This window comes from Hyperoodon ampullatus (genome assembly GCF_949752795.1).
Source record: "Hyperoodon ampullatus genome assembly, chromosome: 8".
Lineage (NCBI taxonomy): Eukaryota > Metazoa > Chordata > Mammalia > Artiodactyla > Ziphiidae > Hyperoodon > Hyperoodon ampullatus.
Genome location: NC_136921.1, coordinates 16,481,521 through 16,625,699, shown reverse-complemented (window position 1 = coordinate 16,625,699; position 144,179 = coordinate 16,481,521). Strand labels below are relative to the sequence as shown.

General features: G+C 42.2%; 1 protein-coding gene across 3 annotated transcripts; it reads right to left on the bottom strand.

Annotated features, from left to right (window-relative positions):
* Positions 1–26,857: 26,857 nt before the first annotated feature.
* Positions 26,858–128,995, bottom strand: PAX3 (paired box 3; the record flags this gene model as incomplete). Of its 3 annotated transcripts, XM_079710568.1 has the most annotated exons (10): positions 26,858–26,924; positions 27,080–27,110; positions 27,605–27,851; positions 46,140–46,354; positions 47,230–47,395; positions 56,827–57,032; positions 124,626–124,760; positions 125,943–126,072; positions 127,425–127,660; positions 128,911–128,995. In XM_079710568.1, the coding sequence occupies 10 exons, from the start codon at positions 128,993–128,995 to the stop codon at positions 26,858–26,860; spliced, it is 1,518 nt and encodes a 505-aa protein (XP_079566694.1). The 3 variants fall into 3 exon arrangements, with proteins under 3 accessions (XP_079566694.1, XP_079566696.1, XP_079566695.1); XM_079710569.1 differs by lacking the exon at positions 26,858–26,924 and having other exon boundaries at positions 27,076–27,110; positions 125,943–126,069; XM_079710570.1 differs by lacking the exons at positions 26,858–26,924; positions 27,605–27,851 and having other exon boundaries at positions 27,072–27,110.
* Positions 128,996–144,179: the final 15,184 nt, after the last annotated feature.

Here is a 144,179-nt window from a genome sequence, read left to right as displayed (position 1 = left end):
ACCACAATATCTATTTTAAGGGGCAAACTGTAGATTAGAAGAGACTTCTAGATCTGAGAGGCTTCTAAGGTTTTTGGTTTTGTTTTGTTTTAATGAGCAAGACTAAACCACAGGGTCTAGAATGCACAGTTTAGTAATAAAAGAAGAAAGAAGCTCAAGAAAGTGATAAATGTAAAAGTCAGGATAGTTATTAGGATTGGACAAATGAAGGGGCTTCAGAGTTGGCTGACAAAGTTCTATTACATGATCTGGAGGGTAGTTATAAAGGTATTTGCCTTATTATAATTCATTAAGCTATGCATTTGCATTCTTTTTTTTGTATCTGTATTTTATTTTAAAACTTAAAGGTTAAGGGGGACTTCCCTGGTGGCACAGTGGTTAAGAATTCGCCTGTCAATTCAGGGGACATGGGTTCGAGCCCTGGTCCACGAAGATCCCACATGCTGCAGAGCAACTAAGCCTGTGCATCACAACTACTGAGCCCACGTGCTACAACTACTGAAGCCTACGCACCTAGAGCTCGTGCTCCGCATGAGAGAAGCCACCGCAATGAGAAGCCGGCTCACCTCAGTGAAGAGTAGACCCCATTCAACGCAATTAGAGAAAGTCCGCGCACAGCAACAAAGACCCAGTGCAGCCAAAAATTAATTAATTCATTCATTCATTAAAAGAAAAACAAAAACAAAACTTAAAGGTTAAGGGAAAAAAATCCCAGGATAGAAATATCATTAATCCAGTTGAGACAATTGTCCAGTCTCTTGAATCAAGTGGTAGCTAAAGAATGTAACAAGATCCTTGAAAAACATGGCCACCCAAGCCCACCCCTTTTAGCAGGGCTATAGCAAATGGCCAATTTCAATAAAGGATGAGTGAGCAAGAAAAAATGAGCAGGACCTCTTACAACTCCAAACATTTTAGTTTTGGTAGAGGCAAGATGAAAAAAGTGGTGTCCAATGGTATCACTTCCAACTTAGAAGCCCTGTTCATTTAGAGTAATTGAGGTCAAAAACATGTGGATATTTCCTAATATTACCCAAGCAGCCATGTGGATGATGGAATCAAGCTGTGTCAAAAATTTTCAGTACCATGGTAATAAGAGGTTATACCACTGAGAATGTTATTTGGCTATAAGCAACAGAACCAATCTCAAACTGGCTTAAACAAAAAAGAACTTTAGGGCTTCCCTGGTGACACAGTGGTTGGGAGTCCGCCTGCTGATGCAGGGGACACGGGTTCGTGCCCCGGTCCGGGAAGATCCCACATGCCGCGGAGCGGCTGGGCCCGTGAGCCATGGCCGCTGAGCCTGCGCATCTGGAGCCTGTGCTCCGCAATAGGAGACGCCACAGCAGTGAGAGGCCTACGTACTGCAAAAAAAGAACTTTAATCCCACATAACAGAAAGTCTGAAGCTGAATAAAGCTTCAATGTTGGTTGATTCAGCAGACGGATGATATCAAGAGGAATCCAGGTTCTTTCCTCTCCACTCTTCTGCCCATATCTGACGCCTCCCAAAGCTGGATCAAAATGGCCAAATTAGCACCAAACGAACATCACACCATGAAACAATGTCAGGAGGAAGAAGATGTGTCTGTCTCTTCCTTTGACTTTTTCTTGGGAGGCAAAACTTTCCTTGGAAACCAGCTGATAGACTCCCTTTTGCTGAGTCACATGCTTAGTTTTAAATAAATCATCATCAAGGGGCATTAGATTCCCTCTAGACCAATCATACCCACCCTGGAACTGGGTGGGGGAGGGGTCAACATTTCCTGACCACCCAGCTGTACGGGGTTGACTAAATACCCAAATAATATCACAGTTCTATTAGGAAGGAAGGAGGAAATGGATGCTGGGGAGGCCATTAACAGTGTAACTAACAAGCAACCAGCAAGTGTACCACATAAATAAATCCTCCATCTGTGAGCTTTGTTCCTTAAAAGGCTCAATTACTGGCCACAAAACCTTAGCAGACATGTGGGGAAAAAAAGTAAATGTTTTACTAACTCCCTATAAGGTCCCTGTCTTTAGAGCCTTCCTTCATCCACAACTGAGTCAGCAGACCCCACCCCATCACTCCCATCTCTTCCCATATGTCCATCCCTGCCTCAGCCCCTGGAATGTCTCTTTCCAGTAATCAGGGAGAATTTAAGGACCATAACACAATGTCAAGTTTAGTCAGCCCTGATATTCATCTGCCTTTCTCTGAACCCTCACAAACTTCCTTTCTTCAGTAAGTCCTAATGAGCCAGGCATAAGGCCTTGATACTAATGGTAAAAATTATGAGCTTTGGAGTCAAACAAATATGGGTTCAAAATATAGATGACCTTTACTTGCCATCTGTGTAACATTGCACAAATTTCTTTTTTGTTTTTGCTGAATTATAATTACCATAAATATTATATTAGTTTCAGCTGTATAACATAGTGATTCAGTACTCTTATACATTATGAAATGATCACCACAATAAGTCTAGTTGCCATCTGTCACCATACAAGGTTACTACAATATTACTGACTATATTCCCTATGTGTACATTACCAGCTGGTGACTTATTTATTTTATAACTGGAAGCTTGTACCTCTTAATTCATTTCACCTATTTCTCCCATCCTCCACAACCACCAGTTTGTTCTCTGTATCTATGAGCCTGTTTCTCTTTTGTTTGTCCATTTGTTTTGTTTTTTAGATTCCACATATAAGTGAAATCATGCATCATTTGTCTTTCTCTGTCTGACTTACTTGACTTAACATAATACCATTCAGGTCCATCCATGTTGTTGCAAATAACAAGACTGCATTCTTCTTTGTGGCTGAGTAATATTCCACTGTATATATAAACTACATCTTTTTATCCATTCGCCTATTGATGGGCATTTAGGTTGCTTCTATATCTTGGCTATTGTAAATAATAGTGCAACAAGCACAGGGGTGCATATATCTTTTTGAATTAATGTTTTTGTTTCCTTCAGATAAATACCTAGAAGTGGAATTGCGGAACATATGTTAGTTCTATTTTTTAATTTTTTGAGAAAACTCCATGCTGTTTTTTGTAGTGGTTGCACCAACTTACAATTCCACAAACAGTGCACAGGGTTTTTTCTCCACATTCTTGCCAACATTTGTTATTTCTTGACTTTTTGATAATAACCATCCTGATAGGTGTGAGATGATATCTCATTGTGGTTTTAATTTGAATTTCCTTGATGATAAGTGATGTTGAGTATCTTTTCTTGTGCCTGTTGATCATCTGTACATCTTCTTTGGAAAAATGTCTATTCAGGTCCTATGCCCATTTTTGAATTAGGTTTTGTTGGGTTTTGGGGTTTTTTTTTTGATGTTGAGTTTTATGAGTTCGTTATATATTTTAGTTATCAACCCCCTATTGAATATATTGTTTGCAAACATCTCCCATTCAGTTGGTTGCCTTTTCCATTTCGTCAATGGTTTCCTTTGCTGTGGAAAGGTTTATAAGTTTGATGTAGTCCCATTTGTTTCCCTTGACTGAAGAGACATATCCAAAAAAATATTGCTAAGACCAGTGTCAAAATGCTTACTGCCTATGTAAGAGTTTTATGGTTTCAGGTCTTACTTTTAGGTCTTTAACCCATTTTGAGTTTGTTTTTGTATATGGTGTAAGAAAGTGTTTCAATTTCACTATTTTGCATATAACTGCTCAGTTTTCCAAACACTATTTATTGAAAAGAGTTTCTTTTCCCCATTTTATATTCTTGCCATTTTGGTCATAGATTAATTGACCATACAAGCATGAGTTTATTTCTAGGCTCTCTGTTCTGTTCCATTGATCTATGTGTCTGTTTTTGTGCCAATTCCATACTGTTTTGATTACTATAGCTTTGTAGTATAATTTGTATCAAGGTGTTTATACATCCTCCTTTGTTCTTCTTTATCAAGATTGCTTTGGCTCTTTGCAGTCTTTTTTGGTTCGATACAAATTTTAGGGTTATTTGTTCTAGTTCAGTGAAAAACGCCATTGGTATTTGCATCTAATCAGCAGATTGCTTTAGGTAGTATGGACATTTTAACAAAATTAATTCTTCCAATCCAAGAGCACTGTGTATCTTTCCTTTTATTTGTGTCATCTTCAATTTCTTTTGTCAGCGTCATAGTTTTCGGTGTACAGGTCTTTCACCTCCTTGATTAAATTTATTTCTAGGTATTTTTTATGCAATTGTAAATGAGATTTTTTTTCATTTCTCTTTCTGAGAGTTTGTTATTAGTGTAGAGAAATGCAACGGATTACTGTATACTAGTCATGTATCCTGAAACTTTATTGAATTCATTTCTTAGTTCTAATAGCTTTTTGGTGGAGTCTTTAGGGTTTTTTATATACTGTATCAAGACACTGAACAAATTTCTTACAATTGGAGATGATAGTATCTCCGCCTGGAATTGTTGTGATAATTAAATAAAATAAAGCAAGTGACATGCTTACCAAAAATTCCTGGCACAAAGGAAGCACTTGATAAAAGTTAGTTTTCATTATCACTTTTTCCAGGAATTTGATTTGTGCTAATAAAATCATCATGCTGTAAATCACAGCAAGATCCTTTTTGACTCACCTCCTAGAGAAATGGAAATAAAAACAAAGATAAACAAATGGGACCTAATGAAACTTCAAAGCTTTTGCACAGCAAAGGAAACCATAAACAAGACCAAAAGACAACCCTCAGAATGGAAGAAAATATTTGCAAATGAAGCAAGTGACAAAGGATTAATCTCCAAAATTTACAAGCAGCACATGCACCTCAATAACAAAAAAACAAACAACCCAATCCAAAACTGGGCAGAAGACCTAAATAGACGTTTCTCCAAAGAAGATATACAGACTGCCAACAAACACATGAAAGAATGCTCAACATCATTAATCATTAGAGAAATGCAAATCAAAACTACAATGAGATATCATCTCACACCGGTCAGAATGGCCATCATCAAAAAATCTAGAAACAATAAATGCTGGAGAGGGTGTGGAGAAAAGGGAACACTCTTGCACTGCTGGTGGGAATGTGAATTGGTACAGCCACTATGGAGAACAGTATGGAGGTTCCTTAAAAATCTACAAATAGAATTACCATATGACCCAGCAATCCCACTACTAGGCATATACCCATAGTTCAAAAAGAGACATGTACCAAAATGTTCATTGCAGTTCGATTTACAATAGCCAGGAGATGGAAACAACCTAAGTGTCCATCATCGGATAAATGGATAAAGAAGATGTGGCACATATATACAATGGAATATTACTCAGCCATAAAAAGAAACAAAATTGAGTTATATGTAGTGAGGTGGATGGACCTGGAGTCTGTCATACAGAGTGAAGTAAGTCAGAAAGAGAAAGACAAATACCGTATGCTAACACATATATATGGAGTCTAAGAAAAAAATGTCATGAAGAACCTAGGAGTAAGACAGGAATAAAACACAGACCTACTAGAGAATGGACTTGAGGATATGGGGAGGGGAAGGGTAAGCTGTGACAAAGTGAGAGAGTGGCATGGACATATATACACTACCAAATATAAAATAGATAGCTAGTGGGAAGCAGCTGCATAGCATAGGGAGATCAGCTCGGTGCTTTGTGACCACCTAGAGGGGTGGGATAGGGAGGGTGGGAGGGAGGGAGATGCAAGAGGGAGGAGATATGGGAACATATGTATAACTGATTCACTTTGTTATAAAGCAAAAAGTAACACACAATTGTAAAGCAATTATACTCCAATAAAGATAAAAAAAATCATCATGCTGCTCTTTCAAAGTATAACCACCTCTTCACAGATCATTACCTGAACTTCTGGTTTGTTTGGTTTTTTTTTACAGTAATAGCAATGATTTAATAATGCATTGGGAATTTTTCTCTTAAATTTGTATTTGTCTATTTATCCATCACTTCCGATCTTAGTTTTATTCATCTATTTTATTTCTTTCTCCCCTAAATCTGTTTATCTCATCTGAAAAATGAATATTTAAATCATAATATGCCAAAGATGCAATCCGTTATAGCTTATTGTGTTAAAATAATAAATGATAATTTCATGATCTGAACTGATATTAATGTGGATGAGTTCAAATCTTAATTGTGTATGGCTGGCCTTTGCACTAAGTTTAAACAAAACTGAATTTTGAATCATGAACACATGAACAGAACTGATCCACATAGAAATGCTGGAGTAGAACTCTGTTTGATAATTCTAGCTTGCGCACAGCCTGCACAGCTATATGGGCAGCCATGGGTCCAAGATACTTCATTTCTCTCCTGGACCATTTCAGTAGCCTCCTGCCTCCACTCTTGCCTCCCTCGAGTCTATTCAAACAACAGCCAGATAAATCTTTTAAAAACAGCAATTAAAACCCTCAGTGTCTTCCCTTCATGCTTAGAATAGAATTCAATATTCCTACTGGGACCAGCAAGGTCTCCCATGATCTGGTTCTTTCCAACTCTCCCAGACACATGTCCCCTTCTCTCTCCTCTTTCACTTTTTCCCAGATGAGTTTATCCTCCAACACACCAACTCTTCCCCTTTACATTGTCTTCACACTTTCTGACCCTTTGTCTAGAATCTTCTTCCCCCAGCTCATCGCATAACTAATTCTTTCCCATCATTCAAATCTCCTCAAATATCACCTGCCCAGACACACTGGGTCTAACCCCTACCTAAAACAGCACCCCCAACTCTAATGTCTTATCTTGCTTTATTTTTCTCCTTTCTATTACAACCTGACCTCGCATTTATTTACTGTCTGTCTCCCCTCCTACAATGTAATCTCCATGAAGGTAAGCATTTTGTTTTGCACCTCTCTACATCCCCAACTCCTAGACATGTGTCTGTCACATAGTAGACACTCACTTAATGAATTCATACCACAGTGGTGAAAGCTGGTCACATCACAATCACTGTGATGTTTTGTAGAGAGTTGGGAACCATCCTTATTTACTTATAATGTTTGCAATATAATGTCTGTTATATAGATGATGTTATTATTCTTAAAACCCTTTCAAAAGTACCACTGAAATTTCCAGTGTTCAAAACAAACACAAAGGGTTTCTAAATCAATCTAAAATATCAAAGAAATTATTGAGCAAAAGAGTTAGACAACCTGATACATTGAAAATAAATACATGTTAGATATACTGTGCTTTTACATCAACTTAATCAGTATTAAAAATATACTTTATTTTTTACATTCATGGGAATAGCCTGTGGAAATAAATGACCATTAATGGCCACCAATGAAAATCAGAGAAGCACTCGTGTTGTAAGATTTAAGAATGTTTTCAAGTCATGAAAAGGAAAAACGTCAGCTTTCAGCTCCTAGCTTTCCAGTAAAAGGATATAAAACAGCAGAGTAATTATGTTCCGCAGATGTTGTGCTAATAAGTTTCCCGTTGCATATTAACTCAACTGGGTGCTGGGGGGCAGGGGGCAAGGAGGGAATTGATATATTCCCATATTCAGTGGTATTAGTTCATAAAGAAGGGTAAAACATGTTCTGCTATACTGCATGTACTCCCAGAGTTAATTCCCAATGAAAGCAGAAATGCATGGTCTTTATAGCCAGCAATATAATAAGTGACAAATTCCTTCAAACTGTTCACCATACCTGATTTGAACGTTTTTTCTTCTTTTTCTGTCCATAACTTAAAAGAACACAATCCAAAACATTCCATTACAGATGTCCCATGATGAATTAGTGGCATGTTAATAGTGACTTATAAAAAGAGAGAAAGCCATTATAAGTTATGCTGCTTCTTGAAAACTCTTTTGCAAATACATCAGCTTTTTAGAAAGTCAGTCTTTTTTGTGTGTTTAGGCAATAATTTGGCTTTTCAGGCTGGAATTAGCTGCATAAGGTGTCTATGTTCCCCCCGCGATAGGAGCCTTCTACTAGTATTTAGCACAGTATCCTTGTTTCAGTGTTCAAAGAAGACTTTCGTCTTCAAAGTAATAGTTCTCCGCCATGGAAGGGTCACATTCTTGTTTCAATGCTCACTCTCATTGAACTCCTGGTAAAGATCTTTCTTTGAAATGGCTTTCTTGGAGCAACTATAACCCAAAAAGACAGTTAACGCCAGGAAAGAGTAAAACAACATGACAAAGAAAATGAAGAAATAGGCATTGTCATATGGTTTGGATTTTGGATTTTTTTCTCTTCTGTAGCATTTTTTACTTTGCTTTCCAGTTTTCTTTCCAGTAGTTGAAAAACACTGAGAGATGCAAGAATCCAGTTCTCTTGATTCATGCTGTAGCTTTTCTCAAAAATGAAAAATGGTAACATCAACTTGAGATCAAACTAGTATCCTGTACGTTTACTCCTTGGAAGATAGCAACTTCCCTACTTGCTGAATTCTGGCTGATTGACTGTGCATGATTTGCCCTAAAACCCTAAGTACACTGAAAAGAAATCTCAGTTTTAAAACTGTAACTAAAATGCACTTACAGACTGAATACAAATGTAAATATTCATTGCAACTTTAATTAAAACAAGTTTTACCGTTAGGGTAACATGCAGACTTGACTTCCCTTTTTTTTCCCAAGAAAAATAAATTGAAGTGGAAAAGGACACATCGGTTTTCTATATAGTTCTTTCAAACAAAAATCTGAGTCATACTTTTTATTTCATACATTTGCCCTTGAAAAAAATAAGAGATAGAAAAAGCAAATTCTAAAATCTTCAAGATAGACCCAAATTTTAATATTTTCACTTCAGTTCCTTTACAAACAAAACCATGTTCTAACTTCACTCCCAAGAAAAGGAAATGCTTTCATAAATTTCTAAGAAAATGAAATCCTTAACTGTCCTGAGCAAGGCAACCGCAGGGGGACGTTTCAGATATCTTTTTGGTGTGGTTTGTCCTAGATCAAGTCCCCTTGCTTGATATTAGTGACCTGGGCTTCTGTGGACACTAACTTCCTATTGTGTTTCACCAGCACAGCCACCTAAAGTAAATTGTTGTTTTACAAAGTAGTGAAACCCAATCTCAGCTACAAACATGCTCAAACACACACAAACCTTCCATCTCTGGACAAACGACAATCCCGGCTGTTTCTGCCTGGGATCTAAATTCTCGTGGCCAAGCACGCCCCCTTTGAAGTGGAGAGCACCTCTGCCGACCTGCATTTTGCAAACTTTGCACTGTTTCTCTAAGCCTGACCCCTGAACTGATTGTCTGATGACTAATTCACATGCTAAGCTCGCGGTATATCAGTATCACTGGCCTGCCTGCATTTGTCATTAAGGGTTTGTAGTGAAAAGAAAGATGAAAGAGAAAGGTGTAATATTAGACCAGCAGCCAAACATCTTATGAGTGTGTTTTGAAAATGTGACTTATAAGAGAAATAGGCAACTCATTTTAAATAAGTCTTTCAAGTTAGGTGAAAGGCCTGTATATTTTTATTTGTAACTTCCCAAACTTTCATTCCTTTCTTTCCAAACTATTGGCTACTGTTAAAAGTATACCTTATACATGAACAACTTCACTGCTATGTGAGTTTCAAAATTGCATAAGAAAGTAAAGATTAATTCAACAGTGCTCGCATCTGAAACTAAACTGCCTTTCTGCTACCGTCGTTGTCACCAACGTAGTCTAACAGAAATTAAAAATGTATATGGATGCTCCTGATTGAAAAAGCTAAGTGGCTTGTTAAATCAATTACCAATTTTTCTGAGTTGTTAGGATAACCTTTTGTCTTACACGTATATACAGAAGATGAAAAATCTAAAGTATTTTAATTTTTTGTCACAAAAAGTAATTTCACTGAGCATCATTTTGTCCACAAGATTTATGTGCTATTAATACTGTGAAAGATAGTCTGTTGGGACAGCTTGGCAAGTGCTGCAATGAAATTCTTTAGAGAAATAGTAGGGCCTCTAACTGTGGATAATGGCTCTTTGAACACCCTTTAAAGACCCATTTCCATAGACTGGACCAATTCTTTGAAAGGAATACATAACGAGAAGTCAAATAAAAGGGGTGGGGCAAAATGAGAAGATTAAAAAGAGTAAAAGATTAAAAGAGAGAAAGAATATAAGGAAAATTCAAAAGGAAAAAAGATCAAAAAGAGGATTAACCATGTTACTTGTTGTTTTTCAGAAATTAAAAAAGTATGGAGGATAAGGAATTTGTTTCCTTTTGGCCCAAGAAAAATGCCAATTATGGTAGCTAAACTGCCCGGATCACATATCAGCATGCTTTGGAAATGTGAGAAATGGATGGGAAATATAAACACGGAGCAATAGCTTACAGTTATGTTATGAATTAAGCCAGAAAAATATCAAGATTTAGTCACTGAATAAGCTGCCAAGGTTAATTTTCCCTGATGAACTTGAGCAAGATCAGAATAGAAGCGATAGCACTGTAGTTGCATGTTTTGTGCAACAGCCCCGCTGCCTTCTAGATTCAAATTCTCCATTTTTTCATTTAAAAAAAACAAAAACCTCAGGCTAAGAGAACATAGCCAACAATAATGGAGTCACGAAATCCCTTTTCATTTCTTGATTTTTATTTGATCAGTGTCCTAAGTTCTGAGTTGAGATCTCTGATATAGTGAAACCAGCTAGCCAACACTGCCATGCAGAATCATTTAATAATGGTCTTTGTATATGACTACCTTTTCGCTTTTTTATTACATCATTTTGGTATCAGGAATTAATCCTTTAAATTCACTTTAAAATATAGAAAGTGTTTCAGGATGTATATATTAATCAACTTGATAAAATTAATTTGAACATCTTAAAATGCAGTATTTACTTTATCATTGAATATGTGTATGTGTCAGACTATTTAGTTTATGTATGTGTCAGACTATATAGTTTATTTTAGTCCTGGTGAATTTATAGCACTTTTTTCATTATGTTTTTTCCGGTTCACATATTTCTTTTGGGTTTGGCTTTTTTGGTTGTTGTTGTTGCCTTTACTTCAGTTAACCTAAAACTAAAGATTTTTTTAACCACAAATTCTTTTAATTGCCAAATATTAATTGCTTGAAAAATACAAAAAAAATAAATAACTTAGAAGCTCTAAAAGATAAAGCAGAGAACTAGGAAATCATGAAAAAGAAGCTAGGATGAAGAGAAAAAAATCAAAAACCTGTTCTATTACACTAATGCCAAATGAATTCTAATAAAAATATGGATTTAAATTCTAAACCATGTCGTGAATTTATCTAAAAATCTGTTTATTGCATTAGGTACTCTAATGATATGGTTAATATAGTCTTTCTTAAACTCTCAGGGGTGTATAAACCAGCAACACAATTAAATGGGACTTTGAATAGTAGCATCATTATTCCCTCCTCTTTTATGAACTATGTAAAAATTTTCCAAACTCCCCGATGTGTGTAGCTTCATTCAAAGTCCTCTTAAAGGCAGGTAGTACAGAATACAATCCAGAAAAGGGCATGAATTTTACATTAATTACTCCCTTTGTCAGTGGTCATAAAGAGCAGACTGCCTGCTTCTGAGGTGGGGGTCACTATAAACAAACAACTTAGGTCAGGAGCCACAACAGCTACTTTACCTCCCGTGGTCGCCATCTTGTGTGCACTTTGGTGGGACGGTTGGGGGTGGGAGCCATGAGCGAGCTAAGGCAAGAAGGGTGCTAGGTTGCTGAAGGGCTGGGAAGTTGACTGAAAATGAAATAGCTTACACAGCAGTCCCACTTCTGGAAATCCATCCTGTAGAAGCAAAAGTGCCAACATGGAAAGAGATACGAATAGAGAGAGAGAGAGAGACAGAGACAGGGACAGAGATAGAGATATATAAATAAATTTACCCCAGCATATTTACTAGCAGGAAAAATCTGAATGTTGGTCCTTCCATCAGAAAACGGTGTAATGAATTAAGACAGATCCACCCTCTGCAGCATTATGTAGCAACACAAAAAAATAAAGCACAGTAATGTGCAAAAAGCAAACTAAAAACAGCTCCATGTGTGCAAATATAGGTTTATATATTTGTATAAGCATAAAGAATAAGTGGAGAGATACTGTTAATTTGGGGAGTTGGAGGGAGATACACAGATTCTTAACTTTTTATATATATGCCTCATTCTAGTTTGGTTATGAAAAGTATAGAATTTTATATACATATACTAATAAAGGATCTTAAGGAGAAAAAATACATGGGTTTTGCCCCACATCCATTTTCTTTGGATCCTTTGCCCTAGAATCTGATTTTTTGAACCAACCTTTAGGCCTCTGAAAGTGACAAAGAAAATGGGGAGAGGGTGTCTAAGTAGGTAAAGGAAACTGAAGTTGCAGAATATCTGGATGATCAATGTTTCAGCATGAATAAATATAAAGTGCAAAGGTCCTGAGGTAATGGGTGCTTGGAGTGCTAAGAAACAGCAAGGAAGCCAGTGTGGTTAGAGCTGAATAAACAAGAGGATTACAACAAAGGAAGCTGTAAAGGGATCCAGGAGCCAGATTATCAAATAGGTTTGCAATTTTTTTTTTTTTTTTTTGCTGCAACTCAAAGTAAGAAAAACACTTTTGCATCACAAACAAGCACATGCTTGCATACATGTACACACACAGGGACAGACAGATCACAAACCACAGTTGAAAAACATTGATTGCATTTTATTCTAGGTGTGAGAAAACATCACTAGAAGATTTGATCTACATTTAAAATAATCACTGTGGCTGCTGCATGGAAAACAGACTTGGTGGGGTGCTAAGAGTGGAAACAAAGATCACATTTGGAGAGTACTGAGGTAGTGGTCTAGGTATTGAGAGAGAGCAATGACTACATTAAATTGTTAGCAACAGAAATACTAAGAGGTGATTGGATGTGAGATATATTTTTAAAGCTACTACAATGTGCTGGTAATTTGGATGTGCAGCATGAAAGAAAAAGAAGAGTCAAAATGACTCCCAATTTGGGGGCATGATCAACTGGGTGAATAGTGATGCAACTTACTGAGATGCGGGGCAGCATGGTTGAATCAGACTGTGATAGAAGGGGAATGAGTGGTTCTACTTGGGATACATTAAGTCTGAAGTGAGAAGGACCATGTGTTTTGTTTTGGCCAATGAAGTATGAGCAGAAGTGAAGTGTGTCACTCTGTTGGATATGTAAATTTGGGTGGCATCACAATCTAGATCTAGACGGCTAGCTAGTAAACAAAAGGAAACAAACAGAAGACTTTGAGGGCAGGATTTTTCAAACTGTTAATCTTGGCCATGAAATTAATGTAGGGATCAAGACCAGAATTATTTTCATGAACTGGAATAAAATGAAATTAATAGAATAGGACAGGACAGGATAAAACAAGATAGAGCTGAATCGAACCACATAGGACAGGAGGGGATAGGATAGAATAGATCAAAGGACACCATATGTACACTTGGCAAAAAACTGTAGCTTTTGTGATGAGCCATGTAAGAGAGACAGTTTGTAAGAAAAATGTAATGAATGCTTGTATCAGAAAACAGTGTTTTATCTTTTGCTCACCTGCATCTCATTTAACTTTCCAGTAGGTAATGATTTACCATAACAGGATAGTTAACATTGTACCTATTTTCAGTTAGGACATAGGAAGTCAGTAGAGAAAATCCTGAGGTCATAACCTAATGCTAGACCTTCCCTCACTGACCCTTTTCTGCCTTGTTCTCTTTCTTTATAGCAGTTTATAAATTATATGAGATACATAATATTAAAAGGACTGAAGGGCCCAGTCACGACCACCCCTTCCATGGTTATTTCTGTGTGTAGTCAAGGATCTTGATGATGGTGTCATTTTCCGTGTTAATGTCCAAACCTCTATTTGTACTTGTGTGTCTTGGAAATTTAAGATCTTAAAATTAATAAATCACAGTTTCCTTTCTGTTCTTAAAAATTCAGGTTTTATACAATAGAATAGAGAAAAAATGAGAGAATCTCCATGGCATCTATACATATGAGTGCTTACTAATGGTTACCTACTATTATAGTAAAATTCAGCATGAATAATCCCTTCAATTCAAGTTTAGTGACTTGTAACACTCACCCACCAATTTTTATTGAAAGGCCATTAGGTCACAGGAAAATTACCCCATTTATTTCTCATGACAGTGCCGTAAGGGATGCGTTAATATCTCCATTTCATAGCTGAGAAAACCAAGACTTATGAGGCTTGGATGAGTTGCCTATTCAGCTAATCAGTGGGATTTAGGATTACAAACCAGATCTTTCCGAAGCCAAGCTAGGTTGGTTCTTACTACCCTACACCACAGCAGCTTCATCGAAGTGTGCTGTTAGCATTGCTGTCAAAGGAGGAGATTGGAAACACCCTACCATCAAAAAGGAAGTGGTTAAGCAAAGTATGGTGCATACAGCAATGGCCACTAATGCAGGAGAGCTATATGATAGATAGAGAAAGGTTTTTTAAAATATATTATGTAGAAATAATCCAACAACCAAGAATAAAAGACAGAAGAGTGTTATTGAATATTCTTATTTGAGTACCAAAAAAGGGATGTATGCATACATCCATATACACACCACATGTATTTTCATATGAAGAGAAAATTTTGAGTATGATATACCAGAGCCTGTTAGTAGTGGAGAGGCTGGAGAGAAGGATTGGGAATCTAGGTTAAGAAACAGAATTACTTTTCATCATTTACCAAGTGTGCTATTAACCCACATAGTCATCACAAGAGCTCTAGTTGGAATAATTCTAGATCTCTTTCTAAGCACAAGGTGGGAACGCATATCCTTCACCTTTTTTGACGTTAGCCTGTGTGGCTTGCTTTGGCCAATAAAATGTGAACAGATATAAAATGTGTCTCATCTGGGCAGAATTTGTTTGTTTGTTTGTTTGTTTTGTGGTATGCGGCCTCTCACTGTTGTGGCCTCTCCCAGTTGTGGCCTCTCCCGTTGCGGAGCACAGGCTCCAGACACGCAGTCTCAGCGGCCATGGCTCACGGGACCAGCCGCTCTGCGGCATGTGGGATCATCCTGGACCGGGGCACGAACCCGTATCCCCTGCATCGGTAGGCAGACTCTCAACCACTGCGCCACCAAGGAAGCCCTGAGCAGAAGTTTTAAGAGCCAATGTTCAACTCATCTATTCCCTTCTCCAGTCCCAGTCTTGCTGAAAGCATGTGCAAAAATAAAACCTCCATCAGCCAGGGTTCCTGAGTGACCACGATGAGCAGAGCTCATTGGACATGTAGAGAAAGTTAGAAGTAAATCTTCATTGTCTTAAGCCACTAAGATTTGAGGCTGTTATGGCAGTGTTGCCCAGCTTATCCTGGCTGACACAATATCAAAAGAAATGCTGATGTAAAGAAAAACATAAACCTGGTAATTATGATAGAACTTTTTAGTATTTTTAGATGTTTAAGAGGGAAAAAAAGACGTGTTTTAAAATATAAGTCAGTTCATTCATTAAATTAGGCAAATATTTATTGAGGACCAAATATATCCTAGGCCATTATAGGCACAGGAGAAGTACCATTAAGTAGGACAGACAAGATCCTTACTGTCACAATTAACACAAATAAGTGAGCAAGAAAATATCAGGTAATGATGTGCCCTCTGATGAAAATAAACTGCATAACGTTATTGACAGGGAACGGGTAACTAGCTTGAGAGGTCGGAGAGGCCTCTGGGAAGAAATCACTTCAGCTGATGGCTGCCATTGTGATGATAGTTCTAAATCCACAAGGAAGTTTTCTTTTAAACTTCTTTGTAGTCTCCAAATTTTTTCTATATTTCATTTCAAATCAGAATAACACCATAAAATAAATAAATAACAGTGAATAAAAGGATGGGGTGATAGAGCCCTCAGTTAGAAAACCCAGGAGGTCCAGCCTTCCTTGGGAAAGTGAAGGACCATATTCAGTTACACCTGCAGATGGAACTGATAGAGTCCTAAGTGGATGCAGAAGCCAATGTTGGCACCTCTCTAAGTGGAGGAGGCCACCAACTGAAAATTTATCCCATAAAACATCAATCAAGATAGCAGTAAAAGGGATGAAATGTGTACACACGTAAAAACAATTGAAAACATATTTGCCTAATTATATAGACAAAGATATCAAGATGAGTGCTGAAAGGGGATGAAAACCTAAGAGATGCAGAATCTCTGCTCTGATGGAACCCAATTCCAGGGCTAGTAACATGGCCTCAGGGACAAATGCCACCAATTACAAAAACATTAAAGAGTTAATAAAGCCTGTGAAGTGTTTCCAAAGAAAGGAGGATCTGAAAGAAGGAAGCCACAGTTCCACTTTTATCAGCAATTACTCTTTCATATTTTTGTATCAAGCTAACTTTATTAAATCATTCTGCAAAGGTCAAGTGGGATGTGTCTTTCCTGAACTATTTTCATATTTCATGACACAGACTGAGTAACTGGATAATATACACTGTATTTCCAAAGACTGAAAGACATTTATGCCCAAGTGCTGATTTCCTGTGGTGTGATATTGGTCACTTAGACAATGGGGATTTATATGATGTTGTGTGTGTGTAGTAACTCAGCCAATTCCTTTTTTGTGCATGAAAATCTTCCAGTTACCAGCTGTCAGAAATACAATTTAATTGCTTATCATTAGAATAATGAATTAATTCCAATTCATCTCTTCAGCAATAGGGCATCATATCCTCAGGTTGCCTTAGTCAACATGTTTTCTTAAATGAAATAAATTACTTACAAGACATAAAATCCATTTAGCTGCTAGGATAATAATTTATGAGATACCAAAGTTACCTTCCTCAAGATGTCTTCTTTTCCCTAATATTGGGGAAACGCTTGAGACTGTGAAACGCTAATCAGTCCAAAAGAGGACCCCAATATTTAAATCTTTACAATCATTTTGAAAGTGACAATGAAACAACAGTGCACTATATTTATATAGTATCCTTTGTCCAAAATTTTTTAAATTTTCACGAATACCTCGTCTTTCTTTCAGCACCGCTAACAAGTAGACATTGTCTGCTGTGTTATCCTTGGTGCAAAGAGGCTAAGAAAACCAAACTATTACCCGTGGTTATGTTTGGGTTGTGTCTCTTTAAATGAGTTTTTGTTTGTTTGTTTTAATCTTTCTAGTTTTCTATGGTTTCTAATTTTTCTTTAATGGACCTTTAGTATTTTTACAATGAAAACAGAATTTTTAATGTTGTGAAGTAAATACTAACAGACATCACTACCCTTATAATAGACCCCATAGGGCAAGGATTAAGAACTTTTCTCTGTCTTACTTTCACCAACCCATTGGCCTCTATGCAGCACACACGTCTTCATTAAGAAGTAGAGATCAGGGCTTCCCTGGTGGCGCAGTGGTTAAGAATCCACCTGCCGGGCTTCCCTGGTGGCGCAGTGGTTGAGAGTCCACCTGCCGATGCAGGGGACACGGGTTCGTGCCCCAGTCCAGGAAGATCCCACATGCCGCGGAGCGGCTGGGCCCGTGAGCCATGGCCGCTGAGCCTGCGCGTCCGGAGCCTGTGCTCCGCAACGGGAGAGGCCACAACAGTGAGAAGCCCGCGTACCGCAAAAAACAAAACAAAACAAAACAAAACAAAACAAAAAGAATCCACCTGCCAATTCAGGGGACACGGGTTCGAGCCCTGGCCTGGGAAGATCCCACATGCCGCGCAACAACTAACCCATTACACGCACCACAGCTACTGAGCCTGCGCTCTAGAGCCCACAAGCCACAGCTACTGAGCCCGTGCACCACAACTACTGAAGCCCGCGCGCCTAGAGCCTGTGCTCCGCAACAAGAGAAGGCACCGCAATGAGAAGCCCGCTCACCGCAACGAAGAGCAGCCCCCGCTTGCGGCAACTAGACAAAGCCAGTGCGCAACAATGAAGACCCAACACAGCCAAAAATAAATAAATAATATTTTTTTAATTTCAAAAAAAGAAAAAAAGAAGGAGAGTATCAGGTCTTTTATCTACTTCCAGTGGGGAGGGAAAGAAAAATTAATGTTTCTTGAAGTTCACAATATGCACCAAACCTGTGTTGACACATAAAATTAACTCAGTTAATCTCACCACCCTATGAATTATTACTCACTTAATTTTGAAAACAGCAGCTCCGAGAAACTACTGCCTGGAAAGCATAAGTAATTAATCATAGGAGATTTTTTTTAATTTATTTATTTATTCTTGTCTGTGTTGGGTCTTCATTTCTGTGTGAGGGCTTTCTCTAGTTGTGGCAAGCGGAGGCCACTCTTCATTGCGGTGCGCGGGCCTCTCACTATTGCGGCCTCTCTTGTTGCAGAGCACAGTCTCCAGATGCGCAGGCTCACTAGTTGTGGCTCACGAGCCCAGTTGCTCCGCAGCATGTGGGATCTTCCCATACCAGGGCTCAAACCTGTGTCCCCTGCATTAGCAGGCAGATTCTCAACCACTGCGCCACCAGGGAAGCCCTAATCATAGGAGATTGAATGAGGATCCAAATCCACATCTGAGTGATTCCACAGCCATCCTCCCTCCAGGAAGACACACGCAGGTCAAGTCTCATCATGTTACTGCCCAGGATTTCCAGTCCTGTCTCCCTCCAACACAACCTTCACGGAGGAAGGAAATTAGATAATGTCCCTCCTCTGCTTGAAAGCCCTCAGTCACTTCCCCTTGCATAGAGAATCAAATCCAAACTCCTTACTGTGGCCTACAGGGGGCCGGGCATGACCCAGCCCAGGCCAGCCTCATCTTATGCCATAGTCCGCCTCTGCAAAACAGATGCAAGGACCTAATTTCAGTACCTCAAACAAGCAAAGCTCTTTCTCAAATCCAGGCCGTCACACATTCTATTCCCTCTGCTTAGAAAACTTCTCTGTTCACTTCCCAAGACTCATTTTTTCTCATTCCCTGTCAGACCTTCCCTAAAGACTCAATCTAGGTAGGACCCATTAATCTCCCTTTGCATCTCATTCTGTTCCTTTCCAACATTCAGCACTATTTCTAATTATACGTTTGCTTCTTTACTCCTGTAGATCTATCTTCCCTACATGAGCTTCCAAAGTCAGGAACCAAGTCTATTTGTTGAACAAAACATCAAAGACACTAAAACAATTTCTGGCTAGCAGAAGATTCTCAAAAAGGTGTTTACCAAATAAATGAATAAAAGGCTTGGAACTCAGTTCTCAATGACTCCCAATTCACGTTCTAATTGTTAGCATAATATTGAGTATGTTGGGGAGGGTGGGAGGGAGGGAGAGGCAAGAGGGAGGGGATATGGGAACAGATGTATGTGTATAACTGATTCACTTTGTTATAAAGCAGAAACTAACCATTGTGAAGCAATTATACTCCAATAAAGTTGTAAAAAAAAAAAAAGAAGTGGAAAAAGAAATATTGAGTATGTGCCTCACTCTCATCTTCAAGAGTGTGCTGGAACACAGTTCTTCCTTCCCTCCCCATCTACACCCTGGATTTCACTGGTTTCAACTGATCCAAGGACATGACTGCAACAAAACGGAACGAAGTTGGGGCTCTTTCAGCAAAGAAGACATATAGGAATCACCATTTAGGTAGTCAAACACTAGACCACCTCCTGCCCTGGACCATGAGGTTAAAAGCCCCCGGACTTGTGCCTGCAAAACTCTACTCACACTTTCTCCTCTCCCCCCACAAATACACATTCCTATAAAATCCAACCCAAAAAGAACTAGAAATGGTCCTCTCCAGCAGTGAGACATTCCTCTGTGTGTCAGCACAGGGGGTGGGGTGTTGGAGACCACTGCCTCAGACTGACCCTTACTGTATTTCCTTTGCATCTTAGCAACAGACCTGTTTCCATGACAAAAGTTGCCTTGATAAATAAGCCATCATCAGTAAGGATTCTTTGGGGCAGAGGTCAGGTTATTATTTTGTTTGTGACTTCAGTCCCATTATTTTGGGAATTCTCAGCGGTAAGAGAGAATCATTTAAAAACTATGACTATGTATGGCAAAGGAAAAAAAGAAACTATGAATACATCTGCTCAATAAGTTATATTCACATAAAAGAGCTATATTTTGACTTCTCCATTCATGGTCATTAAAAATAATTCCTCCATTATTTTAGTAACTGGGATAGCTTAATGTGCAAGTTTAAAAGCCCAGGAGTAGGTTTTACAGTCTGCATATTATGACCAATGTGATTAAATAATAATATTAATAGCTAAAATTTATTGATTGCCCACCTTTAGCTAGGCATATGCAAGATAACATTTAACCCTCAATAGAGTCCAATAAGGAAACCATCACCATTTTTCTTTCTTTACAGTATTTCGAATTAGTTTAGAGAAATTAGATGACTTATCAGGTAGTACAAATTTTTAAACTGCCCATGGAGAATTTAAAACCTAGGTCTAGAGTCCTTAAAATCTATAGCATTAGGCTACACTGCCTTCAGAAAATTACTTTCAGAGCAATACGTCATTCTTAAGGATGTGACAATGTAAAGGCGTGGGAAGAGGTTTGTCTCAGAAGAATGTCCCCTACACTTTATAACCCTGTCAAGTCCAGGAGCTTGGGGTCCATTTTCAATGTCTCTCTGGAATCCCTAGGCAGAGATGATGTCGTCTCTTCTCTGGTGTGCAGTGAATCCCACCTCAGCTCTTGTCCCCAGCACCAAACAGCAGCTCTCCAAAATGATCTTTCCAACAATGTATGTCAGGTTGTGTTTCTCCCTCCTTTAAAACCTTAGTCTACCAGCCTCATAGGTACTTAGAAGGAAACTCTTACAATGGCCTTCAAGGCCCTGCAAGACTCAGCCCCTTCCATCCCCTCCAGTAGCCTTTCCACCACTCACACCTAGCTGGCGATGCTGCAAATCTCCCCAAAAGAATCAATCCAGTCTCCAGTCCACTCAATCCCTTTGCGTGAGCCACGAAGCACAGCTAAAAGAAGTCATCCTGCCCTCTCCTGGGTGCTCAAGGCTGCTCCACATCCTCTCCGTGTCCCAAGACAGATCCCTCACTGCTCCCCTGAGGCCATTTTATTTATTTTATTTTTTTAAATCTTTATTGGAATATAATTGCTTTACAGTGGTGTGTTAGTTTCTGCTTTATAACAAAGTGAATCAGTTATACATATACATATGTTCCCATATCTCTTCCCTCTTGCGTCTCCCTCCCTCCCACCCCCCCATCCCACCCCTCTAGGTGGTCACAAAGCACTGAGCTGATCTCCCTGTGCTATGCGGCTGCTTCCCACTAGCTATCTATTTTACGTTTGGTATTGTATATATGTCCATGCCTCTCTCTCACTTTGTCACAGCTTACCCTTCCCCCTCCCCATATCCTCAAGTCCATTCTCTAGTAGGTCTGTGTCTTTATTCCTGTTTTACCCCTACGTTCTTCATGACATTTTTCCCCCCTAAATTCCATATATATGTGTTAGCATACGGTATTTGTCTTTCTCTTTCTGACTTACTTCACTCTGTATGACAGACTCTAGGTCTATCCACCTCATTACAAATAGCTCAATTTCTTTTCTTTTTATGGCTGAGTAATAATGGATAAAGAAAATGTGGCACATATATACAATGGAATATTACTAAGCCCTGAGGCCACTTTAAATGCTTGTCTCCTTCCCTTGCACTCAGCTTCAGAGAAAACAGAGGCAGCAGAGGTGGACTCCTGCAACTTCGTGGCCTCCTCACCCACCTGCCAATACATCTGTGTTCTTCCTTACTTCTCTTACTTAAGTAGAAAATGTTTTAAAAGCTGCTCATTTTCCTGGATAAAGCTGGTACCTCCAAATACTTGCTTCATCTTATTCCCTTCCAACTACAATTCACACACCCTTCAGGTGGAGATCCTTCTTCAGAAGAGCACATTAGGACAGTCTGGGTCACTCTTCACTCATTTATTTATTCAACAGGCAGGCACTGAGTACTCATTTTGGGTCACACCTGCGACTAGATACTTGGGTTACAATGCTCTGCAATACAAAAGAGTAGGTCTACGAAAAAGACAGAACTAACGTATATCACTGGCATTTGGCAACAACCCTAAATTGAGTTCCTTATTCTTATAGTCTCATGTATCATCTAACACTGATTCCAAATCCATGAGGCTCGTCTCTGGATCTCTTTGCATAAGTACTGCCACTTGTCACTTGTTCTGCTTCTTGATGTTTGACACCAGCTCTCCTTACCCATAAGTGATTAAACACCAAAACATCGTTTACTCAGAATGGTTGAGGCCCTAGTCTTCATCCCCCAAATAGATTTCCTCCTATAGAGATCTCGGTTCTGGTTCCATGTGGCAATGATGTAGTTTGAGGAAGGATTCTTCCATAGCATGTCCACACAAAGGGCATTAATTAATCCATCCCTCCCCCATTTAAGTCTCTTTCTTTTTTTTTTTTTTTTTTTTTTTTGCGGTACGCGGGCCTCTCACCGTTGTGGCCTCTCCCGTTGTGGAGCACTGGCTCCGGACATGCAGGCTCAGCAGCCATGGCTCAACGGGCCCAGCCGCTCCGCGTCATGTGGGATCTTCCCGGCTCCGCGGCATGTGGGATCTTCCCAGACCGGGGCACGAACCCGTGTCCCCTGCATCGGCAGGCGGACTCTCAACCACTGCGCCACCAGGGAAGCCCTTAAGTCTCTTTCTAAACTCACAACCATAAGCCAGTGACCTGGTCCATTACACCGGTTCCATATGCCAAGGTTAATGAAGGTCCCTCCTAACATGGAACGGTTCCCCAAGTATCCAAGTGTGTGTGAAAACGCATTTCCAAACTGGGCTACTTAAAATCCTAAATCAATATGTTTGTTTCCATCACAGATGTAAAATACACCTATTTCTAGGAAAATTGCTGTCAAGGTATGACTCAGCAGCTGACATTCGTACATGCACTATTCAATACTTTTAAGCTCTAATTTTCAGTTTTTACGTTTAAAGTTTTCGAATTAAATTCTATAAGTACACGAACAAAAGGGAAGCCCTTCACACACAATCAGGTTTGAACACAGTTGAATGCCAAGAATTCAAAGTCCTGAGGGATGCCTGTTCCAGGGGGTAAGACTAGGGACCCTGACTAGGGTTAGGACTGGGGAAGTCAGATCCCCACTCCCCTGGGGATGGATTAGATACCCAAAAGAAAGTCAGGGGAAAAAATGATCTACAGAGAGTTTCAACATAAGAAATATGAGCAGAGCAACAGATCTCAGAGACAGGTAGAAATAAGAGAAGGGTATAAAGAAGTATATCAAAAAGAGGTATGAGCCACACATGGCAAGTTCTGAGATCAGGAGGGGAGGGAAAGTGATATGTAAGATCAGTTTCTACTGAGTAATCCCACATCCTGGTAGCATTTCTCTCATGTGTTGAAAGTGAATGATTTTTCTTTTAAATGCTTGTTTTCAACTTGAGTTTGGCATGAGGACAGCTTGACATAATGAAGTGACACAAGCAGGATTTGCAGAGGTAAAGCAGTGAGTTCCACCATCAGGCTGAACAGAAGTCAAAGCCTGCTTCTGCTATTTCTGACAGGGTGTGTGACCTTGCCCAAACTAATGAACAACTCTGGACCTCAGTCTGTTTATCTGTAAATTGGGGCTAATAATGTCCAGCTCACAGGATTTTGTGAAGATTAAGCAAGATAACAAGAGTAAAAATTCAGTAAGGATTACCTTCCTTTCCTCTTCTTATTTCTGGAATAGATAATTGTCAGAAAAGGGGCAACATATTTGACTAGAAGGATGAGTGTATTGCTAAAAAGACCTGAAGCCATTTAAAGAATTTGGACATTTTTATCTACTGCACTTCGAGTCCTTGGAGTTTTTAAAAGATGAGCTCAGGTGCTTTAGATCAGCGCTGAACAATAGAACTTTCCATGATGATGGGAATGTTCTTTATCACTGCCCAGTATGGTAGCTTCTGGCCACATGTGACCCTTGCACACTGGGGATGTGGCTAGTGCAACTAGGATCTGACTTTTAAATTTTATTTACTTTCAATAACTTATTTAAGTAGCCATACATGACTAGTTGCTACAAATTAGACGGAACTCCTTTATTATAAGGTTCTCTCATACCAGTCTGGGAAAGCAGAGAGAGTTTAAGCTCACCGGCTCTGAAATTGGACCTCCTGGGTTCAAATCTCAGCTCTGCCCTTGGGTGATCTCTCGTAAAAGAAGTATGCTAATGACATCACCTGCCTCATGTAAGATGTTGAGAGGAATAAACAAGGTAATACAAGTAAGACCTTGAAAGAGCATCATGATCATTTCCCCAATAAAGTGTCCTCATGCTTTACCGTAGCCATGTATTTGCTTCTCTGTCTTACCCACTACATTATAATCACCGCTGTAACACCAGGGCCAAGCACCATGCTTGGCACATTTAGACTCTCACTAAATAAGTGTTGAAGGAACAGAGGGAGGGAAAAGAAGAGGAAAGGAAGGAGAGAGGATGGAAGAAAAGGAGGAAGGGAGAGGTGGAAGAAGAATGAATAAAATAGGCAGTAGGGCTTCCCTGGCGCAGTGGTTGAGAGTCGACCTGCCGATGCAGGGGAGGCGGGTTCGTGCCCCGGTCCGGGAAGATCCCATATGCCGCGGAGCGGCTGGGCCTGTGAGCCATGGCCGCTGAGCCTGCACGTCTGGAGTCTGTGCTCCGCAACGGGAGAGGCCACAACGGTGAGAAGCCCGTGTACCGCAAAAAAAAAAAAAAAAAAAAGGGCAGTAATGCCTTTTCATGAAGCGTAAAGAAAGCTTCTAAAACAAAATAAATAACAAAATATGAGAGCTTTCAATAAAAACCTCAGTGGATATGACTGTTGGCGCTGAAGATGGAATTAAGTACTCTGAGGGAAAACATACTTCCAGGTGACAATGAAGAGAGCTGACAGCTCTGTGAGAACCAGGGAGATAGGAAGGTGGGCTTGAGGGGCTTTTCTAGATTCCACATCTATGAAAACACAAGCTGCAATCCTTAAATGTATGTTCAACCAAGCTTCTTCATGAGAACACAAGTGTGGGTTGTGTAACCTTATTCATCCATGTGACAGTCTAATCTAAAAGGCCAATAAAAATTAATTTTAAAAATATGTATCTATAGTTGTGAGGCAAACTTTGTTATATTACTATTACTGAGTTATGCAGATGAACAAGGTGAACATGAGGTTGATTTGGTCATTGGAACATCCTGATAATTGGTGGATGAATTTTGAGATTGTCTTTCCTTCTTATTCCAGAATAACCTTTTGTGATAATGATAAAGTATATACCAATATTTGATGTAGAATTATTTCTAGGTAAAGAAATAAAAGAAATTTAATATTTAAAAAAATAAGTTAAAAAAACAGGGCTTCCCTGGTGGCGCAGTGGTTGAGAGTCTACCTGCCGATGCAGGGGACACGGGTTCGTGCCCCGGTCCGGGAAGATCCCACATGCCGTGGAGCGGCTTGGCCCGTGAGCCACAACTACTGAGCCTGCACGTCCGGAGCCTGTGCTCTGCAACGGGAGAGGCCACAACAGTGAGAGGCCCACGTACCGCAAAAATAAATAAATAAATAAATAAATAAAAGACATTAGATTAGAAGTGAAGTATATGCTTTGTTGGTTCCCCATTTCCAAGTTTTTATTAATACTGCGTTCACCAGTTCCCCCAAAAAAGCAGTGTTGGGCAAGTTTTCATAACTGTTTATTCATTATAAATAGTAAATATTTACTGCACTTTTTACAGGAAAGACATTTTTACAACACATTGTTGTTGGCTGAGGCTGCAACACGAAGATAGCACTTCTCTTGATCCACCACCCCCTAAGACCAACGTAGGAACTAAACTCAGTACTATGTCTAGTCTCACTAACTCACTATGTCATAGTTCTTAACTCTAAAAGGAATGTACTTGTGCCTACCTCGTTCATGGTTCCAAGAATAGAAAGAAATAAATAACACTGCATTCCACCTTCCTGTTCCTCTTAACATCTCAAAAAACAAATTTATTGACATTCTAAAATGTCACCACACAAACGTATGTAAACCTCAGTTCCTATCATCTTTCAATTTCAGGTATTATTGTATAATTTAAAAGTACATGACAGCCACATGGACATTTCTGGTGTTGCCCTGCCTCTCATAGAAAAGAGAAGAATGTAAACGAAGTCATTTTAAAAGCATTATTCTCAAACATGGTCTCTAATCAAAAGGAGCAAGCCGGGTATTGGTTGTCCAGCAAATGGCAAACATCACTGCATTCTACCACAATGAATCATGGGCTGCGAAAATAAAGCACCTGCAAAAATATAGTTCCGATTCTGTTTCTATGGCCCTGGCCAATGCCAAAGCATCCATGAGGTACACAGTATTGCACACTGATAAGCAGCTGTGGGAATGCACATCACTTCTCCACCATGCCCTCCCCCCGCCCAGGTTGGCTTCCAAATGAAACTAAATTGGGCAAATGTCACACACCTCTCCCACACTGAGAAAGAAAACAAGCTTTTCTTCTGGTTCCCCCATATCCTGTTAGCAAGACGTGTCCATCCAGGACATGTATTGACAACTGAATTACAGATGAGGATAAGATAACAAATAATTTATTTGGGAGGTCCTTTACATCTAGTCTAACTTCCTAAAAATGGTGGCATTTATTTTTATATCCATTTCCAGTGTGTAAAAGTCAAGGATTCCTCCGTTCCTGCTTCATGGCGTGAGCAGTTTTAAGGTTGTAGAAGTGTCAGCATTGGACATCAAACTTGTTATACTTTATTCTCCGACTATATTTTCAGAACATTCTGCTTGCCCAAACCAGTCAAGATAAATCACACACACACACACACACACACACACACATGCACATGCACACAAATGGAATGTTTTAGCTCCTTGATCATCAGCACTAGAGAGTTGGGATATTTGATATGTAGCCATGTTAAATCATTGCCTTAAAATGTTGCATTTGTCTTTTATTGTTCCGGATCTTCCTTTTCTCCACTGCTTTTGTCCAACACGTTCAAAAGAATTTGAAACCAACTACTGGAGAAAGAAAAGCAATCATTCTCCTTTGTCTCCTGTCGAGACTGCCCCCCAAGAGGGTGATTTTTTTTTTTCTGAGAAGATTCTTCACGTCTAGGCTGTGGAGACCGGAAACAGGGCCAGTTTAAGCTCCAAGTGGACAGTTCACTTATGCGATATCTGGCTTGAGATAATGAAAGGCACCTGTAAGGAAACACATGCAGCTTTTCAGGTCAGGCTGGGACAATTCACAGCAAGGGGCAAAATCAGCTACAGGCTGACAATGTCATATTTAATACCGAGGTATCAAAGGATCGAGACGAATATTTTTATTCCTAAGACAAGTTTGACAGAACTCTGTGTCCTTGGGATTATACCCCATACGATCCTTGAGCTGACCTCATTAAGAACATGTGTTTCTAATGCCAGAGGTTATTTCATTTTGGCCAACCCTTGTGTTTTACCTAGTGGCAATCAGCTTTCACGTCTCAGCAATTAATAACCGCAAGATGTTGCTGACATTGGTTAAGAAAATAATTATACTGGGAAGCCCTTGCTGGAACAACCAGCTGGCTTTGCCACAAAATTGATACCAGGATGGAAGGCTTAATCATGCTGGCAGCTACCCTTTCTCGAGGAAGAGTTAAAGTGTTTCACCCTTCCAGGAGTAATTACCCTCTAGAAAGTCCAAGGCTTACTTTGTCCATACTGCCCATATTGGTAGCCTGTGACAGGGTCCATACTGTAGCCCGTGGTGCTATAGGTGGGTGGACAATAAGACTGAGAGGTTGGCAGACTGTCCAAGCTCTTCATATGGTCTAGTCTCTGACTGCAGCTGGCCGACACCGTCGTGGTAGGTTCCAGGCCCCCAGTGAGAGGCGAGAGCGCATAGTCGGTCTGGGGCTGATGGGGTACCCCACCGTGGTTGGTCAGGAGTCCCATTACCTAAAATAAACAGGCAGATTAGGAAGAAGTGAGAATGCAGGGAGGACCAGACCCTAGCCTGTAGCTGAAAGGATAACTGAAAAAGGCCAAGTTTTACTTCTTTGGAAATCTACTGTTAAAGAGCTGTCCCAAAGACGGTGACCTCCATTCAAAGTGGCAGAGATATTACATCATGCCCAGTGATAACATCTGACTGCAGTTTCAGAAAGAAGGAGAGGGGGAAAGGGGAAGGAGGGTGGGGGAAGAAGGGAAAAGAAAAAGAAGGAAGGAGAGAGGGTGGGAGAGAGAGGACACCGTGCGCCTAGTGATAAAATCATACTGGAAATTCAAAGAAGGAGGGACACAGGGACAGAAGGTTGGAAGGAGGAAGAAATTCTATCTGTTCGTATTGAATAATGTTTAACCATGTATCACAACTGGGAGTTTCACATGTCATTTTAAACAGGCATTTGCTTATATTGTTTTTAAGTTGAATCCAAATCAAATTCTTTTTGTGTATTTTGAGATCTCTATGTCTTTTTTCATAGAGTTCCCTCTCACAAAATCTCCACTCCCCATCTTGGCCATCCTTCAGTAATTAGAAATTAGTACACCCTCCCTGATATTCCCTTGCGTTTTCCTCATCCCTCTTACTGTGTAATTAGTACTTGGTCACCTACTTTGAATTATGAGAGCTCTGAGGGGAGTCATCTACCGATTTTCATATCATCAGCACCTAACAGAGGGCTGGCACATATTAGGTACTGAATGAATGAGTGAATGGTAAATGATTCTCCAAATAACTGCCTCCATTACCTAATCCTTTCATTTCTTCTCTAAACTAACATTTTCATAAGAAGTGTTAAAAAAAAAAGCCTGAAATGCAAACATGTTATAAAAAGTCTACTGGGTTTTTTAAATAACCCTGGAGAGCAAGCGAACTTTTACAAAAACAAAACTGTGATAACAGAACAACTTTCCGATTAGCATGGTGACAAGTTTCACAAACACAGGCTCGCTGACCCTTACAACACCTTGTGATGGAAGCAAGTAGATAATTAATTTTGCATCTGGAAAACTGCCACCCAAGAGAGGAAGTGATTTTTCTCAACTTCATGCAAGTCAGTGGCAGGACTCAAAAAGCAATCGCAGAAGAAATCGACTGCTGAGTGAAGAGCTTCCAGAAAACATCACCTGCTTACAAAGTATTTCAATGCAGGGACCCACCACGGCACAATATTTCCATCCTAGTCCTGTTGTATTTTAAGACGTTTGAAGCATATGGAGATTAAAGTGTACAAATAAGAGCAAGATGAGAGGGCAGTCATGAAACTCAACCCTGATTGTAGGTCTTGGGTTATCCACCAAGGTAATTCAGGCCACAGAATCCTGGATGGAGGCGTACCAGCAAGGCAGGAGGGAGGGATGAATCTCGCATTCCAGAAAGCTTCCTAAATTAGATTCCAAAACCAGTGAGGCCACAATCCCCTTTGGGGAGGGTTTGCATAATCCTCATAACTAAACAAAATCTTCTTGAAATAAAGCTTTAAACTGATCCATCTTCAATTAGCCCCAAAAGACCAAAAAAAAAAAAAAGAAAAAGAAAAAGAGAAAACAGAAGAGAATCTGTTCACCACCCTCTATGGATTACCCTTTCTTCCTCCATTTTAACAAGCCATGATTCTCCTCACCATCCCACCCCGGCAAGTCTCTATTCTCCATTTCCTTGTCTTCCTTTCACTTGAGTTCTTCTCTGTGTGAGCAGATGGGAAGGCGGGCTGGTGTGGGGAAAGCAACACAGTCTTACTCACATTTTTAAAGACATTCCAAGGGATCAAAATTTTCTTGAGCTTGAGATTTTTCAAAATCTCTAAAAATTACTTATATTCCAAAAAAAAAAAAATCGTATGTTTCAGAGCATACTTTTGTTTTTTTGGGGATTAGGGGAAAGTGAGGAGTCACAGAGTAAAGTAAGAATAGGAGTCACAGCTAAAGGAGGATGAAAAGTCACCAGAACGTGGGGCTCTCATACGCTGCTGATTACAGTAAGTTAATTACTTCATTTTCTCATTTAAAAAACCTGAACATAGCCCCAAATGCATTTATTTCCTGAATGTTCTTCCATCTATATATTTTTTTTCTTTTTTGCCTTTCTTTGAGTTCATGTAGATGATTTTGCAGTATATACTTGGAAAATTCATAAATGTCAATTGATATACTAATTTATTAAATATTTTCTTTCAGCCCAAATTACGAATGTCTATTAGAAGAGAAGTCTTTAAAGTAGAGGTTGTTCAGTGCCAAACACAGTCCTTTCAAATCAGGAGTACCTCCCTGTGTACTGGTCTAATGGGCAAGAATGGACAAGGAAAATTAAAATATTAAAAATGTGATATTTTTAATGAATGGGTATTATGACACAGGGCACAAATATTTTACTGTGTAAATAATCTGTGCTCAGTTTTTTTTTAAAGTACTTAGAGGGCTTCCCTGGTGGCGCAGTGGTTGAGAGTCCGCCTGCCGATGCAGGGGACGCAGGTTCGTGCCCCGGTCCGGGAAGATCCCACATGCCGCGGAGCGGCTGGGCCCGTGAGCCATGGCCGCTGAGCCTGTGTGTCCGGAGCCTGTGCTCCGCAACGGGAGAGGCCACAACACTGAGAGGCCCGCATACCGCAAAAAAAAAAAAAAAAAAAAAAAAAAAAAAGTACTTAGAAAAAGCAACTTTGTAACTGTATAAATTCAAAGAAAAATATCCAGTGGTACTGGATAAAAAGGAAATATATTTTTAATAGTATCCTTCATGAAGATACTTACTTGAAATTCTGTTAATGGTATACCTCTTTAAGGAAGAAATGGAATACTCTATACACAGTCACAGTTGGAGAGTAATAGTAGAATTCTATTTAAAACATGAGCATTGGGCCTCCCTGGTGGCGCAGTGGTTGAGAGTCCGCCTGCCGATGCAGGGGATACGGGTTCGTGCCCCGGTCTGGGAGGATCCCATATGCCGCGGAGCGGCTGGGCCCGTGAGCCATGGCCGCTGAGCCTGCGCATCTGGAGCCTGTGCTCCGCAACGGGAGAGGCCGCAACAGTGAGAGGCCCGCGTACCGCAAAAAAAAAACAAAAACAAAAACAAACAAACAAAAAAAACATGAGCACTCTCCCATGAGCTATATGTACATTTTTGTGATAAACTTTTTTTAATCCTCTGCCATATATTTCTTGTTTGCATAACTTTGCAGGCTGCAATAATTCTGTCCATGGAAGGAAAAAAACATGAAGATCCTAAAAGAGAAGAAATGAGTCCTTCCTATAAGCAAAATTCAGCTGATGATGTTCACGTAGCAACTTTTTGCAGCCGTTGAATTAGAAAATACCTTAGGACAGGAAGACCTTGAAATATATTTGTTGGAGGATGGAGAACATACAGTACCATCTGCCAAGGCTATATTCTAGGGCAAGAGAAAGATAACTCCTTAAAGGTGCCAGGGCACAGTGTCCTAAAGACATCCCAGCTCATGATCCAGTCAGGAGGGATGGCTGCTGTGTGAATGGAATAAGAGGGATGCTTGATGGATCTTCGTGTCACTATTATGACTGTCACACACCGGAAGCTCGTGACAGCTCCTGCTTTAGCAATTGCCCTTAGCTCAGCAGCCCAATACTTGCGGAAGCTAATGTGAGGAAATAAAGAGGACCAGAGACCCGTTATCTTGCTTAGAGACAGATATTCTCCCACGAGTTTTTCTTTCCACTGTGATGGTCACACATTGTAATCATGACTTCTTTCTCAAGAATTGGATGAGGATGGGAAAAGAGGCACTAATACTTCCCTACATTTGCTCTGAAATGGAAATGAATGAATAATGACAACTAACGCAATTTATTTCAATATTTCACACTGAGAAAACTTGAGAAATGTACATCATTGTAACAGCTTCTTATTTAAAAATTAAAAAGGAAATCTGTGTTGGAAAAGAAAAATAACTGTATCAATACAACATGCATTACTTTCCCCTAACATAATTTAAAACCTCAAATCTCTATGGAAGGGTCCCATTACATTTTTATGTACATTTCTTTAAAAGCAATTTTGCTATTTAATGTGGTTCAAGGGAAGCTATGGAAATTTCTTTCTGCTGCACAAAGTTGGTAAACAGACTTCTTAGAACTCCCCCAATATGGTCATGGAATGTCTTCCAGTCATATTTTCTTTTTAAGAATATTGTCAGGATCTCTTTCATATAAGCTTTTCCTACAGCAATTTGTAATTCAAAGCCTAAAATAAAATCTCCATTGGTTGCAAAGTGGAGGATTTTTCCTCATAAGCCATTAATAAGCTATTTCTATTACAGGGCTGGCATTTTTGCCTGATTTTATTTTATTTTTTAATTTGAGGTAGGAGAAACACAATTGCCTGGTTTTCACAAACAATTTCACAGGAAAAGAAATAGACTCAGGGCTAATCAGTTCTGTCTACTGAACATCAATCACATTCTTATTAAATGTCAGATGAGTCCAGGAACTACAATGAACCAGAAAAGTTTTCCTTTTATAAAGATCTCTGTCCTGTCTCCTTGGGAATGGAGGTGGGAGGAGGATTTTTTTTTTTTTAACTTTTAGTTGAGTACAACTCTTAGGTGAGGCATCTGGAAAAAAATCTATTAAGTATATCAGTAAATTGTTACCTCCAAAACATTTCCCAGACACCGTTTCTAAATTGTTTTATGGCTAACCCTTAAAAACAAATTCAAGCCTTAGAATAGTGAACTGGGACTTCTGCTGGTTCCTCAGTCATTCCCTTTATTAGAGACTTGATTGAAGATCTTTTTAAGCTCATTCTCAAGTTTCAGAATTCCAAATAAGTTGTTTATATCTTGATTGGAAGATTATATGGTTCAGGAAAAACTAACTCTTTACAATTGCTTCATGCCATATTTCTCTTGAATTAATTTTCCTATTGTAAGATTAAATATAAAAGATAAAAAACTATGAGTCAAGTTAAGATTTACATTTAAAACAATGTGTCTGGAAAATATCCGTCTTGGCTTAAGTGTTATGATTTTGCCATCAGTTGAAAGTACTCAGAGCTTATCAGAAATCTAAAATGATTTAGCAAATTATGGTGTACGTCTAGGCGCTTCTTTTTTTTCCTTAGCAGGAATCCTGGTTCATGTCTTTATTTACGTTTTTGCTCTTAAGTAATCAGATGCTTTTCTGATTTAACATTTAATAATACACATTTAGTTGCATTTTAGAAAACCACTGTGAATTACAGCTTTGTATGACATAAAGGGGGTTTTTTATAGCTTCTACACTTTTCTCAAAAGGCTAATGATTATACACTTTTAAAATTTGGATCTAATTTATTCCCACAACCAAACAAAAAATTCAAATGTTTATGCAAGTGTTTTTTTCCGATACGGGTACTACTGGAGTTATGTTATGCTTAAATATCAGCGACTGTATCTTTGAGGCTGTAACTAACCCTAAACTTGAACAGCAGAGATTTTCCTGAAAATGTTGTCTTCAGATTCAAATGCCTTGGGAATTATCCTGCAGTTGATTAGCATCTAAATAATTAGATTTTTTGGCCCTGTCTGTTTGAAAGCTGTAAGAGGGAAGTTGCCTGAAGGCAGAAGTTTCTAGCAAGGTAAGGATGGTGACCTTCTCACCCACCCAGAGTTACGGGAAGGGCATGGCTGACCTTTACCTAACCAGATAGAAAACCAGTGCATGTAAAATGTCCAGCTTATTTTTTATTTTAAACCTTAGCTAACATTTTAAAGTAGCTATGTTTCACACATGATGAAAAAGTATGTGTGTCAGACAAGTGTGGTTCATATGGTACATATATTTCCAAGTTTTATTTGTAAAGAGCACAGTGAGTACCTTCTCAGTTAAACTCTAAGTGTTATATGTGCTTTAATCTCCAGCTCTGTGACAAGTTACAGAATGACTTTTACTTTATTGATTCTTTAGAATACCTATTTCTCAATAGACCTAAGCTGTCAAATGGATAGCAATATTCTTTAGAGACTGATGACTAAAATATAAATCTAGGCAAAAAAATTAGCATAGAAATGGCTTGCAAGAGACATATATACATATACACATACAGAGTTTACTTCTAGACAATGATGAACAATCATATTGTGTCCATCTATTATCAATAAAATAAAGCCCATTAAGAAAAAGCTCATTTCACCTAAATGAAAAAGTATGGTTAATACAGTTTGTATTTGACTATGTTGGACCCACCATGGGCTGTAATAAAATTCTCATATGTTTTAATTCATTTACGCATGCCTGCATTTAATATGCTTTGTGACCATGTCTACAATTAATATGATTTATGAGAAAAGAACATGTGTGATATTAGGAGGGTAGGGTGTAGCATACATATTTTTTCTTCTATGAATGAAAAATATAGCAAAACGGCTCAAGGAAAATTGTTGGCTGTTAGCATGTTAAGATGGACTGACAGAGCCCTGAGTAAACTTGGGGGAGTTAATGATATCCTCTTATCTGACCCTGACACATTTGCAGCATGTAATTTACAGAAGCTCTGTCCAGGGAATCTTGACAAATGCTCCTAACGATGTCAGGGCAATGTTCCATTCTAATGTAAAACAGATGTGGGTCAGATACCCTCATTCATCACTTAACACAGAGAGTCTCAAACTCTTTCTGAGAGGAATGACATTACCTGCTGTTAACTCTTCTCATTTCAGGAAACAACAGCAGCCCTCTAAAGAGTAAGCACTCAAACCTATCACCATTTCAAAAACATGACTGTAGAAAATTAAGCATATATCTCGGTTTAATTTTATGACTACTTCTGGACCCGTTTGCTAAATATTAATTGACCTCTTGAGACCTAGGATTCCAAATATAGAAAGGGAAAAGCTCTACACTTGGGCATCCCACAGTACTTCAGTGAGATGGTGTTTAAAACTTTATCTCTAATTGCCCATAAGCTAAGCCTGCATTCAAGAAAATCCAGGGCTGATTCACCTAATAACCATTCGTAAATGCACACCTTGCTGAATCTTAACTGCCCAGTTCTGTCTGAGATTCACGCAGAACTTTACCTAGGTGTCCACGTTACCTTTTAGAAAGAAGGACCTCCACACTGCCCCTCTGAAGCATAGGGGTGCTGGGCTACACTGTATCTTCACTCCCCAAAAACTTCCCCTTCCACCCAGTACTACAACTGTGTGGAGGGCAGACATTCCAGGCTACTGAGGGAGGAAAAATTTGCCTGGCTCAACAGTGAAATTTCTTCTTTCTTCCAGATCATGTGTGATGCATGTGTGATTCATGTGTGATGCAGGCAAATATTTCTGTGGCTGCCCGAAGTCCATGGCCTAAGACTCCATCTACTAAACGCCTGAAGATTACAGAAGAGAAACTTCCCTACACTTCTCTTCATGTGAAGGAAGATAAGTCCTCAGGACAGAGAAAAGAGCCAACTGAGAAGATCAAGTGGTACTGATTTAACGAGTAGATATCAGGAAAATTGTTTCTATTAACTATGGGAAAGCAGTGCACAGCCTTGCAAAAGTCTGAGAATGAACTTACCCTTCAGGAAGTGTTTTCTGCCCTGTTTCACAGGTTTTGTGTTAAGGCAGAATAAGCTTTCATTTAAGATGCATGGAAATTTGTAACAACTCTATACATATGGGACAACATCTGAGAATGCAGCCTTCTAAGAACCAGAAGCTACTATTCCAGTAAGCTAAAGTCCTACCTACTTTAATTCCCCACCTTCCCAACTCCAGGGACACTGGACCAATAAAGATGTTGCAGTGCTTTTCCACCTGAAAACTTACTTGTGTTCTTGATCATAAATTGGGCAGTGGCTATGTCTCCTATTCCCAGGCAACTTGAAGTAGCTGGCAACATCCAGGACCCACAGTGAGGCCATATACATAGTTCTTTGACCTACAGAAATTAAATCTGCTCCTACAGATCTTGACAAAATAGAGTCTTTGTAATTTAGTGATAAAAGGAATACTCCCCAATCAGTTAAATCAAAATTACTTAGATTGCCCCTTACTTTCTAAAACCTTGCTATTGCACCTGTTGTTTTAGCTACCTTTCTCTTTTGCTGGTGAGAGAGAAGTATAGCGTTCATAAGATTCTCCTGCCTTTGAGGTATCTAGTATCATAAAAGCTAGACTGTAGATTTTTAAAAAATGAGTTCATGTCAATATTATATTTCGAGCGGCTTCCCTGGTGGTACACTGATTAAGAATCTGCCTGCCAATGCAGGGGACGTGGGTTCGAGCCCTGGTCCGGGAAGATCCCACATGCCGCGGAGCAACTAAGCCCGTGAGCCACAACTACTGAAGCCTGTGTGCCACACTACTGAAGCCCGTGCGCCACACTACTGAAGCCCGTGCACCTAGAGCCCGTGCTCTGCACCAAGAGAAGCCACTGCAGTGAGAAGCCCGCGCACCGCAACGAAGAGTAGCCCCCCGCTCACCACAACTAGAGAAAGCCCACGTGCAGCAACGAAGACCCAATGCAGCCAAAAATAAATAAGTAAGTAAGTAAATAAATAAATAAATAAATTTTAAAAATTACATTTCAATAAATCAAAACAAGAATAGGAAACAATAGGACAACCCTGTCCCCTCCCTACTCTTAGCCCCATGGAATGAAGGATGGTTGCCTCTTCTTTTTGTTGTAGTGGGTTCTCATGTTATTGTGATCTGAATTACTCAAACAAAACCAATTTTTGTACATTGTATTTCTGGGGAGTATCATATCCCAAGAGCATTACAATGACTGCATTCTGAATGGACACCAATATGTGTCCTTAGGTCTTTAAACTGTCTGAGTAGAATACCTTAAAATACTCCAGTCCACCAAGAAACTGCTTTTCCTTTGATGGTATTCAGCTTCCACATTTGTCTTATTCATCAGGGACAAAGAAAAGTATGTTTTTTTGTCAGATGCCTGCGTGATTATTTTTCAGCAAACAATAATGAGAGATATGTTGCAACAAACGGTATTATCACTTTATCAAAATGCGTTTAATCCAAAAAAATGCATTTAATCCTTTTAAGTACTGTGTTTCTCTGCGTAGCTCTATAGGGTGACTCTTTTTCAATATCTCCCAAGTTTAACAGGAGGATGAAACAGAAGCTGAGATAGTTTAAGCACCTTGCCTGAAGACACACAGCTAGTGAGTTAAGTACTGGAATCTAGTGCTTTTGACTTTGGGGATCCTGCTTAGATCAATGAGTTATACCCACATGGCCGTCAGTTCACTAAACAGGAATTCTCTCTGTTTTTACTCCCTTTTTCTGCCTATCTTAACATTATTAAGCAGTTTATAGCTTCTTCTTTAAAATTACTCTTTTTCCTGCTAAGGTCACTTGCAGAGGGTGACAATGTATTGAAGCAGGAGATAACATCAGACATTAAATAGAAGAAATATTCACTAGTGAAAAAAAATTAAAGAACAATTCTAGAAATGGACAAATCATGAGTTGGGTCTCTACCCATCTTTTTCATCCAGCACTTCCTAGGAAATGTTCCTCAAAACTTGGTAGTCTGATACTCAACAAAAGGGATCCCCAGTTAAATTAGAGAACACTGAGTTAAACAAACATGTTTCTATACTGCAAGACTTGTCAGAACCTTTAGTAGGCTAATGTGCACTGGGACTCTGAAAGGTAAAGGGATATAATTTGAAATATTTACCAAATCGTTGACTCAAAATCCTTTTTCTCCAAACCACTATTCCAAAGAGCCCACTTTGGGGAACAAGTCTTTATTATGAGACACTGTTTGGTTTCTGGGTGTTCAAGGCTGATTATGACCTAGTATCATGCCTCTAGAAGCTCATGGTCCAAAGGGGGATGGATATGCTATAATACAGTGTGGTATGTATTTTAACAAGGTATAAACACACTAATGTGGCATCAATAGAGACTAAAACAAGAAATATTGCCTACAAGTGTCATAGAAGGGTTCATACTGAACTAGAAATTTTCCCTTGGCATCTTATATATAGAGGGTCAGCTCTTTAGAGGGTTTTTACACTTGATCTTAGCCAAAAGGCCAAGAAGTGATATAGAGGGTTTTTTTAATCGGCAACTGTTTAACTAGATTTTGTAATGCAAGCTGCCCAAAATGAGACATCAGTATTTTGTGGAGGGGGAAAAGATGGTTATTTCTTTAAATAATGCCTGCATCCTTCATTAGTTCAGTGCTGAGGACAGCCTGCCCAGTCATCTCACAGCTCCGAAATATTCCCTGCAAGGTAGAAACACAACCCTTTGATTCTACAAAATGCACCATCTCAAAGGGTCTCCCAATTTACCATCTTTTCCATTGATCAGCAGAGACAATACAATCACTAAACTCAGAAACTCTAGTTTACTGAACTCTAGCTAAATGTCAAGAGGAATTTTAAAATATTACACTATACATTGAAAAATATACACCTCTGATGAGACCCAGACTGTTTTGCAGAGACAGATTCTTTAAAAAAAAAAAAAATAGTGTACAACTAATGACTGAATCCAGTCTTCTGTGTCTGCAGTACAAAGCACACATTCAGCCTCTAATTGAATAAATATGCAAGTATTGAGATTTCTATAGATATTGCCATTTTGCAAATGCAGTAATAAATTAAAAGCTTTACATTGCATTCCAACCACATATAAAGGGTTGATTCAGACCATTGGCCTCACACTAGAATTCAGCACGGCTTTCCTATGTTTTACTGACGAAAAAGAAAAACTTTTTATTCCGGTAGCTTAGTTATGGACCAAGCAATCACACTCAATTTTTTCTCTTCAATGGCTAAAGGAATTCAAATGGGCCTAAATACCTTGGGGTTGTTACATTTTTTGTCCAATGTACAAGAGAAAGTAGCTGATGGAATTTCTACTTAAATCAATTTAATTCACAAAAAAATTTTAATTCAGCAAGAAAGGTTTTCTTGTGGCTCAATTCAGTGACGTGATGTAAGATTCAGTCACTGGTGGCTGCTGCTCCCTCCTTTTCTTTAAAAAAGAGATTTTGGCCAAGTACTTGTTTCTCTCACAATTCTCCAACTAACCCAAGAGGCTGTGGCTAGAGCTGACATAAACCAGGGCTCTCCTCAAGCTCTTTAAGGGTAGCAACCACAGCCTTCGGAGAAAAACCAAAGGCACCAGGTCAATTACAGCCTGCACTGATTCAACAAATGGATTAGCAGCAATGTTTTCACCACCAAGCAGAATATCTTGAAAACCTAATATGGCGGAATGGAAACATGCAAATGGCCAGTGGTTACTCTGGTGTAGCTGAAATGGGCTTATTTATGATCATAAACATCCTTGAGCCTTTATAAACATGTAAAAAGGCTTCTGCAGCCCTGGTTTTGAGCTCATGAATTGCTTTAGAAATGAAACAGAAAGAGGCTGAAGCTTCGGAGAGGCTGCCACTTTTGTACAGAATGTCTCTCTGTCCAAGTTTTGTTTGACACCCAATCAATCTCTTTAATCAAAAGCACTCCTTTTTCTTCCACAGATGAATTTCTGGAAATTGTAAAGAGGTAGTGCCTTTGTTTGGAAATGAGTTGGTGGCAGGCCACCTGTTTGTCTGGTTCTTCACCATGATAAAGATAGGTTGAGGGCACAGGATCTGCAACCTGTGTGTGAAATGGACAAAACAAATGGCCTGGCATCAAGTAGCTTTTCTGGATGTGTGCCCAAAATGTCCAGAAAAATAGCCCTCCTGAAACAGGAGCTGGCCCTGCCATCAGGGTAAATCTTACTGCTTTTACATGTATCAACAGTACTAAAGAAGACCAAGGAATTGCTATACCACAGTGAAAAGGATATTCTCTCTATACAAAACAGAAAAGTACCCATCACAACCATTCTTAATGACTATACCCCATTCGCATAACAAACTGATGTGTAGTAAACCGCACACCTTCGATGGACAAAGATCGTTCATCTTGCCTTGCAGCTAAGGAACTTGAGATAATTGTGAACACTGTGGTCCAGGAAATGACAAGCAAAATCAAAAGCAGTCTTGAGTTCTGTGTACACATATTAATGCTTAAATGCTTCTCCCCAGTAAGTTTCAGGAGTAACAAATGTTTGTCAAAAGAAACTGTGCTGAGCAATTGAAATCTGATTTGAAATGGAACCACGACAGTCTAATACATATATGCATGAAATGGAGAAGCTGCCTAATAAGCGTAGCTGACACCAAATATGCAATTTACATACATTACACACTGATAATCTCAATTTTAATATTATTCTTTAAAAGTAACTGGATGGGTGATGGAGTTAAATTTTTCTTTTATAAAATGTGAATAAGAACAAAAGTTTATCCTGACGTCTTCCACCATTAACCACAATCTCCTTAGTGTAAAGATATATCTGCTCTTTCTTGGGTCTGTTTCAGAGGCAGTATCTCATCCCCACAAAGCTGTGATGATTCAACCAGACTTAACAGATGAATGGCCGATAAACTTGATGAGATCTGCAGACCTGCTCTTTGTTCCTGAGGTGCTGAGTGGTGAGCAAACATTCAGGCATGTTTAAGCCTGGTACACAAATCTTTATGAGAATTTTTTCTTTCCTCAGTACATTATCCATGAAATAGGACAGGTGTACTAGTTATTCAATTACATCTTACACAAGACCTGGCTAAAATTTGAAATGAGGCCTCTGAGCATAGATCTTACTGTGGGGATTTATTAATAACAGTTAAAAGTTGTCTATAACAAAACTTTTTTTTGTAATTTAAGCCTATTTTCTTATTTTATCATTGGTTTCACTCATAAACCAGAAACAAAAATCTGCCCATCTGTCCTAAGCATAAAATGTGTTCATAATAATCCAGATTTATACCAAATGTATTTTTAAGTATTGCTGAATTGAGAGAGTACTCAAAATTTATAGCCTCTGAGGTTACAAAGAGGACTTCCTCTTTTTAAGGAGGAAAATGCTTAAAATGAACGTAGGAAAGGCTCAGAAAGCTTCTTGGATATCAAATGGCTCCGTAGGAAAAAAAAAATGTCAATGATATAAGAGTAAATGAATCAAAACCATATGGACCCAATTTTCCCTAAAATACACAGTTTGAAAAATTAAGGAGGAAAAGTGCTTGGCAAAATGTGTTTTAGGTTTTACCAAACCCAAAACATTCGAAGAATCATTTGCAATGGTTGATGAACCCTAAATGCAGCCAAGTTGGCCCATTTTTGTATACTACATAATAATAAAAAAAAAGCTTCCTAGATAACTTCCTAGTGTAACCCACTGATACTGTATTTCACTCAAAAAATCATTAGAAGCTGTCACCAGAAACCGTGGCGTTTGTAGGAGTAGGGGGGTGTTGAAATGATATAAGTTTGTTCATTTAATTGGCCTTGTTTTGGGGGTTTGGCTCTGCGTGTTTTGGAGGTGGGGGGAGCAGTGAGGGTAATGTTTCTTGCAAAGGAAAGTTAATTAGAAGAACATGGTCCAAACGTTAATTAGTCTCACGTCTTGAGCATGAGCATATGGTAGTATTTCCTTGGCACTCCGTATTCCAAGTCGGCATTCCTTTTTTTCTCCTGCACATGCAGGAAGGTGCTGGGAACACACCAGCTGGGTTTGGAGGGGAAATACGTGGTCTCTATTTCCCTCTGCTCTTTCTGTGGTGTTCCCACACCAAGAAAACACAAGTTTTCAAAAGAGGGTGCTACTGCAGGGTAGAGGGAGTTGAATGGTTTTCTTCTCAGATCGTGTTTTGTCATTCATTATAAAAGCCTCATCTCCTGAAAGGGTTATATAGTTCAAATGGTCCTAGAAATTCAGAGACAGTAGAAAATTTCAAGGGAATTAGCCTAGTCCCAACCCACCCATCCCTGAGAATCTCAAGTTCCCTGACAAATCCAGCTTTTGAGGGAGTGTGAAGCCCAGCCCTCCATCTGTGAAGGCTTTTGATGATTCCTGCAGGAAAATCGAGTTGAATATCACTGCCGGAGCCCATGGAAAACTTTCTGCAACATTAGGCTTCTTCAGCAAGTGAAATGTGTAATTTGGTTTATTAAAGAACTAGTAATAACTGCAAGAGAGGTAGACTTGGATTTTAACTCTGCCAGTGACTCTAGCTGTGTTGCGCTGGCCTCAGCTTTTCCATAAATAAAATGGGAATATTCCCCAGATACAGTTATGGATTCCCTCAGAACAAGATACACTTTTCCAACGATTCAGTAACACACAGACGCTTTTAGCAATTTGAGGAAGGATATGACCAAAGCTTCTAAAAGTTTTCATCAGGATTCTGAGATTTAGAATGTCATAGATGCCTGTCAGTCTACTACTACTCTAATCCCACCAGCTGGACAGTGTAACCTTTTCCTGATTCACTGCTTCACACCCATCCCTCCCGAAGCTGAGAATTTCTCTGGGAAAAGCACTGAGGGAATCTAAGAAACACCATTTGACTAATGGCTCTGATTCCAACCTTTTTTTTTTTTTTTTTTTTTTTTTTTAGGTCGCAGGTCATGAGAGATCTTCGTTTCCCGAACCCACGGCCCGGGCAGTAAAGCACGGAGCCTTGCCCACTGGACCACCAAGGAAGTCCCTGATTCCAAGCTTTAAAAGAATCTTTGCTCAAGGGAGCAGATATGTTAGAGACCCCAAAGGAAAATCAACTACCTCCCTCACACAAACAGAGAAACAATTTGCTTATCATAATGGTGTCTATTAATTCTTTGACAAGAAACTAGAAAGCCGATTTTACAACAGTTCACATACATTCTAACTCATGCAAGTCTGAATGGCAAACAATACATCAATTTCAATGACACTAAGAAAATAATCAAATAAAATAGCATCCACTAAAGAGATTTACAATGAATTGATCATAATGACTCAAAAAACTTTAGCTCCAATTCAATTTAAATTAATAGGTATGGGGCTTCCCTGGCGGCGCAGTGGTCGAGAGTCCGCCTGCCGTTTCAGGGGACACGGGTTCATGACCCGGTCTGGGAGGATCCCACATGCCGCGGAGCGGCTGGGCCCGTGAGCCATGGCCGCTGAGCCTGCACGTCCGGAGCCTGTGCTCCACAACAGGAGAGGCCACAACAGTGAGAGGCCCGCGTATCGCAAAAAAAAAAAAAAATTAATAGGTAGGTAAAGACCTATGATGAAGGGTAAAGGCAGGGAATACGTAAGATGCAAAGTTACATATTATATAATATAGAACATGCATACTATCTCAATTATATATATATGTGTGTGTGTACATGTATATATATATATATATATATATATATATATATATATATATATTTTAAGCATAAGACCCAAAAAGAGCTGAAAGGCAATATGCAAAAATATTAACAGTGACTCCCCAGGGGAATTCTTTTCCTACTCTAGAGATACCTTTTTAAAATTTTTTCCGTTTTCTACAATAAGCATGAAGTACTTTTTATTATTGGGGGAAGTTAAAAGATTGATAAGAAAAATGTGTAAAGCAAAAAAGCATGTAAAGAGTGCATTAGCAAAAAGAGTGTTAATTAACCCAAATCCAAAGTTTAGACAACTAGTTTGTATAAAATGATTTTAAAATATGAATAAGAGCCCCGCCTCTATTTTTTTATGAAACCTGTCTCCTCTTCACCCAACTGGGTGCTATCATGAATGAGACTCGAGAGTAGGAGCTGGGAATCCTCTGTCCAGTCCCAGCTCTCTCACTATTAGCGCTGTGACCACAAGCTCTCTGAGCCTCAGTTGATTTGTCTGTATATTAGACATCCAGATAGAGACAGAGGAAGTGGAAAAGTTGGAGGAGAAGAGGAGAAATGGCAGTCGCAGGTTTAGTTCCATTTTTAATATTATATGATCCAGTATATTAATAAGCACTTCTCTATAGCAAGCAAAAAGACTAAGCCATGACCACCCTTTCTTTACTCTCTTCTTTAGTTAACAGGTAAACCAGCTGTTAGACGTGGACTCTTTTCTTCAAATTGTCTTTACAATATTTTTAATAAAGCCAAACAATCAAAACCAGGGTAGTGCACACCTCCCCACCTTGCTTAAATAGAGGCATTCCTGAGAAATGGTAAATCTTAAAGGCTATAGAAATCTGAGTTTTAATTCCCAACTCTCCTAATGTTCCTGTTCCATCGTTTTGTAAATATGTCTGGCAAGATATTGATTCACTCAGCCTTTTTTCCTCCAACTTTGCCTAAGGAAATAAGGAGGAGCTTCATATTATTTGTTTCTTTTCTAACTCACTGGAGATGCTAGAAGAACTAAGACAACATGGGTTCCTAGTGGTAGGTTGAGGAGGAAATATATGGTAGAAATGCGAAATGTCCTGGATATTTGCAATTTAATAAGTGAGGAGTTAACATAATGTGTAAGAGCATAGTAAAGAAATACAGAAGAAGCTGCCTGTGGAATTTTCCATGGCTTGATATTGGAATGATTCCCACCCTACCGCCAACTCTGGAATCATAGCCAGGCTTCTTGAAATCAAGGATTAACAGTTTCAAGGTCAAGTGCTAGTACCTCCTCCACTTATACAACACTGTATAGTACACTTACACTTCCTATAACATACAAGAGCAGACATCTATATAATACAAGAAACTAGGAGCTTCACTTAGAGAATACAGGTTCGTGTCATCATTTTTATTATGCTCGAACACTAAGAAATGCCAAGAGAATCCTGGGTCTCACCTTACAGAAGTGGTTCGAGTTGAAGTTTACTTTTATGCAAACTTTCAACTAAATCATGTTCATAAAAAGCTCTTCTATGGCCCCAAATGACTTATAAAACTGCAGAGATAACTACTTCTGATGTTACTTCTAAACTGTGGAAGAAGCTTCTATGCTATAGATCCAGACATTTAAAGATGAATCTATTAATATAAATCCATGATTTTCATGCAAAATCACATTCACAGATGCCAGCACTTGGAAATTAAATGTATTAAAGTCCTGTAGGAAGCACGTCCATTGTTTTCATGTTGTTATTTTTCAGCTGAGGCTTAAAGCCACCTCTTATTTTTTATCCCAGGATGTGCTATAGGAATCTATGAAACTTAATTACATTCACTGTTACAAAAAAGGATTTATGAACTTTTGCCTTTAGGCAGAAATGTTTATTTCATTGCCTTTGCTATTCATTCTTTTCAACTCCAATGGCTTTGAACTTCTCAGCTGCTCGGAGTTATCACCGTTGTGCAGGGCCCAGGAACTCCACTCCCAAGACGCAGACCACAAGTTGAAGAAAACGAAGCAGGCGAAGATATACGAGTCGTTATTTTGGCCACCCTTTGTGCCATTAAAATCTCATTTTCTGCCTATTAGAATGCCCTCTTGGTGTTTAGGCAGCAGTGATAGTCAGTGATTAGTGTGTAATTGAGTATAATTGTCTTTTCACTTTTCATTTGTGTCATTCTGAGCTTCTCTCTGTTTTTCTAACCACCAAGAGGAAAAAGGGGGTTAAGAAAAGATAAAGCTGTTAAAACTCTCACTCTCAGCCCTGAAGAGATGCTCGATTGCAATTATAGATTGCAACCCCTTCGTGACATTTCTCCAAATTCAGCGGGCAGCTCTCCTCGACACCTGGGCCAAGTGCTCTCTAATAAAATCAAGTGATCTGTATTTAAACAACTGCTAATAATGTCAACCTCAGACAGATGCCACATGTAGGAAATTTAACCAACCCTCTGACATGCAATTATCAAGGCAATTTATTAATACAATCTCTCAAGAAAAGCTCATAGTCCAATGCAAATTAGAAAAACAATTACAACATTCAAATATCTATATATTCCCAAAGAGCAGTAATTCTCCTAATCTGTGCATTTATAACTCATTTATCCTAGGGTTCTGTAGTCATCAGCTGGGTCTCTCTCCACACAACTTGTTAACCTCTTCTCCAGATATCGTATAAAAGCTTTGGTGTTTTCTTATTAAGTGTTCTTGCTCACAACCCTATCAGCTGACCAGATACCATTAAAAAAAAGAAATGTGTGTGAACCTCTTACCCAAAACCCTGAACAAGGAGTGCAGAAGATGAATGCCTTGACAACTAAGTATAACATAAAATCTCTGTGATTACATTAAAAGTCACTTGGATTTTAAGTCTAAGCTACAACTTTTGATACAGCCCGTAGGAAGGGTGGAGAGAAAGGAAACTAGAAAACTGAAATCATGTGGCTTGTATAAAGAATACATTATGGTTTAAATTTGGCAATTCATTATATGACTGCCTCGGGGAATTGACTATTTGGTTCTGGTATACAGCAAATCGTCTGTCTGGAAACACGGGACTGACCTGAGGTGAAAGGCCATTGCCAATGGCGGGGTTCATGGGGTTGGAGGGCCCGGACGGAGGCACAAAGCTGTCTGTATAGCTGGAAAATCCATGCCTGGTGCTGGAGAGGCAGTAGGCAGAGCTGCTGTCCGGGGTGGAAGGAATAGTGCTTTGGTGTACAGTGCTTGGAGGAAGCGGCTGAGGTCTGTGGACCGTGCTGCTGGGATCCGACACGGCTGCAAGGAAGAAGGTCATCAGCCATAAATCTCCTTTGGAGGCCAGCAGAGAAAGTTCAGTACAAAAGTTCACAGTCACCAAGCCATCAGCAGTATATCCTGGTCAGCCACATGTACATTTCAAGCTGTCCTTCTTGACACTCAGGTCTAGAACCACTCATAACAAATACAGCCACATCTCTGCACATACGTGCAAGTACATAATTTATCTACATACTTTCAACACACACTCACCCAGAAGAGAAATTCAGAAATCACATCAACAGTGCGAACAAACCTATTTTGGTAGTGAATGTTATTAATCACCGTGAGGATTAACCCATGTAAGAATTGCAAGTCTCAAGATTTTTATCAAATATCCTTCCAAAGCACTTGAACATTAGTGTGATAATATAGTTTCGAATGCCTGCAATGCTATCTTTCATAACGCAAACTAATTTAGTTTTATCATGTATCCCATTCACCTCTATGCATTAAGACAGAGGGACTTTTTATCAAAGCTTACCTTCCCTCTATTCCTACTGCAGTTAGGAGCCATCACAGAACTTCAGTTAATGGCAGACTGGAGTATAAATGTAAAGTTTTAACAAATGAAAAGCAAATTGCATGCTTATTTAGGGAGGCTGTTGTTTTGTTTTAAAATACTGAAACAGTATTATATTACAACACATTTATCTAGAGAGATTCAGACAGGTCACAGAACAAACTATGTTTCTGAAATGTGACAGGTATCAGTACTTTCAGGACAACCTCATGTAACGTAATGAACATACAAACAGCCACAAGGACACCGCAGAAGATTTCACTGCATAAATTAAGCAGCAAGGAACAAGATTGGGAGTTGCATCTTAACCCCCGACTCCATTCCTCCATACCTTGCGGAATAGCTGTGGGCTGGTAAGAGGTCTCGGACAGCTGGTATGTTGGCAGAGTCGGCATGGCCGTGGGAGGGAATCCCCCCGGAATGAGATGGTTGAAAGCCATCAGTTGATTGGCCCCAGCCTGCTTCCTCCATCTTGCACGGCGGTTGCTAAACCAGACCTATGGATTTAATTTAAAATTTTAGGATTTCACTGATGAAATAATAGTACAGTCTTAATGAATTTTTCATGCTAAAACAGATTAAAGGCCCCTTACTGACAGGGCAAATAGACACAAGAGCCCTCCACCTTCTGGGTTGTATTGTCAGGGAAGAAAGGAGAGTTAGATGTCAGGGGTCAGTAGAGGGACTTCGAGGGCCTTCCATGGTCCTGCAGAGCCCCCACGAGCCTGGGGGTGACCATGGGGAGGGATGGCTAAGCAGGGACGGGAACAACGGAAACTCCCTGCCATCACCATAAGCACCTCCCACCTTCATGTACCGCAGCAAAACGGGGAGGATCCAGGGGTCTCTTTGACCCCCGCGTGACATGTGTCCTAATTTGGTCTTACCTATCACACCAATCCTTGTTTTTTATAGTCTTACCATTGTGTTTGTATTTCTATGGACATTATGTGCACAATTCCTGGAAAGTCATATAAATTAACCAGAAGGATAAATGGAGCTCTTTTACCATCCCTTCCAGAGTGTGAGACATTGTGCCGATCTTCATGGAAATAGATGCTGAAGAGGTAAGTATTTCAAGAAATGAAAGCATTTTATCTATGAAGCTCTTTCAAATCGTGGGTTTATTTATTATTTCTTTCAACAGCAGCTATAAGCACCTATCTTTTCAACAGAGGGCTAAAGGGGTGGATAAGATAGGACCCCTGCGCTCAAGTAGCTCACTGTCTCTCCTCTAGGAACTCACAGAGTAATCAAGGTCACCAAAATAACTGCTCACAGGAGGTAGAAACTCCACGTTTGAAAATGCAGAGAAATCAGGAGAAGTTTAGAGTGGAGACGAAGTTTCAACTCCTTTTAAAGCTTGGATATGATTTCGAAAAGTGGTCATGCCAGTTGGAAGAGATACAAGAGACCAGCATGTCTACGAAAAGTTGAGACTTGATTCCCTTATAGAACAAAGTTAACAATTATACAACTTAAATGTAAATTTCAAGTCACAAAATTTTTAAAAGAGTGGAGAGAGGAATGTCTCCCTTCTGTAGCAAGAAAGCCCAGTTTAACAGATACTTTGCCAAGGTACCTGCTTAAACTTATGCCAGTCACCCAAGCATTGGTCTGGAAAAGAGTTTGGTCATCTCTAACCATGATGCAAGACAGTTGTAAGGAAAGCTGTTTGAACTTCCTCAGAACACTAACATTTAATACTCCTTGAGTTTCCAACAGGAAAAGAAGGGAAGTCAATATTTTCCCATGTTGATACATAATTGAATTAGAGTTTTACTTAACTTAATAAATTGCCACCTGGGATAATAGAACCATTGACAGTACTCAATTTCAGGTCTGCATCAATTGTGTTTTCTCAGTGCAAGTCTAAGCGTCTGTTACCAGGACTCCCAAAGGCATCAGGGTAAGAAAACTGTTTTCAGGGAAGTGCTTGGAACAAGCTGGTGAGCCTGAGGAGGCTGGGGGTAAGAAATTAAGGTTGTTTTCATGCCTGAATGCACCGTACTATACCACGCACTGTGTCATATTTTATAGTATAAAACCTCCAGATTAATGAGGCACACCTGGCTCAGGTGATGGGTTTTTTTTGTTTGTTTGTTTGTTTTTGTTTTTGTTTTCTGTTTTTCTCCCCACACTTATCTAGACGAACCCATGTGCAGTGCATCTTCAGCTTTATGTACTAGGCTGGGAGGAGAGTTGAATTTCCAAAAGTTCTGATGTGACTTCACTCATTCAGACTTACTGTCTTCAAATCTACTGGTGAGATCCCTTATGAAGAACTCAGCAGCTTGCCACTTCTGACATTATCAGAGCATGTTGCCAACCTCTCTGTGCCAACTTCCTGCTGTAACTTTTAGATAAGTAAACCAAATTTGATTTATCCAGTGGGTGGGCTCTGCCTGGTTATTCCATCAGTCTTAACCTACTTTTGATTTACATTCATGCTAACACCTCCATAATCCATTTTTTTAAATCAAAAATGTCTTTGCTCAGATAATAAATTAGAAGAAACATCATAACTACAAATCCCTTCAAAACATTAAATCCAAAAGGCTAGGGGTATAAAGTTTTGGGGGTTTATTTCCATTTTTCCAAAATGATACAAGTAAATATTGATGACATGGAATAAACCTACCAGGAGTTGGATAAAAATTCTTATAGTTACAATACAGCATATATTATAACTACAATATAAGATGAAGAGAAATAGTTGGGAAGCAAATCTTTACTGAAAAACAAACCTTCAACAGGACGTTTAAGAGTTTCCCAAAGGAAGGAATTTAAATGTTGTTTAAATTTAGGCTAAGTAAATCCAGAGGGCTATTCCTGAGGGAAGCAGGGCTTACTGAAGACTGAGCTGCCTGTCTCTGACCATTTAACCAGATTTTTCTATCATCTTGCCCCTGCCAGCCTCTGCATCTCCTAGAACCAGCTGAAACTTCCAAAAGAAGCACTAAAGGAAAAATATATTGAAGTTGCAAAATGGGAAATGGCCCTTGCCTTCTTTATGCTTTGAAACTCGTAAACACCTATTTTTAATAGAAAAAAAATGCCCTTGAAATCACCTTCATTTTAAGTACCCAAACTGGCTACACAAAGTGATCCTGGGGTACTGTTATTAGCCCATCTTTGACTGAAAGACATTCCCTTGGTCCTCAGAAGTCCTACCCAACTCTTCCAATATTGTCTCTCTAATTCCTAACAGACAATCAAGGAATAATCTACTGAATGGCATGTGTAAGTGCAGAATACTGAATAAGTTCATCTAAAATGGGTGGAAGGCATCTATGATTCAGTTACTATCACGAGAAACTTTGTTTTGAAAAGGGTAGCAATTGCAACAGAGACAAACTGGCCTTTGATGTTCTGGAGGAGAATATGAGTGTTCCACCAATTTCTTAGCCAGAAGGGCAGAAAGAATAAGTTTTACTAAGCTATCTACCTATTAAATGTCATTCTACGATCTCTAATTCAATGTGATTTCACTCTCCCCACGCAGCATTACCTGGCCTTCCACATCACACTTAGCATGGTAAGGAAGTGGGGCGGGAGACATACATTGGTGGATAACTACTACCAGGCATGGTTAATTGCTTACAATTGCCTGTATAATATCACACTACATCAGAACCTTCCCTCGCACCAAGTTTTTATTTCATTTGATGAACTGCAGCCTGGTTCATTTTCATCTGCTCCTGGATCTTTCCCTACTCGTAGGTCTCTCTTCAGAGCCCTTCTACAAAGTCATATTCACGCTTTTGGAAATGATATTTAGACCCATTCTGGAGTAATATAATAGCAAATGATTTTTGAAGCAAAATTTAAAATATAACATCATGATAACTAGGGGGAAAAGGTAATGAATCACAAAAGAATAGGTTTTTATAAATTTTTCTCTTCACGAGTAAAAAAAGTACCAATTTGTTCTCAACAATGAAAGTTGTAAAAAAAACAATATTTTAAGAAATACGGTAATACTTTTCATTCACATGGGAGCAGTGCAGACCAGGCAATAGTTGAATCCCACCTTTCCCCACCCCTCACTACCTCTGTGATCTTGAACAATTTGCATAATATCTGTGGGTCTCTGTTTTCTCATCTGCTAAATGGGAGAAATAAAAAACTCCTTCAGAAGATTAAATGAGACAATATAATCAGTTAAATGAGACAGTACAATCAAAGCTTGCAAAACACCTAAGAGATACTGTGTTCAGTAAATGTTAGTTATTAAATACAAACGTCACACTGAGAAATCCAAGAATTAGAGACTTGCTTTGTTTTCTAAGCTCTCTGGTCGACAGCCAAAGCCTTTTGTGCCCCTGAGCAAACAGGAAAGTACCCAAATAACACCTCAAATAATTGAACGCTAGTTTGGCTTGAATGGAGACTTAGGTCCAAATTGCTTCCAAGGTTCATGGATTAGTGTTAATTGTCCCATGGTGTAAGCCTAATTTTGCCCGTCAATAAATTACTGGTTCACATTTTTGGCGTGGTCCTCAGAGGCAATCTAACCTACATTGTTCCAGATGGGTTATTTCAAAAAGGCATTTAAAAAATGGGAAGAGAATGTAATCATTAATCCTTAGAAAGAGAACTCACAACAAGATTCTAAAATGTTTCATTAAATACTAGAGCTGATACTAAAGTGCCAATTACAGTACTTTCCAAGTAGGTAAATTCAGGACAAGCTGCTTGTTGCCTGGACCTTCCCACTCACTCCACTCCCCCTCTCCCATATCACAGCCGCCCAGCCCTCTTACCATTGCTGCTACCCAGCCTTGACCACTGTATGGAGAGCAGGTTGGGGAAAGGATGAGCAAGGCTGAAGAGGAGAAATGCCACGCTCCTGTGAATGTCAGAGGATCACGACACGCATGAAAGCGTACTTAACTGCATCTTTCAATACCCCAAGAGCAAACTCCTGCAGAGAATTGTAGGATGACCACATTTTTGCTTTATTATGGAGTTCAGGGCCAATATTCCGTACCTGTCTTAACTTTTAAACTATACAGATCTGGGGCTTCCCTGGTGGCGCAGTGGTTTAGAGTCCGCCTACCACTGCGCCACCAAGGAAGCCCTAGGAATATATTTTTAAAAAAACATACTTCAGGGGGCTTCCCTGGTGGCGCAGTGGTTGAGAGTCCGCTTACCACTGCGCCACCAAGGAAGCCCTAGGAATATATTTTTTAAAAAAACGTACTTCAGGGGGCTTCCCTGGTGGCGCAGTGGTTGAGAGTCCGCTTACCACTGCACCACCAGGGAAGCCCTAGAAATATGTTTTTAAAAAACATACTTCAGGGCGCTTCCCTGGTGACGCAGTGGTTGAGAGTCCGCATAACACTGCGCCACCAGGGAAGCCCTAGAAATATATTTTTAAAAAACATACTTCAGGGTGTGGTTGGGAGTCCGCCTGCCGGTGCAGGGGATGCGGGTTCGTGCCCCGGTCCGGGAGGATCCCACATGCCGCGGAGCGGCTGGGCTCGTGAGTCATGGCCGCTGAGCCTGCGCGTCGGGAGCCTGTGCTCCGCAGCAAAAGAGGCCGCGATAGTGAGAGGCCCGCGTAACGCAAATAATAATAATAATAAAATAAACAATACAGATCTGTTAGATGGCTTTAAACCACCATTGGGCTTCCCTGAGGATCACAAATTACTGATGCTATAAGGGTCCTGAGAGATCATGCATCCTAGGAATTTTTAATTAAAGGAAAGAACGTGGTGGGGGGTGTGGAATTCCCTGGTCGTCCAGTGGTTAGGACTCTGCTCTCTCACTGCTGAGGACCTGGGTTCAATCCCTCGTCGGGGAACTAAAATCCCATAAGCTGTGTGGTGCTGCCAAAAAAAAAAAAGAAAGAAAGAAAGAACAAGAGGTGGCGATTTTTGGGAAAATGATGAGAGCTAGGGGTCCTCTCTCCCTATTTAACACTTGTGCACGCACACACACACACACACACACACACACATGCAAAGGCACAACATTTGTGCACAAATCTCAAGTTTCCCAGATCTCCTGAAGTCCATCCATGATTATCCTGGTCATCCATGGACCCAGACTAAGATCATCTGATCTAAACCCCATATTTTCAAATTTATATTTAAATTTTTAAAAACCTGCAGTCCAGCAGGATTACAGCAAAATTGTGACTTGCTCAACAAAACATTTTTGGCAAAGCTGAAACCAAAACCCACATCTTCTGACTCCTAGTTAAATGCTTTTCCACAAGCAGCTTCCTTTCCTGTCTTGCATTACCTGGGTGGTAAGAGAACAATACTTGCCTACTTCTTGGAGTTTTAGGTGGAATATTTACTAAAACGTTTACACATCATAAATGTCTGCAAGTCACCCTTCCTTACAAAACTTTAGTGCTTGCCATTATTTGCATAGTAACAACTACCCAGGAGGTGAATTAGGCAAATTAGTCTTTGCTGTACAATAATTCTTAGATTGTGTACTCAGATTTGACTCTGATAAATATAACATAGCTACTGTCTAAACAAATTTTTATGGAATACTGACATAGGTCTAATTTATTAAAGATTTAGTCTCATTTTTATCCAGAAGGGTTTAGAAGTTTTCTTTTCCCCCCTCTGGGAGGAAAAAGAAAAGGAATGTAGACACATTTGGGTTTTTTTGGGGGGGGCGCGTTGGTGTTGGGTTTTCCCAGGTGCCCCAAATTAAAATAACTCACACTCTCTGGCTATCACTCAAACTGAGTTGACTTTGCTACTGCTTTCCCAGATCCTTCTAAAAACTAAAGGATTTTGTTCTGGCATTTTAATCAGTGATTAACTACTCCCTTCTTTTTCCTGCTGGGTTAAGTAAAAGATCCATATGCCGGGTGTTGTAGGGAATTTGTTAGGCTGTAGATCATAGCTGTGGTGCAAGACGTGATGTGTCTCAAGGGAACTAATGAAGCCATAAGGAATGTAAAGAGTCACCGGGTTAAAGCCACATTAGGACAGCTGTTAGGTTAATGAGGGCCCCGCTTTGGAGAGGAGGTCACTGTATAGAAAAATATGAACCACTCTTTATTGGTTTGATCCCATGTCCTCTGCAAGTTAATGGGCCATTCTTATTCTCCTTTGACGTTCACTGAGCCAGATGCGAGTGCCGGGCACTGTACAAGCTGCATGCGGTTGAGATTAACTCTGTCCCCCCATCCTTGTCTTTGGCAAAAGCAACAATGAATGAGGTAGAGCAACACAGCACACTCTTTTCAATTTTCCATCGCTCCCTTTGTTTGATTTCTTTACAGCCAATGTTTATTTTTTGACTCTGAGTTCAGAACTGATCTTCAATCTATCTTAAGGACAGACCCAGTATGTGGGCTTGGCCAGCCAGAGAAGATAAGGACCAGATCCTGGAATATAGTGGGCACTCAATAAAAGTTTGCCAAAACAATGGAAGAATGAATGGACCTCACTTTACATTTAAACCAGGTGATCACAGAACTATAATAAAAGCAAATAGATTTGATATATGTAATATTTGTAGCATTATTATATATATTATAATACATGCACTGTATATATTACCATAAAATAATGTGATATTTATATATACATATATAAATATCATCATGATTTGTGGTTAGCGGTGGTCATTTCTGGGAAGGAGCACTATATCCCAATGTAATAGGCAGAGGGATTGAATAGCTCCAGCTGTAAAACATTTGTGTTGCAAACCCCAGTGTATCTGTGACTCTTCCCTACACTCACCTTTGCACCCACCTCCAGCTCACACAATCAGCTGCCCACATTCCACCTTTCAAGGCAGTTCTCTCCTTTCCCTTCTCACTGCCACTGACCTACTTCAGAAACCACTCAAAAGTTTGCTGTTGTCTAGGTACCACCCCTAAACTCCACAGAGTGCCTGGTACATAACAAGGATCCCTGAAATGATTAGTGAATAACATGAATTGACCCACTTCTGTATGTTATATCTGATATAATCATATTCTCCCCATAATGATATCCAATGTTAAGAATGAACATTTTCATAAGTACCAAAAAATAAACACTAAGAATACAAAGAGAGCAAATAGATTTTCAATCAATCATATTCCTTCCTACCACCCTAGCACTCCCTAACCTTAACCAACTTGAACTATTCACTGTGTGCTCAACATGACTAGAGTGAAAAATGAAAGGTCAACTGATATGCAACTCATGTGCTTCCGAGTCTCTGTGCTTTTGCTCATTATTCTGTGTTACTAAAATACTCTCCCAACCTCCCTGTCCAATGACTATCTATCTAAACTCAAAAGGCCATCTGAACCCTCCCTTCTTCATGAGCCCCTCTTGTTTACTCCAATAAAATCTCACCCTTTCCTCTTCTCGACTCTCCCTGCACTTCAGCTCTCTGTAACACACTTATCATCTCGGCTTTGTTTTTAAATTATTCATGCATTTACTTTACTACCCTTTAAACACTAGTTCCTTGAGAAATGTGTCTTAATTCATCTTAGTGTTCCTTGGCCTTCCTAGCACTGTGATGATCAGAAAGAAAGTCAAGTTGAAGAAAACAATCCCTCTGACTGGGCTCTGCAGGCTACAAGAGGCTATTCCAAAATAGTCTGTGATAGGAGAGGTAGTTCCATGCTTATGGGAAAGTGTCGATCAATCTGGAGACCACATCAACTGCCTAGTTCGCTGCTGAGTCCCCAGCCTCACTCTAACTATGAACATCAAGTATCTGGCAATAACATGACATTTCCAGATAAGGTAACTTCACTCCTGGGGCAGTAAGGGGTTCCAGGATACCCTGAGGCATTTGTAATCTTTCCAACCACGCTTTACTACCTTGAGAAGAAAGTTCATTATTCATAATGAAACATGATTCCATCACTCAATAGAAACATATTACACCAAAGTAGCCTCTCCAGAGGGTTCAGAACACTTCTGAGTTGAAAAGATAATTTAAAATGTTCTTTAAATAATATAGTTACTTGAAATGCTTCTAGACTTAAAGGAAGGGATTTTACCTTATATAACTTTGCACATCTTCATAATTGAAAGGCCATAGGGAGGAAGTGTATGGAATCCAATTACCTCGATCACTTACTAGCTACATGACTTTGGGTAGCTACTTACATAGTCTGAGTCTCAGTTTCCTCATCTATAAATTGGGGATATTAATAGCACCAATCTAGGGTTTTAATGGTGAGGAAATGAATTAATTCTTGTAAAGCATTTAGAGCAGTGCCTGGCACAGAGTAACCACTCAAAATTTTGCTATTATCTATGTACCACCCCCAACGTCTATACAGTGCTTGGTACATAACAAGGATTCCTGAAATGATGAATAAATAATGTGAATTGACACCCTTCTCTGTGATATATCTGATATAATTACATTCTCCTCGTAATGACATCCAAAGTGTAAAATAAGAACGTATACTTTCATAAATACAAAAAAAAATACTAAGAATACAAAGAAAGCTAATTAAATGGATCACAGTTTTTAAATCTATACATATAAAATACTTGTATCAAATAATATGATAGAAAAGAAGCCAAATATAGCCATCACATCAATAAATTTAATTGGACTTATCAACCTATTAAGAGGAAAAGGAAAACTTTCTGACTGGTTAGCAAAGTAACATGTTGCTATATACCCCAGACATACCTCGGGGGAGATGGCGGGGCAGGGGGTGAGGAGGGTGTTGGCAGGAGGTACTTGGACCAAGCACATGCAATAAAACGGAAATGGAGATCATGATGTTATCACGACAAGGCGAAATATGAAGGAAAGAAATGAGAGAGAAAGGAAGAACTTTATAATGTGAGAGGCTGCCGTTCACAATGGAGGACCATTCCTGATATATTTACTTTCTTGGTCTGAAATATGCTTTAGAGGAGAAGACACTCTTGTTTGCTGTGTGGGTTTAAGCAGGACGGGGATGTTTGGACGTCAGTACCTGTACTCGGGCCTCGGTGAGCTTTGCCCTCTGGGCCAGTTCCTCCCTAGTGTAAATATCAGGATAGTGAGTTCTTTCAAAAGCCCGTTCCAGTTCTTCAAGCTGCTCTGCTGTGAAAGTGGTCCGGCTCCTGCGCTGTTTCCTCTTGAGCGGTAAATCTGGTTCAGAGTCGATGTCAGAGCCTTCATCTGATTGGGGTGCCGAGGCTAAAAGCACAGGAGAAAAAAAGTGATCAAATGTGAATCAGAAAACAAGTCTGGGGAGTTCACTGGTGGCTGAGCGGTGAGGATTCAGCACTGTCACTGCCATGGCCCGGGTTCGATACCTGGTTAAGGAACGGAGATCACGCAAGCTTCTTGGAGCATCCAAAATATGAAAAAAAACAAAAACAGTCTGACCAAGCTATAATGATTCAAATCCTAGTCTAAAGTACATTCCCAATGTCCTCCCACTGACACAAAGCCCCTCCTTGCAGTATTACATTATTAAATGGTATTTAATCTCTTCCCCTATCCCATCTCCAAGGCCCCCAGGCAGAAATAATTGCTCTCTGCATCTGTCATTCTAAGCCCATTATGAGCTCTTAGAAAGCAGAGATAGGCCTTACTCCATTTTTCTGGCCCATGTCCTTAGCCTTTAATGGGTACTCCGTTCTTGTCTAATAAATGAATCACATTTAATTTGGTTCCTGATCAATCTTCACCAGCTTTTAGACCAGGAAAAAATTTGTTAAAAAGTGATTTTTTAAAATTACTATTCCAAAACTGACTTCGTATCTAAAAAGGCAATAATCGTAAACTAGTGCAGGATTCCTATAAATTTGTAGACTGTACCGCTCCTATAAGAAACACCGTGTTAAATTTACTATCTCATTGTCAGATATTAGGAAATGCTTTAAGGAGAGTTTAGATATTGTTAAAGCAAATCTCAAGAACAGACTCAGGAAGAAGCAGGCATAGTCTACTGAACTGTTTCTAAACAGAAGTTCAGAATCTGGGTCTGATAGGCAGCTGCTTAGGACCGCTGCCTAGTTTGAGGAGTGCAGTGCAAAATAAAAACGCAGGACCCCCGTGTTGACAAGTTATCACGAATTTCAAGATGGCAACTACAGAGCATAAAACTAAGCACAGGGCCTTCTGCACATGGGGCCCTGAGCGACTGCATAGGCCACACGTCCCTGAAGCCAGCCTTGCTACAGGCGCCCTCCTCACCAAAGCTTGAATTTGCCTGTATGAGCACGCATCAAGGAAGGAGACCTTCCGGTTTTAGTTTTTTTTTTTTTTTTTTGGCCGTGCCACACGGCATGCGGGATCCAAGCTCCCCGACCAGGGATTGAACCCGCGCCCCCTGCAGTGAAAGCGCGGCGTCTTAACCACTGGACCGCCGGGGAAGGCCCGACCTTCCAGTTTTAGTATGCAGGCGCCCAAGAAACCGGAGGAGGAGCTGGGAAATTAAGTAGAAATTTGCATTAATGATGCAATTTGGTGTCTGTGAGTTGTGACAGTAGAGACTATCTGTTGGCCAATAGCAGGTTCTTCAGGTTGAGGATGCACCAGACACAGGACTCTCCGTAGGAGAGCAGCCCCCTCCCAGAGGCCTGGACCTCAGGACAGTGGCAGAGGTTGTCAGAGGGCTCCCAGGCCACAGACTCTGAGTGTAGCGTGGGAGCCAGAGCAGCCTTGCCCCTGAACACATGCAAATGCTCTCAAAACTTCCAAATAACTGGAGGATCCTCTGGGGAAGAGGCTGAGGTGTGCTGTCAGCAGATGAGGAGAGAAAGCCAGAAAATTGTAGATGGACTAATGTCAATGTCAAGGTAACTCATTTGCACCCTCAGGCTGGTAGAACCTGGGGAAATGCAGGAAGTGCTAGAAGCAATCCTAAAATGAAGTATCTCCTATACTACTAATTCTCTTTTCTCTTAAGCTCAAACTTGATTCTGCCCTATAGAAATTTAAAATTTCATTTTACTTCAGTATAAATTCTAAGCTGCCCCAAAAGGTACACATCCAAAATAACCCACAAATATAATTTTAAGTCTTCTAATATTTTAGTACTTCTACATTTTATTCATATTCAAATACTGTGAAATTAAGAGAGTGAATTAATAATATATATGACAAATCAAAGAAAACCAATACTGGCACGTAAAAGCAAAAGGAAATTATAATATGTAATGCTCTACTGTATGTTAGCCATTATGCTTGGCTTTTCAATTATGTTATCTAATTTAATGTAAAATGGTCTAATTTAATATAAATCTTATTTTAGGAAATTTTAGTATTAACTGAAAGAAAGAAAAATAGACTTTAAGTATGCTAACATTTTACAGGAGTATTAACATGCTAAGAAATATGTCATTCATTGCATTATAAACTTCAAAAGCAGCCAATACAACTTACATGTGTATACCTTTAATAAACGTAAACCAAATTAAAAGAACAATAATTTGTGCCTAATTGTAGGGCAGTGGTTCTCAAACCTCTGGAGCATCAGAATCACTGGAAAAACCTGTTAAAAACCAGATGGCTGTCCCCTCTTCTGATTCCATACTACGTCTGGGGTGGGCTCTGAGAATTCGCATTTTTAACACATTCCCTGGTGATTGACGCTGGTGTTACTGATTCTGGACAGACACTTTGAGAACCCTCTCTACAGAATATTTCAGATTAATTATTCACTTCCCCCTCAAAATTCCCAAGTATATAAAATATTTTCTGCCACAATTTATCCAAAAAATTGCTCCCACCTGTATTTTTTTCAGTTATAAATAATGTACTCCCCAAGAAACAGATTACTCATTCCCCTAAGAAGAAAATAAATTTTTATAAAATGTTTTCCTTCCATGCTTCCAGTTTCTGTTGCCCTGACTTTTCGGTCTAAAGTGAATTCAGGTGAAAAACTCAACAGCATTTAAGAACTGACCAAAATCTCTCCTCTGCCTGTGAGAACCTTAAATCTTTGCTTGCACTTTCTCTTACTATGATCCCATTAGGATAACAGTATGTGGAAATTTTCATGTTCCCTTTGGGAGTCTCTGGGGCTAGTAAATCCTCCCAAGTAAATATGATGTGCCATGCACTGTCAGGTCAATTAATCAAAATCATCGCTGGTTTCTGGAGAAAAAGGGTTGCTTAGATGTACAAGTACCAACCAGAGTTAATTTTGAGGGTCAAGACCACTGTTTCACCTTAACAATTGACATCCCCCAGAATAGAAGCTCTATGAGCTCAAGACCCTTCCTTTGCCTTGTTCATTGCTAGAATTACTGCTGGAACATAATAGGTGCTCAATAAATACATGCTGAATGAATAGAAGTACAGGAGAAAAATTAAGTTTTGAACCAAAATTCACTTTTCTATCACCATTTTACATCTTTAAAATGGAAATTCTGCTCTTATGAGTCACCCAACTACCATTTATAGATGAGCTTTGGGGCAGGGGTTGTGAATCCTTGAAAATTACTTGGAAATTCTTGCAAGTACTTGCATGCCTGAATTTTTCTAGGGAATAATTACCAATCTTTTCAAAGAGGATTGTGATTTTTAAAAAAAGATGAAGAACCACCAACAGCCAGTGATAAACAAGACTAAGAATATCTGAGTTCAGTAGCACAGCCTTTACCACCAAAAATAAATTTTTCTTTAACAAGCTAGGAAATTACTACTTTTATTCCTAGACTGTTTATTCAAAAGCAATCCAAAGGTTCCATCTAACTAGGAAAAACTCCAAATAGCATCATTTTAAAGACACCGAGGAAACGATTTGCCTGATTTTTCTGCTAGAAAATTATCTGAACCAACTGATAGTTTTTGACACGATGAAGCCACAACCTTACAAGTCAATTCTAACTTTTCCCCATCTGTAAACTCCAAAAGGATGTGGGCTTTAAAAAATGTTCAGTCAGCAACCCCAGATTAACCTACCAGCTAGGAAATACTTGCTCTTTCTAAAGATGGGAACACTACCATTTCTTATACTACTCAATAGAATTAAAATATTTTTTGTGGTTTTTTAAAATTTATTTTATTTTTGGCTGCGTTGGGTCTTCATTGCCGCACGCAGGCTTTCTCTAGTTACAGTGAGCAGGGTCTACTCTTCGTTGCAGTCTCAGGCTTCTCATTGTGGTGGCTTCTCTTGTTGCGGAGCACGTGCTCTAGGCAGGCGGGCTTCAATAGTTGTGGCTCACAGGTTCTAGAGTGCAGGCTCAGTAGTTGTGGCGCACGGGCTTAGTTGCTCCGCAGCATGTGGGATCTTCCTGGACCAGGGCTCGAACCCATGTCCCCTGCATTGGCAGGCAGATTCTTTTTTTTTTTTAAATGTATTAATTATGTTTTATTGAACAGGATATTTTAGATGATTTGAATTTTGAATTAAATATGTAAACCTTACTCTTTTTTTTCTTTATTTTTTATTTTGTTTTGCTTTATAACAAATTTAATCAGTTATACATATACATATGTTCCCATATCCCCTCCCTTTTGCGTCTCCCTCCCACCCTCCCTATCCCACCCCTCCAGGCGGTCACAAAGCACCGAGCTGATCTCCCTGTGCTATGCGGCTGTTTCCCACTAGCTATCTACCTTACGTTTGGTAGTGTATATATGTCCATGCCGCTCTTTCACTTTGTCACAGCTTACCCTTCCCCCTCCCCATATCCTCAAGTCCATTCTCTAGTAGGTCTGTCTTTATTCCTGTCTTAACCCTATGTTCTTCATGACATTTTTTTTCTTAAATTCCATATATATGTGTCAGCATACAGTATTTGTCTTTCTCTTTCTGACTTACTTCACTCTGTATGACAGACTCTAGGTCCATCCACCTCATTACAAATAGCTCAATTTCATTTCTTTTTATGGCTGAGTAATATTCCATTGTATATATGTGCCACATCTTCTTTACCCATTCATCCGATGATGGACACTTAGGTTGTTTCCATCTCTGGGCTATTGTAAATAGGGCTGCTATGAACATTTTGGTACATGTCTCTTTTTGAATTATGGTTTTCTCAGGGTATATGCCCAGTAGTGGGATTGCTGGGTCATATGGTAGTTCTATTTGTAGTTTCTTTTTTTTTTTTTTTTTTTTTTTTTTTTTATTTTTTGCTTTATCACAAATTTAATCAGTTATATGTATACATATGTTCCCATATCCCCTCCCTTTTGCGTCTCCCTCCCACCCTCCCTATCCCACCCCTCCAGGCGGTCACAAAGCACCGAGCTGATCTCCCTGTGCTATGCGGCTGCTTCCCACTAGCTATCTACCTTACATTTGGTAGTGTATATATGTCCATGCCGCTCTTTCACATTGTCACAGCTTACCCTTCCCCCTCCCCATATCCTCAAGTCCATTCTCTAGTAGGTCTGTGTCTTTATTCCTGTCTTACCCCTATGTTCTTCATGACCTTTTTTTTTCTTAAATTCCATATATATGTGTCAGCATACAGTATTTGTCTTTCTCTTTCTGACTTACTTCACTCTGTATGACAGACTCTAGGTCCATCCATCTCATTACAAATAGTTCAATTTCATTTCTTTTTATGGCTGAGTAATATTCCATTGTATGTATGTGCCACATCTTCTTTACCCATTCATCCGATGATGGACACTTAGGTTGTTTCCATCTCCGGGCTATTGTAAATAGGGCTGCTATGAACATTTTGGTACATGTCTCTTTTTGAATTATGGTTTTCTCAGGGTATATGCCCAGTAGTGGGATTGCAGGGTCATATGGTAGTTCTATTTGTAGTTTTTTAAGGAACCTCCATACCGTTCTCCATAGTGGCTGTACCAATTCACATTCCCACCAGCAGTGCAAGAGTGTTCCCTTTTTTCCACACCCTCTCCAGCATTTATTGTTTCTAGATTTTTTGATGATGGCCATTCTGACTGGTGTGAGATGATATCTCATTGTAGTTTTGATTTGCATTTCTCTAATTAGTAAAGATGTTGAGCATCCTTTCATGTGTTTGTTGGCAGTCTGTATATCTTCTGTGGAGAAATGTCTATTTAGGTCTTCTGCCCATTTTTGGATTGGGTTGTTTGTTTTTTTGTTATTGAGCTGCATGAGCTGCTTATAAATTTTGGAGATTAATCCTTTGTCAGTTGCTTCATTTGCAAATATTTTCTCCCATTCTGAGGGTTGTCTTTTGGTCTTGTTTATGGTTTCCTTTGCTGTGCAAAAGCTTTTAAGTTTCATTAGGTCCCATGTGTTTATTTTTGTCTTTATTTCCATTTCTCTAGGAGGTGGGTCAAAAAGGATCTTGCTGTGATTTATGTCATAGAGTGTTCTGCCTATGTTGTCCTCTAAGAGTTTGATAGTGTCTGGCCTTACATTTAGGTCTTTAATCCATTTTGAGCTTATTTTTGTGTATGGTGTTAGGGAGTGATCGAATCTCATACTTTTACATGTCCCTCTCCAGTTTTCCCAACACCACTTATTGAAGAGACTGTCCTTTCTCCACTGTACATTCCTGCCTCCTTTATCAAAGATAAGGTGACCATATGTCCGTGGGTTTATCTCTGGGCTTTCTATCCTGTTCCATTGATCTATCTTTCTGTTTCTGTGCCAGTACCATACTGTCTTGATTACTGCAGCTTTGTAGTATAGTCTGAAGTCAGGGAGCCTGATTCCTCCAGCTCCATTTTTCGTTCTCAAGATTGCTTTGGCTATTCGGGGTCTTTTGTGTTTCCATACAAATTGTGAAATTTTTTGTTCTAGTTCTGTGAAAAATGCCAGTGGTATTTTGATAGGGATTGCATTGAATCTGTAGATTGCTTTGGGTAGTAGAGTCATTTTCACAATGTTGATTCTTCCAATCCAAGAACATGGTACATCTCTCCATCTATTTGTATCATCTTTAATTTCTTTCATCAGTGTCTTATAATTTTCTGCATACAGGTCTTTTGTCTCCTTAGGTAGGTTTATTCCTAGATATTTTATTCTTTTTGTTGCAATGGTAAATGGGAGTGTTTCCTTGATTTCACTTTCAGATTTTTCATCATTAGTATATAGGAATGCCAGAGATTTCTGTGCATTAATTTTGTATCCTGCAACTTTACCAAATTCATTGATTAGCTCTAGTAGTTTTCTGGTAGCATCTTTAGGATTCTCTATGTATAGTATCATGTCATCTGCAAACAGTGACAGCTTTACTTCTTCTTTTCCAATTTGGATTCCTTTTATTTGCTTTTCTTCTCTGATTGCTGTGGCTAAAACTTCCAAAACTATGTTGAATAAGAGTGGTGAGAGTGGGCAACCTTGTCTTGTTCCTGATCTTAGTGGAAATGGTTTCAGTTTTTCACCATTGAGGACGATGCTGGCTGTGGGTTTGTCATATATGGCCTTTATTATGTTGAGGAAAGTTCCCTCTATGCCTACTTTCTGCAGGGTTTTTATCATGAATGGGTGTTGAATTTTGTCGAAAGCTTTCTCTGCATCTATTGAGATGATCATATGGTTTTTCTCCTTCAATTTGTTAATATGGTGTATCACGTTGATTGATTTGCGTATATTGAAGAATCCTTGCATTCCTGGGATAAACCCCACTTGATCATGGTGTATGATCCTTTTAATGTGCTGTTGGATTCTGTTTGCTAGTATTTTGTTGAGGATTTTTGCATCTATGTTCATCAGTGATATTGGCCTGTAGTTTTCTTTCTTTGTGACATCCTTGTCTGGTTTTGGTATCAAGGTGATGGTGGCCTCGTAGAATGAGTTTGGGAGTGTTCCTCCCTCTGCTATATTTTGGAAGAGTTTGAGAAGGATAGGTGTTAGCTCTTCTCTAAATGCTTGATAGAATTCGCCTGTGAAGCCATCTGGTCCTGGGCTTTTGTTTGTTGGAAGATTTTTTATCACAGTTTCAATTTCAGTGCTTGTGATTGGTCTGTTCATATGTTCTATTTCTTCCTGATTCAGTCTTGGCAGGTTGTGCATTTCTAAGAATTTGTCCATTTCTTCCAGGTTGTCCATTTTATTGGCATAGAGTTGCTTATAGTAATCCCTCACGATCTTTTGTATTTCTGCAGTGTCAGTTGTTACTTCTCCTTTTTCATTTCTAATTCTATTGATTTGAGTCTTCTCCCTTTTTTTCTTGATGAGTCTGGCTAATGGTTTATCAATTTTGTTTATCTTCTCAAAGAACCAGCTTTTAGTTTTATTGATCTTTGCTATTGTTTCCTTCATTTCTTTTTCATTTATTTCTGATCTGATTTTTATGATTTCTTTCCTTCTGCTAACTTTGGGATGTTTTTGTTCTTCTTTCTCTAATTGCTTTAGGTGCAAGGTTAGGTTGTTTAGTCGAGATATTTCCTGTTTCTTAAGGTGGGATTGTATTGCTATAAACTTCCCTCTTAGAACTGCTTTTGCTGCATCCCATAGGTTTTGGGTCGTCGTGTCTCCATTGTCATTTGTTTCTAGGTATTTTTTTATTTCCTCTTTGATTTCTTCAGTGATCACTTCGTTATTAAGTAATGTATTGTTTAGCCTCCATGTGTTTGTATTTTTTATAGCTCTTTTCCTGTAATTGATATCTAGTCTCATAGCATTGTGGTCGGAAAAGATACTTGATACAATTTCAATTTTCTTAAATTTACCAAGGCTTGATTTGTGACCCAAGATATGATCTATCCTGGAGAATGTTCCATGAGCACTTGAGAAAAATGTGTATTCTGTTGTTTTTGGATGGAATGTCCTATAAATATCAATTAAGTCCATCTTGTTTAATGTATCATTTAAAGCTTGTGTTTCCTTATTTATTTTCATTTTGGATGATCTGTCCATTGGTGAAAGTGGGGTGTTAAAGTCCCCTACTATGATTGTGTTACTGTCGATTTCTCCTTTTATGGCTGTTAGTGTTTGCCTTATGTATTGAGGTGCTCCTATGTTGGGTGCATAAATATTTACAATTGTTATATCTTCTTCTTGGATCGATCCCTTGATCATTATGTAGTGTCCTTCTTTGTCTCTTCTAGTAGTCTTTATTTTAAAGTCTATTTTGTCTGATATGAGAATTGCTACTCCAGCTTTCTTTTGGTTTCCATTTGCATGGAATATCTTTTTCCATCCCCTTACTTTCAGTCTGTATGTGTCTCTAGGTCTGAAGTGGGTCTCTTGTAGACAGCATATATATGGGTCTTGTTTTTGTATCCATTCAGCCAATCTGTGTCTTTTGGTGGGAGCGTTTAGTCCATTTACATTTAAGGTAATTATCGATATGTATGTTCCTATTCCCATTTTCTTAATTGTTTTGGGTTCGTTATTGTAGGTCTTTTCCTTCTGTTGTGTTTCTTGCCTAGAGAAGTTCCTTTAGCATTTGTTGTAAAGCTGGTTTGGTGGTGCTGAACTCTCTCAGCTTTTGCTTGTCTGTAAACGTTTTAATTTCTCCATCAAATCTGAATGAGATCCTTGCTGGGTAGAGTAATCTTGGTTGCAGGTTTCTCTCCTTCATCACTTTAATTATGTCCTGCCACTCCCTTCTGGCTTGTAGAGTTTCTGCTGAGAGATCAGCTGTTATCCTGATGGGGATTCCCTTGTGTGTTATTTGTTGTTTTTGCCTTGCTGCTTTTAATATGATTTCTTTGTGTTTAATTTTTGACAGTTTGATTAATATGTGTCTTGGCGTATTTCTCCTTGGATTTATTCTGTATGGGACTCTCTGTGCTTCTTGGACTTGATTAACTATTTCCTTTCCCATATTAGGGAAGTTTTCAACTATAATCTCTTCAAATATTTTCTCAGTCCCTTTCTTTTTCTCTTCTTCTTCTGGAACCCCTATAATTCGAATGTTGGTGCGTTTAATGTTGTCCCAGAGGTCTCTGATATTGTCCTCTGTTCTTTTCATTCTTTTCTCTTTATTTTGCTCTGCATTAGTTATTTCCACTATTTTATCTTCCACCTCACTTATCCGTTCTTCTGCCTCAGTTATTCTGCTATTGATCCCATCTAGAGTATTTTTCATTTCATTTATTGTGTTTTTAATCGATGCTTGATTCATCTTTAGTTCTACTAGGTCCTTGTTAACTGTTTCTTGCATTTTGTCTATTCTATTTCCAAGATTTTGGATCATCTTTACTATCATTATTCTGAATTCTTTTTCAGATAGACTGCCTATTACCTCTTCATTTGTTAGGTCTGGTGGGTTTTTATCTTGCTCCTTCTCCTGCTGTGTGTTTTTCTGTCTTCTCATTTTGCTTATGTTACTGTGTTTGGGGTCTCCTTTTTGCCGGCTGCAGGTTCGTAGTTCCTGTTGTTTTTGGTGTCTGTCCCCAGTGGCTAAGGTTGGTTTAGTGGGTTGTGTAGGTTTCCTGGTCGAGGGGACTAGTGCCTGTGTTCTGGTGGATGAGGCTGGATCTTGTCTTTCTGGTGGGCAGGTCCACGTCTGGTGGTGTGTTTTGGGGTGTCTGCAGACTTTTTATGATTTTAGGCCACCTCTCTGCTAATGGGTGGCGTTGTGTTCCTGTCTTGCTAGTTGTTTGGCATAGGGTGTCCAGCACTGTAGCTTGCTGGTCGTTGAGTGAAGCTGGGTGCTGGTGTTGAGATGGAGATCTCTGGAAGATTTTCGCCGTTTGATATTATGTGGAGCTGGGAGGTCTCTTGTGGACCAGTGTCCTGAAGTTGGCTCTCCCACCTCAGAGGCACAGTACTGACTCCTGGCTCCTCAATTTGGGATGATTTGTTGTCTATTCATGTATTCCACAGATGCAGGGTACATCAAGTTGATTGTGGAGCTTTAATCCGCTGCTTCTGAGGCTGCTGGGAGAGGTTTCCCTTTCTCTTCTTTGTTCTCACAGCTCCCGGGTCTCAGCTTTGGATTTGGCCCCGCCTCTGCGTGTAGGTCGCCGGAGGGCGTCTGTTCTTCGCTCAGACAGGAAAGGGTTAAAGGAGCAGCCTCTTCGGGAACTCTGGCTCACTCAGGCCGGGCGGGAGGGAGGGGCACGGAGTGCGGGGCGAGCCTGCAGCGGCAGAGGTCGGCGTGACGTTGCACCAGCCCGAGGCGCGCCGTGCGTTCTCCCAGGGAAGCCGCCCCTGGATCCCGGGACCCCGGCAGTGGCGGGCTGCTCAGGCTCCCGGAAGGGCGGTGTGGACAGTGACCTGCGCTCGCACACGGGCTTCTTGGCGGCGGCAGCAGCAGCCCCAGCGTCCCACGCCCGTCACTGGGCTCCGCGCTTTCAGTCGCGACTCGCGCCCGTCTGTGGAGCCCCTTTAAGCAGCGCTCTTAATCCCCTCTCCTCGCGCAGCAGGAAACCAAGAGGGAAGAACAAGTCTCTTGCCTCTTCGGCAGCTCCAGAGTTTTCCCGGACTCCCTCCCGGCTAGCTGTGGCACATTAGCCCCCTTCAGGCTGAGTTCTCGCCGCCAGCCCCAGTCCTCTCCCTGCGCTCTGACCGAAGCCCGAGCCTCAGCTTCCAGCGCCGCCCGCCCCGGCGGGCGAGCAGACAAGCCTCTCGGGCTGGTGAGTGCCGCTCGGCACCGATCCTCTGTGCGGGAATCTCTCCGCTTTGCCCTACCCAGGTATGTGGGGAGTTTCTTGCCTTTTGGGAGGTCTGGGGTCTTCTGCCAGCGTTCAGTATGTGTTCTGTAGGAGTTGTTCCACGTGTAGCTGTATTTCTGGTGTATCCGTGAGGAGGAAGGTGATCTCCGCGTCTTACTCTTCCGCCATCTTACCCGGAAGTCTCTATTTGTAGTTTCTTAAGGAATCTCCATACCGTTCTCCATAGTGGCTGTACCAATTCACATTCCCACCAGCAGTGCAAGAGTGTTCCCTTTTCTCCACACCCTCTCCAGCATTTATTGTTTCTAGATTTTTTGATGATGGCCATTCTGACTGGTGTGAGATGATATCTCATTGTAGTTTTGATTTGCATTTCTCTAATGAGTAAAGATGTTGAGCATCCTTTCATGTGTTTGTTGGCAGTCTGTATATCTTCTGTGGAGAAATGTCTATTTAGGTCTTCTGCCCATTTTTGGATTGGGCTGTTTGTTTTTTTGTTATTGAGCTGCATGAGCTGCTTATAAATTTTGGAGATTAATCCTTTGTCAGTTGCTTCATTTGTAAATATTTTCTCCCATTCTGAGGGTTGTCTTTTGGTCTTGTTTATGGTTTCCTTTGCTGTGCAAAAGCTTTTAAGTTTCATTAGGTCCCATGTGTTTATTTTTGTCTTTATTTCCATTTCTCTAGGAGGTGGGTCAAAAAGGATCTTGCTGTGATTTATGTCATAGAGTGTTCTGCCTATGTTTTCCTCTAAGAGTTTGATAGTGTCTGGCCTTACAGTAATCAAGACAGTATGGTACTGGCACAAAAACAGAAAGATAGATCAATGGAACAGGATAGAAAGCCCAGAGATAAACCCACGGACATATGGTCACCTTATCTTTGATAAAGGAGGCAGGAATGTACAGTGGAGAAAGGACAGTCTCTTCAATAAGTGGTGCTGGGAAAACTGGATAGGGACATGTAAAAGTATGAGATTAGATCACTCCCTAACACCATACACAAAAATAGGCAGGCAGATTCTTAACCACTGCACCACCAGGGAAGCCCTAAAATGTATTATTTACACAGAACATGGTTCACAATAATGTCCTAAATTTGAATCATTCAGTTTTTACCAAAAACAAGTCTAAAACTTAAATCCCATTTTAATAGCACAAATTAAATCAATCTGTTGAAGTTCTATTTTACATATTTAACTTTACTCAAGATACTGGAATAAATTCGATACTAGATACCAAGTATGTAATCTTGCTAAATATTTCAGCAAAGTAAAAACAAGGCCTTTCTTTCAGACAGCTTGACAGAAAGAAATTATTTTTTTTCTGTGAATAATATTTAAGCTATGACTTGAAAACTACAAGCAGTGTTAGCAAGACAGTTATCTAAATGTTAATAAATTGCCAGGACATAGCAACTAGATTAAATATAATTTCTTCAGCCTATTTATACTGTCTGGCCTTGATATTAAAGGGAGACTTTCATACATTTAAGTTGCTCAGTTACATTCTACACCTGCCTTCACAAAGTTTGCTTTACTGTTCTTTAGAGATATTGTCCCCTAATTTGAAATTCCAGAATAGTTCTCATAAGAAAATCCATATCAGTACATAATACATGGTCCTTTAAGTGGAGATTTTATTGTTTTAATTGCATAAAAATTCTCAGATTTTATCCCAATCCATATTCTTATCAGACTCTGAAAGTTTTGACTCTATTACCAAAACCCCTTCACAATCCATTCTCTGACTTAAACATTTGTTTAACTCAATGTCGCCAATGAACCTGGAGCAAACCTTACCAAGAGGTGGAGAATTTCTCTCCTTTCCTTACATAACTACACAAAAACCCATGAAGTAAATACTCACCCCAGAAAAAGGAAAGAAAGATTCAGAGAGGTTATTCAGGTCACACAACTTGGAAACTGGGATTTGACCCAGGTTTATGGGACTTCAGAGAACTCTCTCTCATCTAGCCTGGAGTGTTCTAAATAGGTGTTGAGTTTCTTTATCACAAACACACACACACACACACACACACACACATACACACACAAACAGTCCTTTTGAAGAGGAATACCGGAAACACACCAAAACAGGAATCCCAATGTAAATCATTTAGCTGATTGCCACTACTATTCTTATTTGTCCCAAATTTTCAAAACTTCTTAGAACCAAATGAAATTGACAGAAATACAACAGTTTAATCAATAGTATATGCCAAATCAATTTCCCAATTGAATTTAATTCAACAGATATTTATTGAATTCTTTATATATTCAAAGTATAGATGTTTAACAACAATAAAGCACTAAGAAATGGATCAATTTTCCAAGATATTGAATGAATTTAAGAAATTAAAGCAGTCAGTCTGACCATGTGCAGTCTCCATTAATAATCATCACAGACCCTTAGTTCTAAGATCCAGGGCCAATAGGGAAATACTATTGTCCACAAGCAGTAGAACTGATCGCTCTGTTTATATCTTTATTAAAGTCTTCTTTTTTGATATTAAAGGCACCTTAGTGAAAGGATATCAAGAGCTGTAAAGTAACCTCAAATTCTTTTCAGGCAAAAGCGCAGGAATAAAAACTTGAAACCTGTTGGGATATTCACAAGTTATTCAGCAGAAACCTCAGCGTGATCGCCGGGAAAATGTCACCTCTCACCCAGGTGCCTGAGTGTTTCGACTCTGTGCTTTATTCTTAACTTTAAAAGAAGTTCATTTCTTCTTTTTCTATGTTAAGCTAATTCTAGGTCTTAGGAGCAAAATTTTTAGTTATCCCAATCATCTCACATTAACTCCCCAAATCAGCCTTGGGAAAATGGACATTTTCTGCTTAAAGAAAAAAAAAAAAAAGATCAAGCATAGGCAACAATCATACCCCATAGGATTACAAATTCTTCTTTCGGAAACAAATCAAACTGGGAGGAGAAGGCAGAAGTATTACCACCAGCGGACCAACCATGAAGTTTAATTAAAGAAGGAATTACAGAATTAGAGAGTATGTCTTTGTCCGTTAACCCCTTGTGACCTCTTCTATAGCCTCAGGAAATATTTCATCCTAGTTAATGCTATTATACATGAGATCTTACCTCAATTTTATAGGGATTTAGTCACGTGGAATTCTATAATTATTGGTTTCCAGACCAGTATAATTCAGAGATGGGAGACAGGCAAAAAATGGAGAACCCAAATCATTCACAAGCATGCATTTGGCACACTGTCTTTCTTCTCAGCAAGACTTTTCATTTGAATAATTAAAGAATCAAAACATGACAACCATTTAAACTCTATGTTTTCCCCAGATATAACACAATGCAATTTACAGACAGGGGAGGAGGTGGGGGGAATCTCTCTCTGCAGGTTTCGAGGCTGAACTTCCTTGGTCAACTGTCATTTATTCTAAGACAGCCTCAGACCAAATCAGATGGTCGTCCCATCTGTACTAACCTTTCCGAGCTAAACCTGTCAGCGTCGGCACTCAAAGCTATGTTTCACCGATGAAAGAACAAGATAAAAATAAAAATCATGCCTAAGAGCCCCACAAGGTGGTTTCACCCTGTGTCAGACAGCATGAGGGTATTTCAGAAGTATATCCCATGAGGGGGCTTCCCTGGTGGCGCAGTGGTTGAGAGTCCGCCTGCCGATGCAGGGGACGCGGGTTCGTTCCCTGGTCCGGGAGGATCCCACATGCTGCGGAGCGGCTGGGCCCGTGAGCCATGGCTGCTGAGCCTGCACGTCCGGAGCCTGTGCTCCGCAACGGAAGAGGCCACAACAGTGAGAGGCCCGCGTACCGCAAAAAAAAAAAAAAAAAAAAAAAAAAAAGAAGTATATCCCATGAGGTCTTTAACAGGTCAACTTGAAGTTGGATGTACTTACTTGGCTAATTGTAGAATGTCTCCTGTGTTTGTGAGTTTTACCATTCAACACGAAGGGGACAATGGGACAACTAACTGTTTTCTGATCTGAAATAGCCCTTTTACACTGAGAGAGATGTGAATGACCTCTCTCGTGTTTACTCGGGTGAAAACCAGGAAGAGTCTGATATTCCCTCACAGACCCAGAGTAAATGACAAATGACACTTTCCCTTTGTGATCTTTGGGATTTTTGTCGACTTATTTGGAGGCTTTTGTTGGATCCCAAGAAATGGCCTGTGGCCGAGGCCTATTCTACCGATTTCCACGCTCCATCTGTGGAATCCATCAATGGAGCGTTTACCCTCATTCAGGGCTCTGACACCTGCCTGGCAGGGAGCAGCAGACACAAAGAAAGCCGGAGTGGATGAGAAAGGGGAGGTTGGGTGTTTTTTTTTTCCAGAGGAGGGAGGAGGGGGAGGTTGAAATGGAAGCACAGTAGGGGTTAATCCAAGCCAGTTGAGAGACTTCAGCACCTGGAAGCTTCTCTGCCACATTAATTCACAAGCTAAGAAGTAATCGGCAACATTATTTTTTTAATGTTTTTAAATTGTATATACGTCAAGAGAAGGAAAAAAGAAGAGACCCCGCTGAAAGGAACAAACCAAAGATTTACAACAAAATCCTAAAGTAGATCTAGAAAGCGTGTGTGACCTAACAAACTCTCCAGCTATCTAATGAACTTTCCAGAATTCCTAACTCAGAACTAGGATTTGAGTAATTGTGACCATGATGGTTGATAAACTAGGAGAGAGAGTTTATAACCTGATCAGTGGCCTCTTGGGTGTGTGTGTGGGGGGGGGGGGCGGTCAGGGGGTCTTGTTTTGCTTTTATTGCCTCTACAACTTCTCCCCCAATTTGCCAGCCCAAAAATCTTTAGCAAGTGCAAAAAAAAAAAAAAAAGGCAGGACAGTGTATGGCAAGGATATTCTGGGCTCTCTCGGAAAGGTTCTTTTAAGAACTCTAAATCTAATTAAGACCCTCCAGCCATTCACCTACTCTTGTTCCCGCCCAGCAGTCCCCATTTGGGGGCTGCAGAAATGTAACGCCGGTCCCCTCCCCTCTGACCCAAGCCCTTCCCTCGGAAGCCGCCTTCTCACAGCACGGGGTCATTAGAAGGAAAATAAGCTCCTGCCAGGTTGGTGCTAATCAAAATAGCGCAAATAAACCCTGACACTCAACAACTCCCCGAGTCCCTGCTGCCCTGGGAGGAGAGTACAGATTGGTTATGAATATGGCCGGCCGCGGGGGCAGTCCAGGAGGGCCGTGTGTGCTCCAGGGCCCGAGAGTGACTTGAAATGCACAACATGGACCATTGGGTGTTTATTTAAGATAAGGGCTGACAAGCAGAGGCTGGCTGAACGGCCAAGCTGCCTCCGAGGCAATGAGCTGCATGGCCCTAAAGACCCCGGATCCTGAGGTTCCAATAACATTGAATTTCAGGTGCGTGTTGGATCTCTATTCACGTTACACTGAGGAAATGTTACACTGAGGAAATGTAATCCGGTGGAGTTCTCTCCTAACAGCCACTACCTGACCATTAGTCACTTAAAAGGCCTCCTTTGTAACAATACAGCTAGAAAAAAAGGCTATTTCTCCTTATTGCAGCCCCCGCTAGTGATTATTTTTAGTAGCTGTATTCGTTGATGTGTTTAAGTAAAAACATGTTTGTGCCCTTTCTTTTCCCCGACACAAGCAACATGTTGCTTAAAGGAGCCACAAAATCCCAACCAAACTACTGTTTCAGCACCTCCTTCCAAAGGCATAAAGTGAAGAAGGAATCATGACTACTTTGGGGGACCCTGACAGTGACCCAGATTAACCCAGATTTACGGGTGTGTAACAAGAATCCCTTTAACGAAGTGAATCTCTCTCATCAAGCAAAGATGAAGCCACACTTCCCTACCTGACCCCTGCAAATGATTTCTACTCGCAAATATTTGTTTTAAATGGCTTTTTGAAACTTCGTGGTAACCACCACCAGCTTATTTCAAAGAGAAAAAAAGAGGAAAGCCCCAAGAAAATGTGTTGCTATTCAATTAGGAAAACTGATTAGTTAACTAATTAGTCAGCTAACAGCTTTCTAAGAATAGTCTCCCCTGATAAGAACTTTCCTCCCTCAAGAGCTTAAAAGTCAGTCATAATTAAAATTAAGAGCCAGAGCTCTCTCTGTGCTCAAGTCTCCGTGTTCCGTGTCTCTAAAAGCAGTAAGCGAGGTTTTGGTTTACTGGGATTGTACTGCAGGGAGCAAAGAAAGGTAATTTGCACACTGAAGGGGAACAGGAAAACAGTAGTTCTTGTGAAAGGAAAAGGGCCAAGTGACTTTTATTTACAATTGCCAAGAGAGAGGCCATTATTGACCATATGTGCCACAATTGCCCTCTTATCACGGGCTGGCCATCATGTCCTTTGGGAGCTGTTAATGAACTGGGTAATTGAGCTGCTGACATGTGTTACCAAAACAAAACAATAGGAAGAAGAGACAAATGAACATTTTATTTGCCAATCAGAGTAGGTTCAGCTTTTCAGGGAGCTGCAGCTAAGTAACTGACTGAATACATAAAACAGTGCATTGAAAGCAAGCAGATGCAGACACAATAATAGTTAACTGACAGCTTATGGCCCATCTGTGCTTAACATTTTGTTAGAGAAATTACTTGACTTGCTAAAGAGACAAGTCATACATCTGCCCCAAGTGCTGCATTATAAGAGATAAATCATTAGCTAAACTGTTTCATGACAATGAAAATGACAATGCTTATTAACAGTTATGCTGGGATATTTTGTCAGCACAGCTTGACACAGTTATTACTTACTAAAAGTGTGACAACTCATAGATATTCAATGGAATTGAGTTAGGAAAGAAAATCAGGACAGCAAACATTTTGAAAGAACAATAGGCATTTTTAATCTCTCAGGATTAAATATGCATTTCTAAGATGTTATGAATGAAAAAAATAAATCCATGAAATAGAACATAAGATCTTGTTCCATATAGTAATTATATATCTTTCTTCCATTTACACCTTATTTATGCACAACTGTAGAATATTGGAAATGCTCTCGTTCTGGGTTGCTTACCATTCATATCACCAATGATATCAGTTTAAGAAATAATTGTGGCTAGCCATTTTACTTTCCCAAACATACCTTCTTTTCCTCCTTTGGGAAAATATTTCTCTAATAGGGAAAGAAAAACCACGTTGCAAAACACCCACTTTATGAGGAGATTTAGCTTATGTTTTTGTTACTGCATCTGAATTGATACCATATTTTCTGGTCCAAGTGTAGAACAGCTTAATTCTGAAATCATTTTTATGTAAACTGGTTAATTAGAGGCAGAACATGGATCTCTCAAAGCCCTTCTTGTGGTAGTTCCTTCAACGTTCTGGCAAAATCACCTCCATAATAGTAATAATGATATAAGAAAAGCTGCTATTCACTGATTTACTGACAGCTTACTAAAGCCAACCACTGCTTCCAGCGTTCTTTATGTGCATTTTCTTTCATCATTACCAAAACCCTATTGGAATATTGTCATCCCCATTTTACAGATTAGAAAAAAATGAGGTCTCAAGAGTAATGTAACCTACCTGATCAATGAGAACTAAGAGAGGCTACCCAAATATAAGATCAATGATTAACACTGTTATTTGAGGAACAGGTCCGTTAAACCATTGATGTGGGTTGAAAAAAAAATGGCCAGTATCGTCACATTTTTCTTCCAGGTCACAGTCAACCCTATAAATCCGTTGTGAAAACATGACCATAAAAGGTGAGTGATATTTTCCATGGTGGTTGGTGTATGTGAAATTATGTTACATACAGTTACTAAGAAAGAATTCTGGCTATGAAACCCAAACCTTAACTATATTTACAGAGCTTTAAATAAGACACAATTGACAGAGAACCATCCTGCCTTTGTTTTCCACTATCGAATATTTTTGCTATTGTGTGCATCGGTCATTTAAAAGTCAACAAATAAACTAAGGCTGAATATATGAAAGAGGTGACCAGTTACACAAAGAGCCTTTCAGCAGGTAGAAAACAAAAGAATGCTTTTGCCACCCTTATGAGGACAAGATAACCCAAGACACACAAAACCTAAACAACTAAACTTTGTCAGGATTAGCATGACTTGGAGATGTTTGGAAAGGAGAAGAAAGGCAGATTAAAGAAGAAAGTTAAATACTACACTTTTTTGTGCCAGAAACCAACCAAAGGAGTTAAGAAGATAAATGACTAAGAGACCTGAAGTACCAAAGCAAAACATTTACAGAATTTCAGAATCAAAGGAAGCAACTTTTGGCCAGTCCCTTCATTTTGCAGTTGAAGCTCAGAAAGAGCAAGTAGGGTTGCCCCAAATCACACATCTTTCAGTAAACATTTACTGAGTGCCTAAGATTTGGCTGATATCGTCCTTGGCACCAGGCATGCGAATATGAATAATGTATGGAGCTTAAACTCAGAAAGTAAAACTCAAATCACCTTACTCCCTCTCCAGTGCTCTTTCCAGTGAGTCAAAGTAAAGTATCAGTATATACGGAAGATAATCCAGCCATGCCCTGCAGCAACAGGAAGATTAAGTGGTCTCTCAAGGCTGAAAAACCTAGATACATTATTTACTAAATAACAGAGCCATAGATTCTGTGAGCCTGTGATCTTTAATACAGAGATCAAATTAATACATAAATGCTTTAACTGACACCTCCCATATGGTATTTCAAGATTGTTTCTTTGCTTTTCGTTTTCTATTGGGTTCCAAAAGGAAGAAAAGAGGCAGTACAGGAAGCTTGTTTTGAAAATCCAAATCTTATCTGGGTCAATTATTGCTTGTTGGAAGATAGAAAGAGGTAATAACTGAACATAAATGAAAGAGGAAACTTTTCCTGGAGGCAAAAGAGAAGGCTGAGCTTAATTCTCCCTGGCAAACGCATTAGTAGCAACATCAAGGTCATCATCAGAAATCACTCATGGGAGACCTACTGTGCAAGTAGTACTTTGCTAGAGGCTGGGAGGAAAGGGATAATGAAGAAGAGAGTGGGATTTCTCTCCTTCATCCTGCAAAGGTGTGGTGCTTCCAAATTAGTGTCATATCCCACCAGAGGACCCCAGGAGGAACTGGCAAACCAGTCGAGATGACTAAGCAGATAATGTAAATGATACATCACTGTCCTTGGTTAAATAGGGATGGCTGATTTTTGAAATTTTGTTTTCTTCTCTTTGCAGCTAAGCAACAGTCACCGTTGAATTCAGAAGAGATGATACCAAAGGCTTGAGCAAACTAAGCAGTAAGCCATGGTAGAAGACCCCCGGCTCTAGAGACACGCCAATCTACTTCAAATGCCCACCTGGCCACTTCCTCTCTGATTTGGGGCAAGCTGCTTTAACACTCTGACTCAGTTCTTTCATTAGTCAAATGTGGTTTAAAACATATGCTTCAAAGACTGGTTTTAAGGAAAGAAGGGCTTGTGAAGCACAGAACAGCTCCTGATGTGCAATATATCCTCCGAAAATGTAGCCCTCTGCATCCCTTCACCTTCATATTATCCAGCCCCACCGGGCATTAAAAATATATATATACCATGATAAAAATGCTCTCTAAGTTCTAAGACTCAGAGAGAAACACAATCACCAAAACCTTGAAGATGTATGTAGCATTTCCTGATTTTGTGAAATAAGAGCATCCTCCTATCTCCCATCTGCTTCCCCTTCTCAAGATCCTGCCCATCATCAACCAGTATATACATCTCCACTTAAAAAGGCTATTCAGTTCTTGCTCCATTTCCAAGTCCCTTAAACATCTAAACCGTAGCCCAGGATACTCTACGCCTCCTGGCCCAGGGCACATGTCTGTGCTGTGGGATCAATGATTACGGTAGCGAGGAAAGTAAATAAATCCTGCGCTCCCAAATACCTCAAGGCTTAAACGAGAAGGCTGAGCTTAACAAAAATCAGGCCAACAGCCTAAAAGAAATTAAGTATACTTGACCCTCTCCTTTATGCCAATATTCATTTCGATTTCTATGGGGAAGAACCTTGAGTATGTCTGCTTGGAGGCAAATTCTCATCTTCAATTTTGTCTACTGATATGAATCTATATAGGCAAAACGAAGCATAGTTTTGACCAATTCACCATCTTCTCATTTTGATCAGTGGTCACAACCAATGTGAACAGGTCAGGTATCCAACTCCAGAAAAGAAAAAAAAAAATCAAGAACTCCTCCAGAAGCAGGCTTCTGTGTGAATTGTTGGGCAACTGCCTTTCCTCTCCACATTAGCTTTCCAGGAACTATCTTGCAGAGCTGGAAGGAAATGAATAAGGAAGTTTTAGGTAGGAGAGAGTAAGGGAGGGGAGGACAGAAGAGGAAAGAACAGAAGAGAAGAGGGTCAACTTTCCCTCCTCATGATGAAGAGTAATAACACAATAAGTGATTTCAGAGTTAGTGGGTTGACCCCAAGCACTCCTTTCTCCAAAAGGCTCTGATGACAAGTCTTGTTGAGTTAGGAAGGCCTGCTCGGACAGAATGGGGAGGGCAGAGGGTAAGGGTCTGAAAATGCGTCCTGATCTTTGGCAGCTTTGAATAAATTAAGGAGCCTCCTGGATGTGGACCAAATGTAGTCTTACTCACCTTCCCACCCACACCAGCCAGTAACTTTAACTGGAAATCACCCCATCAATATGTAAGGATAACGCCAGCATTTAAAGACTATGTTGCCAGGGGCTTCCCTGGTGGCACAGTTGGGAGTCTGCCTGCCGATGCAGGGGACACCGGGTTCGTGCCCCGGTCCGGGAAGACCCCACATGCTGCAGAGCAGCTGGGCCCGTGAGCCATGGCCGCTGAGCCTGCGCGTCCAGAGCCTGTGCTCCGCAACGGGAGAGGCCACAACAGTGAGAGGCCCGCGTACCGCAAAAAAAAAAAAATATATATATATATATATATATATATATATATATATATATATATATATATGTAAGGATAATGCCAGCATTTAAAGACTATGTTGCCAATTTAGTTCAAAGCGAAGCCCTACTCTTCGTCATCCAATTGTAAGTTTATTCCCAAGAAGAGTTTCTTGGACAAAATACATTTTTTATTTTGTTGTGGATTTTTGACTTTACATTATAAAAGTAAATTACATTATAAAATAAAATTTGAGCAGTGTCTACAATTAGAGATTAGATTGCATAAATGGATGGGTGGACGGATGCATAAATGGATGGGTGGACGGATGCATAGATGGATGGATAGATGGATGCATGAATGTATAGACGGATCAAGAGAGAGGTATATACATTGGCCAGTCTCCTTTACGGTATTTCTTTCCATTCTTTTGTTCCATGTATATTATTAACGAAATATAAGTTTTTAATAAAAACCCTCTCTTGATTAGCTACACAATTAAAAAGTAAATAAAATTTTTTTCCTCCAGCAAGTATTCAAATGAATTTGTTGTTTTAGAATGACAACAAAATTGTTTGGTTGGTAGTATTGTTGATACGTAAACATTTCACTTGAGTTCTGAGGTTATGTAGGGTGCTTCCAACTTGCTCATCGGACACTTGCAGATACATTTGAATGTACAAATATAAGCATTTGCCCATATGAGGACCGAGATAAATGACGTGTATTCAAACTGCATTCACATGTGAATGCAGTTATACAATTCACTCAAACAAGCTCTGAAGCCACTGTCATACATCTCTCTCTCCACTCTCACAGTAAGTAAGCCACAGTTTTAAGAAAGCTTTTCGAAGGCCTGAGTCATCAGAGGTGGTTGTCCTTACTGACCATTCCTCCCAAATCCTCATCCCCATTTCCAACCATGATGCAATTAAGTAAGAGGGGGCCCTTAAAATGCTTTCTTCCTGGTAGAAGAAACCAGAGCAGGATCAGTGTGTGAATGTCTGAGCATAAGATGGTTATAAAGAGAGACAGTGGCTAGAGAGGAAAACCAACAGAAGAAAACCAACTGAAACAGGAAGATGATGATCCAGGTAACTAACATGTAAATTGCAGGGGAAAAATTAGGAATATTGTTTAAAATATTTTTTCCACTACTTGCTAGAGATGTTCATGTTTTGTATTAAATGCGCTGCTTAGCACAGAATTTTAAAAGCTGGAAATTACTTTAAAAATCATCACGATTTACCTTACTGATAAAAAAAATAATAACTGAGTTTCAAATGAATGAAATGGTACCTCTATCATCATCTGGCTTGTTAGTGACAGAGTTAAATCTCAAACCTAGGTCTTCAAATTCTAAATTCTGGTTCTTTTCTCTGTATCACACCATCAACTCATAATTTTCTGTGGATCTGTGGGTGAAGCGACTTCTATTTTCTGATCAACTATGGTAGGTAGAAAACTTCTCCCAGATGCACTGAATCCAAAAATTAATGAAATGAGATGAAGCACTTTGGGCTCAAATTGGGCTAAGATGGAAAAAAATATCTAGCAACTCAACCATTATATGTACATTTAATCATTATATGATTCTGTTTTTTTCTGATTATTAAAGTTCTTTACCTCATTATATCTTTGTAACAATTCTGTGAGTTAGAAATTAGTATCCTTGTTTCTCAAATGAAGTTGATACTCAGAGTGTTTAAAAGGACTTGCCCAAAGTCTCAGCAAGCCAACAAGTTTCCAGAATTAAGGAGATAATCACCAATCTTCACTCTAAAATGCGTAAGAATGATTTCTAGATCATCTATTTCTTAGTATCATTCACAAATTTCTTTGCTCAAGTAACATCTATATTCAAATACCAAGCACTAATAACCAATTTTTACAAGAAATGATGACTAATATATTCCTGAATAAATCAGCTTCAAAATGTAGAAAACTATTAATTAACATGAAGTTGAACACATACACGAATATCTACAAAGAGTTCACCGAGTGGAGTTTAAAGTTTTCATTGGACTGAAACAAATCTACTTCCCAGAATCCTTTGTGCTTACCAAAATGGGCCAAGGATTGGTCATATCTTGACTTTTCCACCTTAACTCACTGTCTGTTCTACCACCTTTCTGCCCATCTTTACACAATGTCAGGTCTCAAAACCCAGTTCCCTTCCCTGAACCTCCCAATCCTAAATACCTCTCCTTTCTCTGTACTGCAGGAGCACTTCATCTTTTCCATTCCATCGACACTTTTCCTTCCTAATTGAACTATTGACTAAATTTTCAGGTCAACTCTTTTACAACCACACATTTCTCTGACCACTTCCTCGAATGTGTATAAATTTAGTTGTATGTCCCAGTGGTGCTTTTTCATTTAAAGGGTCAAACAGTCAGAGGTCAGCAAACCAACTAATAAGTCTATACAGACAAATCTAACGAATGCAAACACCGCCTTACTAAGAGCAGGTTTTAAGGGAACTTGGTTCTTTGCTTGCCAGTTGAGTAGTTGTGCAAGCGAAAAATTAGAGGCCATTTGAAGAGAAACAGCTTTGTGTGTCAAAGTTCAATGGTTATTTAGACTGCCCTGATGCTGAGGAATTCACAAAAGAAGAGAAATTGACAGATGGTGTCATGGCTTTATCACAAAATAAGGAAAGAATAATTAAGAGAAGCATGGAGACCATTCTATCTCAATTTTTCACAGAATTCCAGTTAATTTTGGAGGCATCCAAAGGCCAGAAATAAAGAGACTCTTGCTTGGCTTCAGTGGTTACCAGTGAGAGAAAGTATATGAAAGTGTTTTGTAAACTGTAACATTCATGTAACCTATGTATTTTTGTCTTCATCATTACCACCATATCATCATTATTATTGTAATAGATAATGCAGCACCAAACTTTATGAGCCAATATTAAATTAAAGAGGCAATATATTAAGCCTTTACTTTCTACAGAAAATAAAAAATATGAGTGTATGAGGTTCTTTTCTGATAGCTTATGATATCTGCCCTTCTTTTTCTCAAATATTCTGATTTTTTTTTAATACAGGAATACAACAGCAATGTCATTCCTGTCTCAGCTTCATGCCCCTTTCCCTGAGAAAAATCTTTCTTTTCACAATGTCTTCTTCAGTCTTAGGCCTTAGGGAAGATTTACTCTCAAATCCCAGAATTCTACATATCTCCCAACAAAGGTGTTTTTCTTTTCCCCTTCCAAAAAGGTTTAAGTAAGTCCCAGCCTGAAAATACAGAGCCAGAAACAGATCCAGGCTTCGTGGGGTCTGAAGCTTTTACAATTTGGGGGGACAGAGTTCTTTAAAAATAACCCACAAAACTAGCTTATTTTTGCCTATTTTACAAAATCACATGACCATGTGACACATTTTGAGGGCCCTTTGCAAAGACTTGGAAGGACTCCTTGCCAGTAAGGGCTCTGAAGTTAGCTTCACTGTAAATCCACTTTTGCTCATAAACCTCTGGTAAAAGCAGAGAGTCCCTAAGTGCAGTGCACAAGAGAAGGACACTTTTTCTACATCCACACTTCTTGCCATGAACATAGTGTAAACATCCCTAAACAACAGCAATGAAGCCCAGTTTACCCCCCAAATAGCAGGGACAGACAAGTCAATCAATACTCAGGATTGTAAACTTCTTTCATGGGGACATGGGGTTTCTTCCTCAATTCCAGTGAAATCAGCCTTCAGGGGCATCCACTTCATCAGCCTGTGAGCAAAGCCCATTCTATAAACTATAACAGAGTCATACAGTCATGGATAATACAGAGAACCTCATGATAAGTACAGAAAGCCATTTTGCTTTGTTTTCAAACCTTAAAGAAATGTCTTGGGAATCTGGGGCATGTCCTGGGTAGGGATCTCATGAGGCTGGTGATACCCTCATGAAATCACCACCATGAGTGTGGTTCTTCCATGTGCTTATTCCTTACACTCATTAGCCTCAAAGCGAATGCAATTCAAATGACTTGTGAATTATTATTTAAATATTTTTTCTGCAATGAATATGTGTTACTTTTATAGTTCCAGTATTGAGAGGTAACCCCAAAAAACTTGGGTATTTTTATGAGAATTTGCAAACAACTTGAATCAATTCCATATTTTAACCAGGACGTGAAATCTTTTGGCACCTAAAAGATGACACTACTAGCACCCTCTTAAACTTGAAAAAAAATCAGAAAAACAATCATAAGCACAACTAAAAATTCTATGCATGTTAATTAATATTGTCACATCTTGCATGGGAAATGTTGGCACCACAGAAACTGGAAAAAATTATTATGAAAAGAAAGAGGGAGGACTTCCCTGCTGGTTCAGTGGTTAAAACTCCACGCTTCCACTGCAGGGGGTGTGGGTTTGATCCCTGGTTGGGGAACTAAGATCCCACATGCTGCACGGTGCGGTCCAAAAATAGAAAAAATTAAAACTGTTTTTAAAAAAAGAAAGAGGTACTTGCACCAGATTTAGGCCAGATACAATACCCTAGAAATTGAAGTGGAAGAAATGGGGCTATTACAAAGTTACAAGGAAAAAAACTGGTTGGCTGTTTCAGGCACAAGTGCCTTATAATTTCACTTAAATATTACCTTGCATTTCTCCTTTAATTGCATCTGAAGATATGGCTTCATTCTCACCTGAGGTTTCTGAATTCTGAACATGTTATAGGACCTCACACAGTTTTACCCCAAATAACTCATTCAAGACTAAATTTCTTTGTATTTCTTCACTTTAGATCAAGCACTAATTTTCACTGACCTCAGTAGTTCTAATACATTACCATCTGAGAAAGATTTCTTAAAGATGAAATTTTGCCAGGACTCCACAAAATTGAAAATGCACTTTGCATTTAAAGGACCATCTATCCCATCACTTCAATTGTCTACTAGAAGTGTTCCACTTTGAGGGTATAACCAGTCTCGGATGAATGAGGAAGGACTGTCGACACCCCATCACATGCTTTGCAACAGAACCAGATGTTGCCAACAGAACTCTAATAATGGGAATCTCCACAAACATAGATGTGGCAATAGGAGATAAAATAATACTTCCAAATTGGAGATGTAATGGTCTATAGCAGGGGTCAGCCAAACACGACCTACTACCTGTCTTTGCATGCCCTGTGATCTAAGGATGGTTTTTACATTCTTAAAGAGTTGAAAAAAATTAAAAGAAGAAAAACATCAATGCATGAAAACTAAATGAAATATTAGTGTCCGTAAATAAAGTTTATTGGAACATAGCCATGCCTATTCATTTATGTATGGCCACATGTTACAAAGGAGTAGTTGTGACAGAGACCAGTGGTCCACAAAACCAAAAGTATTCACTATACAGTCCTTTATAGAAAAAGGTCTATACAATAGTACCTGGTCTATACAATAACCAACATCTTATGGGTACTTATTACGCACCAGGTACCATGTCAAACATTTTTACTTGCTTTTGTTCATCTAATCTGCAAATTAACACCATTCCCCATTTTATGGATGAAAAAACTGAGGCACAGAAAGAGTTACTTAACTAGTATGAAGTGGAAGTAGTTTTGACATAATAACTTTCTCAGGTAGATGCTTGTGTTTATGAATTCTGTGCCAAATTTCATCCTCACATTCCGTCACCCCCAAAGTCCACCACCACTAGCATCACCCAGGGGTAGGCAAAATATAAAACACAAACTCTCATTTTTCCCTAGCATGATGCAAGTCCCAATCCCTCTGCAGTATGCATGGAAGGATGCCCTATCCTATCTCCAGGGATGAATGAAGACAGAGTTGTGGGGGATTTTTTCCCATGAGGACCCATGTCCCTGTAATGTTACTCAGCTTTACAGAGCAAGTGCCAAACTTAATTCATGAATTAATCACACCCAAGAACCAAAGCTATTACTCAGTTCACAAGCAGATAGAGAACCAGGAAACTCTTTTAATTGATCAAGTTTCCCAGATGGTTTGAAGTCTTGCACCTATGGTTACTTTAGCTCAATGTTGACCTTGACTTTGACTTCAGACTCTTGGATTGTCTTGGATCTCCACATGAACTCAGTGACCTCTGACACAAGCCACTAGCTACACCCACAGAAATGCTAGAACCATAGTTGTCACCTGACTCCCCACTCCTATGTCCCAATGCCCCATACACAACTGGCATCCTTTTTAATCTAAGTGGCCACCACCGGGGCAGCAAATTTACCTATTTGGTAAACAAGGAAGCTAGAGGCAGCACACACACACACACACAAAAAGAACTGGTATTTTACTCCCAGGATTTATTCTCAACCCAGCCCTTCAGCTGGGCAAACAGTTGCCTAAATTGTATCACCCTCAGATTCACCATCTGTTAAGGGGTAATAAAAATCCATAGGTGATAGTAAGGAACAGATTTATAGGAGCATGAATGGACTTTGAAAAATATGGAGAACTGAAGAAAGGTAAAATGAAAGTAAGTTATAATTCTGAAGTATAAAATATGTATCCACATTGGACATTAGTATGCTAACTTTCTCGAACACTGAAGACATTCTAGGGTGTGATTCAGAATCCAAAACTTCGTGCTAACCAAGACCCTATTTATACGAGTAACCCTAGATGATGCACCACCAGAAAGAGCAATAAAACAAGTTGTCAAAGATATAGCCAGAGTCCAGATAACAGGACAGAACTTACACCATACATATGTTTAGACATACGTTTTCTTTTCCAGGAAAAAAAAAAAAGGGATCAAAGTTTTTAATAACCTCATCACAAAATTTTTCTCTAATTCCTCAATTATTTATTCACCAAATGTTTATTTAGTGCCTACTCTACGTCCAGGTCTGTGCAAAGCAGTACACGCAAAAGGGTGAACAGAACAGAGCTCACAGTTTAGCAAATATCAAATTTAAAAAATATCTGACATCCAATCTCCAGGAAATGCCAATTGCAAAGGTTTTTTTTCTTAATGCATAGTTTCACTTTAAATTTTCAGTCAGACATATTAGATGGTTTACCAGATAATAGTTGGACTTCTAATCCCATTTTGTGTTCAGTGGATATTTTATTTGCCTGCGGGGCGGGTAGTGATGAGGAGCTGTCACAGTCTTTTTTCACTTTACATGTTGTCAGTCTTTTCTCACCTTACATTTAGATTGTCTTTGTTGTACTGAAATACGTTTGTCTGTTCTGACATGCTTCCTCCTGCCATAAGCATTGTCCAATGCTTCAGACATATATGGTTGCTCTGAAGGTCTGAAAGTCAGGGCCTCTTAGATACCAAGAAAAACCTTTGGAAATCTGGGTTTCCCAGAGTCTCTGAGCATTATTTTATCACAAAGTCATCTCTGAGACCCATCTCAGGGTCTGCCCCTAAACTGATGTCTCCATCAAGGCCATGATTATTTAGGATGCAAGAAAGTATCGTCACTGTCTGAGACCACTTGAAGATCTCTGAGATTTTTTTTCATATTATTTTCATATCACTTTACAGTGTAAGCATGTCAGACATCTCAGTTAATATCAACATGCATTTATCATAAACCCTCATGTACTTAAGATTTACTATTAAACTTTCTATTCTCAACTCAGTCAGTTGGATGAGTTGCAACTCATCCAACTGAAGAGAAATAGAGATTTTGTTTTGTTCAGTAGCCAAACTCATTTACAGGTTTCATTGGGGAAAGAGGGAATGTGTAGTCTTCGAAAACATGAGTCATGGGATCTGATTTTAATACTGAAAATGAGTGAGGCAGTCCCACTCTTGAGGTTTTGTGATAGGAAATGTCTGCCCTGCCTAAATATGGTCACAGTCCCAAGGAGATGGGCGGAGGAGTATCAGGACCTCCTAGCTGGAGAGGCCTCATTAGGTGCTGAAGTTAGCACCACTATTACATGGGGATATCATGCAAATCATCCACCAGCATCCACATCAGAATCACCTGAGGTGTTTGCTAAAAATGATGATTGCTGAGCTCCACGCCAGATCTGCAAAATCGAAATCACCTGAAGATGATCCCAGACATATTCTCTTATGCAAGAAGCCCAGAAATTAATTGTAGTAATATCTACACTTATCTAGCACTTACCATATCAGTCAAAGTTCTGAGAATTTTTTTGTATTCTAATTCAGGTTCTCTATGTATGACTCTTAGGTTCTGTGAAGTTGGACCACTGGGCTAGATTTCAGAGAAAGATGCACGTGGAGTCAAATCCCAGATCTGCCATTTTTCCGGCAGTGTGGTTGCCGGCAGGTTATTAAACCACCAGCAACCCCAGGGAACTCATGTGTAAAACAGGGATAATAATTCCTATTTTGCATGGTGTTGTGATGATAGCATTTCTTATACACATAAAGTACCCAACAGAAGCGCACTAGAACTCTCCGCCGAGAGCTGACGCAGGACGCACTCTCTTCCAGGGGGCGCTCAAGTGCCCTTAAGCAAAGGTCCGCCCTTGAGCACTAATGACAAACCCGGTAGCATTCTTTACTCGCAGTTGTGAGATCCTCCCTTGAGAATGAGCAGCTCCTTCCCTATGGCTTGTGCCGGAGCCTGTCCTTGGACGCCTCAGAGCCCCTGGACTCTTTTTCTTTCTTCCGGGATCGGGACTGTGCGGTAATCAATCACATTCCAGGGCGGCAAACAGAGTGGAGACAGAGCTCTTAAGCGTTTTCAGAGTTTCCACGAAGGACTTTCTCTGCTCACAGAAAACCATTCTCTCCCTCCGACCAGCCCCGAGGACCCGAGGACTGGGCTCACCATCGCCTGGAAGATGCCTTGATCCGAGCAGGACCCCCTCTCGGCCGCTAATACCATCCCTCCCTCTCAGAGCCCCCTGCGGTCCCTCCTTGATCCCTCGGGCTCACACCGAGGCAGGCACTTCCTGATCTTTCCCTCCCCCTCTCCACTCCCACAGAGACAATCCCCCAGGTACAAAGACCCCCTAACCTCCTCCAGGCCCTCAGCCCGGGAGACTCGGAAACTGCGCTTTGATTTCTCTACTGCAAGGAATTAGCTTTTCTTTACTAGTAGCCTGGAAGTCTCATTTTCTCATGAATACAAAATTAAATATTGTATGTAACGGCGATGTTTAAACTAATCATCTTTTAAATTTCCTTCTCCAAAAATTCAGAAAGTGAATACCAATACGGTATCCTTATAATGTTATGCTTCAGCTACGCAACTTGTTTCAGGGAACTGACCCCATCTCGCAAAGCAGGCGTCGAATTTGATGGATTGGTTCTCCTCTCCATTTTGAAATTTTACGCTGTCCCTAGACCGACTCTACCTCTAAAGGTATTAAACTTCAGCTCAGCCTGCATCAGGGAAGTGGACCCTGCCACTGTGAGACAGTTTTGCTTAATAAGGCAAATTGGAGACAGTAAATATAACTATTAATAGTTATAAAATGCTGTAGAGCCTGCTGGTAAAATCAGGAAAATATTCACAGAATGGGCACACACAGACACACCATGTCATAGGCTCTTTTTTTTGTGAGGAAAAACTACTAAATGGGGAAAAAAAAAAAAACCCAAACTGTCTACATTTTGCTTCAATGTCTCCGCGTGCCATCCCTTAACAAGGACACAAAAAATATTTGCTTACTAAAGGGCTCAGCACTTTTAGGCCTTCAGATAATCTAATTCCTCACACTCTTTGCCTGACTATTGAAGTTATGACGTCATGGTAATTCAAGCTGTATATTGTTTTCCTTTGCTTTTAACTTATACAGCTAAACAGCCTATTAATAATAGACTTTTATGTTTTAAGCATTAGCAATATGCTAGAACAATTATTTTTCCGCAGGTACCAGAAAAATTAAAACCAGCACAGCTTGTGAATTTTTAAAAATTATTATTGGAGATTTTATCACCCTAATTATAGAGACTTCTCAACGACTTCCCCTGGGAAACTGCCTATTTTCCAGACATTGTTTCAAAAACATCCTTCCATTTGTGTAGAAAAAATAATCATATTAACTACCTGTCTCGGTTCATCTTTTTGAATGCTGATCAGAATGCCTGCAGTCACTGGTCCAAATGCCCTCCCGCAATATTTTCCTAAAACAAACAACAACGAGGGATGCTGGAGAGTGGAGGGCCATTTGCATCTGAGAGCAGCGCAGACTTCAGGGCCTGCTGAGGCTTTTGTGTCCATGGGGTCTCCCCGCGTCGCCCGACCGCCGCTGCTGACCGCGTCCCCGTCCGGTCCTGGCTCGGAGTCCCCACACCACCACCACGGCCGGCCGGGCAACGTCCAGGCGGGGGACATAAGGGGCTTTGTAACGGTATGGACGGCAAACCCTTCCGGGAAAAAGGGAAGAAAAAAAGAACCGCTTCAAGGAAGAGGAATATTCGAGAGACAACCTTCCATCCTAAAACCAACGTGATTTTCTGGAGTGCTCTCAAGAACATTTCTATTTCATGCTGAAGCAAATTAGGACTAATTCATATCACACCATCCAATTTGCGGGGGGACGGGGGCCGGTTGGCGGAGGGGGCGGCGAGGGGAGAACTATAGTGGTGGAAAGAATAGTATATTTATCTGCCCCTTACTCTGAACTTAGAAAAGGCGTCTGTGTATCTAAGCTTCAATTATTTCATCTGCAAAGTGGGAATAATAATATATAATATAATAATAATATATATCTCACAGCATTGTTTTAAGGATTAAATTATATACTGTGAGGCTTTATTATTATTATCATTATTATTTCATATTAATTATAAATGAGAACAATTTTCTGATTTCATTATTAAATAATATTTAATAAACCTAATAGGGTAATTTTTTTTAAAAAATGGAATACCTTGCCACAAATTTATTTAAATACAAAGCTTATATTCAGAACCTGAATGATGACCCTCCCCCCACCCTTTTCATTGACCTAGAGATAAACTTTGACCTGTTGTTTGATAATCACACTTTTTCTGAAGATGCCTTGTTCCTTTTAGGCACAACAGCTTGACCCCAGAATCTGGAAACTGACATGCATCAATATACCTCTTTCCTCCCTCTTTCACTTGCCAGCAAGAACCTTTAACCTTTGGACTTGATTCCTAACCCTTGCATATTGTTTGCAATTAGTGAATATTTGGGGCAGATGGAGGATTCTTTTTAATATGAGTTTTATTGGATGCTGACTATATCTTTCTAAAATGTGGATCTGAAATTTAGTTCTTTAAAAAAAAAGAGGAATTCTTATTGGTAATGCTGAGATTTTTTTTCTCTGAGTCTTATTCTCTTGGGTCACATCTGGGATTGACTGCATGGCACTGATTTTATACACACTATAAAAATCTCAAACCCTGAGGCATACTGTGAAGTGAGCCGCTAAAATGGCCTTGACCAGGGAACTAGAATAAGAAAACTTCTTCCTGCAGATTTCCACCTCTGTGGCTTCCTTTTAAAAAAATAATCATCATCATCATCTTAAAATTTAAATTTTCCTAAACCAAATTTATTTTATCTTTTACCTCATCTACAGCTGCTGAGATCTACCTTCCAAGAGTGGTTTGTTGGGAGAGGAAAAACCTACTCTTACTGCTTTTCAATGAACATGCACACGTGTGCACACACACACACACACTGAATCAACCGAACACAATGTATCCAACAGAACATCACTGCTGAATAAGCCCACTCCTCACTTCGTGATACATTCTGAAATGGAAATTCCTAATTCCTGAAATCGTATTACATTAAAGGCAGGAATCACATTGCTTCTGCCTGTTTTATATCTAGATTAAAAGGTAAGACCAAAAGATTGTACAAAGCAAACAAGCACTTTGCAGGTACTCTATGATATATCAAATATAAAGACTAGGCGTAGCATTATACCAATCAACATCTATTAAGAACATCAAAATGCAAGGGTTTATAACTACTAGTCCAAACAGAGAAATTACTCTGGGAAATAACACTGATTGTGTTTAGAGAAAGAAAAATACAAATGCCTATGTTTTTTGAAATATTTCAAAGCCAGAGCTGGTGCTACAGAATTCAGCATTTTTGTCTTTTTTCTTCTTGTTTTAATGGAAAAAATCAAAAAATATCAAATAACTTTTGCCATAGAATCCGAAATTCAGTACTTTGGAGTCATCCTTTACCTTATTTCACAGATATATGGTAGGAATTTATTTTATCTAAAAGTAAAATGCTCTCAGGAGAATGAGGTTCTCATGCTGATTCTGCTATTTACTACCAGCTCAGTGGCCTTGGATCAGCCACTTAACTTCTTTGAGGCTTGCTTTCATCTCTGAGGTGAGGAAAGCCATGCCAATCTGCAGCACATCACAACATGAAGTAGCAAATAAAAACTACATATAAAAGAACCACAGAAAAATAAAGCATTATAATTATTATTTACTGAATTGTGTTAGTTTTACTGGACTATATTTGTATCTGTTCTTTAACTAAGAAATCAAAGAACTTACTTTCATTTACATGTGGCTATGTTTCAACACCATAAGGTCTTGGTTGAGGAATGAAAAAAGTATTTCTGAAAACACAAAATTTTAAAAATAATGCTCTCCTTGTAACCAAAGAACCTAGAGCCACCTAGACTTCGTATAATTAAAATGAATTCAAGTAGCCACAACCGTTCAGCATCACACCCTTCAATGCAGTGCAGTCTCAATGCAAAATTCCTAAAATTACTTAACTGACAAACTTTAACCTTGGATATTCATCTCAATATACAGTTTTTAAAGAGTAACCTGAGACAAGCAGACTTTATCTAACCCAAAGTCTCCAAAATTTAGATCAACAGACTGAACTATTCTGGCAGACCTGGTATGCACATAACAAGGTGCCAAGAGGTCCAAGATGACCGATTTTAACAGCATCCTTCAAAAAACCAAGAGTTTCATAGGCAACCTCTGCCAAATTTGAGATTTACTTGTTGCATCCTTAATTATAGTTTCAGCTCATTTTCATAATGCTCACGTTGACTTTGTAAGTGTTAAATGTTCATTCTATTCTAAATGTTAGAAAATGGGTAGGAAAAACATGCTAAATACCTGGCATACATGTCAATTTGTATAAAACATTAGGACATGGCAGTCAAAGTTCATTGGAACTTTGAAATAAAATTTTAGGCTCAGAGGAGAAGGTACCAAGAAGATTGTAACATCTTTCTAAGTATTCTCTTCTGAAGCAGAGCAGGGGATGAATTTCTTTCTTCCCTCAAAGCAGAAAAAGAAAGCAAAACTTCCTACTTTCTATTTTCCTCCCTGAGTTCCTGATGTTCTAGTTTTTAATTCATGGGACAGAACATTGGTCTGGAAACCCTATAATACTGCACATTTGCAAATGTTTCTGAAAGGACCCAAAGGCCTAAATCTGTATAAATTAAATAAATTATACACAAGTCAAGGACAGGTTGACCTGTTTTTCATGAATATACATTAAATGTTTTATGTATGCCTTCCTTGTTCTCTGAGACTGATTTTGAGTGTTGTGTGACCAATTCAGAAAGCAGGTTAAACATGTGTGGTGATTCAAAGTTTATCTCTGGTGTAGACATGACTTTGCTCAATCTCTCTGACTTATAGCCAACCATTTCACTAAAACTGAGCACTTATATAGAGGAAGAATTTGTAATAGAATGGCATCCCCAATTTGGTAGATGATTTCATTAATTTTGCATGTAATAGAAATAGATTCATCTTATTATCACTCTCTGATTTCCAAAACTCTTCAAAACCAAAACAAAACATCTTTCAGAAAATAAACTGTTCCCAGCAGGAATTTTTGTAGATATAGGCTGATTCTAAAACGTATGTGGAAAACCATTAGAATAGCCAAAAACAATTTTTAAAAAGAAGAAGTTTGGAGGAATCACATTACTGGATTTTAAGAATTACCACAAAACTATGGTGATGAAGATGTGGTATTGGCAAAGGAACTGGCTTATAAATCAATGGAACAGAATAGGGAGTTCAGAAACAGACCCACACAAACACCACCAGTTGATTTTGACAAAAGTGCAAATGTGATTCAACAGAGAAAGGATAACCTTTTCAACAAATGGTGTTGAAACAACTGGACACCCATATGCAAAAATAAATAAACCTTGCCCTAAACGTAAAACTAGGTATAAAAATTAACTGAAAACAGACCACAGACCTAAATGTAAAATCTTTTATAGGAGAAAATACTCATGACTGGGGCTATGCACAAAGTTCTTAGACATGATACTAAAAAGCACAACCATAAAATAAAAAATCAATAAATTGGACTTCATTGAAATCAAAATCTTTTTTTCTGCAAGAGACGCTGTTAGAAGAATGAAAAGACAAGCTAATGACTGAGAGCAAATATTTGCAAATCACATATTTGACAAAGGAGTTGAATCCAGAATATAAAAAGAACTCTCAAAATTCAACAATAAGAAAACAATATAAACAATTTTAAAATGAGCAAAACAACTGAACAGGTATCTCAGTTATATATGGATATGTGGAGGATATATGGATGATAAATAAACACATAAAAAGATGTTCAATATCATTAGTCATTAGGGAAATGTGAATTAAACCATGATTAGATATCTCTACACATCTATTAAGAATAGGAAAAAATTTAAAATACTGACACTATCAAGGCTAGCACCAATGCAGAGCAACCAGAGCTCTCATCCATTGCTGGTGGAATGCAGAATGGTATAGCCATTATGGAAAATAGTTTGGCAGTTTCTTATAAAGTTAAACATACATTTAACATATGACCTAGCAATCCCACTCCCAGGCATTTACTCTAGAGAAATGAAATTTTGTGTTCGAACAAAAATTTTACACAAATGTCTATGCCAGCTCTATTCATAATGAACAAAAACTAGATATAACCTAAATGCTCCTCAGCAGGTGAATGAATATACAAACTGTAGCACATCCATTTGATAGAACAGTATTCATCAATATGGCTTGAAATGATACACACAACCCAATGTTCACTGCAGCGCTGTTTATGATAGCCAACAATTGGAAGCAACCTAAATGTCCATTGACAGATGAATGTATAAAGAAGATGTGGTACATCTATACAGTGTAATACTACTCAGCCATAAAAAAAGAATGAAATAATGCCATTTGCAGCAACATGGATGAAACTGGAGATTATCACACTAAGTGAAGTAAGCCACACAGAGAAAGACAAATACCATATGATATTGCTTATACACAGAACCTTAAAAAAATGACACAAATGAACTTATTTATAAAACATAAACAGACGAACTTATAGTTACCAGGGGAGAAGTGAGGGGAGGGATAGATTGGGAATTTGGGATTGATGTGTACACACTACTATATTTAAAATAGATAACCAACAAAGACCCACTGTATAGCACAGGGAACTCTGCTCGGTATTCTGTAATAACCTAAATGGGAAAAGAATTTGAAAAAAATAGATACAGGCATAGGTATAACTGAATCACTTTGCTGTACACCTGAAACTAGCACAACATTGTTAATCAACTATGCTCCAATATAAAATTAAAATTAAAATAAATAAATACATCCATTTTTTAAAAAGGAATGAAATATTGACACGTTCAATGGCTTGGGCGAATCTCAGAGTAACTATACGGGGTAAATGAAGCCAGTCTCAAAGCGTTACATACCGTATGAATTTATACAATATTCTTTTTTTTTTTTTTTTTTGCGGTATGCGGGCCTCTCACTGTTGTGGCCTCTCCCGTTGTGGAGCACAGGATCCGGACACGCAGGCTCAGTGGCCATGGCTCACGGGCCCAGCCGCTCCGCGGCATGTGGGATCTTCCCTGACTGGGACACGAACCCGTGTCCCCTGCATCGGCAGGTGGACTCTCAACCACTGTGCCACCAGGGAAGCCCTATACGATATTCTAAAAAGAACAAAACTGGAGAACATATCAGTGGCTGCCAGGAGCTGGGAGTGGGAGGAGGGTGTCAGTTCAAAGGGGCAGCATGAAGAGATCTGGGGGGTGATGGAACTATACTGTATCCTGATCGTGATGGTCATTACGTGAACCCATACACGTGTTAAAATTTCAAGAAAGAACAAATATATGTACACACATGTTCATAGCAGCACTATTCGTAATAGCCAAAAGGTGGAAACAGCCCAAAGGTCCACCAGTGGATGAACAGATAAACAAACGGTGGGTATACAATGGAGTATTATCCAGTTGTAAAAAGGAATGAAGTTCTGATACATGTTACAATGAGAATGAACCTCTAAAACATTATGCTAAGTGATAGAGATTGTCACTTATTGTCACATATTGTATGATTCTATTTATATGAAATAACCAGAATATTTAAATCTACAGAGACAGAACACAGATTGGTGGTTGCTTAATGGGTACGGGGTTTCCTTTCAGGGTAATGAAATAGTTCTTAATACCTTAGAACTAGGTAGAGCTGGTGGTTGCATTACACTGAGAATGTACTAAATGACACTGAATTGTTCACTTTAAAGTGGTTCGTATGAACTGCACCTCAATACAAAAAACAAAAATTAAGTCTGTTTTACTATATGATAATTTCAAGATACAAACTTAAGTCACAAAATGAAGGAATCTAGAAAAAAATAGTAAGAGTCTGTAACTTCATGCTCAGATCACCTCCTTGAACACAGCATAAAGGAAGAGTTAGAGTTAGGTTGTTACATTCCCAAGAGCTTCCCACTTCCGTGTATCAGGCTCTGTTCTTCCCCAAAATGCTCCTGCAAAATGGTCACTCATATTGGGAGAATTTTTGTCCCATTTAAAAAAGAGAACTCAAGTGTATGGAATCCAATTTCTTTTCAAACAACAATTATTTAATAACAAATATTAAAGAGACCTATTTTGACATGGATGGAGGCTTGAAAGGATTATGTTGAGTGAGATAGAGAAAGCAAATACTGTATGATCTGCCTTATATGTGGAATCTAAAAAAGCCAAACTCATACAAACAGAGACCCAAATGGTAGTTACCAGGAGCTGTGGGGGGGCGGCTGGGGAAAGGGGAGATCTTGGTCAAAGGGTACAAACTTCCATTTATAAGAAAAATAAGTTCTGGAGATCTAATGTACAGCACAGTGATTATAGTTAATAATACTGTATTGTATACTTGAAAGTTGCTAAGAGAGTAGATCTTCAATGTTCTCACCACAAAAAAGAAATATTCATCATGTGATGTGATGCAGGTGTTAGCTAACGCTTTGGTGGTAATCATTTTGCAACATACAAGTGTATCAAATCAACACACTGAACATCTTAAACTCACATCATGTTATATGTGAATTATATCTCAGTAAAGCTGGGGGTGGGGGAAAGCAGTCTACCTAGTCTTTTGAAAACAGGATTATGTTGTAGACTATGTAGCTTGTTCATTTACAACAGAAGAAAGATGAAAAAGGAGTGCTTATTTTTCCTTTTAAGACTGAGGTGACAGGACTCCTGGTTGTCCTCAGCTGCTTGGCAATCCCCACATACAACATGTGTTTGACTGTTCCATGCCTTTGCTGCCCATGCTGTTCCCTCTGCCTGTAATGCCTTTCCTCTAGCCCTTCTTGTGCAGATCAACTCCGAGTCACCCTGTAACGCTTAGCTCTGAGATATTCTCCTCCAGGAAGCACCTCTGAACCTGGAGATGGCCAGACGAATTTCCCTGCATTGCTTCGGTGCCCTAGACTTTAAAAGCACTTCGACATCTTAGATTGGCATGATCTGCTCATGCGACTGTCTTCCCTTCCAGGCTATAGGCTCGTGGAGAGGCAAGGGGCATCTTATTCATAATTATTCTCTCCAGTAACTTAGCCTATAGTAGGCATTTGATGAGTGTAGCTGATTTGTTGGTTGTTGTATGTTTCTCACAAAATTGTCTGAATTGGTTTCTAAGCAAGTGCTGGTCTCTCCTTATTCATACAGGATCTGTCACCCTTGTTTTAAAATGAATTATAATTCCCTACGTTGTATACTTTCCCAGTTGTTCTAAGTTAGCCTCCTGTGGATTCTTAATACTTGGAGCAAGATTTTTCCTCCAACCCTCTCAGGATACTGGCAATTACAGCGTTAAGCAAACCAGATTTCAAACAATACCAGAATAGGACGGTGGTTTTGGCTTCTCTAGTTCATGCACATAGAATCTGAAGGAACAGACAGAATTCACAGTTAATGCCTATGAATGAACTGAACTTTCAACTAACCAATCAGTAAAGCAACCATCTCCTACCTCACACCAGAACCTGGCTCACCAGTGCCTGGAGAGGGTATCTCTCCAAGGTTTTTAAAGCAGAGCCAACCCAATAGTGTGGCAGCAGCCAGTAGCTGGTCCAGGTTTGGGGGAACCTTCTTAAGAAGAATATAAATTTACAATTACAAAAGCCAGGTACAAAGTGAATATTTGTTTAGAATGGGGAAAAAGTACAGTAAGTTACTGGAGCTACCTTTTGTGTTTATCTCTCAAGGCAATTTAGTAGGAATTAGTACACGGAAACACATCCTGATTTCCTCTGCCCACCCAGAACACTCTACAGCACCCAGCAAACTCCCAAGGTTTCATGCATGCAAGAGTCCTAAAGTTGAAGCTTTAACACCTTCCTGGGAAATCCACCTCTGAGCCACACCCCACAAATAAGATTAATAAAGACAATACTTGATGTTTATTGAGGGGCACTTGTGCCCTGTGTATTCTCTCATATAATTTTTATCACAATTTTATAAGGCAAATACTATTATTGGCCCCATTTCATAGACCTACTAGCTGCAGAGTTGCCTGGCACAGTCACTGAGAACAGACCCCCTTCTCAATACTTTCTTAACGTCACTTGCCTTCCCAGAAGCCACAAGCCAGTTACATAGTGTGGCAGTTACAAGTGCATGTTCTGGAATCCAACAAACCTGGATTCCAAGCCCAGCTCTGCCTTTACAAGCTGTGTTACTCCTGCGTCCTTAGATAGAAAATAGGAAGTACATTATATTGTTGCTTTGTTGTAATCTGTCTGGCCCTTGAAGGACTGATTGTTGACCCAAGGATACATTCTGATTTGGGAGAATCACTTAAAACCGTAAGATCCCAAAGATCATACAGATTCCAGGAATTCTTTGTGTACCTCTAAGAAGCAGCTGAGGGGATGATAGAATGGGGTCCATTGCATTGTAAGCCTATGAAAGGATATGGCATTGAACCTGAATATAGCAGGAGCTACAAGTGTAATAATTGTAACACTGCACTAGAGTCAGCCATTTGGATTCAAATTCTCCAAGGTACAGGCAGAGCAAATGATAAAATGTATCTTGACTTCAGAACCAGTCTTACCTAGAGATTGTACATGATTCTGAGTTCAGGAAGGGGGGCAAAGTTAACACAGGAGACAAAAGGGAACCCAAATTGCTCTTCCCCTCCACTGTTCCACAGCCTTCATTTCTGGCAACAAAACTCAGGGGTTTGTGTGGGGAAAAAGAGGCTAAAAAGGTAAAAGTTGGTGGAAATTTGCAAGTCACCCAGGATTAGGAAAAACACAAAGAATAATGAAAATGCTCCCAGTCTTTCTTTTGACTTCGAGCTGATTTTGATCAGAAAGTTATGTCAATGTTTCCGTATTCTAAGACCATGGACATTTCCTAATATTTCCAGATACTATGATTTTTAGTCATCCTGAAAAAGAACATAAAAATGAGCTCTGTAATTTTAAAACTAAAATAAAACAAGTTTTCAAAATTAGTCTGAAAAAAAGTCCTCTTTCTAAAAGTGGAAAAGTTTCCATAGTTATTATTGATGAAAATGTCCTAGATTTTTCTATTTCTATTCCCTGAGTTTCCCCTTATTTGACAATTACTATTTAAGTATGTTTTTATTATTATTTAGGCTATTTCTCGGTACTTTTCTCCCAGGACACCTAAGGACATTTGTAAATTTCATTGAATTCCAGTTCCTTAAGCAGCTACTACTCTCTGCTAACTTTGTTTCCAAGTGGAAATGGCTCCTAGTCCCTCAAACATTCTTCTGTCATATGTAGCATTAAACAGGACAGGAGAGAATTTATGCCTTGGCTCTACTAAATAGCTGAAGCGATTTATGTGTTCAAAAATTAACCATATAATTTGTTTTCCTAGCTTTGTATACAATTCACCCTGGGGGACCCACAAATCAGGTTTGTTTTTTTTTTAAAGAAGGAAGTTTTCAAGTGCCAGTGCATGATTGGTGTGTTAAAATGCAGAGCAATTGAGTACTTAGTTCAATAATGGACTTTTTACAAAGGCAAAAACTTCTAAGTTAATAGATACATTCTATTCTAACAGTATGTCCAAAAGCTGCATAACAGATCCTTCACATCTATTACTGTCCCTCCAAACAAAACCCATTATGCACAAACCCAACATCAAACAACAATCTGCAACAGCCCATATTGCAAATGATCTATATAGAGTCCTCAGGGGCCCTTTAAAAGGCGGCCACGTTTTACAATTCAGAGACAAGTTCGACCTATCTGCAGACATTCCAACGGGTGCTTGGGGTTTCCTCCTCTCTTACCCATACACCCCTGAGAGAGTTAGAAATCTTTTTAAAATCAGTTTGCTCAGCGTTCAAAGAAGCGTGTGGTTGACGCTGTTCTTTTGTTTTTTATCATGACCGATAAAAGTGGAATCCAAAACTATCCGTCCTAACCGCAAGAATAAAAACCCATCCAGCCTCCAATCAGTCTCCCAGTCCTTCCTCCTTCCCTCGCTGTTGAGGATTTTCTGGCCACCTCCCCGCAAGGGTGTGTCAACAGTCAACAGCCAGGCACGATGGGGAAAGCTAGGATCCGAGTGCTGGCTTCACTCAATTTCCACGGAGGCAGCAGGGACTCTTAGCCCAATCCGTCATATTATTTGAGCACAGCTTTTGCAGGTTATTTTTTTTTTTCCTGAAAAAGAACTTTCTTGGATGGCTAAACGTGTTTATCTTTAAGGGTTGTTCCAGGAGAAATCATGCAGATTTCAGCCAGCTCCAGATGAAACGTGTTCAGTGATTCTCCAGCATGCTAATGTTTGAAAATGCTATATTTGTGCCATATTTGGTCCTTTGACCAGGAACAGCAACTTCAATCAGCCTCCGCCCCCATCCAGCTCCCTCCCACCCCTTCCTACTCCTTTATGTATATATGTTGCATAATTATGGAGCAGTGAGTATTTATCACCTTTTTCTGGGCAGTAAGCAGAAAGAAATACAATACCATTACTTCCAGTTACTGCCTTTCCCAAGATAATTAGGTAACACAGTGGAGTGAGCTTCGCAAGCCTAATGCTGTTCAAGTTAAGTGATTGACATGGCTCTGTCTGGCTGCTCTATTAACTGTTTCATTTTGTTGCTATTTGCAGTTTGCTTGGCTAATACTCCGAACAAATACAGACTGTTTCTTTAGCCCTTTTTTTCTCTTTGACCTTCTCCTGCCCATTTTCTTTGACTCACTTCAAACTGTCTTGAAAAGGCCCGTTGAATACACACAGTCCATCAGAGGCCTAGGTTCATCCCTACCCTTGCCCTGAATGCCTTACTTCAAAGATGGGCCGCATTCTTTAATTGCCCTTTGAATTAATATCAAAGGGTCACAATGCGAGTGCCAAAAGAGAAAGGGGCTTTAATGAAGCAAAGAGCTACCATTCATTTGCAGATAAGCACGTTTTTATGCCTGAACGGTCACCTCGGCTACAGGCTTCGGGAAGAGGGGGCTGTCCCGGAGAGGACTTTTCCTTAAGTAGTGATTAGTTCAAACAAACAAGAGTAAACAAATAAAAGAAAAAGTCTACAGACTGCGACAACATACAATAAATAATAAGATGAAAATCGGGAGCTGCACATCCCCATCCCCACATACTTCCCTTTAAAGAAAAAAGGAAAGAAAGAAAAGCTGCACCTAATTAGCAAATTCATTCACCATTTTTAATCCCATATTTCAACACTGAAATTCCAAGGATGGGGGTCAGCAACATGCCTGAGATAAAGTATTTTCAGTCTGAAATTTTGTACCGTGGGTAACACAGAGGGACAATATTATGACTTTAAAATGCAGGAAAGGAATGGAACTTTCAAAATAAATGTCCCAGTGCTCAGGACATAATTACTTTTGATACGAACAATTGTGCTTAAATTACTGTCTTCACTAACTCTTTCAGTACAGAGAATGTCGTTTGAATCTAAAATAGTAAAACATGTCTGTGTATCTTTTTATTCACCAAAGCCATATTTTCCATTTCTCCCAGAGGAATCACCATTTAGTGCCCAATGTCTTCGTGGTAGCTGCAAGTACAGAATGATACACTAACAGCACCAGAGGTCATTGTAAGGTAAAATACAGCTCAAATCATAAATGATTGCAGAGTGAAACAGTAAGCCATACTTCCCCTCTGCATCATTCTCCTTTCCGAGAGGTTGGTGATTAGGGAAGGATTTCAGTCCTGGTGAATTATCATCTTAGCTAAAGCTCAGACAACATTCTTGGTGCACAGCTACAAAGTAGATGGTTGGCTTCTGGTAGACATAATATTTGGACCAGCGCCTGGACATTTCTCTTCAGTGGATGCCTTGGTAAACAGAGTTTATGTTACTCTCAGTGACGTAACAAGGAAAGTCCTTGTTCAAAAGTTTCAATCAGTCGCCAAAAGTGACTTGCCAGTTTTGAATTCGTGCGCAAAAAAATTGCCACTGCTGTGTTAAAAGAAAGAGGGAAAGAAAGCGTTCTCCCTTATCTTTGAAGAAATCAAAAGCATCTTCTCTTCACTGGCCTTATTTTCCATGAGCTTGTCCATCTGGTTCAGAGTTGCCAAAACAGAGTGAGAAAAGGGCAGCAAATAGATGTCAGAGAGGCAGCCAATCTGCATAAACCTCCAACTCCTTCCAGAGAAACTCCTTCCTGGCCTGCTGGGCCTTCCAATTTTGTGACATGAGCCAACAGGCATTGGAACAATGTGGAAATCAAAGGACCTATTTTGCACAAATCCAAACCCTTAAAAGCAGTTTCCCCCAAACCACTTTTCCACTAGATGTGCACCAGTGTGCTGCTCTGCAATAAAGCAATGTTATTCCAGCAACCAAGTCCCATATGTCCTGGATACAGAATTATTTCAGGGTATTCTGAGCTGACCACAGGAAGGCGCACTTAATTCTTGTTAAACTGTACTCAAGGAAAGCATTAAGGCAAACCAGCTACCAAATCTTATTTCACTGAGTACAAAAGCAATGGGCAGATTATAAGTAAATAATACTTTATACTTGTTCAGAACTTCAGATGTGTTCAGAGCCACTAATGCATCACAACAATCCTATGAGATAGTGAAGCATGTTATTGTCACCCCCGCTTTGGAGGAATCCAGCTCAGAACGGCTAGTGAGTTTCCCTTCATCACACAGCTAGCTAGACATTGAACTGGGACCAAAAGCAAAATCTTTGAACCAAAAAACCCTTCATAAGTCCACAGTTACATCTGGTGCAGAGCTAGATCAGCAGTCCAGTGTGCTGTGGGGTTGGTTTTGTTTCTTTGGTATTTTTTAACCAAAATACTCAAGCGAAATAAACTTCAAGATGCTGCAGATCCAGCTTAATGAGCCACAAGAAAATTGTTCGGACCATATATATTTCAATGCTTCCCCAGGATGCTACAGTCATATAAATACAACCATTGATAAGCTCCATTCAAACACAGCAATCATGTTGGTACTGATACTGATGATAATGGTACTGCTGATGATTAACCATTATATCTTGCATTTCTCTAGGGCGTTACTCAGAGTGTTTTTCATAGCCACTAACTGATGGAATTAAATGATTCCTTCAGATGAGAAAAAAATTTTTTTCACTTTAATTTCAAGTGCCAAGGAATACAGCAATGTAAGTCTCTAATATGCCTTGATGCCAGGTGAAGTAAAGCAATGTGAATTTTAAAAATCTAAACAGCTAGTCACTGAAGCTACCCAAGTAATAGGTTTCTTACTGCCTGTGTAACTCTCAATGAAACTAAGGGGCACTTGATACCCAAGTAAAATTTGTATTCCCAAGGGACAAATCTTTCATGACAGCCTTCTCTTTTCTAGACACCTTCTCACTTGCAGCTTCTGAAATTCAGGTCCCTGTGAAAAACCCCTATCTGAAGCTTAATTTGCAAGCTGAAAAAATGCAACAGGAAAGGTATTGCAACTTTACAAATAGCTGTTTTATTAAGGGGCTTTCTAGACTTAAAAGAAAGCTTTGTCCAGATGCTGGCTAAATCTCTCTCCTGTAGGTTTTCACTTTCTCTGTGTCACCAAGTCATAACCAACAACGCAGCCGGCGTTGCATGCAACCCTTCAAGCAGACAACATTGACCTGGGATCTGATGATTATTTAGTTTAGGAAACACTGCCTAGTAGCCTCCACTGTTTATCCCCGTTAGGAATCGAAAGCACACTTGCAAGAATCTCTCACCTTCCATGAAGAAAAAAGCAGATCAAGCCGTCCTGAAGTCTGTAGACTTACAAAAGCGGTATTAGCTTGACTTCTTCAAAAATGTCAGTCCACCTCTTCTGTTCTTGCTGCCAGTTCTCCCAAAAACCAGCACGGTGCCCAAGCACGGCGTAAGTGTTATGTCAACTAAAGAGGCTTAAAGGGGAAGAAAATGTGATCTAAACAAACCTCCCTGAGCAGACATCCTGCTGTAGGCTTCAATGGGAAACATTTGTTATGAAGTAATAAGAATTTGCATAATTTTGGGGAAGACTTTGTTTTCAAAGTAATTCTATTTTTCACCTGCTTAGCCCTTTGCCGTGTATGGCTTTGGTTAAGTTTTGTTGATGGAGGCTCATGTTTAACCAACTGTTTTTAATTTACAAATTAAACTTGTCAGAAGTAGAAATCCTTCCCTTGGAACTCTTCCAATATGTCAAGAATTAATTCTAATGAAAACGGCATTGCCTAAATGCAGGATGGCCAGTCACTTATTTTATTTACACAAAGTCCCTCTCAGTTTCTTTGATAAAAGCAGCTAAATCTTTTTCCTCTTTCATGTTTTGTCAGCACTTGATTCCTTTTGTCCCTTGGCTATTTGCCTAGCTGTGGACAATAAGGCAGGAAGAATAGAAGCAGATTGTTGGAATGGCCCTCAATAAACCTAATTATGACATGTTGACTGCCCTCACCATGACACAGTCAAGGGACCCAGGCTTATTCAATTACCCTTGCCAGGTTTCTCTTTCAGACCTAAAGTTATCCTTTGACTGTTTGTATTTCTGAACAGTATTCATGTTCATTGTGAAAGAAAATCCCCTGGACTTTGAGGGGTTTTTAAGTTGATGCTGTTATTGTAGCTAATTTTTATTAACTGAATGATAACATGATAAAGAAATAGACTTTTGTTATGTAATAAGAACAAATCAGTGTGTGCTTAAAAGTTACACCTCTCTTTCCTTTCTCTTCCAGCCAGCCTGGTAGGACATGTAACCTGAATTAATAAACAAAATAATTTCTTCAACCTGCATGTCCCTTTCAACATGATACTGAGTCTAGCTCCACAGAACGGGACTGTTGCTTCGATGTGATTCTTCTTAACTTAAAAAATAATAATCACGTGATTGGGGGTATTTTGGAGGTTTTTTTTTTTAACCACCAAGAAGGTTCCTTGCCCTATTAACACCAGAGAACATAAGTTCATTGGTACCTTTACGCCAACAGCTATTTCTTCAGCTGTTTGAGATAGACAGGATGCACAGTATTTAATTAAATCCCTGGCTGCTGGTTGGAGGAGCCCTTTCCTCCTCCAACAGATTGTTCAGAGATCACGCCAGTGGTTCCTGCAAAGCCAGTGTATAAAAGCTGTGTGTCAAGTGAACAAAAGAGTGGAAAAATGAATGAATGCCAAAAATCAGCTACTGATCCATCCTAGCTTTTAAATCAACTAGGTCTGATAGAATTAACATTCAATTGTATTTAAAACTGCACAAGCCTAGCAGGAAAGATTGTTTTGTAAGTTGCAGCATCTCTGGGTAATTTCTTTTTCCTTCTTTTTTTTTTTTTTCTGTTGAGAAACTCATTGTTCACTTTAGGTAATTTGACAGCTCTTGGGACTATAATAGAATAAAAATTCAACCACATTATAACAAAGTAGGTGCTGTAATTTCTTGAATTTGTTCCTCAGTTCACTTCCTCCATTAGAAAATTCCCATCATTCTAACAATAGCACGTCTAAATTGTAATGTGCTCTGCAAGTGAATTTGGAGTTTGGTGGGGTTTGGTTTGGTTTGGTTACCAGGGAAATTACCTTTGTAATCTTAATGTGAGAAAGAGACGTCACAAAGGACTTATGAAATAAAATATACAGAATCCTTAGCGTTTGAAGAATGTTTGGAATAAGTACTCTCTAGAACATGTTCTGCTCTGCTGGTCCCTCTCCTGGCAAATAGCAACAGTTTCAATTTCTCCAGATTCTAAAGGGATATTTTTAATCTCAAACATCCAAGCTGAATTGTACAATGAAGTCTTTAAGTATTATTAATATAAATACTTCTAGTGGAATGTATATTTACTTTATATTATAGAATATCATTCTACAGTTTAGTTTTAGCATTTGTTGATTCCATTTTCTTTAATTTGTATAAATTTACTTTAACACTGATTTTTAAAAACAATTACAAAACAATTACAAAACTGTTTTGTAATTGAACAATTACAAAAATAATCATAATGGTACTCTACCTATAAATAAAAAAACACTTCTTTTAATAGTAGCATGGAAAACAGTAAATGTCTTACCACTAGAAAGTTAGTGCCCTTCCAAAGTGTTCAAATTACTTTAATCAGCAAATGTAACCTCATGAATAAAGTTCTAAAAAGTCTACTTTTGCTACTTTATAGTAGAAATGTTATTAAAATATCCAAGATGTCTCACTATCTTAACCTGAAGCATATGTATTTTTGCATTCCCTAAAATATTTTAATGTTTTTATATAGTTAAACAGAATAACAACTCTTCTTCAAATCTCAACTAGCACTTCCCTAAGAAAACATGAAAAAAAAAATAAGTAAAGGAAATCAAATACTCAGATCGACTACTGCTCACCACCCCAAACTTGGCAAAGCGTTATAAATGCCTGTCATTTTAAAAGTTATACTGTTATCTTGCTATTCAAACTATATTAAACAAATGAATGCCATAACTCTCACAAATTCGACTTCTTCATACCTGTTGGAACCCAATTCATGTGGAGTATAAGTCAGACGTCTGCTTATGGGTATGGAAAGGGAGTCAATAACTTAAATTGTTTTGATTTGTATGGAGTTACTCAACAAAAATTCTAATGTTGACCAAAAGTAGCTGAGATCAGATTTCTTCTTTAATCTATAGGTCAAGTAGTGACTTTCTCTCTTATCAAATAAAAATTTTAATTTGCGATTCAAAGTTCAAAATTGCAATACATTTGATCTGAGTACAGGATAATCACTAAAAAAAATAGAAACAAACTCTTTCATATGGTAAACAGTAGTGCTTATTATTCTGAATGTATAAAGAGGTATAGTTTCTCTTCCTGATGTTCTCATTTTATAATGTTCTGCTTCTATTTTTAAAGATTGGTAGATATTTTTTCAGTATTTGCTTACAAAATCTGTTTGTTTAAGATAAAGAAAACTACAACAAAATTTAAGCCACAGATATCAGATATATAAGAAAAATTATGCATGCATATGTTAGATTGGATATTTTACATGCTCTAAAAATTCCTCAAACAAAAAATGACTTTCCACAATACATTCTACATTGTTAATTTTATCCTTTAGTCTTTGTAATTAAGGACTGTAGCATTTGAACCATTCTCTATTCTCAGAATATATATTAAAAACTTGATATGTAGTAGATGTTGACTTCTGAAATAATTTTCCGCCACAAAAAAAAATAAGCGAGAGGAAAAATTTATTAAAATCTTCCCTTGTTAGGCTACGACATCTTGCTTTGAGTTGTTTTCAATGTAACGAAAAATATTTCTTACATTCTCCTCAAGTTTCTAAAACGCTTCATAGCAAAGTCCTTGAAAAAACAAAAAATGTTTTCAGATTTGAAATTATCTCCCATTTAATCTTTACAAGTTTTCTCACAAACTCTGTTTCAAGTGGAAATTTTTGATTGATTCAAATATGATTTTTTTTATTTGTAAGTGTATATTGCATGTATTTTAACTCAGAGGCAAAAAAAAAAAAGCAAATCTTGTTTATCCAATTGAGTTTCTGAGAACTACTAGTGAGGGAGCTAATTTAAGTTTAAGATATGACAGCAGAATCCGATTAAGTGAATGCGCCATTGTCTGATTCTCTCTCTCCTCAAGCCCAGACAGTTCCTAGCTTTGACTTCATCGGTTGCCAGAAATTTCGTGTGTTCCTCTCTGGGCACAGGAAAAAATGTCTAGGCACAGATGATTTGAAAGAAGGAATGTTACCGTCCTGCTTAAGCAACTCTAACTTAAGGAGAAGTTCTCTAACCAATACCCCCAGGCCTTTCCAGCCTCATCTGGAAGCCACAGCTATGACAGGAGGTACAAAAAAGCCTGCATTTCCCTGTGTGGATGGGGAAAAGCCAGGGTGTCTACCTGTTCAATGGTGCAGCAAGTCCCCACCCTCACTATTCCGGCACCTAAGGGCATCCTTCCCCCCAGAGATAAGACAAGTAGGAGTTGCTCACCTCCTAAGACATCGAGGGGCCACCAGGGGCCTCTCCATTCTTGCCCCGATTTCCCAACTGCCTGGAGGCCCCACTGTTTCCTCAAACAGCTGCCTGGGGCTTCCCAATGTCTACCAAGAGCTGGACATGGCCGCAGCTGCCACAACCTGCCAGAGCTGGGAGAGACTGTTGCCTTCACCTGGCCAACACTTCCATTTTTCAAAGGAAGAGAGAATGAGGTCCGGAGAGGGAAAGCAACCTGGTCACAATGATAGTTTCAGAGACCTACAAGAAACATCTAAAAATTGCCTAATACAACCTTTACAGCTGAGGGGACAAAGGCCCCCCAGAATTAGGGTCTTACCCACCTGCCTGTAACCAGTGAGTGGATGGAGGTTCCTCAGCTTCCTGTGAGGAGTTGGTCCATGATCCCTCTAAGGGGCTCCTTGCAAGGACTGAGGATGCTGTGTAGCCTAAAGGTCACATGGGTAAATTCTCAGCAGCTCTGGATTGCCAGACCCAGACTTTGGCTCCAGAAGTAAACAAGATAAGGCATAAGAAATGAGGAGGGGCTTCCCTGGTGGCGCAGTGGTTGAGAGTCCACCTGCCGATGCAGGGGACACGGGATCGTGCCCCAGTCCGGGAAGATCCCACATGCCGCTGAGCGGCTAGGCCCTTGAGCCATGGCCGCTGAGCCTGCGTGTCTGGAGCCTGTGCTCTGCAACGGGAGAGGCCACAACAGTGAGAGGCCCGCGTACCGCAAAAAAAAAAAAAAAAAAGAAATGAGGAGGTATCCTAGAAACTCTAAAGTCCAAGATACAAGTGGAGGGTAACTGAGTATCAGTATTATTATTATAATATCTTTATGCTCTCACACACAGCTGTGCCAGGCCCACAGTCCATGCACAGGGAGCCCATGTGTCTTAGCCTCTACCTTTCCCACCCTAAACTGAATGAGGACAAGGGTAGATGCATTTTTGTGGGACCTGAAGCTTTTATCATTTAGGGGTCCCCTGGAAGGGATACACACAGGTGAGGGGCCCTGGAACTGAAGGTTCCTCAGCTCTATGGTAAACCCACCTCTGCCCAGGACTCCTCTTTCATCCTCCACTTGAGAGGGCCTGGGGGAGATGTGGGCTGTTTCTAGATGCTTGTATCTACTGTCATTACCTAATACTTACAAAACATCAATCGAGTCTAAATGCCAACTATGGGAGCTCAGCAGGAAACCAAGATCATCAGAGTCCACAAACACAGCGGGCTGTTAATGAACCCCATATATCACAGGTGGAATAAATGCCACCTGTCCCTCTGGGACCCTACTGGCTTACACCCTCCAAAGCAATGTGTTTCTGAGGCTCTCCAGGACCCTAGCACTGAGAGTCCAGGAGGCTCTGGCCCTCCAGAAGACTCCTGGAAGTGCTTCAGAGCACTTTCCAGAAGCTCTCCTAGCCAGTAGATCCATCATGGATGCCCCATGGGCCCCACTCCTTCTGAAGAGGAGAACCTCACTTCTTCTGACTTCTGACAATGGTCCAGGCACCACTAGAAGCATGAATATTCAGATCAGATATCTACTCCTTAGAAGGTTTTAGGCTCAGAGGCAAGATGGGCCCCAAAGTGCCCTCCCTGTCTATGGCTCTAAGCCAGAACAGATGCTGTATGTCCTTCCTCTGGCCCTGCTTTTTGCCAAGAAACCCAAAGGACACAAGCCAAGTCCCTTCCCTGGCATCCAGGAAGTGTGGAAAATCCACCTACAGGAGAAATGCTCTTCATTCCCACCTGCCTCTGCCTACCCCAGATATCTCAATGGGGTACCACGCCCTGGAAGGCCATGCTCACCAACAAAGAGCTTCCTCGGGCTTCCCTGGTGGCGCAGTGGTTGAGAGTCCGCCTGCCGATGCAGGGGACGCGGGTTCGTGCCCCGGTCCGGGAAGATCCCACGTGCCACAGAGCGGCTGGGCCCGTGAGCCATGGCCGCTGAGCCTGCGCGTCCGGAGCCTGTGCTCCGCAATGGGAGAGGCCACAACAGTGAGAGACACGCGTACCACAAAAAAAAAAAAAAGCTTCCTCATAGCAGAACTAGTCCTGCCCATTCACAGTGAAGTTGGGATCTGCTGGAGTGTGATTTGAGGGGCAACAGAAACCTATATATCTTGCCCCAACCAAAAAGCTTTCCAACATGGGTACCTGGAATTCTGCCACTGGGGAGTCATTCCTCCATGCCAGGCAATCTGCTCCCAGAGGCCTTTTGGAAACTGCATCCTTAGGAGGGGCAATTGGTCGAGTCAACGTGAATGAGGTAGAGCTCGGTGGAAGCAATGGTATGTGTGTGTGGAGTTGGAGTGCACAAGGGGAGGGTAAGCAGGACAGGGGTCAGGGAGACAGGAAAGAAGAGAGAACAGCAGCTGAGACTCCCCCCTTTCCACCCAAGGTCAGCCCATAGAGTCCTCTGTGAAAAGAAAGTGAGAGAAACATTTTCACAGGGTTTGGGAACGGAAGATTGGGGGCAGGGAGATTATCAAACATCCCTGTACAAAACCCAAACTTGTTCCGGTAACATCATTTCCTATAAACTACAGTCTGAGTGACCGTCTCCTAAAGTTTTTCCAAAAGGATTTTCCAAGTGCCAGAAATATCAATGTGAAAGATAGTCACTGTCTTTCCTAATGAATTTAATTTGAGCTTTCAATTTTAAAAATAAATAAGTAAAAAGGATTCATTTCAGGGGAAAAATCATTACTTTAAACAAGTAACATTAAATTATAGTAATTCAGTAAAACGATGAAAGTTCGCCAGCCAGCAAAGAGTCAGACCAAATTTGGCTCTCTATGTCATTTGTATTTTGTAGTAAGGAAAGTGTTCCTCTCCTTATCTGCCCCAGGTATGTGCTAGTACTCCACCGGGAATGCAAGCCTGTGTAGCGGCCGTTGGCTTCTATTTGTCTAAAAAGGACAAACCACGTGACACAAAGCTGTGCCAGGGAATGAGTACTTGACCTACAGAAGATCTGTTTGTCTCCACACCCACTTCTTGAGCCTCTGATGAAAACGAGATGAGGTGGCCTTCCCAGCTCCCAACTGGCTTTGTACTCAGGATGCCCCGAGAAACCCTAGCTGACACTTTCCACAGGCAGGAAGAAGACAGACAGAAGTTGAGGCCCCAAAAGTTCACTGACAAAAGCCCGGAAGCTAATTCAAAATAAGCCAGGTCTTGAGTTTCCACCCTGGCCTTCTACCTGGAGCTGATTCCCTGTAGAATGGGGGACATTCCCAGGCACCCCTCTTGCCCCTGCACTCTTAAGCCAGGCTCTTTGTAGTTTCTGACCTGTTGCTAAATTCCCAGTGCTCCATTTGCCTTCTTCTTTCAGACAAAAATTCAGCAGTATTCAGAGCTTGGCAGGGCCAGTGACCACAAGCAGACATTGGCTTCTGGTAAGAAGCTATAGAAATTGCCTTTCTATTGCCCTCTGATAAATGTGTCTTGCATGCATACAAGCCCCGGATGTGTCCCATCTGCGTAAAAGTCAAGCAAATCTACCACCTGGAAAGTTTCCACCCTGGAGAGCTTCCCAAATCATATTCTGCCCTGGCATATTGCAGGTTCCCTGGATGCTCTGTGAGGAGATCCAATTTATTCGCTCGACCTCCTGAAATGGACTCCCAGCCCCCTTTAGAAATGGTCTGAGAGGATTTTATGTCTTAAAAATTTCCAGAATATAACCAATAATTCCAGACACTGAGATCCCATTCACTTGGGAATCATGCAACGGAAACTTGAAGTGTTTCACCAGATGAGTTCATGGGTCTCTTTTTATTTTAAAAAGTTACAAATCTAAGAATCAGAAGAGAAGGGGCAGTTCTCCCACTGGAACGCCTGCTCCCTGATGCTGAGCCAGTTCCCTAGAGAACGCCTCCGCCCGCTGCCTCCTTCACCTGTAGGATGAGAACGATGTGAGGATGTGGTGAGAATCTAAACAGTGGCTATTCTGCTGAGGTGGACCTGAAAACCACTGATTTTATGTGGTCTAAATTTCTGTTGAGAACCTCACAGCAACCTGACAAACAAATCACAATTTACCTCGTTGGGATTAATCCTCCCAAGACCCTCCTTCCTACATGGAGAGCCGCATACTTTTGCAGGTAGTAATCAGATGTCACTAATTATGGGCCTGATTCAATCCAAGTTATGCACAGAGCCAGGAAAGGGGGGAAAAAAAGCTGCTTTTCATTCTTCTCAGCTCTTTGCAGATGCTCTAAATGCCAGGCCTGTTTACATCCCCAACTGACCCCTCTGGAGTTCCATAAGGCAGTCAGAGGGGAAACAGAAAGAGAACCAGGGTTCCCAGCTGGCTGTTTCTATCGAAGCACAGACAAAAGTTCTAGCATTAGGAAAACACACCTTCCTGCCTTGTGTCTGGCTGAATAGTGCTACATGCTGTGGGGCTGGCTGCAGGAACAGTCAAGAAAGAAGACTTGTTTTTGTTTTTCTGTTATTTTGAGAAAAACGAATCAAGATTTTGATTTTCAAAAATAAATCCTTAGCCCCTAACTTGTTCTCCTGTTTCCAAAAGGCCCAGTCCTAAGAAGGAATGACTTGAAATATTGACTTTAAAATATGTATTGGTGGGCTTCCCTGGTGGCGCAGTGGTTGAGAGTCCGCCTGCCAATGCAGGGGATACGGGTTCGTGCCCCGGTCCGGGAAGATCCCACATGCCGCAGAGCGGCTAGGCCCGTGAGCCATGGCCGCTGAGCCTGCGCGTCCGGAGCCTGTGCTCCGCAACAGGAGAGGCCACAACAATGAGAGGCCCGCGTACCGCAAAAAAAAAAAAAATATATATATATATATATATATATATGTATTGGTGTTCACATCTCCAGTTTTCTCAGGGGGCTTTGGAGAGTGTTGTTTTCTCATATAGTTGGAGCCCAGTTCTTTCTGGTTCATTCCGCAGACTTGAACTTCCAGCTTAGGTAAGCCAGGTACTCAGCAGCATCAACAACTGAATTCCTGAGCATCAGATTTAAGGGAAAATGGCCTGAAATGATTTGAGGGAGGCAGGCTATGTGCAAAAACATAAAAAGTCTTCTGTGCCTAGAAGGGAATGGATACATACTCCTTAAAAGTTCATAAAATTAAAAACTAACCTTTACCAAACTCAAGAAACCCCTAGAGAATCAGGCCAGCATTTTTCAAAAATTAGAAATACAACACCATGTTTTATTAGACATAATCTGCTTTCTTACTAGTTCAAACCTAATTTGGTAACCCTGAAAGACAATTTCTCTTTTGTAACTAAACAATCAGAATAAGTTGTCTCTGAATTGTTCTAAAAACTATCCATAATTTTTCCAGTGCAGAAAGAAAAATAAGAATGTTTAACATAAGTGTACCATTTTTGATGGAGGCGAAGTGAAATAAACAGTAGATAAGAAAAAAAGAATAAAAAGGGAAACCAATAAGTCAAAGCAAAAAGCTTTCCTTGGATTTAGAGAATGTTAAATTTGGAGAAATACCAAAATATTGGAGGAATTTCCTAAGCAGAAATTTCAAAACCTATGCTCCTACCTATGTACAGTGGTAGAAGGAAGTGTCTCTTTTTTCTTGTACAAGTGGCCACAGGCAAACACGCACACACTCCATGTTTAGTGAGCATTCCTTCACCATTTGTTCTCAATGCAGAACCCAAATTCCACCAAAGCTATCAAAATCACAAATGTCATTCCCTTTGTCTCTACCACAGAGGAATTATTTTACAAATAAAGTCACACATGTGCCAAATGGTACTGTTGGATTGGAAACACTCTAAATGCTGTTAAATAAATCATCACTTGCCAATAGGATGGAATACTATGCAGCTATACAAACAGGCTGAGGAGACCCTCAGCCTCTGATGAGGAGTGATTGCAGAGATATATCCTAAGGTGGAAAAAAAAAAGCAAAACGCAGAACAGTTTCTACAGTGGGCTACCATTTGTGCAAACAAAGAGGAGAGAATATTTTTAAGAGAGAAATACAACTGCTTGTTTATGCAGACTCTCTAGAAAGACAGCCAAGATACTGAGGGTCCTGAGTGGGAAGAAGACTTGTCATTGTACGCCCTTTTCTATATTTTGAATTATGTACAGAGTGTAGGGTTTACCTGGTCAAAAATAAATATGATTTAAACATACAATCTGACAACGCGTGTATTTTTCACTTGAGGGGATGGACAAGAGGGCAATCCCCGGAATAAAAGAACGCTTTCGTTTTTTAGGCTGAGAGTTGGCCCCCATAATCCAGGAGTCCCCTTGCCTCTAAAAGCCTTCAGGGGGCTAGCACAGTCCAGAAGGAAGGCCCAGGGCTCACCAGCGAATTTTTATCAATTCACTGGGGGTCGACCAGCCAAGGAGCCGGGCTGCCCGCTGAGACGCCTAAGCCGTGACAGCTGCGTAAACTGGCGGTGCCCCAGCCTGACCTATTTCAGAGACAGGTCAGCCCAGTGCATGCAGGGATAAGAAAACAACCTTCCTTCTCTCCAGTGGCTGCACTGGCAAGCTGCTCCAGCAGGAGAACCACAGGGCAGGAGCTCTCCAGCCCCCCGCAAGTCTTACAAGCCAGGCTACTTTCTTTTTACCCTCGCTTTGCACCCTACTCATACAGAAGTCCCAAGCTTTGGGGGCTGGATAGAGAGGGAAACTGAATAGAGAGGTCATTGAAATGTATCCTCCAGCTTAACAAACACTATTTTGGCAAGTTTCCTTAATATTTCTGAACTCCAATTTTAAAGAAGAGGGATTAAGAAGAATCATGCAGAAAGAAAGAAGAATGCACACAATCTCACGTGCAGAGCCATAAAGACATTTAAGAACAAGGAAGCAGGCTGGAGAAGGGACGCAATGAGAAATTATACAAACACAATTCCACAAAATGAAGGACTGCACCAGGATTTCAGGAATAAGAACGTATGTGTGAGATCCATTTTCAAAAAGCAACTTATTTGTCAGTTCAGTGGAGGAAAAAAAACTTGTGCAAATACACAAACAAAACAAAGTTTGATTTGGAAGAGTTTTAAACAGCCAAGTTAGTCTAAGAGAGAAAAGTAAACTACAGAACAGGAGAAAAAGTAATTAAGAAATATCTTTTGACATCTCAGCAAATGGTTTCCAAATTTTATTATTTTTCAAACTATTAAACCAATATAGTCTATTACATTAAAGAGTTTCTTATAAACTCAATTTTCTGGAATCAGTGAAAGTGAATTTTTTGGTGAGTGTGTGCATGCTGTGTGCATGTATGTGTGTTGGTCTTCATTGTTGCTCCTAAGCCTGAATTAAGCTTTTATTTGCCCTTGGGCAGAGCCCATCTGCCAGTAGGCTAGTCACTTTCTGCATGTTCAGAGGGCTTTTTTCCCCACAAGATTTTGAGTTTTCCTGTGAGATAGGTGTAACTTGCACATAACTTGCATCTCTTCATTTTATTCTCATATCACGCTGGGAAATTGGTATAATGTGCCCCCATCTTACCAGACATCAGAACTCAAGGGGCTCACACCCAAAATGTGTTGTTCTCAATTTTAGAGCAAAATCAGTGATGCAAGACAGACTACTTTTACCTTGGGTGCTATGCTCTTATAAGGCAAGCAAAGACATGAAAAAGGACTTTGGGGTGTGTTTAAGTCAGACAAGAAACATTCATTTGTATTAGTGAACTTCAGTCAGGAAACCAGCCAAGTGGGGATTCAGAAAGAAGGAACCTGTTGCTTTTCTTATAATAAAATGAATTGGGCCAATTAATTTTCTTTAGTTCAGGTTAAGCTCAACCATGGTAATTGGGAGACACACACACACACACACACACACACACACACACACACACATACCCTGTGGCCAAGATTTTCGTAATCATGATAGTATGTTTGAATACTGGAAGAATTTTAAAATATGTGTTTGAAGACAGACTCTATGAGTCTATAATTGTTTAAAAACAAGATTTTTTTCAAAAAGAAGATAGATCCTATAAAGGAAACAAAAATGATGTTAATACCCTCAGACAATGCTGAAGTAAGTTAATGCCTATATTAGGGTTTGCCAAAAGAAAAAAAAAAAGATAAAAGACATGAGGGGTATGGTGGCTGTACTCTTAGTTTATCTGTGTACCTATAAAAATCACAAGCCTACAAATGTAGGCTTTCTGTTAAAAATGTAAATTTGTATGTGACCATACAAGCATTGACTACGAAAGTATACAAAAACCAATTCCATGTTGCTAGACAAATTGCATACAGCCATTAACTTTCCTTTCTTAGCTATTCTACCCTAACTTACTTATTGTTTGCATGTAATGACATAAAGCCAAGTACATTTAATTCTGTAGTTGTTTCCATAAATATGCCTACCATCTGATTATAAAATTTTTTAAAATTTACATTTAAGCCTCCTTAAAACTATACTATTTGAATTCTCAATATGATCCTGGAAATTTTTAATGCTGAAAAATCAGTGGTATTTCCTCTCCTTCAATCCTATGTTAGTCAGCCAAGAAGAGTCTCCCATCCTTGTCACAAAGCATTTTGATCAGCTATTTTAAAATAGAATCCAATGGAATCTGATCCAGAATGAGTGGGAAATTGCTCCTCCAATCAAGAGTTTATATTAATATGCTATTGTAGATACAGTAAAGCTGGCCAAATAAAAGTACATAAGAATCAAATCACTAAATGGGTTTAAGGAGACAAATAGATGGCTAGTTTGTTATTACCTGTCTTGAGTTCTAGTTTGTTTTACTGGGGAAGATTCATTTCCCAATCACTGCAGTAAGAAGGAGGACATAAAAACTCAGACTACTTACTTTGATTGAGTTGCTTCACCGCAAAGAGAAGGGGTTCTTTGTTGTTTGGGGTTTTTTCAGCTTAAAATCCTGCAGCTAAAATTTAAATGCTATGAACTTTGTTATATGCAATGTGCAAGGTAAAACTCTTTCTCAGGATTTTTTTTTCCAAGAGAAATGTGCACCAAATCAAATTCGAAATGTTACACCACTGTTCTTTATTAAAATACAACTACTTCTTTAAAGAAAAGTGGCCATTTCCAGGGCAGAAATTATCCGTTAGTCTCTTCTCAGTTTTTATCAGGAAGGAAGGAAAACAGACATTGAATATATGAATTCATAAGGCCTTCATAAGGCCTTTTATTGCTCAAGTGTCTTCAACAACTATTTTCCATGTTTTTCATAGCTCCCTTTGACAATGGTGAAGCTTCTAACTCAGCTCTCTTAAATAAACGTTTTATAACGTTAATGGCCATTTTGATAACTGCTCATTTTCCAGTTACAAACTGGAAAGTACATATATTCTGTTCCTTTGAGGCCAGCACAGAAATGTGGGGGAAGCTTTCTAAAAGGAGAGACGTCCCGATTCCAGCAAAAGTTCAACACTGTTGGAGCTCAGTGTTTGGCCCAACACTGCAAGACAGAGCTGAAAGCTGAGGTGTGCCACTCTCTACCCGAGACTGTCATGAACGGGGCGAGAAAATCTTTCCTAACAGAGCAGAGGATGGTACTCTGTTCCCACTTTTGTGTGTATCTTCCAAGAGAGTGGCAACTTCTGAAATTCCCTTTCACTTTCTCTGATCGCAATTCCCCACTGAGGCAGCCAGTGTTTGTTTTTTTTTAATAATAATATCAAATGTTTATTTTTTCCAGCCTTATTGAGATATAATTGACATAGCCCGTTATTGAGTCAGTAATTCTGCCTTGGTACTGACATCAGGCCCCACTCAGAGTATGACTCTGCTGTCCCCCCTGGCAGTATATGAATAAATAGCCTGATATCCAAGGCGGGAAAGTCACTTTAACTCCACATGTAAATGAAACATGAAATATACATATACATGGAAAATGCAGCAAAGAACTCTCTAGCACTGCATCTGGACCCAGGACAAGGCAGTCATAATAGATCTGCACTGACTCACACTTCCAGCTTAATCTGTGTCAGGCAGTTGTCCCACACTGCAATGATTGGGACTATTTCAAAGGACATTTGAGCACAGATAGATTATTAATTAATTGGGAGATTATAATACAGAATGTTAGAAAATACCCACTAATGATTCTGACTCTGTATGTCAAGATTCATCTTGTTCAAGAGTGAATAAGGGGACTTGCCTGGTGGCGCAGGGGTTAAGAATCCGCCTGCCAATGCAGGCGACGCGGGTTCAAGCCCTGGTCCGGGAAGATCCCACATGCCGCGGAGCAACTAAGCCCGCGAGCCACAACTACTGAGCCCACGTGCCACAACTACTGAAGCCCACGTGCCTAGAGCCCGTGCTCTGCAACAACAGAAGCCACGGCAGTGGGAAGCCCGCGCACGGCAACGAAGAGTGGCCCCCGCTCGCCGCAAATAGAGAAAGCCCGTGCACAGCAAAGAAGACCCAATGAAGCCAAAAATAAATACATAAAATAAATAAATTTATTAAAAAAAGAGTGAATAAGAGTAAAATAAAATAAATGAAATAAAAATAAAACCCTAAGCACAGTTATTTAGTAGTGAAATGAACACAGAGAAAGGGATTCAGAAAATCCCGCACATAGGCAGATCTATGATGCTCAGTTGAATATTCAAAACTGAATCTGGCATAAATTTCACAACCTCAGAGTGACTTGTTGGAATTTGCAAATTAAGCACAGAGATGGTATTTCCAAAAGAGACTTTGCATGCATTTTAGCTCTCATAATAAAAAAAAATCTATCCAAATATATTGAACTCTTAAACAAAACAAAACAAAAAAAGCCTAACAGTTCATCAAAAAATCAACAGCCAAAGAAGTCATAAAATTATTCAAGGAAATATTTTTCCTAGCATTCAACAGCAGTGCTGAATATGAATTGGTAAGCTGTGCTGTTACCTCAAATTCTGATGACTCTAGAAAGTGTAACCTACAGGAGAAATAAATCTTTGTGTGTGTGTGTGCAACTGGGTATAGTTTACTGCCAACATAACTCATAGTGACCGACTTATAAATAAACTTTAACTCTACACACAAACAAACACATATCTGCTCCTACATTGTAGGAGGTTTAAAAATATACATGGGACTCATCTAACCATCCATAAACACAAAAATTGTGAAAACATATGTAGAGAAATGCAGTCAATCTAACTCCCAGTTTCCTGTGTATTTAATTGTTCTCCAGCTAGTTTTACACAAAACTCTGACATCTTGCCTTTACGTCATTCCAGCTTGGCAGGTAACTTCAGTAAAACTTCCATATTTAGAAATTTAGTGACATTCAGGATCTTAGCTTCCATGCCTCTCGTCACCTCCCCCAAACGAGAAGTTATTTGATGATAAATTCACCATCTTAGCCTAAGTTCTAAGCAAGAAATCACCATAGGATAATTAAAAACACCCCATGAATCTCTTCTCTGCAAACTTAGGACACATAACTGGTTTCGGTTCCTATTTCTTAAAGAGCATTCAGTCAATCCTCCTTAGAGGTTTCAGAGGAAAAGGAGGATTTTCCAAGACAGATAAGTTGAAATGATCTCGCTTTGATCTCAGTGGTTAAGAATCCCTCACAATGGAAGATGGCCACTGAGAGGCCGGGATCCCGGCCTTTTAATGCGTAACAATGGTATCAACAAACAGCTACTTAATCAATATTTGGCCAGAGCTGCTGAAAACTTCCTTTTCAGATTTTAATTCCTAGTTGTAAAACAACCCCAGAGCAGCCAGTGAGATAAGGCATTAAACTGACTGCTTAATTGCCTTTTACTGTCTTGTTAGTTATATATGTACATTCTTAATGGTTCTTTAATCTTTATTTACTCACATAAATAAGTTACCTGCCATAGGACTCCACCGAACTGAATCAACCTTCTCTGCCCCAGCCCTGGCCAAACTCTCTCACCGTTTATTGATGTTGTTGAGGCTTTTAATATTCATTGGCTATTTATTTACGTACAATGTGAGCATTTAACCTCATAGTTAGGAAGGAATTTTTTTTCCCTTAAAATATATGTATTCATGAATGTTGAACCTGAGTTCGGTGGCAACGCTCGTATTCACCTGATTAATTTCCGCATATTCTACTCCCTGAACTGACGCGCCCTTGCTGGTTCCACCTCACCGCGCCGATGGCTTTTACTGCACAGCCCTGGGGACTCTTAAATGACCCTTCGGTAATTATTACCCACGTGAAGCCCCTACGTCCCCGCTCCGGTGCTATCAACAAGCAAATCAAACTTCAAAATAAACATACAATTTCAAGCATTAGTTAGAAAATCTGCATGTTTTCAATAAGACTAGAAAGTGAGCCTACAGCCGTCAACCCAACCAAACAAACCCTCGAAAAATAAAACTACGATCCGAACTCGGGTGTTTCCTTTCAAATCGGTCCAACAGGAAAATCGTTACCGTTATCTCCTTGAAAAGAACACAGCGAGGTGTTTTAATTTAATGCAAGTTTTGATATTTCCAATACATTTTTAAACGGGTGATATTTCCTTGTTGAGTATTGTAAGGGCTTCAGAAAACATGAAATTTAACCCCAAAGACCAGAGACGACATTGGGGTCAAATTCGTGATTCTGACAAATGGACTCGGAGAGTGGGCCGTCCACTTTAATAAAGGTTCCGATGCCACAAACCTAAGCTCGTATAGCCCGTGATTTTAATCTGTGGGAAAGTTCCTCCCTCCCCCGCCCCCGCCTGTTCCCCGCCCTTTGCCTCGCGCCAAAATGTCCTTCCCTGCTAACTTGAAGGCTTGGGGAGGGGGTCCGGGGGGGCGGGTGAGGGAAGAAACGGCCTTCCGCTCCCCTCGATGTCAGTAGCACTCCCGTTAATGATAAAATGTTCTTTTCATGATTCCACTGGAAACGAAATAGTTCCAGGACTTTTAAAACTTCTGTACGTTTTTAATTGCTTAATCTGATGTCCCGCTGAAAAGTTGATGCCGTCCTCGTTAATTTTAGAAAAGCTCCTAAGTTTACAAACTCAAGCAAAACTTTTGTCACCTTTACTTTCTCAAATTAAAAAAAGAAAAAAAGCACTGTTTTTCGTAAACATCAAATTGAAAGGGAGCGTTCAAAAAAAAAGGAGGGTAAGCTCCAACCTACCTATGCTTGGGGTCTCTTGGCTCAATCTTTGAAATTGTTGCAAACCTCCCACGCTCACTGGTGATTCTTAAAAGGGGTAAAGTCCTATGAAAGTGTATCTCCAGCCCCAATCAAAACATCAATTTGGCAATCTGGCCTCTCTCCCCCTGCACTCCCGAGCTGCCACTTCAAAGCCGCAGCAACAAGTCAGTAATTGTAACTTTGCATCTAAATATTTAAGCGAGAGTCTTGCAGTCGCGTGTCCATTTACAGTCCTCATCTGTGCTCTAATTCCATTACGGCACAAAGCAAAAATGTTTCCCAAAACTCACAAACAGGAAAAGCGTCACCCTGCTGCTGCTGCCGCTGGAGGAGGAGGAGTTGATGAAGGAGCAGTTTCTATTGATTAGTCACTGCTTTTGTGTTAAGGGCTTTCTTTAAAATAAGAAAAAAATGGGGGGAGGCTGCAGAAATTTCACTAATGTGAGCCTCAGGCAAGGAAGGGGGAAAAAAGAGGAGAAGAAGAGGGCGGGGGAGGCGGGCTGTGTCTAGATGAAAGTGAGAAGGACATAAAGGAGGCAATTGAGTCGGCTGCAGCCCGGCGAGCTAAGCTTCGAGCCGGCCGGAGCGCAGGGGAGGGGGCGGCGCGGCGCTTTGGCGCAGGGCGCAGGAGTGGGGGCCGGCCCATTGTGGCGGCGCCCGCGGGCCAGCTCCGCAGTGCCGGGGGAGGAACAGAGACGCCTATTGAGTGGCCGCAGCGCGGGCCGTGCCCACAGCCCCGGTTGCCGCGACCGGGGCTAGGTTCCTACCGCTGCGCCTGCTCGGCTCTTGGGGAGAGGAAGGGTGTGTGGGGAGGGGGGGAGGGGGAGAGATGAGGAGGGTGCTGGTGGGGGGTGTTCCTGGTTGCCCTACCCTCTCCTTCCATCCTGGCAAAAGAGCTGGAAGCAAAGATCCAGGAGGGGCGCACAGCATCTATTGCGCGCCTAGGGCGCACGGGCCTGAGCGCCCCGCGTCGGCCCGAAGCGAGGGACACGGCAAAGTTGGGAAGGTGAAAGAGGCCATCCAGAAGAAAGGACAAGACCCTGGAGAGGAAAACGAGGGCCGTTCTGACCTCTTTCGGGGTACCTCTCTCCCTGTGTCCCAGTCTCTGACAAGTAGAGAGAGGTACTCGGGAAAGCCAGTCTCAGAAACATCCGGCAGGCCGGAAAGGAAGCTGGAACCTCCAGAGAGAGCGCGCCGCCCTGATCATGACACCTAAACGTCCCTCCTCAGCCAGGCTCCTCCTGCCCGGCCTGGGAGCTCAGAGCCCTTTATCAACTTTCAGTCTATTTTCCAAGCGGGGCAGCCTGGGACTTTTGCGGCCCAAAGGATAGAGGGAAATTTTTTTATTTTTTGAGGTTTCTAAACTTCCCTTCAAACTACACTCCACTCTGTCCTTTCTCTGGGCCCCTCTTGTCCTCCAGGGCTCATCTGGAAAGGGAGCTAGAGGCACTGAAGAGACTGACGTTGCATCTTCCCTGACAACCCCAAATTAAATTAGACTTCAGCCTCCGAGTTGTGTGTATGTGTGTGTTTTCAACGGTTCAGCCCCCTCTGGGGAGAATACTCTGATTTTAAAAATGGTAGCAATTGCCCTTGAATGGCAGCGGGCCCAGCTAGACGGCCCAAAAGACTAGAAACATTTTGTAGGTGAAATGGCCACTTTTTCCACGCTGGAAAGTCCATAAAACTTCCTGGCGCAGCAGCTATTGGGGCTCATTGAATAATTCATCCCTCATTGCAAGCCCATAATGTCTATTCTCGGCCCTTTGTGGGGCTGTTTTCTCTTCTTTTCTCCTTGAATTATAAAAAGGTTGCCTTCCTTTGTTCACATCAAGCTGCTGCGAGCCGGAGCTTTGTCTGGGCCGAGCTAAAGTGTGAGTTTCAATGGACTCTCCAGGCTTTGTCTCCCAAGTTCATCTCCAAGTGTAGATTGTGTAGAGAAGGCCTTCTTTGTAAAAGCTGGAAAAGTTGTACAAATGTTTGACCAGCTCATTTGGGGCGTTTTGTCTCCTGGGCCTCGGTTGCCGGTGCTGAGAGGGAACTGTCGAGCTGCGGAGCAGGCGCCTCCAGCAACAAGTAGCAAAGCCTTGCCACCCTTCACCCCCCCTTCCCAAGCCTCTCCTACCCTCTGGGCTCATTGCCCCGCTGCCTGCAGGGCCCCGTTAGGTTTGGGGTTGGCTGGTTTCTTGCCTTCCTCCCTCCCCAGCACCTCCATGATGCATCTAGACCTAGAATAAAAGCTGGGTGTCTTCTCAGAGACCAGGGCAGAAACGCACCCCTCCAAAAGGAAGGGCTTAAACTGAGTCCATGTGAGGCCCCTGCTTTAGAAGGAGGGAAGCAACAGCACATGTATCTCCCCTGCCCAACCTGCCGTGGGTTTTGGTGTCTTTTCTTGATTGCCTGTGTGTGCCGGGGCTTCTAGGCACCTGTTTATCGCTGAAATCTGTGGTTCGGATTTATAACATTGAAATCTGGGCCCCTTCGAGGTTGTGTACAGAGTTTGCATGGATTTGTAAAGCTGCCGCTCCGGAGGGCCAGCGGTCCGCCCCGGAGCTGAGCAATGAAGGTAGAAGAAGCGACCACTTTCCCGACCCCCAGTCCTACCCTGGATGCCACCGGCTGAGGGCTCAGACCCAGCTGGTCGAAGTGGGTGACCGCTCCAAGCCCACCTGGAGAGCCGCCTGCCCTTCTAGGGCAACTCAAAAGTCAACTCAGCCCAACGAAGTCCCGGCCCCGGGCAAGGGAACGCCACGCATGGGGGAGGGGGTCACCTGGCAACTCCCGGCCCTTTGCGCTTTGGAGGAGGCGCAACCATCCCCAAGGCCGAAAGTGCTGAGACGCAAAACGGCGGAGACTCTCCTGCTGCCGTGAACCCTTCCAGGTTCAACTCCCACGGGGTTGGCTTTCTTTTGTGGGAGTGGGCGTACCTTTAGAGTCTGAAGACAACCCGCCGGCTGCACTTATGACTCCGCGGGGGAGATTTCCTCTTGAGGCTGACAGATCGCAGCCAACAAGAAGACAATGGTCCGCACCCCTGGGCGGAGAAAGGGTGCCGGCATTGCGAGCCCAAGAACCCAGAGCCCCTCGGTTTGTAACCCAGAGCTTAGGCTTGTTTTACTTCCCAGACACGCACAGCTCAAACCCTACCGCGTTTGAAAACCAATTTAAAACAAACAAAAAAACAGCCAACTTACAGATATACATTTATAAGGCAATCAATGTGCTGCAACCTTGGGACCTCACTACCTTAAAGAGTTTTGAGTCTCTCTCTCTCTCGTCCTCGTTCCCGTCCCTCTCCCTCTCTCCCTCTCTGCGCCCCCCTCCTCTGATGTGGAAACCCCTTTGGAGACCCGGGCCTTTCCTAAGGGCGGAAAAAGTTCCTTTAACCTCCGGAGGCTCACGGACTGCCCCCAGCCTCACAACCGCTCACAGACGCCCAGTCCCGTACCCCAGAGGGCAGCAGGGTGGCCCCGCACCCAGACCGCAATTTGCAGGTCTGCCTTCCGTGGGGCTGCGAGTGGTGTGGAGGAAAGGTTTAAAAATAGAAGGAAAAAAGAAAAGAAAAGATTTTTGTGTTCACTGTAAGTGCGTCGTCTCTGGTCTTTCACTTGAACGCTCTTACCCGGGTGCAGGGGATATGAGCGAGAAGGGACCTTGACACGAGCGGGGCCGCGCCGCCCTCAGGACCCCAACGTCAGAGCGCGGAGTCCGGGGAGGCGCCGGTCCCCAGGGCGCCGCCCAGCGCGCCGCCGCTTACCTCGTTCGCTCAGGATGCCGTCGATGCTGTGTTTCGCCTTCTTCTCACTCTCCTCCGCCTCCTTCCTTTCCAGGTCGGCCTCCTCCTCCTCGCCTTTCCCGAATTTACTCCTCAGGATGCGGCTGATGGAACTCACTGGGGGCGGAAGGAGGAAGGGGGCGCTTACGACTGAGACGTGCAGGGCCGCGCTGCAAGGGGCCCCCCGGCCCCCGGTCGGGGTACGGGTGGGGGGCCTAGAAGGCCTGCCCTGCACAGCTTGCTTCTGCCTCCTCCGGCGTCTTTGGGCATCCTCGTCCTTCTGCACGCCCCCCCACCCTCCCACTCATACCCCCATCGCATAATCGGCCTCTAGGGACAGCGAGCCGGGAGCCTGGAAAGCTCGCACCTCCAGGTTAGGGCCGGGAACCGCGGTCTCGGTCCGCTCTCCCCAGTAGGAAGTTTCCCTCCTAGACTCCACAGACGGGTCTCTAGGTCTCCAATCTAAGAGATTTCTCGCGCCAGCCACACTGCACCGCCTCAACCTGAAGGCATTGCGCCCCGCGGTTCGCGGTAAAGGCAGGAAGAACCAGAGAGGACCCGTCCCCTGCAATTCAACGTTTTTCTTTTTTCTTTCTTTCTTTTTTTTTTTTTTTGAGGTCATAAAGGGTTTAAATTTCAACTGCAGGATCGTTTCCTATTGTAAAAGTCAAAAGAAAATGCACTCTCCCCCATTTATTTTTTCCAGATTCCAGTCTGGTAAACAAATCCATGCTCCGAAACATCTCGTTCTCGCAGGGGGGAAAAGGGAGTTTCCTTTTAATTAAAAACAAACCCGCGCGCCCTCGCCCTCGCCTGCACTCGCCCCTCTTCTCCCTCCGCCTCCCCCTGGCCGCCGGGGGCGCCGGATGGGCCCTGGGACTCTCGGGAAAAAATCCCGGCCGTTGCCGAAGCCTCCCCTCCTTGGCGCGCACGGTGAAGTCTCGGTTGGCGCGGCCCCATCTCCCTTCGGTTAGGATTACCAAAACATTTGTTTCTCTTTAAGAGGGAACATCAATATTAATAAACGCTTGGCCTCCGCCTCGCGCTTCCTGCCCTGCCTCTTCGACAGAAATCCTCTTTGGGGAGCCCTCAGCGGCGGTCTCTCACCCCCAGGACAAGCAGCTCATCACTCCCTCCATAAAACGCCAAAAACGTCTAGCTCGTAAATATTTCAGAGCCCTGGGAGGGGCCGTCTTCCGATCGCCCAGATCGATCATTGGGGTGATGATGGTTCAGATGGCCCGCCCGGATAATAGCAACTCACGCCTTGCCCCAGGAAGACGTTAATGAGCCTGGTACCTGAGGGTACGGTGTTTCGGTCACAGACCGCGTCCTTGAGTAATTTGTCTCGAATTTCCCAGCTGAACATGCCCGGGTTCTCTCTTTTGTATTCCTCAATTTTCTTCTCCACGTCAGGCGTTGTCACCTGCTTTAAGAGAACAGGCAGGCAGGCGTTGGTACCCAGTCCTCTGGGCCAGATGTGGCGGCCGCACCGCCTCGGGCCTGGAGGGACGCTCCTTCTTGCGCCCCCTGGGAAGGTCCCTCTGCTTAGCAAAAGGACCCCTGCTCTCTGGGGCAGTGTACTTCAGAAAGGGGCAGAGAGGAAACCATCCCACCCGGAAGCAGCCTGGGAACTCTTCTCCCCAGATCAGCCCCTCAATCGGCTTAAAATAAGAAGAGGTATGACATATTGGAAGGGGTGTACTTTCTGATCCATGGAAATAAAGAAAGGCAACCCCTTACACTGAGTCAACATGAAAACGAAACTAAAAAAGGAATGCTTGAAAGAGGAGCAGAAAAATCAAGTTAGATCTGCAACTTGGGCCTTTCCAAAGAAGCACAAGATTTTAGCTAAGGTGAAGACCAAAATGAAACGCAAAAGATGAGTGTCCAGGTTTTTTAAAAATTAGAGAGGATAGCAAATATGGATAATTTTAGAGACTGGCTCTTTTTTTCCCAATAAAAAGAGTTTCCAGAGATTCTTAGAGAGGTTGCAAAGGGGGCTGGCATGGCAGGAGGAGAGGCGGTTGTCTGGAAGTCTTCAGTTTACCAGAACCCTCCTTTTGGTTTTGCCCTGTGGCAACTAGAAAATTATATTGGATTTTCCCCACATCCAGAAGAAAAGGCAGACCGTATACAATCCTCTCCCACTCAGCCGTAGCCAGTGTGATTCTCTTTCCTTTTTTAAGGAGAACCAAAATAATTTGAGGATAGCACCAAAGTACCTTTTAAAAGCCAAGTCATTGGCTCATTACAAAGAAAACAAATCACCCTGGCTTTTGACTCCTTGAAGACAATTTGGACTGGAGGCGACTGGGGATGGGAGTTGGGAGAGAAACCATTAAAAACCAAAAGTGGCTCCTTGGATTAGTTTTGGAAAAGGCAGTGCAGTGGCTGGGAGCTGGGATGATACTTGGGGAAGAAAGCAGCAACAGGTGGCCACATACAGCTTGCACACTTTGGGTGTTTGCCTATTAAAATAATTTGATGGGGATTCCAGGACTCTGAGGCATAAAAAACAAATGCTTTATCACCTTTGCAAAAAGGCTGGAGTTTTTCCCTAGCATTTATCAAGGAGCGCCAGCTAAGACAGCACTCTAGCCACTTCCCTTCAACCCCCAATACACACACACACACACACACACACTCACACACACACCTTCTCAGATTTGGAAAAACTCCTCAGAAAACCCCAGATGGCCATCCTTGCCCCCTGCCCATTCTTCCCTAACTCGGGACACTGCAGGCAGGAGGCCTCCAGGGCCAGGACCACGCGCTCACCTTGGGCTTGCTGCCACCGATGGCGCCGGGACGGATGGAGCCTGTCTCCTGATATCTACACAGGATCTTAGAGACACAGCCGTGGGACACACGCAGCTGGCGGGAGATGACACAGGGCCGGATGCCATGGTGGGCCATCTCCACGATCTTGTGACGGATGTGGTTGGGTAGTGGCCTGCCGTTGATAAATACACCGCCAAGTTGGTTGACCCGGCCCTGGCCGAGGGGGGTGGACACTGAGAGCAGAAGGCGAAGAGAGAGACGCACAGAACGTCATTTCGGGAGAGCAGAGAACAGCCCAAAAGATGAACCCACCTAATTTCTCACTCCTCTGGCCAATTGCCATGTTACAGCCTCAACACCGAAACTGCTCCATTCAGGCTCCCAGCCCCAGACCCTGTTTCAACTACACTTGCTCAAATTATTAAGCAATTCAGGGGCACATAATCTTGTGTGAAGGGAACAACCAGGGCAAAATAACTCGCTCCAGTGAAATTGTCTTCCCTTTGGGCCCAGGAAAGGGGACAACTTGTGCGGGAAGACTCTGAGGCTGGAACAGCCTCCTGGCAGAAGGATGTTCACCCAGGCCTTCTCGAAGTCGCACTAAACCCTGTCTAATTGGGGCAGCTTTCTTTCTAGGGCACTTGGAGGAGCTGACAGCCCTTCGGGTTTCTGGCTAAGAGGCCCGAAGCCAAAGGTCAAAGAGGGTCCTGAAAGCAAGCCGCAGGTGTCAGTGCGTGTCACCTGTTACACCTCGGGACAGAGGCGACAGTCGGGTCTGCTCGCAGGTCCCCTCGCCTCCGCTGGTGCCCTGGATATTACATCCTACCCTGGACCGAGGACCAAGGCTAGGCGCCACCCGGTCAGCATCCCGGCTCGGGCGCCTCAACCTCGCCAATTGCCTAGAAAGTTTCGGGCTTGCAAATCCTCTTGCCTCCCTGGGATTCCAGAACCTTCAGGCTAACTGAAAGGCAGTTCCCCAAACAGGTGGTGGAAACTTCGAGATGCCGCTGGAGATGAATGGAATTCTAATTAATGAATCAATTAATACTACATTTTCCAAACTCCACCACAACTTTGCCGCGGCAAGAAATTCCTTCCGGAATTAACAAAAGTTTAGCAAACATGGGAGCAACCGAGACAGTTTTGAGATGCCTTCGGGTGGACAAAATGCTGAGGAGTCGCTTTCTAGTGCTCAGAAGCCGCCTGATCCTCTCCCCACCACGGCATTTCCAAAACAACAGAGGAAAGCGGAACGGCCCAGGAGCAGGCCTGACGGCCAAGCTCCGCGTGGAGTTGAGAGAAGGGCGCTTCGTTTGCCCAGAGAAAATCGAGTCGGGATCTCGCCCGACCGTTCCCTCCTGGGGCGGGGGTACCCCGGGAATGGGCTCCTGGACGCGCCAAAGGAGCCTGTGGAGACCCGGGGCTGGGTGGAGCAGCCCCGCCGCGGCCCCGGGATCTGGGCGGCGCTGAGGCCCTTTCTTACCTTCCAGCGGGAACCCGCTGCGCGGGTAGTTCTGCCCCGGGCCCGGCCGCATCATCCTGGGCACAGCTCCGGCCAGTGTGGTCATCCTGGGGACAGCGCCGCTTGGAAATTATATCCAGGTGAAGGCGAAATAGAAAGACGAGAGAGGCGCCGGTGACCCTCGGCAACTCCCCCGAGCGTGGAGAGCCCCTCCCCAAAAAGACTGGAGCGAGAGGAGGGACACGGGGAGGGGGTTGCTCGCTCCTAGTCCAAAGAGAGGCTCGAGGTGGAACCGGGGAAAGGGGCGGGCAGGGAGGGCCCGGAGTCCAGGATCCCGAGCCCAGGGCGGAAAAGTTTGGTGAGAAGCTGGGCGAGCGGCCCCGCGGCTGGGAGCGCTGGGGAGGGGGCTCGGAGCGCCGCGACGAGCCGAGGCGGGGGCGGGGGCCGGGGGCGGTGCGCGGCCGGCCTGAGTCTCCTCCCGTCGTGACACCGAGTGCGGGGATCCGGGCTCGGGAGCATTTATTAGTTCTTTCACCCAAAGCTTGGTCAGGAGCCCTGAGCTGCGATTGGCCGACGGGGAGACCGTCCCGGGTGGCGGAGACACGCGCTGATTGGGCGACAGCGGCCACTTTCTCTTCCCATCCCCGGCGGCGCCGAAGCCTCGGCAGGCCCGGAGAGGAACCTGCGCTGCGCCTCTTCCCCGGGAAGAGAAGGGTACACCCACGGAAACAGGGAGAGACAGTCCGAGGGAGATGGCAGCCCGAGGGAGATGGCAGCTGCTGAGACTGGAGAGGGGTCCGCGTCTGTCTGTCTGTCTGTCACTCTATGTGTGTCTCTCTCCTTGACTTCCTATTTCTCCGTCTCCTTATCTCTCGGTGTGTATCTCTGTGTGTCTTTCTCTGTCTCTGACTCTTCCTCTCATTCTATCTCTCTGTGTGTCTCTATGTCTCTGTTCGTCTCCCTGCGGCTCTGCCTCGCGCCCATTTTTCTTGGCTTACTTGCCAATGAAGGGGGTGCAATTACAATAAGAAGGCATTGGAGCCCCCAGACATCTTTAGTCTTCCTTCCTCTGGTCCATGCCCCTTGGCATAGGCTTATTATGAGGGTCTTCCCTATGGGGTTCCTCTCAGGAAGAGTCCAGAGTGTGCTGATAAGTTCTTTTGTCTTCACAGTCTGGGGGCAGGGATGGTGTGAAGCTTAGGTAGTGGCTGGAGGCCCCAGTACTGGTTGGTTGAAGGCTGGGGAAGGGAGGAGAAAGAAAAAGGTCTCCTCTTCTTGATTAAAAAACCCTCTCTAGGAAGCCCCAGCTCTAAATCTGGAGGTATAGATTTCCCAATGCTTTGGCATTGGGGAATGCATCTATATGTTAAAGTTTTGCCCGGCTGCAGCATTTGTTCTCAGGAATTTATTATGGTATTCAGACTAAACTGCTGGAAAAATAAAAGGAGCAAAGTCTTGGCTAGGAGCTGAAGTGTCCCCAGCAGGATATGACGCCAGGAGTGTTGTAAAGACTGTCTGTCCTTAGAGAAGGTGCTATTGTGCATAGCCTTTTATTTATAACTTGGTAAGTGCCAGCGAACTCGCCTCCTTTACACCCCCGAGTGCCAGCCCCGCGCTCAGCACTGCGCTTTATTCGCTCGAGTCTATTCAAGGACTGTCACTCGGGGCCTGCGAGGTATTCAGGGCCTTAATCAATCAAAAGGATGAGAATCAGGCAGGTTTTTCCCTTTGAAATAAAGGAAACAATGACTTCTGGGCTTCAAGTTCCCCCTTTTCCTTTTACGATTTTTGAATTTTTTCTGCACTGGAGTTCTCCACCCTCTCTCTCCTTCCCTTTCCCTTAACTCACTTGACAGTTTTTACATGAACTCGGGCCCCCAAACCCAACTCCCCACCCCCTAATTAAGGCAAACTAAGAAGGCAAGATGGAGGGGGGAGTATAGCTGCCCAACCGACTGTGAGTTGGCTCTTCAAAAATCCACTCGCAAGTGGGAAAAGCAGGCAGCTTTCAGCTCTGCCCAAAGTAAAAAGGTTTGGTCGACCCTCTGAGCAAGGGGAGACCAGCCTCTGGAGACACCAGAAAAAGTCTGGACATGCCTTCACCCACCCAAGTGGGGAGGGCCCCACGTGCATTCATAGTGCACAGGAGGGGCACTGCTTAGAATGCAGCCCTGTTTAACCTGGTTTTACATAAAATGATTCAATTTGTCAAGGGGACAACTTTCTCAGTTCCTTTTTGCACACTTGAGAGCCACAAAAGCCTGTGTCCTGTTTCCTAAGCTACTTCTCGAGCTAGACTTTTTCCAAGTTTTCTGTCTCCAAAGATTGAGTGGAGCGGCCAGAGCACTTTCTAGGGTCACCCGTCCTTGTTGAAGGAGGGAGACCCCGAAGTGTGTTTCAAGAGGGCAAATACAGACTCAACTCACAGTTCAAAGGAACCCTGGGACCCGCGGCAACGAGGGCTTAAAGAACGTCCAGGACTGAGTCTCATTTGTTTGGGAGCCGAGGGCTACGTCTTCAAGCCCTCCCCATGGACCCGGTGCTCTCCCGCGGGGCGTTCTCTCTCTCTCGAGAGCCCGCGGATCCGGGAAGGGATGCGCTTGCCGCAGACTCGCTCTCCCGGGTTTCGCGTCCTCCCAATTGTAGAGCCGGGAGGACCTTTGAATGGAGGTGCTGCAGGTTGAAGTGGATTTCTTCCGAGGGCCCATAGGTGCCCATCCAGTAGGCGCATCCATAAACCGACCACCACTTGCTATAAAAGTGTACAAATGGAGACGGGGGCGGGGAGGGGAGGCTGGCGGCCTGCAGCCCGAGAGTCTCTTTGCTGGCCTCTCCCCTGCCAGACCTCTCTGAGGTATATATGTAGCCAGAAGATTAACTCGGCTCTTCCTCCGCCTGGCAGCAGCCAGAGGACCCTGGAGACCCAGAGACGGGTGGGTGGGCATCCTCAGGCTCCTGGCAGCCGGGCCGGTCGGGCTGCGGGGTCACTTCCGAATTCCCCAAATTCCCTGAGGTTGGTATCCCCGAGGTCTGACTGGGGAGGGCCAGGACAGCGATGCTGGCTGAGACTCCCTGGCCGGTGGTGCCCACTCGTAGTCAGGCCAGACCAGGCGGGGCGGGGAGGGGGAGGCGGGGCGGGGAGGGGAGGCGGGGTGACCAACAGGTCACTGGAGGGCGGGGTAGTTCCCGATTTCCCAGACTGGTTTCTAAAGAAAGCACCCGATTCTACACTCCAGCCACTCCTTCCCTATCTCGGAAGCTTGGGCCTCCCCTTACTTCTTTCCAAAGTCTCTCTGGAAGCCGAAGCTACACCCACACCTGACTCCCCGGAGCAGGAAGGGGATCTCCACCAGGCCACCTCCCCTGCCGGGAACCTGTGGGCCCTGGAGTCCCCATTCCACTCGCGGGCAAAGGAGTAACCCTGCAGTGGGGTTTGGAAGGCGGGCGCCTGGCCCTGCAGCCCTGAGCCCAGGTTTGGGAGGCAGTATCATTTCCTCAGACTGACAAATTACCCAGAGAGCAGCCAGGAGAGTCTCCAGCACAGTTCTGTGAAGGAACTGTGGTGTCCACCCGCACGTGCACTTGCAAAATGAAACTGGAGCCCTGAGGACAACAGTAGGATAATTCGACCCCAAAAGGAAAATAACTTGCAGCTGCTTCCTCTGCCCCCAGTTTCAGAGGCACCTCAGGTGAAATAGATAGCGGCTGCCCCTCCAAGCCTGTGGGGAGAATGCCCGGTTCACTAGAAGTCCCTCCCTCCCCGCCAGCTTGGATGCGTGGATCTGCAGTCCAGTCAGGTTGAGTGGAATCTGCTTTGGGCCAAGTGACACCCTTCAGCCCACAGCCCCGCACTTGTGGACCCCAGGCCACAAGCGTTTCATGGCCCACGGACTTCTTGGGCCTCCGAGAGGAGAGAGACCACTTCATTCTAGCCAGACACAGGCCTTAGGAGGAAATTATGAGCTGTGTAAAATAATGTCCCTGAACTGGAGGCGGGGGTGCCTTATCTGGAGGGTGTAGCCTCGCAGGGATGCGTCCCAGGGTCGCAGGCATCACTCAGGACGCAGTCCGAGGTTCGAGCAAACGCGACGGGAAACCCTCAATTCCGCGGAAAGGTTTTCCCGCGTTCACCGAGAGGAAATCAAAACGCCAGATCCTGACCACGCGCTTCTTGGCCGGATACCAGATTGGTGATTGCTGGGGTTAAACCCGTGGCCCATCGCAGCGCCTGGCTTAGCGACCGTGATCAGGCCCCCAGCTGTTGTTTTTCAAAAGCTTTGGCGCCGCTATTCTCCCCCACTGGAAAATTAGTCGGGATGGGGTCGGATTTAGGGACTGGATGGGGATCTGCGCATCGCACTGAAATGTGGTGTGGGCCAGCCGCAGAGGTTTCGTCCCCGCGGTGCCCCTGTAGCTAGGGAAGCGGCCCCAGAACGTGTGACCGGGTTCTCAATAAGGAACATATGGTTTGTGAGAAAAGAAGGAAGAAGGAAAAAGAGGAAAGGAAACAGAAGGGAGAGGAAGAAGTGAGGTGTAAAAAAATATTTTTTGAAAGGCAGTGAGGGAGGGAGAGAATGAATCTCACAGCAGCTTGTCTCCTACAAGATGTTCATTTGGTTCTGCAGAAATTATTTTTATGCAAATAAGGAAGACAAGATGCCAGAGTCTGGGAGAGTGGGGAGAGGTGTCTCATAAGAAATAGAATACATACTCTCTAACCTTCAAAAAGTGTTTTGCCCAACTCGGAAAGGGTATGTGTGTGTGTGTGTGTGTGTGTGTGTGTGTGTGTTGGGGGTGGGTGTTGAAAGGGTGTGTGTGTGTGTGTGTGTGTGTGTTGGGGGGGGGGTGTTGAAGTTTACAAGAGAAATTCGGTAACTGCTCTGCTGGTTTGTGTATGAGATGCCAGCACACAGGGCCGCGTTTGAAGGGATCCTGGGGTGGGAGAGGGAAGGTAAAGATTTAGGGGTCTTGGAAAGGGGGTACTGGCTGGCATTGGGGGCAGTCTGGGCCTTGAGGAGGAGAGGAAGTGCACAGGCCAGATCTGAAGTGGGGTAAGAGCAGAGCTGGGGACGTGGACGTGAGGGCTGGGGGAAGCGGGAGGTCTTCTGGGTTTCCTTGACGTCTGGAGCAGAACGAAGAGCAAGTGACCACGCCAGAAACTCCTGCCTCAGGGTGCCTGGGGACGCTTCTGGACACGAAGTGCCCGGACTGTGTGTTCCGCTGGTGTGGGGCGGGAGAGGCGTGGAGGGGGCGGAAGGGGAAGCAGTGGAGTGGGTGGACTGACAGGCCTTTCGCTTTGATCAGCCCAGGTCTCTCTCGGACTCCGCCGCGGGCCCCGGTGACTGCGCCAGCGCCATGAGCCGCCATCGCCTCTCGGCCTGAATCCCTTCAACCCCCGCAGCAAGTTTCTCTGCCAGGTGGATTTTAGAGGGAGAAACGGGAGGCGGGTGACACAAGGAGCAAGAAAGATCTGGGAGGCTGTTCAAACTCAGGGTATCTGGCTGAGCCACAGTGAGGTCCCGGGAGCCTAAGGCGGCAGGGCTGTGAGCGAGTCCCTGACCTGCGGTTCCCGGGTTTTAAAAGCGGGTCGGGAGCGGGGACTGCACAGCCAACTCGGAGGAGTAAACGCAACAGGTGCGCGGAGCTGGAAGACACCAGGTTTCCGTGAGCGGGAGACCGGGCACGATTTGGCTAAAGCCCGAGGAGGGCTGGCAGGGACGGAAGAAGATGATTAGGAAGTGTTGTGCGCAGTCCGCCTCCCGGCCACGCCCCCCCACTTCGGAGCGGCCCCTGGGAGCTCACCTGGTACGAGGAGAGGAGGGGTCCCTTGCCCTGGGATACGTCATTTCCTGACCCCCTCCACCCTTTCAAAGGTGGAGGGGAGGAGGAAAGGAGGAGGGAGAAAGAAAGAAAGAAAAGAAAGAAAGAAAAGAAAGAAAGAAAGAGAAAGAAAAAAGGAAGGAAAGAAAGAGGGAGGGAGGGAGAGAAAGGAAAGAAGAAAAGAAGTCACCACAACCAAAATAGGCTGCCTCAGCCCTTCCAGTCTCTAGATAGGACTTACACTAGGTTCCTTCCTGGGTCTTAAACTTTTTCTCCGTCTCCCTTCCCCCAGGAAAACACCTATTTCCTCATCTAAACAAAGTTTCTCTTTTGGGGGATGAACCTTTCCTCTAACCTTGGGTTTGCAGACAAGGAGTGGAAGAAAACTTTTGATTTAGAAGTTTAGAGTAAGGAGAACCCTAAGGGAAAATCTTGAAAGGATGAAAACTGACCATCTCGAACTCAAAGTGATGGGAAGGGGCGGCCAGGAGAAGTCTGAGCTGGAGCGAGCGTTGGAGAGAAGCTGTCCCGGGTCCCCTCGGTGGTCCCAGGTGCAGGCCACCCTCGTGGCCTTTCTTTTTTTTCCCCCCAAGAAAGCCCCGCGAGAGGCATCCTCGTCCCCAGACCCCCAATGCCCAGCCCTGGCCAGGAGCTAAGACAAGTAGCCCCGAGAGGAATGAGCTTCAGAAAGCCTTTCTTCTTCTTTTCATTTCTAAACGAAATCTAATACTATCTGGCTGCAAAAATATATGTCACTGGACCAGAGTCTGAAAGGTTAACATTTGGATGTGTAGGAAATGTAATCTGCGTGGCTAATTGATTCCCAGTGTATCAGTTTAAAGGATAAAGATCAATATCTACATGATGGATATTGTATTAATAGGGGCATAAATAAAGGCCGAAAAGTCGTTACGAAAACCTTTGAAGCCGCTTCCCGGCTCTTGGGCCCTCCACGCTGCCGGCCACTCGCGGCGTCCCCCACCCGCCCGCCCCCAGCCCCTGCTAGGTGGAAAGCACTCGGTCCTCACACCCGGAGGAAATGTTTCCGGCTAAAGCGGGAGTGTTTTAATGCAGCGAAGCTCAAGAGAGAGACGGCCCTTTTCTCCTAGGCTGTAGCAGGTGGACAGTAAGGCGGGAGAGAGGAAGGTATTTTAGCAAAACGCACCGCTAAGATGCTTAGAAACAGACACAGAAGACCCACACGGGGACATACACAATCACACGCGTTCGCACACGTGTTCGCACACGCACAGGCACATAGAAATCCACGCACAGGGATACATAGCCACACAGACACACAAACATCCATCCCGAGATGGGTTCACACACGCACATGCCCACGCGGGGGGTGGCTTCCCAGCCTTTCCTGCGCGCCTTTGGCCTTAGGGATGCGGAGCTGGCCTCTTCTTCCCGCAGGCCCCTCCCTGAGAGCACCGACGGGAGCCCTGGCCGAGCCCGGGATCAGTGATCCCCGCCTCTGGAAGCCCCCTCTGGACGGGAGGGGGAGCGGTAAGGAGGTGCAGCGGGGAGCGAGCCGGGAGGAGCGAGAGAGGGGAGTGCCCGCCAGGTCCCCCAGGGTCCTTTGAGGAAAGGGAGGGCCACCCCGAGCTAGAGTGATGGCAGACTGGGGGAGGGGGTGTTGAGTGCCAGGGAGTAGGTCCCCGAGACAGCGAGGCGAGGGGAACAGGATGGGGGACACCTCGATCCGGAACGAGAACGCCTCAGTCCGGTGGTGGCCTGGGTCCCAGCGGCCGCCTCCACAGGGCAAAGCCCGCACCCCCGAGCGAATTTTCCACATGCAAATAAATCACCCTTCGCGTCCTCCTCTCCATTAATTAAGAGGGACGTTTCGACAAAACGGGCGTAATCTTTATTAATTACGCAGCCCTCAGTGCGCGGGGCGCATCAATCAGGCCCAAAGCGAAAGTACAGCGGGCGCCTAATCCCTTCCCGGAGCGCCTTTGGGGAAGGAGCCGAGAAGCCAGCGAGCGGTGTCCGCATCGTGTCCACCCTTCCCGGCTGGCGCTGCAGTGGCGGCCGGGGGAGACGCGGCCCTCCGGGCCACGCCAGGCCTCTCCCCGAGCCCACAGCCTGCTGCGCGCGCGCCCGACGGTTCCCGGAGCCCCGACAGAGCCCGGTGTCCCCCACTCAGGTCCCTCCCGCATCTGGGCACTCGCTCGTTTACTCACACAGCAACTCACAAGCAGACTTGTTCGAACACACCCCACGGCCAGTTTCTTCGGCCCCCTGCCCCCCAGCCAGCTCCCCACCCTCCTCTTCCCTCGGATGCTCGCAGAAGGAGCCGGACCAAACTCGATTCTGCGGGGCTCGAATCCGGGCTGAGCAGCGTTTCTGGGACGGACTCATTTACTCCTGGGGCGAGGAGACAGGGGTGGAGAGAAGAAAACCCAGTCCTGTCGCCCCGAGGACGCCCCTGAGAGCTGCCCTGGGGGGCGGGGCGGGGAGGACCTTAGAAGCTGTCCAGGAGGCCAAACCCTTCCAGGCGCTGGAGGGTGCAAGAGGACGCCTGCATTGGGCAGGAGATCGTGGGAGGGGTGGGGCTCTAGTTCTTGGCAGAGAAACCCAGGAAAGCTCGAAGCCTCCAGGTCCCGCGTGGGAAAGCTGGCTGGAGATGGGGACCGCCAAATTCAGCTTCCTTTCAGGCAGCCCCACTGCACTCTGTCCGCTGAGGGCAGGGACCCTTGAGCTCACTCCGGAAAGCGTCCTGCGGTGGGGTGACTGTGAGACCACCCCTCTCAACCTGGCCAGCATTATTCCCTCGGTCTGAGCTCCTTCTCACCCTCCCCCCACCCCTCTTACACCATCCTAGCAGGTCCCTTCCTCTCTGTACCTTGAACCTGGAACATCGGAGCTGAGATGCTTCCGCTGGAGCCCCATAAAGAGATTCTGCCGTATTTAAAAAAGGGGGGGCAATTCAGGGCACAAACCTAATAGGGTAATTATTTCCGAGGCCATAGCAGAAGAGGTGGGTGCTGCGCAAGCCCTCTTCGTGGCCTCTCTCAGATCGGACAGCGAGGATCCGACCCCGAAGGATGTACGGTGTGCTCCTAGGTGCCTCTCTTGGTTTTGCAACCTCCAGCCTGGCGTCAGAGGTTGGGCCTTCAGCCTACTGTACCCTAAAGGACTAGTCTGCCCGCCCTTGCATCCTTCCGCGTCCTTGGCGGGCGGGCTTTTCGTAGCCTTCCCAGGAGGCGGAAAGTCTCAACACGCAATCTGAGCTTCTCTCATGAGCGCGGTGCCCGGAGTAGCCTGCTTTGGCGCACGCCCTGGGGACCCGATGGCCCGAGGAGAAGCGGGACCTGCTGTCCTGCTTTGGGCCGTGCTGGCGGAGCCCAGAGGTGAGCGAGGCGGTGGCCGGCTAGCACCCTCCTCCTGGCTTTAGCAGCACCTGGAGCGTCGCCCTCTTTCCTGCGGCTTCCTCCGTGCGGGCACTGGGCATACTCCGTGTCCGACACTCTCTCAACCATTCATTCCCCCTCCGAAAATTTTCATTAAATGTTCAGGCTCCTTTACTCACTGGTCACCTCCAGGGCCTGAGACACTTGCAAGCCTGGCCTTTGAAGCCTTTCCCTGGGGCAATTTTGATTACCTTACTCTCCCCCTGCTCCCCCACCACCACCATGGTCGGCCTGGTCTTCTGGCTGTGTTCCCAGAGCTGTCTCAGAGCTTCGCATTTATCCCACATATACTTCTTGAGCGTCTACTACGTGCTTTTCCGAGGGCTGGGGCTACCCTTGTGATGAAAACAAACCACAGTCCTCATCCTGGCAGAGCCTATGTTCCAGAAAATAACCAAAGGGAATATAAATGTAACTTGTCAGGAGATTGATTGTAAGGGTGCAGCTCAGCTCTGGCGAAGCTCGCAGGACTTAGGGGGAGAAGGGGTATTCAACCTTGGAGTGGGGTGGAGTGGGGCGGGGGCGTTGCTATTTCAGCAGAAAAGGCCTGGGCAGGTTCAGTAGAGGTAGATTCCTGCAGAGAAGGGAGGTAGGAGGGAGTGATTGCTGAAGGAAGGAAAAGGGTGAAGGGAGAAAGTGAAAAACATGTGTAGACAGAAAACACCTTACGGAGTTATTACTGCCAGTGGGTGGAGCATCCTGAAGTCCTGGCATTCTCGGCGCCGGGCCTGGGCAGCCAAACCTGCAGAGGTGCTCTGCCTGGAAAGAGGCAGCTGTTGGGTCCTCTTGGGGCTTGAAGTCTCTCCAGATGTTTCCCACTGTCCTCTTTCTGAAGACACTTCATTCAGGCTCCTAAAGGGGTGACAGGGGACTGAATCTTCCCAGCAACAGACGGAGGCTTCCTTGAAGCCATCCCTCACCCCACCTCTGGGAGTAAGGAAGATGTCACCGTTGAGGGTCAGGAGATCGAGATTTCCCTGTTCCCTCCCTTCCCACGTCTGTGGCTTAAAAATCCAGCAGGAGCTTGGGAGTCTTCCTCTCAGTGTCCATTGTCTGAAAATTGCATTATTATTTGAAAGAAAAGGAAGGCCCAACTTCTTGGTATCCAACCCCCCAGTCACTGGGACCTGTCATTCCCATTCCCCAAACTGGAGAAAAGTCCTTGCAGGCAGGAGAACAGTTGGGCCGACCTGCTCCACAGGGCGGGGCTGATGTGCGTGTCCCTCCTGAATGATTCCCAGCAGCTGCCACCACTCTGAGGGGAAGGGGAAAGGAAGGACTCCTCCAGAGGAGCCCTAGACCCTAGTGAATCCAGTCCTCCTTCCCCAGCTAATGGCCTTGTGCGGTAAACGTGAAAGAAACAAGCAGGACCATTCAGGAGAGAATGTCTTCACAAGGCTTCACACGTTATTAATGGGAAGGCTTTGAAAACACCTTGCCCTGTGAAAGTCTGGGATCAAGGGAACCAGCAGATAAAGTAGAGACAACAGCATGCAGCCCTGCAGTGGGGGCTTGAAAGGAGGCCGTGGCTTTCTCAGAATGGTAGCAGAAATACTACTCAGCAAAAGGGAGCAGTTCTTACTTGTCAGAAAACTACTGATAAAGTCTTACTAGATTTTGGAGCTACTTAGTAAGGGAGAAAAAGAGAAACAGTGGGTACCTGCAGCAGAGGTAAGAAGGCCCACGTGGAAAGGGAATCCCTCTAGCACCTCAGACCTATGTTTTCTATCTCCAAAGCAGGCTGAGGAGGTTCTCCGAAAGCCCAGGCTGTCCTGTTACAATGAGATCATAAGAGTCATCCCTGTAATAGAAACAATAATCAAAGGTCCCCCCAAACAAGGTCACATTTCCAAGTAGGGGAGGAGGCATGCACTCTCCTCCTCCGATTGGTGAGGTAGCCCCAGTTTCAGAAAGGAGCAAATGGTGTGGTTTCATGTGGGCCGGATGACCCAGGAAGGCAGGAGCTAGATCCTGGAGCATTGTGAACTCTGTGGAGAGATTGGCAAGTCACTCCAGGAGGGAGAAATCAAAGAAGATTCCTGAGCTCAAAAAGCAGGAAAGTACCCTAAAAATAGAATTTTTCAGAGACAGACAAAAAGAGAAGAAAATGAAAAGTCCTGGAAGAAAAGAGGATTGCTTGAAGACTGAAAAGGGGAGGGGGAGAGAGAATAACAAAATACTGAAGAAACATTATGACTAAGATATTGCTGATTAAAAAAATCCTAATTGATGTTAGTCAGGGTCAGTTCATTGTAGACAAAAAGGAATGACTGTTTCTAATTTGAAGGACATATTTGCACTGGGAAAATTGGTCTGAATCTCCAATTTCACTGTTCCAGAATATGTGATCATGGGGGAGATACTTGTATACTAGGGGCTACCAGGATACAGAGAGTTGACTTAAGAATAAGTCATTTAGTTTGTTCCCAAGGTTTTAGAATTCATTTATGTTAAAAACAAGAAATAGAGATAGGACTTTGCCCACTCACACATTACAGAAGTGCAGGGTGATGGGAGAAAGGATGGATAAAATCAGCACTTGGAAGAAACACTTTTAAGGTACCAGTTATCAAAGTACCAGTGTAGGGAGGTCAGGCTTTTCTGGTGCCACCAACCTCTCCCCACCACTACAGGCTGCTAAGCCATCTCTCCATCACCTGTCCCAGGCTCCCTCCCAGGAATCAGACCACACTTTCCAGGAGACTTCTCAGAACATTCCCAGTGTCCTGGGGTTGGCAGCATGAGTGCTCAGAAAGCCTGGCACTCCTTGGTCTAGAGGCTTGGGCTCCCCATCTTGGAAGAACTGGGGAAATTGTGTGGCGACAACAGCACTTAATCATACTGGCACATTATCATTGTATAATAATAGTAATAAAACATTATATAAGAGTAATAGCATATATGTATTGAGCACTTCATAGGTACTGGCATTATCCTCAGCCATTTACAAAGATTAATATACTTACTGCTTAAAAAAACCTAGATTGTACCCAATTAAAATGAGAAAAAAGAAAGGACCAGAAAAAGAAAAGAATAGAAAAGAAAGGACCAGAGACATTACTTAGCTTGCTCTAGGTCACACAGCTAAGAAGCAACAAAACTAAGATTTAAACCCCCCACAATGTGGTGTTGCCACTCCTGTTCAGTTAGAAAGCCCTACAGGTTTCTAATGCTGGCATCGAACCCCAAAGGGATGGAATCTGGGAGCTGGTTAAATACTTTACCTCTCATTGTTTGCCCTGTTCTGGTTGTAAATACATGTCAACAAAAGTTACCTTTAATGCCTCTGGGAGGTACTGATCTATCTTATCTCGATTGAAAGTAATTTGGAAATTTACTCCCTTTCAGTTCCCTTTTTAAAACCTTCCAATGAAACAATCCCACTTAAAAATTTTTGCTTATTTTAAACAACCCTTTTTCTTACTCCCAGAGTTTATTAGCCTATATTTCCGTGAGGAGAAGAACCTGAGACACTTAGCATCATCCAGCCGCCCCTGCTTCGGGCCGGGCACGTGGCAGGCAGCTGGTGAGTGTTGGCAGAAAGAATCCAAATCTTCCTGCCCCCTGCGGATCAGCGCTATATTTGGAACGTGGCGTGGGCCGGGCTTCTTGAAGTCCTCCTAGGCCCCTAACCGTGTGGCGAACCACTCCTCCTTGCGGACCGCCTCATGGTGGTGGAAGGTCTGGGGTCGTATGCCAGCGCCCCCCACCCCGCGGGGAACTGCGAGGAATTTCCAAGAGGAAACTCGAAGATGCCCAAGGTATTTCCAAGCCCCCAACCCTTCGCGTCCACGTCCCGCTGACCCGCCCCCCGCGACAATGGGAAGGTTTGTCAGGACACCTTTTGCGTCTTTGAAAGCCGTGGGGACAATGCGGAAGGCGGCGGGAGGAGGGAGAGGGTTTCGGAGCCCCGTGGGGCTGGGATTCGGGGAGAAGCCAGGTTGCGGACCAAAAAGCAGCAGAGAAATGACGGGACAGACAAGCGACTCCGCGCCCCGCGGCCACCGCACTCGGCGTCTCTTTCTTCTTAACCTACGTATTTGGGGCTTCTCTGCTCTCTTTAAGAATAGATGCAGGAAATTCCCTGGCGGTCCAGTGGTTAGGACTCCGCGCTTTCACTGCGGAGACGGGTTGAGTCCCCAGTGGGGGAACTAAGATCCTGCAAGCCCCGCAGCCGGGCCAAGAGGAAGGGAGGGGGCTTCCCTGGTGGCGCAGTGGTTGAGGGTCCGCCTGCCGATGCAGGGGACTCGGGTTCGTGCCCCGGTCCGGGAGGATCCCGCATACCGCGGAGCAGCTGGGCCCGTGAGCCATGGCCGCTGAGCCTGCGCGTCCGGAGCCTGTGCTCCGCGATGGGAGAGGCCAAAACAGTGAGAGGCCCACGTACCGCAAAAAAAAAAAAAGAGGGGGGGAGGGAGGGAGGGAAGGACGGGAGGGAGGGAGGGAGGGAAGGACGGGAGGGAGGGAGGGAGGGAAGGACGGGAGGGAGGGAGGGAGGGAGGGAAGGACGGGAGGGAGGGAGGGAGGGAGGGAAGGACGGGAGGGAGGGAGGGAGGGAAGGACGGGAGGGAGGGAAGGACGGGAGGGAGGGAGGGAGGGAAGGACGGGAGGGAGGGAGGGAGGGAAGGACGGGAGGGAGGGAGGGAGGGAAGGACGGGAGGGAGGGAGGGAGGGAAGGACGGGAGGGAGGGAGGGAGGGAAGGACGGGAGGGAGGGAGGGAGGGAAGGACGGGAGGGAGGGAGGGAGGAAGGAAGAAAGATAGATGCGAACCCAGAGCTATGGGGTGGGCGCTGGGAGGGCCCGTGGACATCCAAGATGGTAAGGACACCACTGGATCATAAACCTTCAGACCCTGAAATCGGGACGTCACAGAATCCGGAGAGTTAGGGCTGAAGACCAGTTTCCATACGAAGACAAAACAAATAAACAAGCTAAGCAGCGATGTCGAGTGGCTGGGTTTGCAAGGCACCGTGCCAGCTGGTTCCCCCGCGCGCGACGAATGGGCTGGTGACGGCGTCCTTGTGTCTCCGACTTCTCCCCGGCCTGCCCTTCGGGATCGCAAGCTTGGGGGCTACTGGGCTGGGGTTTGGGGTCGGGGGCTGCGAAAGGGACACGCTTAAGGCGTTGTCGTTGGCCCAGTTGTGCGGGGACTAGCCTGTCGCCCCGGGCGGCCTCGAGTTTTCTCCAGCCCAGGAGGCTGCGCGGGGGCGGCCACAGGCCAGCCCCAGGATGCGGATTCCACCCCGCCCGCCCAGGAGCCTCCCCGGGGACCTGTCGCGGTGGCTGCCCTCGGTGGTCCCCGCCCCCGCTCTTTTCCCCGGATGGTCCTTGCGCTCAGCTACGAGCCACCTCGGGCGTCCGCATTCAAACGCACAGAAATCGAGGTAATCCCCCTCATCCCACCGCTGGCCGCTGGGTCTCAGCGCAAATGCCTTTTACACCTGGATCTAAGAGTGTGGAATTAATTTGTACGCTGAACGGCTACTCGGAGGTCTTTTGAAAGAATGTAGTAACTCTCCTAGCGAATATCTTAAAACACTACTCTCTGCTCTGGATCTGCTCGCACGTCCACACCTGTTGGTGACCAGCAGCTTCCCCTTCAGCTGTCACGGGCGATGACACCCACAGCTGTCAACTGGCGAGGTTTTGTTAATTTAACCTCTAGACTTTCCTGGTTATCCATATAATCCACACTCAAATCCCCACGTTGTCACTGAATTTTGACTTGGAAAGCACACCCCTATTCTGAGGGACCAAGGGGAGCCCACGGAAAAGCCCTGTAATGTGCGGAGACGCAGGCATCATCCCCGCCACATTAGGAAAGATCACGAGCGCGCAATTAGGAGGCCAATATTTACCTAACTTTCCTGGGAATACAAAGTCAACAGTGTGAGTGTGTGTGTGTGTGTGTGTGTGTGTGTGTGTGTGTGGAGAGACAGAGGGAACAGTCAGAGCAACAAATAGTTATCCAAATTATGGCCGTTTCAAAAATCCAAGCATTAGTCCACAATCTCCTAGTTTCTAAGAAACCTGGCGGCGTTCAGTTCGTTAAA